The sequence below is a fragment of the Elephas maximus genome, chromosome 3 (assembly GCF_024166365.1).
Source record: "Elephas maximus indicus isolate mEleMax1 chromosome 3, mEleMax1 primary haplotype, whole genome shotgun sequence".
NCBI classification, from domain to species: Eukaryota; Metazoa; Chordata; class Mammalia; order Proboscidea; family Elephantidae; genus Elephas; species Elephas maximus.
In genome coordinates this window covers 7808017-7950235 of record NC_064821.1, presented here as the reverse complement: position 1 = coordinate 7950235, position 142219 = coordinate 7808017, and the positions used below count along the sequence as shown (strand labels likewise).

The 142219-nt window shown below is 47.4% G+C and overlaps 3 protein-coding genes and 2 long non-coding RNA genes across 9 annotated transcripts; 3 read left to right on the top strand and 2 right to left on the bottom strand.

Annotated features, from left to right (window-relative positions):
- The first annotated feature begins 6802 nt into the window (after positions 1-6802).
- PLIN3 (perilipin 3) lies at positions 6803-43343 on the top strand. 2 transcript variants are annotated; one of them, XM_049876480.1, is made up of 9 exons: positions 6847-6896; positions 10790-10912; positions 11250-11332; positions 12040-12238; positions 12427-12509; positions 20040-20337; positions 23225-23424; positions 24671-24796; positions 42472-43343. In XM_049876480.1, exons 3-9 carry the CDS (start codon positions 11267-11269, stop codon positions 42814-42816), a joined length of 1317 nt encoding a protein of 438 aa, XP_049732437.1. In that variant the 5' UTR covers positions 6847-6896; positions 10790-10912; positions 11250-11266; the 3' UTR covers positions 42817-43343. The 2 variants fall into 2 exon arrangements, with proteins under 2 accessions (XP_049732436.1, XP_049732437.1); XM_049876479.1 differs by lacking the exon at positions 10790-10912 and having other exon boundaries at positions 6803-6896.
- Positions 43344-76076: 32733 nt separating this feature from the next.
- On the top strand, positions 76077-95029 carry TICAM1 (TIR domain containing adaptor molecule 1). Of its 4 annotated transcripts, XM_049876478.1 has the most exons (3): positions 76178-76189; positions 90271-90485; positions 92494-95029. In XM_049876478.1, exon 3 carries the CDS (start codon positions 92633-92635, stop codon positions 94733-94735), a length of 2103 nt encoding a protein of 700 aa, XP_049732435.1. In that variant the 5' UTR covers positions 76178-76189; positions 90271-90485; positions 92494-92632; the 3' UTR covers positions 94736-95029. The 4 variants fall into 4 exon arrangements, 3 of the variants coding, with proteins under 3 accessions (XP_049732433.1, XP_049732435.1, XP_049732434.1); XM_049876476.1 differs by lacking the exon at positions 90271-90485 and having other exon boundaries at positions 76077-76189; XR_007516432.1 differs by lacking the exons at positions 76178-76189; positions 90271-90485 and adding an exon at positions 76201-79622 and having other exon boundaries at positions 92494-92545.
- A 2903-nt stretch (positions 95030-97932) lies between these two features.
- LOC126071590 (uncharacterized) lies at positions 97933-99057 on the top strand. Its single transcript, XR_007516360.1, has 2 exons — positions 97933-97970; positions 98269-99057. It is a non-coding gene; the product is annotated as an uncharacterized LOC126071590 (long non-coding RNA).
- A 2816-nt stretch (positions 99058-101873) lies between these two features.
- On the bottom strand, positions 101874-139562 carry LOC126071961 (uncharacterized). Its single transcript, XR_007516430.1, has 5 exons — positions 139441-139562; positions 139137-139203; positions 136092-136218; positions 103534-103663; positions 101874-102262 (listed from the first exon to the last, which is right to left on the bottom strand). It is a non-coding gene; the product is annotated as an uncharacterized LOC126071961 (long non-coding RNA).
- On the bottom strand, positions 107118-113616 carry FEM1A (fem-1 homolog A). The gene has a single exon (XM_049876470.1). It carries the CDS (start codon positions 113497-113499, stop codon positions 111481-111483), a length of 2019 nt encoding a protein of 672 aa, XP_049732427.1. The 5' UTR covers positions 113500-113616; the 3' UTR covers positions 107118-111480.
- Positions 139563-142219: the final 2657 nt, after the last annotated feature.

The window sequence follows — 142219 nt, the reverse complement described above, 5'->3', positions numbered from 1 at the left end:
CGACTCATAGTGACCACACAGGACAGAGTATAACCACCTCAGAGGGTTGTAGATCTTTTTTTTTTTTTTTAATTGTGCTTTAGGTGAAAGTTTACAGAGCAAATTAGTTTCACATTCAAAAATTTGTACACTAATTGTTTTGTGACATTGGTTGCAATCCCCACGTTGTGTCAGCACTCTTCCCCTTTCCACTCCCGGGACCCTGTGTCCATTCGTCCAGTTTTACTGTCCTTCTTGGCTTCTCATCTTTGCTTCGGGGCAGGTGTTGCTCTCATACACTTGATTCATCTCTAAGGTACGTTCCTCACGTGTGTTACTGTTTGTCTTATAGGCCTGTCTAACCTTCAGATGAAAGGTGAGCTTTAGGAGTGGCTTCGGTTCTAACTTACAAGTGTGTCCGGGTGCCCTAGTCTTAGAGGTTCCTCCAGTCTCGGTCAGACCAGTAAGTCTGGTCTTTCTGTGAATTTGAATTTTGTTCCACATTTTTTTCGCCCTCTGTCTGGGACTCTCTATTGTGATCCCTGTCAGAGCGGTTGGTGATGGTAGCTGGGCACCATCTAGATCTGGGCTCAAGCTGATGGAGGCCGTGGTTCATGTGGTCCATTGGGCTTTGGGACTAATCTTTCCCTTGTGTCTTTGGTTTTCTTCATTCTACTTTGTTCTGGACGGGATGCGACTAATACTGTATCTTAGATGGCCGCTCACAGACTTTTAAGATCCCAGATGCCACTCACCAAAGTAGGATGTAGAACATTTTGTTTATGAACTATGTTATGCCAATTGACCTAGATGTCCCTTGAGACCATGTTCCCCAGCCCTCAGCCCCAGTAACTCGGTCCCTCAAGGTGTTTGGATGTGTCTAGGAAGCTTCCACGACTGTGCTCACTTTGTGCTCTATTATGTATATGAATATATATGACATATAAGCCGTACATACAAATACGTGTGTAAAGAATATCCACAGGCTCACCTATATATGTGTATGGGTATACTCCTATATACCCTCCTTCCCCTATTCAGTACATGTATCTGCTTGTAAGTTGTCGTTGTAAGTTATTACTTGTTTTTACAGTTGTTGTAGGGTTATATATGCTATAGTATTGCACTGTACAGTACATACTGTTATAGTACTGTATAGGAAAAAATGATGAAGTAAAAGAGCTGAACAGAAGACTTCAAAGGGAGGCTCCAGAAACTAAAGTATTATGATGATATGTGCAAAGACCTGGAGATAGAAAACCAAAAGGTAAGACCATGATCAGCATTTTTCAAGCTGAAAGAACTGAAGAAAAAATTCAAGCCCCAAGTGGAAATACTGAAGGATTCTATGGGGAAAATATTAAATGACACAGGAAGGATCAAAAGAGGATGGAAGGAATACACAGAGTCAGTTTACCAAAAATAACTGGTCAACGTTCAACCATTTCGGTATGTAACATATGATCAGGAACCGATGGTACTGAAGGAAGAAGTCCAAGCTGTGCTGAAGGCACTGGAAAAAAACAACGTTCCAGGAATTGACGGAATACCAATTGAGATGTTTCAACAAACAGATGCAGCGCTGGAGGTGCTCACTTGTCTGTGCCAAGAAATTTGGAAGACAGACAGGTACCTGGCCAACCAACTGGAAGGGATCCATATTCATGCTTATTCCCAAGAAACGTGATCCAACCGAATGCAGAAATTATCAAACACTATCATTAATATCACACGCAAGCAAAATTTTGCTGAAGATCATTCAAAAGCAGCTGCAGCAGCACATCAACAGGGAACTTCCAGAAATTCAGGCCGGATTCAGAAGAGGACGTGGAAGCAGGGATATCATTGCTGAGGTCAGATGGATCCTGGCTGAAAGCAGAGAACACACGAATCATGCTTACCTGTGTTTTACGGACTATGCTGAGGCATTTGGCTGTGTGGATCATAACAAATTACAGGTAACATTGCAGAGAATGGGAATTCCAGAACATTTAATTGTGTTCAAGAGGAATCTGTACATGAATCAAGAGGCAGTTGTTCGAACAGAACAAGGGGATACTGCATGGTTTAAAGTCAGGAAGGGTATGTGTCAGGGTTATATCTTTTCACTATACCTATTCAATCTGTATGCTGACCAAATAATCAGAGAAACTGGACTACATGAAGAAGGACAGGGCATCAGCATTGGGGGAAAACTCATTAGCAATCTGCATGATGCAGATGACACAACCTTGCTTGCTGAAAGTGCAGAAGACTTGAACCAAAGATCAAAGACCACAGCCTTCAGTATGGATTGCACCTCAACATAAAGAAAACAAAAATCCTCACAACTGGACCAATAAGCAACATCATGATAAATAAAGAAAAGACTGAGGTTGTCAAGGATCTAATTTTACTTGGATCCACAATCAACACCCATGGAAGCAGCAGTCAAGAAATCGCATTGCACTGGGCAAATGTGCTGCAAAAGCTCTCTTTAAAGTATTGAAAAGCAAAGATGTCACCTTGAAGACTAAGGTGCGCCTTAATCAAGCCATGGTGTTTTCAGTCACCTCACACGTATGTGAAAGCTGGACAATGAATAAGGAAGCCCGAAGAAGAATTGACACCGTGGAATTGTAGTGTTGGTGAAGAATATTGAATACACCATGGACTGCCAAAAGAATGAACAAATGTGTCTTGGAAGAAGTACAACCAGAACGCTCCTTAGAAAAAAGGATGGCAAGACTGTGTCTCGAATATGATATCAGGGGTGATCAGTCCCTGGAGAAGGACATCATGCTTGGTAAAGTAGAGGGTCATCAAAAAAGAGGAAGACCCCTGAGGAGATGGATTGACATAGTGGCTACAACAATGGATTCAATCATAGTAACAATCCTGAGGATGGCACAGGACTGGGCACTGTTTCGTTCTGTTATGCATAAGGTTGCTGCGAGTCAGAACCAACATGATGGCACCTAACAACAACAATCATATAGGCTGGATTCTCTAGAGAAACAAAACCAGTTAAGCATATAAATATATATATATATAAACATAAAACCAAATCCAGTGCCGTAGAGTCAATTCTGACTCACAGCGACCCTATAGGACAGAGTAGAACTGCCCCATAGAGTTTCCAAGGAGCACCTGGTGGATTCGAACTGCCGACCCTTTGGTTAGCAGCCGTAGTACTTAACCTCTATGCCACCAGGATTTCCAAATATATATATATGTATATATAAATTTATATCAAGGAAACGATTCATGGAGTTGTAGAGGCTAAAATGTTCCAAGTCCGTGGGTCAGATTGGAGGCTTCTCCTGATTCACGTAGCCACAGGAGCTGCCAAACCTATGACTGGCAGGTCAGTCAGCAGGGCTCTTGCTCACAGGCTGCCAATATCAGCAGGCAAGACGGTAGGTAAACTACTAGCTCAAGTCCCAAGAACCGGAGGTCAGACTAACAGGAGCCAGCTGCAGGATCCACCCACACCGACCAAAAGCCCTTGAGTCTTGCTAGAAGGTCCACCTATATTGGATGCAGGCCACACTCTCAAGGAAAGTCCCTTTCAACTGATGGGCTACTCACCGCAGATCCCACCTTGGAGGTAATCACATTATATCAGATCTCATCGCGGAAGTGATCACATCATCATATGACTACCAAAGTATCTTAACTGCCAAACCACTGAGAACCATGGCCCAGCCAAGTTGACACACAACCTTAACGATCACAATTATTTACTGTGATTGCCTCTTTTGTTTTTTTTTCCTTATGTTCCTCTTAAGTGTCTTCCTTTGCTTGCCTTGACAATTTGTGCTGACTTCCCCTATACTGTACACTGTCTCTCCCTTCTTCAAAGTTAACACTTGCCTACTGTCTAGTTAGTGATTTCCCCTCCCCATCTCTCCCCTCCCTCATAACAATAAGATTGTTTAGTTCTGTATGTAAACCTTTTCTTGGGTTTTTATAACTGTCTCATACAATAGTTGTCCTTTTGTGATTGACTTACTTCACTCAGCATAATGCCCTCTGTCATGGATTGAACTGTGTCCACCGAAAATGTGTGTCACCTTGGCTAGGCCATGATTCCCAGTATTGTGTGATTGTCCACCATTTTGTCAGCGGATGTGATTTTCCGTGTGTTGTAAATCCTAACCTCTATGATGTAAGTGAGGTAGGATTAGAGCCAGTTATGTTAATGAGGCAGGGCTCAACCTACAAGATTAGTTTCTATCTTGAGTCAATCTCTTTTGAGATATAAAAGAGAGAAACAAGCATAGAAATAGAAGGACCCCATACCACAAAGAAAGCAGCACCAGGAGCAGAGCATGTTCTTGGGACCTGGGGTGCCTGCATTAAGAAGCTCCTAGACCAGGGGAAGACTAGTAACAGGGCTTTTCCCCAGAGCTGATAGAGAAAGGCTTTCCCTGGAGCTGGCACACTGCATTTGGACCTTTAGCCTCCTCAACTGTGAGAGAATAAATTTCTCTTTGTTAAAGCCATCCACTTGTGATACTTCTGTTACAGCAGCACTAGATGACTAAGACATCCTCCAAATTCGTCCGCGTTGTGAGATGATTCATGGATTCATCATTGTTTTTTATCATTGCGTAGTATTCCATTGTCTATGTTTCATAATTTGCTTATCTATTCATCTATTGATGGGCACTTAGGTTGTTTCCATCCTTTTGCTACCGTGGAGAGTGCTGCAATGAACGTGGGTGTGCATATGTGTATTTGTGTGATGGCTCTTATTTCTCTAGGCTATATTTCTAGGAATGGGATTCTTGGGTCATACGGTATTTCTATTTCTACCTTTTTAAGGAAGGACCATATTGTTTTCCATAGTGGTTGTACCATTTTACATTCCTACCAGCAGTGTTTGAGGGTTCCATCACCCCACAACCTCGCCAGCATTTATGTTCTGAATTTTTGATCAGCACCATTCTTCCTGGGGTGATATGGTGTCTCATCGTGGTTTTGATTTTGTTTCTCTCTAGTGGTCACTATGGGGCCCTGGTGGCTCAGTGGTTAAATGTTTGGCTGCTAACCAAAAGGTTGGCAGTTCAAATTTACTAGCCATTCCTTGGAGACCACATGCGGCAGTTATACTCTGTCCTATAGGGCTGCAATGAGTCGGAATGGACTCGACGGCAACAGGTTTTTTTTTAATGGTCACCATGAGTCAGAAATGACTTGATGGCAACAGGTTTAATAGCTAATGATCATGAGCCTGTTTTCCTGTATTTGTTGGCCACCTGTAAGTCTTCTTTGGTGAAGTGTCTGCTCAAGTCCTTTGCTAATTTTGTGATTAGGTTTCTTGTCTTTTTATTGCTGAGTTGTTGAAGTTTTATGTATATTTTAAAGTTTAAACCTGTATTAGATATGTCATTGCCAAAGGTTTTCTCCCAGTCTCTAGGTTCTCTTTTTACTCTCTTGGAAAAGTCTTTTGATAAACATAAGTATTTAATTTTTAAGAGGTCCAAGTTATCTAGTTCATCTTCTGGAGTCTGTGTATTTTTAGTTAAGCTATTTATACCATAAATTAAGGCCCCTAGCTTTAAGACCTCATAAAGGCCTTAAGCGTCTCATAGTCTCATATGCATGCGAAAGCTGGACGATAAATAAGGAAGACAAATAAGGAAGAACAATCGAGGCCTTTGAATTGTGGTGTTGGCGAAGAATATTGAATATACCACGGGCTGCCAAAAGAATGAACAAATCTGTCTTGGAAGAAGTACAACCAGAATGCGCCTTAGAAACAAGGATGGCGAGACTGCGTCGCAAATATTTTCAACCTGATATCAGGAGTGATCAGTCCCTGGAGAAGGACATCATGCTCGGGAAAGTAGAGGGTCATGGAAAAAGAGGAAGGCCCTCAACAAGGTGGATTGACACAGTGGCTGTAACAACGAGTTCAAGCATAACAATAATTGTGAGGATGATGCATGACCAGGCAGTGTTTCAGTCCATTGTACATGGGGTCGCTAGGAGTCAGAATCAACTCAACGGCACCTAACGACAACAGCTTTAAGGCTACAAATTTTTATGGAAACAGGCTACTACAGCTTTCTCCCTCGGAGTGGCTTTCAGTTTGCAGCCGAGTGCTTAACCACTGCACCACCAGGGCTCCTCAGGGCAGACAGAAGTCCTGGGTATGTATGTGCACTGCTGTGGTGAAAGTAAGGTCTCTGAGTGGTGTACATGGTTTTTCCTTGACTGCTAACTGAAAGGGTTGGAGGTTCAAACCCACCCGGGGCACCGAGGAAGAAAAGCCTGGCAATTTGCATGTGAAAAAATTACAGCCAGTAGACTCCTACGGAGTGATGTTCTATTCTGTAACACATGGGGTCCCTATGAGTCAGAACCGACGCATGGGTTTGGTTCGTGGTTAACGTTACTCATACTACGGCTGGGTCAGCCTTGGCTGAGTCACCCTCCGGCCCCTGGAGAGGGGGTAAGCGCGTGGGGGGCATCACGCAACCATCGCTGGGTTCTCGAAGCCTCAGTTTGACCGCCGGAGAAATGGGGGACCCGGGGGAGACCCCAGATCCCGCGCGGCGCACCCGGATTGCACTCACCTCCCACGGCTAAGTCCATGGGGACCCCAGAGTGAGGAGGGGGCGTCCCCTGGCTAGATCAGACGTGCTGCAGGGGTTTCCCCGGGCCGGACAAGGCGCGGAGGACGTGGACAGCCCCACGCACCCGTCCTTCCTGGACTTCCCAAGTGGCCATAATGTCCCGGGACCCGCGGAGGGCCGGGCAAGGGGCGGGGCCTCCTGGCAGGCAGCCCCCCAGTCCGATTGGTCCAGCACCCCGTCACTCCGGGAGCCCCCTCCCCCCGGCGGCATAAAAGCCCGCCCCGGGCCGGCCCAAGACGGTTTCGGACCGTGAAGTCGTGTGCGTCGTACCTGGACGTCCCGCTGTCCGTGGTGAGTGGCTGGGAAGCCTCGATCGAGGCAAGGGGACCAAGTCCGCCGAATCCAGGGGCGCCCCAGGGCAGGAAGGGGCGGGGAGGGTCCTCCCGGGGGACTTTTCTGGTGCCAGAGGCCTGGGAAAGGGTCCTTGCTAAGTATCCCTCTCCCCCCAAAATAAATCCAACCTCTCTAACAGGCCTGTAGACTTTCAAACCCTCTACTCTCAATTCCTGGGACTTTTGGGGAGCCAAGAGAGGCCCCCAGAAGTGGCAGTATCAAGGGGGACCTAGATCCTCCGTCCCAAGCCACATACTCTTTAAAAAATGAGTTTGGCAAACTCAGTTTGCAGACCAAATTTCTCCCCGCCCCAGCCCTTCCTGTACAAGAATTCCGGCCTCCCTGGGTCTTCAGACACCCCTGGGATCCCCAGGGCAACCCCTGCGCCAAGCAAAGCCCCCTCCCCTGCAAATTGTTTTGCTGGCCCCTCTGGGTCCCACCTTGTGGCCCCCCAGCTGACCCTGGAGACTTCTAGGGCGAGCCCTGCCCCCTTCCTGGGGGGATGTGGCCGCGGGGTTGTGCAAGGCTTCCGTCCGGTGGGAAGGCCACCCCTTATCTGCGTCCTTGGGGTCTGGGCCTGGGGCCTTGGTGCCTTCGAACTCTTAGAGTCGGGTCTTAGCATGCCCCGGCTTTGACTCTGGGCGGGGCGCCCCCTGTTTTGGAGATGAGAAAGTGGGGGCCGGAGAGCACTCTGGCTCCAGCCGAGCACTTTTTCTGGCAGCTGGAGCCTGTTGCAGCGGGTCACTGACCCCAAAGATTCTAATGGGGTGCTGCCTTCAGCAATCGCCAGCCTTGGTTGAATCAGTTCCTAGAAGGCGGGAGGGTTTATGGACAGAGAGGAAGGGCTTCTGAGAGCTAAGAGGGACTTGAGTCTGAGGAGGTGGGAGCTGGGATGCCCACCTGGCCCCTGCCCCAGGTCAGCTCAAATGAACTCAGGTGAGGCTTACCATTGGCAGATGTGCCTCTCCACCCGACTTCCTGGTTGGGGGGGGTCTTTTGTAGCAAGCGAGGAGGCAGTCCTGGCTGCCTTCATTCCTCCGCAAGTGGAAGCCAGAGTGGGGTGAAATGGTTCTGTTGATTGAGTGTGTACTATGTGCCAGGCTCCAAGCTAAACATCCCAGGGTCAGTGTCTCCTCCAACCTGCAGGGTCTCTGAGCTAGGAACAGTTATCCCCATTTTACAGATGTGGCAAGCGAGGGCCCAAGAGGGGATGTGCCTAGGTCCAACTGCTTATTGACTCATAGTGGCCCCACATACAACAAAAGGAAACATTTTGCAGTCCTTCGCCATGTTCACATCGTTGGGTGGCGTGCTCGAGTCCATGGTTGCAGCCACTGTGTATTCTGAGTCCCTCCCAACCTAGGGGGCTCATCTTCCAGCACTATATCAGAAAATGTTCTGTTCTGGTCCATAGGGTTTTCATTGGCTGATTTTTGGTAGTAGATCACCAGGCCCTTCTTCCACCTGTCTGTCAGTTTGTCTTACTATGGTGGGTTGTGTGTTGCTGTGATGCTGGAAGCTAAAACAAACAAACAAGAAAACCCAAAAATATCCCCCTGAAGTCTTCTTAAACACAAGTAATAGTTTAGCTTAACTGGTAAAGAATGTCTGCCTTGAGCATTGTACTGTTTTAAACCCTGGTGGCGTGGTGGTTAAGTGCTACAGCTGCTAACCAAAGGGTCACCAGTTCAAATCTGCCGGGCACTCCTTGGAAACTCTATGGGGCAGTTCTACTCTGTCCTATAGGGTCGCTATGAGTCAGAATCCACTCGACAGCACTGGGTTTGGCTTTTTTTTGGTTTTATATGGGATCAAATTGACAATAACAACTCAAAAGATTAGATGGGAACCCACCTTCTGGCCCCCCAGCCGGCCCTGGGGAGGTCTTGGGCAAGCTTCGCTCCCTCCCTGGGTGGGTGTGGCTGCAGGGTTGTGCAAGACCTCTGTCCCTGGGAAGGCCTACCTCTTATCTGCGTCCTTGGGTCTGGGCCTGGGACCTTGGGGGTGATGAGTTTATGTTAATTGGGGAGGAATAACTTGGAAAAGGAGGGTGAAACGGTTGCCCAACCCGAAGAGTATTATCAATGTTGCTGAATTGTACATGTAAGAATTGTTGAGTTGGCAGTGTATGTTCTGCTGTGTATATTTTCAACAACAGCAAAAATAAAATAAATTATATGTATGTATTTTAAAAAGCTGACACCCAATCGATTCCAACTCATGGCGACCCTGTGTGTTGCAAAGTAGAACTGCTCCACAGGGTTTTTATGGCTGTGACCTTTTGGAAATATATTGCCAGGCCTTTCTTCCTTGGTGCCTCTGGGTGGGTTCAAACTGCCAACTTTCTGGTTAGCAGCCAAGTGCTTAACTGTTTGCACCACCCAGGGACTCCTTGCTGGAAGCTATGCCACCCATGTTTCAAATACCAGCAGGGTAACCCATTTTGGGGTAGGTTACAGCCGAACTTCCAGACTAAGACAGACTTGGAGGAAATGTCCCTCTGCTAGTGAATTGCAAAGCTGAGATTAGAACTGGTGGGCTCTGCTTAGAAAACAGCAAAACAAGGTAGACAGGAGGTTGGGCCTCCTTCCACTAGAAAAAAGTCTAGTTCAGGATTTCTCCATAGAATCAGGCCAGAAACACCTGAGGAGCCAGCCTTCAAGGCAGGCACGACCTTTAGCCCAGTTTTACAGGTGAAAGGACCCAGGCTAGGTGAGGGGAAGTGCCTTGTCCAACATATCACAGCATGGGCTGAGTGGGCCTCCTGGTTTTATTCTATTCTGACCACGCTGTCCCCACCTCATCTCACCTGGCCAGGAAGTTGAGGCACACCTGTGGCTCCCATCCCACCTGCCACAGCAAGCATTAAACTCACGTGGGGAGCCTCCCTCACCCTCCCCACACCCCTGAGTCTCACTTCTCTCCATCTGCAGTGGGTGCAAGCATGGTGTCTCTAACTTTTTTGAATGTTGTTGTTGTTAATTGCTGTCGAGTTGATCCTGACTCTTGTGACTCCATGCGTGTCAGAGTAGAACCCCTCTATAGGGTTCTCAAGGCTGCAATATTGGGAGTAGATTGCCAGGCCTGTCCTCCGAGGAACCTCGGGGTGGGTTCAAAACGCCAACCACTTTTTTGAGTAGGTAATATCCACATGGCTTAGAAGTCTCCCTCCCAGCCCTGCCCCCACCTACCCGATCCTCCTGCCACTGTTAAGTCTCCTGTACCCCTTTAAGGATTTGATAGAATTGCAAAGAAAGGTGTACTTTTGCCTCATTGAGCACCTTTTGTCTCTTAACGATATTCTAGTCCATGTCAACCCAGTTGTCCTGAGTCACCTCTGACTCATGGTGACCGCATGGGTGTCAGCATAGAGCTGAACTCCATAGGGTTTACAGTGGCTGACTTTTCAGAAGTAGATCGCCAGGCCTTTGTTCTGAGACACCTCTGGGTGGACTCGAACCTCCAACCTTTTGGTTAACAGCTGAGTGCATTCACGTATGTGCTGCCCACAGATATCTGGCCCGTGTCAGTTACATGTAAAGGTGCCTTCTTTAGCTGCTGCACTGAGATAAGCCCCTTTCAATGGGCATCTAGGTTGTTCCCAATATCGTGTTTGTGGGCCACACAAGTACACACCTGTCTGCCCACGTGTCACTACAGGTATGGGGCTTTCCCCAAGAGAGGTTTCTGGGTCAAAGGGAAGGTGTCTTTTAAAACATAGCAGCTGTTGGCACGCTGGAGTCTCTGGGTTGTGCAAACACTTAAGTGCATGACAACTAGCCAAAAGGTTGGGGGTTCGAACCCACCCAGAAGTGCTCCAGAAGAAAGGCCTGGCAATCTGCTTCCGAAAGGTCACAGCCTTGAAAACCCAGTGGAGCAGCTTTCCTCTGCACACGCGGGGTCGCTGGGAGTCAGAATCGACTGGACGGCAGCTAGCGACATTGGCACATTGCCCTCCACAGGGGTTCTGTACGGTAGGTGTTCCCCCGGAGCATCAACACAGGTGAGCCCTTGAAGGGCCAGCCCCAGACCCTGCTGGGGTCCAAGGTGGGGTCCGGGGAGCAGCAACAGCACTTGGAAGCATGTTAGACATGCAGGCTTCCACCGCCCGGACCCCGCTGATCACCACCTGTCCTGTAACCGATCCCGGGGGCTCCTGTACATGTTAACATGTGAGAGGTGGGTGTCAGAGGGCAGGTGTGAGTCCAGCTGGGCCGTCCTCTGTCCCCCAGCCCTCGGCGTGGGCTTGGACCTTCCCCTGGAGGAAGGGACGGGCCTGACTGTTCTCCTGACTGTAGTCTCTGTTCGCAGAGCCTGCTGCTGAGACCATGGCTACCAATGGGACAGAGGCAGCTGCTGGCGCCCAGGGGACTGCAGAAGAACCGGTACAGCAGGTGAGGAAGGGGTGGGGCCGGGGCCGCCCCCTGCCCTGTGGCTGTGTCTCACAAGGCTTCCCACACTGTGGCAGGGAGCCAGGGACTGCCAGCAGCCGCGTGGGGGTGGGGCAGCCTCTTCTGAATGGATGGGGGAGAAGTCACTATCCTATGTCCACTAAAGGTGCCCACGTGGAGGCGGGGGGCTGGGACTCTCGAAACTCTCGGTGAGTGGAGAGGGGTCAGGGCTCCATCGGAAACTAGCCCTCTCTCTGGAGCCCAACCCTCCCTATCTCTGAAGATTCTGTAACACCGGTTGCCACGGAATCAACCCTGACTCGTGGTGACCCCATGTGTCAGAGTAGAAGTGTGCCCTATAGGGTTTCCCTTGGCTGGTTTTTTGGAAGTAGATTGCCAGGCCTTTCTTCTGAGGAGCCTCTGGGTGGACTTGAACTGCCAACCTTTGGGTTAGCACCCGAGTGCCTTAACCAACTGCACCACCCAGGGACTCCACCTGGGAAGCAGTAGATGTGACGTCCGTGTTCCAACAAATGCGCTGCAGAGTCGGGGGGGCGGGGGAGACACGTGGGGAACCTCGAAGTTCCTGGCTTAGACAACTGCCTGGCTGTAAAGTGGGGATGAGCCGAGATGTTTCACTGGACGGAATGTGAAGTAAAACCCCGGGTGTCCCCGACCCAGTCCATCTGAGCGTCTGTCTCCTCCCCTAGCCGAGTGTGGTGGACCGTGTGGCCAGTATGCCTCTCATCAGTTCCACCTGTGACATGGTGTCTGCAGCTTATGCCTCCACCAAGGAGAACTACCCCCACGTCAAGTCTGTCTGCGACGTGGCAGAGAAGGGCATGAAGACCCTCACAGCAGCTGCTGTCAGTGGAGCCCAGCCCATCCTCTCTAAGCTGGAGCCGCAGCGTGAGCGAAGCCCATAAAGCCCCAAGCCTGCCCACCCAGCACTTCCAGGGGTCTGCTCCAGCCCTGGGTCTGCTGCCCCAAACCAGCCCCTACTGAGCTCACCTGGGCCCCCGAGGGATGCATGCGTGCAGAGTGGGCAGAAACTGGGAAGTAACCGTCAGATTTCTTTCTTGTCCCATCTCCTGCAGTTGCATCCGCCAGTGAGTATGCCCACAAGGGGCTGGACAAGCTGGAGGAGAACCTGCCCATCCTGCAGAAGCCCCCTGAGAAGGTAAGAGGTGTCCACTCTAGGAGCTCCTCGGGGGCTCAACGAGACAGGGACCCAGCGGGGTAGTGAGTCTGCTCCAGTAACTGTTGAGTTGACCCCAACTCATGGTGCCCCCATGTGCATCAAAGTAGAACTGCATTCCATGAGATTTTCAGTGGCTAATTTTTCAGAAGTAGATTGCCAGGCCTTTCTTCCAACGTGCCTCTGGGTGGACTTGAGCTGCCAACCTTTCAGTTAGCAGCTGAACATGTTAACCTTTTGTCCACCCGGGGGCTGGGTGCTTGCTTATTAAGTATTTACCCAGGAGCCACTGGTACAGAAGGCCAAGCTCATGTACCCCTATTTGCAGCTGAGTTTCTCCCACAGGAAGTAACTGCTTACTGGAGGAGAAGTGAGACAAGGACAAGGCAGCTGCCGCTCCAGCTTCCTTAGTCTCCCCACTGAGGACACCTGCTTTCAGCAGCAGCTCATTCATTCACTAAGTTTTGAACCCTTCCTGTGTGCCAGGGACAGTACCGTCAGCTCTGCGTCCATACTATCACATTTAACCCTCCTGATCCCCACGCGGTAGGCTTAGCTGACTGGGTGGTTGGTGCAAGCGGTTAAGTGCTCCGTTGCTAACGGACAGGTTGGCAGTTCAAGTCTACCCAGAGGTGCCTCGGAAGAAAAGCCTGGCAATTCTACTTCTGAAAAACCATCCATCGAAAGCCTGATGGAACACAGTTCTGCTGTGCCACACGTGGGGTCTCCATGAGTCGGAATCGACTTGACGGCAACTGGTTTGATTTGTTTTGGGTATTTATGCACAGAGGGTCCCAGCTAGTGAACAGTGAGGCGGAACTTTAACCCGTTTCTTACCAGCAGAAACCATAAAACGGGCTTGCACTGATGGAAGATAGAAAGTGCTGAGTTCACGGAAAAATGGAGAAACGGCACTCACTCCAAAGGAGGCACCTTTTTAGAGCCGGGCAAATGTGTGCCCCCTCTGCCCTGCCACTAGTCCACGAGGCAAACATCCTTTCCGTTTACAGAGGGCTGAGCTCAGGGCAAAACTCCCCAAGGTCGCCTGACAGAGCAGCCCCTCCAAGCACTGGTCTTTGTGAAGGGCACGATGCTGTCTCAGTTCTGGGCCCTGTGAGGCGGGACAATGCCGTTCCTTCCCCCAGGTTCTGTGGGACAGCGGCATAGTCAGAACTGGGACTTTTTGTTGTTATGCTTTAGATGAAGGTTGACAGTTGAAGTTAATTGCTCATTCAAAAATTTCTACACATACCGTTTTGTGACGTTGGTTGCAATCCCCACAATGTGACAACATACTCCCACTTTCGACCCCGGGTTTCCTGCGTCCATTTGACCAGTTCCTGTTTCTTTCTGCTTCCTCGTCCTGCTTTTGGACAGGAGCTACCCATTTGGTCTTGTATATCTGAAAGAACTAAGAAGCACATTCCTTGCGTGTATTGTTTTTTGTTTTATAGCCCTGTCTAATCTTTGTCTGAGAGTGGGCTTCAGGAATGGTTTTAGTTCTGGGTTAATGGAGCATCCGGGGGCCATAGTTTCAGGGGTTTCTCCGGTCTCTGTCAGACCATCGTTGCTGTTATCATGTGCCGTCGAGTTGATTCCGACCCATAGTGACCCTACAGGTCAGAGTAGAACTGCCCCAGAGGGTTTCCAAGGAGCACCTGGTGGATTCAAATAGCCGACTTTTTGGTTAGCAGCTGAGCTCTTAACCACTGAGCCAGCAGGGCTGCACATCAGCCTGGTCTTTTTACATGAATTTGAATTTGGTTCTACATTTTTCTCCTGCTCTGCGTGCTCTTTGTTGTGTGTCAGGGCAGTCATTGGTGGTAGCTGGGCACCATCTAGTTCTTCTGATCTCAGGCTGCAGAGCTGGGATTTGAACCAGGGCCAGCATGAGCTAGTTAAGCTACTGTGTACTCAGTTAACTTCATGCTGGTGTTGGCACCTGACAATCATACCAGTTGTTGACTTGACCCAACTCGCAGTGACCCCATGTGTGTCAGAGTGGAACTGTGCTCCATAGGGTTTTCAGTAGCTGGTTTTTGAGAAGTAGATTGCCAGGCATTTCTCCTGAGACACCTCTGGGTGGATCAAACCTCCAACCTTTCCTTTAGAAGCCAAGCATGTTAACTGTTTGCACCCACCAGGGACTCACACCCCCTCCCCCCACTCACACACACAAAATGACTCATCCCCACATGTACAGGAAGGCTGGGTATTCAGAGGGGCACCATCTTAGAAGGCTAAAAATGAGGTGGCCGTCTGATTTTTCAGGAACCCTATGCATGGAAAGAGGAGCCCTGGTGGCTCAGTGGTTAAGCACTTGGTAGCTAACCATAAGGTTGGCTATTCAAACCTACCAGCCACTCCTCAGGAGAAAGATGTGGAAGTCTGCTTCTGGAAAGATTACGGCCTTGGATATCATATGGGGCAGTTCTACTCTGTCCCATCGGGTCACTATGAGTCAGAATCTACTAGACAGCAATGGGTTTTTGGTGCCTGGAAAGCTGCTTAAAAACTCAGATTCGAGAATGGCAGGTGGTGGCTGACGATTACCCACGTGTTCTAGGGGCTCTTCTCTACAAAGGATTCAATGAAAAGCTATTCCAGGGGTCAGGAAACTATGGCCTGCTGGCCAAATCTGGCCCTCTGTCTGTGTTTGTAAATAAAGTTTTATTGGCACATTTATATGCTCATTTTTAACATCTGTGGTGGCTTTCGCACTATCATGGCAGAGTTGAGTCTGACAGACAGACAGAGACCATACTGGACCATCTTGCCTACAAAGCCAAAAATATTTACTATCTGGCCCTTTACAGAGAAAGTTGCTGACCCTCTAACAATTTTACTAACCAGTCAAGGTTCCAATCGGAACCCAAACCTGTTACTTTCAAGATGATTCTGACTTACAGCCACCCTATAGGACAGAGTAGAGCTGCCCCATAGAATTTCCAAGGCTGTAAATCTTTACAGAAGCTGTCTGCCACATATTTCTCCCACGAAGCAGCTGGTAAATTTGAACCGCCAATCTTTCAGTCAGCAGCTGAGCACTTTAATGACCAGGGCTCCTTCAGTCAAGGCGATAGCTGTAAAATCAAAATTTTTATTGTCGTTAGCTGACCTCAAGTTGGCCTCTGAATCACAGCGACCCCATACGTAATGCAACAAAACGCTGCCCAGTCCTGTGCCGTCACCGTGATTGGCTACAGATCAGCCCATTGTGATCCTAGGGTTTTCATTGGCCGATTTTTAGAAGTTCACTGCCAGGCCTTTTTTTCCTAGTCTGTCTTGGTCTGGAAGCTCCACTGAAACCTATTCAGCATCCCAACAATATGCAGGCCTCCACTGACAGACGGGTGGTGGCTGTGCGTGAAGCGGATTGGCCAGGAATTGAACCTGGGTCTCCTGCACCGAACCACCACTGCCTCCTAGAGTCAAAATAAACCCAAAAACCCAAATCCCCACCCAGTGCCGTCGAGTCGATTCCGACTCATAACGACCCTATAGGACCAAGTTCAAATACCTGTCCCACCCCTTAGTTGCTGGCCAACCTCAGGCAAGCTAGTTTAGCCTCTCTCGGCCTTGCTTTCTCTTCTGTAGAATGAGAATGCTACCTGCATCTTAAGGAGCCCTGGTGGTGCAATGGTTAAGCATTCAGCTGCTAACTGAAAGGTTGGTGGTTCAAACCCCCTCGTGGTTCCAAAAAAACTCGTTGCCGTCGAGTCGATTCCGACTCCTAGCGACCTTACAGGACAGAACAGAACTGCCCCATGGGGTTCCCAAGGTAGTAACTTTTAAGGGAGCAGACTGCCAGATCTTTCTCCTGCGGAGCCATTGGTGGGTTCAAACTGCCAACCTTTCGGTTAGCAGCCAAGTGCCTTAGCTACTATGCCACCAGGGCTCCTTCCTCATAAAGATTACAGCCTAGGAAACTCTCTGGAACGGTTCTACTCTGTCACATGGGGTCGCCATGAGTCGAAATTGACTCAACGGCACCCAGAGAGAACAACTACCTGCATCTTCGGCATTTGCGTAAGAAGGCTCAGAACAGCGCCTGGCAAGTACCAAGGGTTTGCTTTTAATGTTTCAATACAGGAATCCAGAATAAATCCACAAAACCCTTGGGTGTTTCGGTATGTTCCTCATTCACTCTTGAGAGCATAAGGATTTTCCTAAAGTCAGAATGTTTGAGTGCTTGGATGTACACATGAAATCCTTGTTTAGTCTGGCTCTGAGCGTCTAATGCTGGGTCTGCTAGTTTTCTGTGGCTACTGTAACGAAAACATCATGATAAACAGAGAAAAGATTGAAGTTGTCAAGGACCTCATTTTACTTAGATCCATAATCAACACTCACGAAAGCAGCAGTCAAGAAATCAAATGACACTTTGCATTGGGCAAATCTGCTGCAAAAGACCTCTTTGAAGTGTTGAAAAGGAAAGATGTCACCTTGAGGACTAAGATGGCCTGACCCAAGCCATGGTGTTTTTATTTGCGTCATATGCATGCAAAAGCTGGACAATGAAGAAGGAAGACCGAAGAACTGATGCCTTTGAATTATGGTGTTGGCGAAGAATATTGAATATACCATGGACTGCCAAAAGAACGAACAAGTCTGTCTTGGAAGAAGGACAGCCAGAGTGCTCCTTAGGAGACAGGATGGTGAGATTTCATCTCACGTACTTTGGACATGTCAGGAGGGACCAGTCCCTGGAGAAGGACATCATGCTTGGTAAAGTAGAGGGTCAGCGAAAAAGAGAAAGACCTTCAATGAGATGGATTGACACAGTGACTGCAATGATGGGCTCAAACAGAACGATTGTGAGGATGGCGAAGGACCATTCTGTTTCATCCTGTTGTGCACAGGGTCTCTATGATTCGGAACCGACATGATGGAACCTAACAACATCAAGTAGCTTGCTGTTGTTGGGTGCTGTCAAGTCAATTCCAACTCGTAGTCACCCCATGTGACAGAGTAGAACTGCCCCATGGGGTTTCCTAGGCTGTAATCTTTATGCGAGCAGATTTCCAAGTCTTTCTCCCGCAGATCCGCTGGGTGGGTTCGAACCACCAACTTTTCGGTTAGCAGCCAAGTGCGTAGCTGTTTGCGCCACCAGGTCCCCTTAAGCACAAGCTTAGTGGTTTAAGACAACAGACGTTTATTCTCAGATCTGGAGACTGGAAGTCTGAAATCAAGGTGTCAGCAGGGCCACGCTCCCTCCGGTGGCTCTAGGGAAGAATCGTTCCTCGCCTCTTCCGGGTTCTTGCAGCTACTGGCAATGCTTGGCATGCCTTGGCTTGTGGCTGCATCACTGTGATCTGTGCCTCCAGTTTCCCCTGGCCATCTTCCCTGGGTGCCACTGTGTCTTCACACAGCCTTCTTACAGGGACTGCGGTCACTGCCCCACCCTACTCCAGTATGATCTCATTTTAGCTAATTACATCTGCAAAGACCTATTTCCAAATAAGGTCATGTTCCAGCTGGACTGAACTTTGGGGGAGCACTATTCAACCTAGTGCACAGGGTTTCACCCCTCAGGGCTGCTGACATTAGGGCCAGATCGTTTCCTGGGGTGGGGCCATCCTGTGCACTGTAGGGTGTTGAGCAGCACCCCTGGTCTCCTTCACTCACTCCATGTCAGTCGCACCCCCTCTCCCAGTTGTGACAACCACGAATATCCTCGGACATCACCAAGTGTCCCTGGGAGCAGAATCAACCCCTCACCGGGTGAGAACTCTTGTTTTAGGGTATCCCACGAACTCCCAAGCCCCCACGCTTGTTGTACTGTGGGGGCTTGTGTGTGGCTGTGATGCTGGAAGCTAGGCCACCAATATTCAAATACCAGCAGGGTCACGCATGGCCGACAGGTTTCAGCTGAGCTCCCAAACTAAGACAGACTGGGAAGAAGGACCTGGTGGTCTGCTTCTGAAAAGAATTAGCCAGTGAAACGCTTACGAATAACAGTGGAACCTTGTCTGCACATTGGAAGGCACTCAAAAGATGACAAGATGGATTGACACAGTGGCTGCAACAATGGGCTCACGCATAACAATTGTGAGGATGGTGCACGGCTAGGCAGTGTTTTGTTCTGTCGTACATAGAGCCGCTATGAGTCGGAACCAACTGGACGGCGCCTAACAACAACTGACCCATAAGAGACTCTGCGTCCCATAATCATCTGACCTACTGACGTCCTAGGATGCTGCCCACATTTAGATCCGGAGTCTGAGTGGGAAGGAGAGAGGAGGGAAATCACAGAAGCTCAAGGGTCCCCCTGGCTTACACTGTCTAACCTATTAGAAGTTTATTGTGGTGTATGGTGTCAGCAGAGATTAAACTCAATTTTTCTTGCCCAAATAATGAAAGCAAGGTCCCTCCACTTGGCACTGCTGACACGGGGGCTAGATCTGTCTCTGGGGTGGGGCTGTCCTGTCCACTGTAGGATGTTGAGCAGCATCCCCGGCTTCCACCCACTTGATGCCAGTAGCATCATCCCTCAAAGTTGTGACAACCACAAACGTCCCCCCTATTGCCCAATGTCCCCTGGTGGGCAAAGATGCCCTCCATTGAGCCTCACTGCTCTAAGGGGCTAAATTAATATACGGCATACACACCTAGGCTAGGTTCTGATCCTTAGTGGTTGATTGGTGTGGTCACGGCTCAGCAGTAGCCTTAGTTTCTGCTGTCATGCTTACTGAGCACTGAAGTCAAGCTCTGCTCTAACCATGAGTTGAAGAGGCATAGAGAGGCAAAGTAAGTTGCCTGAGGCCACACAGCTAGGAAGTATCAAGCCTGGAATTTGAACCCGGCCTATCTAGCTCATGCCTCTCTGAGTCTCAGTACCCTGGGCACTGGGTACCTCTTTCACAGGTTGCCATGTGGATTAGATGAAATGATGCATTTAGCACAGTGTCAGGCACAGAAACGTGACATAGCATCACTATTTTTATTATTCAGCAACAAATGTCTCTTAAGTGCCTACTGTGTTTCAGGCACTGTGTTGGGTGCTGAGCAAACAATGAAATGACCCCCCCTCCCAGCCTCGAAAGCTCACAGTCTCGAGCCATGCTGTCCAATGTGGTGGCCACTAGCTACATGTGTTTGTTGAGCACTGTGGTATGTGGCTGGTCCAAACTGATGTGTACTATAAGTGATAAGGAGGCCCTGCATAGTGCAAATGGTCAACACACTTGGCTGCTAACCAAAAAGTAGGAGGTGTAAGTCTACCCAGAGGTGCCTCGGAAGAAAGACCTGGAGATCTACTTCTGAAAAATCAGGCACTGAGAACCCTACGGAGTGTAGTTCTACTCTGACACACGTGGGGTTGCTGTGAGTCTGAACTGACTCAACAGCAGTTGTACCCTAGAGCACATGGTCTTAACGGTGACAGCAGACTCAGTCTTCATCCTATGGCATCACCCAGGAGATGGAACTCCTCTCTCTGGCCTCCCTGGAGGTTGAGGTACGGGGGAGGAAGTACCAAGGGCAGAGATGCTGACGCCTGCTGTCCCCCAGGTCCTGGCAGACACCAAGGAGCTCATCTCCTCCAAAGTGTCGGGTGCCCGAGAAATGGTGTCCAACACCGTATCCTGTGCCAAGGACACCGTGGCCACCCGAGTGACGGAGGCGGTAGACATGACTCGGGGCACCGTGCAGAGTGGCATGGACATGACCAAGTCTGTGGTGACCAGCGGTGTCCACTCTGTCATGGAATCCTGCGTGGGTCAGATGGTCCTGAGCGGGGTCAACACGGTGCTGGGCAGGTCGGAGGAGTGGGTGGACAACCACCTGCCCATGACGGACGAGGAACTGGGTGAGTACTCCTCGGGGTCCCTTCTCCACACTTCCTGCCTAGGGGACTCTCTCTGCCATTTAGAGTGTCTGTCACTCCCTGCCGTCTCATTCCATGTCCTCTGTAGCTCCCATCATTGCCCACCTGGACCAGACTACTCACCTCCACCTGGTCCAGCCCCGTCATCCTCACTTGGGCCAGTGCAGGTACCTCCATCTTGGTCTCCCACCTTCATCTCCCCAGTTGGTCCTCCCCTCAACAGCCAGAGGGCGCCCGTGAGCACCTGAGTTAGGGCCTGTCCCTCTGCTCACAGCCGGCCAGGGCTCCCACCTCCCTGGAGTAAAAGCCCAAGTCCTCCTGGCAGCCCACAGGGCCCTGCATGACCGACCTGTCCCCTCCCTGCCGTCCCCTCCTCCTTTCTCCCCCTTGCTCACTCCGCTCCAGCCACACGGGCCTCCTCGCTGTTCCTCCAACTCTCCAGGCCCGGTTCTGCCTCAGGGCCTTTATGTGGACTGTGCCTTCTGCCTGGAACCTCTTCTGCCGTATAAACTATGTTACGCTTACTGGGCTAGATGTTCCCCGCGACCACGGTCCCCACAGCCCTCAGCCCAGTAATTTGGTCCCTCAGGGAGTTTGGGTGTGTCTGTGGAGCTGCCACGACCTTGCCTTGGACAAGTTGTGCTGACTTCCCCAGTGTTGTGCACTGTCTTCCCCTTCACCAAAGTTACCACTTATCTACTGTCTGTTTAGTGTTTTTCCATCCTCACCCCTGTCCTCCCTTGTAACCATCAAAGATTGTTTCTTTTTGTGTAAACCTTTTCATGAGTTTTTATAGCAGTGGTCTCATACAATATTTGTCCTTTTGTGACTGACTTATTTCACTCAGCATAATGCCCTCCACATTCATCCGTGTTGTGAGATGCCTCACGGATTCATCATTGTTCTTTATCGTTGTGTAATGCTCCGTTGTGTGTAGGTACCATAGCTGGTTTATCCATTCATCTGTTGATGGGCACTTAGGCTGTTTCCATCTTTTTGCTACTGTGAACAATGCTGCAGTGAACATGGGTGCGCATATGTCTGTTCGTGTGACGGCCCTTATTTCGCTAGGATATATTCCTAGGAGTGGGATTGCTGGATCACATGGTATTTCTATTTCTAGCTTTCTCAGGAAGCGCCATATCATTTTCCAAAATAGTTGTATCATTTTGCATCCCCGCCAGCAGTGCATATGACTTCCGATCTCCCCCCAGCCTCTCCAACATTTGTTATTTCCTGTTTTATTGATTCGTGCCAGTAATGCTGGGGTGAGACGGTATCTCACTGTGGTTTTGATTGGCATCTCTCTGATGGCTAGTGATCGTGAGCATTTCCTCGTGTGTCTGTCGGCCACTGGAATGTCTTCTTTGGTGAAGTGTCTGTTCATTTCCTTTGCCCATTTTTTTAATTGGATTGTCTTTTTGTTGTAGGGGTGATGAATTTTCCTGTAGATTTTAGAGATTAGATCTTTGTCAGATTTGTCATAGCCAAATTTTTTTCCCAGTCTGTAGGTTCTCTTTTTACTCTTTTGGTGAAGTCTTTTGATGAGCATAAGTGTTTAATTTTTAGAAGATCCCAGTTATCTAGCTTGTCTTCTGGAGTGTGTGTGTTGTTGGTTATGGTTTGTACCTTGTTAATGCCGTGTATTAGGGCCTCTAGCGTTGATCCTGTTTTTTCTTCTACGATCTTTATATGTATGTATGGTTTAGATGAAGGTTTACAGAGCAAATTAGTTTCTCATTAAGCAATTAATACACATACTGTTGTGTGAAATTGAAATTGGTTTCCAACCCTGTGATGTGTCAACACCCTCCCCTTCTCAACCTTAGGTTCCCCGTTTCTATTCATCCTGCTTTCCTATCCCCTCCTGCCTTCTGGTCCTTGCCCCTGGGCTGGTGTGCCCATTTAGTCTCGTGTACATAGTTGAGCTATGTGTATTATTGTTTGTTTTATAGGCCTGTCTAATCACCATTTTGCTCTTTTGAGATCTAGCCGTAGTCGATCAGATTGACAACAGCAACCCAAAAGATTAGACAGGAACCTTAGGGGGCAGTGAGTTTATGTTAATGGGGGAGAAACAACTCAGAAAAGGAGGGCGAGAATGGCTGTACAACTTGAAGAACGTACTCAATGTCACTCAAGTGTACATGTAGAAGCTTGAGTTGGTGTATGTTTCCGCAGTGTATATTCACAACAACCGTTGTGATCCATGGGGTTGTCATTGGCTGATTTTTGGGAGTTGATTGCCAGGCCTTTCTTCCTAGTCTATCTTAGTCTGGAAGCTCTACTGAAACCTGTTCAGTATCCTAGCAATACACGAGCCCCCACTGGCAGACGGGTGGTGGCTATGCATGAGGTGCACTGGCTGGGAGTTGAACCTGGGTTTCCTGAATGGAAAATGCCCTGCCATTGACCCACCAGTGCACACTAGGCTAGGGCCTTTTAATCCTATCAGATCTAGTTCCCGTCCTTCCTATTGTGCAGCTGGGGAAAACTCAGGCCCAAGGCTTCACAGCTTGTGAGCAGCAGATGGTTGTTTTCGAGGACTGTCGTGTCGATTTGGACTCACAGCGACCCCCCGTGTAAGACAGTAGAGCTTTCGCATAGTAGAGCTGCCTCTAGGGTGTAATCTTTATGAGAGCAGGTTACCAGGCCTTTGTTCTGTGGGGCCACCAGCTGGCTTTGAACCGCCAACCTTTCAGATAGCAGCCAAGCCCTGAATCGTTTGCACTGCCAGGGCTCCTTCTGAGCAGCAGAACCAGGGCATAAACTTGGGCAGTGCTATTCCAGAGGCTGCATGCGGGGGGCGCCTGAGCTGCCCTCCTCACGTGCTGAACTTTTTGTGGTTTTTCTCCTCCCGCCCTTGCAGCTGGCATCGCCACCTCCCTGGAGGGCTTCGACATGGCCTCGGTGCAGCAGCAGCGGCAGGAGCAGAGCTACTTTGTGCGCCTGGGTTCGCTGTCATCGCGGCTGCGCCAGCACGCCTACCAGCACTCCCTGAGCAAGCTGCAGCACACCAAGCAGAGGGCTCAGGAAGCGCTGCTGCAGCTGTCACAAACGCTCAGCCTGGTGAGGCCCCACTGCAGCCAGGGGTGCAGGGACAGGTTATCAGTCAGTGTCTGCTGTGTGACAAATAGCCCCAGAACTTAAAATGACAGCAATTTATTTCTCGCAGTGCTGCGGGTTGGCTCGAGGCTGGGCATCTCCATAGGCTCTCCTCCTCCAACAGGCTAGCTGAGGTTTTTTCACGTGGTAGCAGCGGCGGCAGCAGCAGCTTAAGGGTTTCAGGTGCAGTAAGAGCAAACAAGTTGCTATGCACACGCGACTTTAAGCCTCTGCTTGTGTCTCATTTGTCCATGTCCCGCTGGCCGAGTCAGGTTACAAGGGTGGAGAAATTGATCTGTAGGAGGAGGTACAGAGAATTTGTGGCCAGCTTCTTTGCAACGACCACACAGGGCATGAGTGAGTTGGTGATTAAACCAAAGCCCACAGAGCCCACCATTTCACCACAGCTATGGGGGAGCCCTGGTGGCACAGTGGTTAAGAGCTCAGCTGCTAACCAAAAGGCAGCAGTTCAAATCTACCAGCTGCTCCTTGGAAACTCTATGGGGCAGTTCTACTCCGTGCTATAGGGTTGTTATGAGTAGGTACCAAATCGACAGCACCTAACAAATGCAAAAAATGGAAAACCTAAAGATCCCTGGTGGTGCAACAGTTAAGCTCTCTTCCGCTAACTGAAAGGTTGGCAGTTCGAACCCACCCAGTGGCTCCATGGAAGAAGAGACCTGGCGATCTGCTCCCATAAAGATCACAGCCTAGAAAACCCTATCGGGCAGTTCTACTCTGTCACTTGGGGCCGCTATGAGTCAGAATTGACTCGACGGCACCCAACAACAACAAAAAGAAAACCTGTTTGAAAACAGTGACCATCCCTCTTTTCCCTTTCTAGGCCATCTCATGAAACCAAACCAAACCCGTTGCCATCAAGCCAATCCAACTCAACGCGACCCCCCCATGTATGTCAGAGTAGAATTGTGCTCCATAGGGTTTTCTTGGCTGTGATCTTTATGGAAGTAGATCGACAGGCCTTTCTTTCGTGGCACCACTGGGTGGGTTCTAACCTCCAACTTTTAGGTTAGCAGTTGAGCTCAAATTATTTGTACCACACAGAGACCCAGACAATCTCATAAGTCAGATACAAGAAGGACTTCCCAGCCTCCTTCGGGAATCCTACCTCTTCTGGGGCATGTGGGGTCTCTGCTTGCTTTAAAGAAGTGCTAATAGGAGCCTCCTCTGCTGCTGTCTCCTGCTCCAGATGGAAACTGTCAAGCACGGAGTAGATCAGAAGCTGCTGGAGGGTCAGGAGAAGCTACACCAGATGTGGCTCAGCTGGAACCAGAAGCAGCTCGAGGGGACCAAGAAGGACCCAGTCAAGCCAGAGGTATCCCCCGGGGTTAGCAGAGGGGGTAGCTGGGGCTTCTACCTTCACTCTCCAGGCCTCTGCTTACTGGCCCACCTACCTGGAATGCTTTCCCTAGCCTCACCTCTTGGTAACTGTCTTGAGAATCCAGTGACACCTCCTCCAGGAAGCCTGTCTTGATTTCTACTCTTTGTGGGTGTTGCTTCTGAACCGCGGGACACTTCATAGTGACGTGAATCAGACTCCAGGCAGTTTTTTTTGGTTTTTGTTTTTGTGGTGGAAATGGGCACAATAAAACATACACCAATTCAACAATTTCTACCAGTACAATTCAGTAACATTGATTCCATTCTTCAAGTTGTACAACCATTCTTGCTCTCCTTTTCCAAGTCGTTTCATCACCATGAACATAAACGCATTGCCCCCTAAGCAAAAACTCCCCCTCTCCCCCTCCCTGAGGCAATTAAAATATATATATTGTATTTTTTTGTTTGTTTTTGTTAAGAATGTACACCAGCAGAACCTAGACCATAACAACAATTTCAACACGTACGATTTTGTACATTGGTTACATCCTTCAAGTTGTGTCACTGTTCCCACCCTCCTTTTCCAAATTGTTCCTCCCCGTTAACGTAAACCCACGCCCCACCAAGTTCCCTATCTAATCTTTCGAGTTGCTGTTGTCGATTTGATCCCATATAGTTCTTTAGATATATATATTATTAATAGTCTTTTATATTTGTCTGTTTTTAGTAATATTCATTACTTTTCTTCAACATTTGTCTTTTTTGTAATGTTAACCAAGTAATACATGCAACCAAAACCAAACCAGTTGCCACGGACTCTACTCCAACACACGGCAAACCCATGTGTGTCAGAGTAGAACTGTGCTCCATGGGGTTTTCTTTCTTTTTTTTTTTTTTTTTTTAATAATTTTTATTGTGCTTTAAGTGAAAGTTTACAAATCAAGTCAGTCTGTCACATATAAGCTTATATACACCTTACTCCATACTCCCATTTACTCTTCCCCTAATGAGTCAGCCTGCTCCCTTCCTCCAGTCTCTGCTTTCGTGACCGTTTTGCCAGTTTCTAACCCTCTCTGCCCTCCCATCTCCCCTCCAGACAGGAGATGCCAACACAGTCTCAAGCGTCCACCTGATACAGGTAGCTCACTCTTCATCAGCATCTCTCTCCAACCCATTGTCCAGTCCCTTCCATGTCTGATGAGTAGTCTTCGGGAATGGTTCCTGTCCTCGGCTGACAGAAGGTCTGGGGACCATGACCTCCAGGATTCTTCTAGTCTCAGTCAGACCATTAAGTCTGGTCTTCTTATGAGAATTTGGGGTCTGCATCCCACTGTTCTCCTGCTCCCTCAGGGGTTCTCTGTTGTGCTCCCTGTCAGGGCAGTCATCAGTTGTGTCCGGGCACCATCTAGTTCTTCTGGTCTCAGGATGATGTAAGTCTCTAGTTCACGTGGCCCTTTCTGTCTCTTGGGCTCATAGTTATCGTGTGACCTTGGTGTTCTTCATTCTCCTTTGATCCAGGTGGGTTGAGACCTATTGATGCATCTTGGAAGGCCGCTTGTTAGCATTTAAGACCCCAGACGCCACAGTTCAAAGTGGGATGCACAATGATTTCATAATAGAGTTTATTATGCCGATTGACTTACAAGTCCCCTTAAGCCATAGTCCCCAAACTCCCACCCTGGCTCCGCTGACCTTCGAAGCATTCAGTTTATCCTGGAAACTTCTTTGCTTTTGGTCCAGTCCAGTTGAGCTGACCTTCCCTGTATTGAGTATTGTCCTTCCCTTCACCTAAAGTAGTTCTTATCTACTAACTAATCAGTAAATAACCCTCTCCCACCCTCCCTCCCTCCCTCCTCTCGTAACCACAAAAGAGTGCGTTCTTCTCAGTTTATACTATTTCTCAAGAACTTATAATAGTGGTCTTATACAGTATTTGCCCTTTTGCATCTGACTAATTTCACTCAGCATAAGGCCTTCCAGGTTCCTCCATGTTATGAAATGTTTCACAGATTCGTCACTGTTCTTTATCGATGCGTAGTATTCCATTGTGTGAATATACCATAATTTATTTAACCATTCATCTGTTGATGGACACCTTGGTTGCTTCCAGCTTTTTGCTATTGTAAACAGTGCTGCAATAAACATGGGTGTGCATATATCTGTTCATGTAAAGGCTCTTATTTCTCTAGGGTATATTCCAAGGAGTGGGATTTCTGGGTTGTATGGTAGTTCTATTTCTAACTGTTTAAGAAAACGCCAGATAGATTTCCAAAGTGGATGTACGGTTTTACATTCCCACCAGCAGTATATAAGAGTTCCAATCTCTCCACAGCCCCTCCAACATTTATTATTTTGTGTTTTTTGGATTAATGCCAGCCTTGTTGGAGTGAGATGAAACCTCATCGTAGTTTTAATTTGCATTTCTCAATGATCAAGAGCATTTTCTCATGTATCTGTTGGCTGCCTGAATATCTTCTTTAGTGAAGTGCGTGTTCATATCCTTTGCCCACTTCTTGATTGGGTTGTTTGTCTTTTTGTGGTTCAGTTTTAACAGAATCATATAGATTTCGGAGGTCAGGCTCTGGTCGGAGATGTCATACCTGAAAATTCTTTCCCAGTCTGTAGGCAGTCTTTTTACTCTTTTGCTGAAGTCTTTAGATGAGCATAGGTGTTTGATTTTTAGGAGCTCCCAGTTATCTGGTTTCTCTTCGTCATTTTTGGTAATTTTTTGTATTCTGTTTATGCCTTGTTTTAGGGCTCGTAACGTTGTCCCTATTTTTTCTTCCATGATCTTTATTGTTTTAGTCTTTATGTTTAGGTCTTTGATCCACTTGGAGTTAGTTTTTGTGCATGGTGTGAGGTATGGGTCCTGTTTCATTTTTTTGCAAATGGATATCCAGTTATGCCAGCACCATTTGTTAAAAAGGCTATCTTTTCCCCAATTAACTGACACTGGGCCATTGTCAAATATCAGCTGCTCATATGTGGATGGATTTATATCTGGGTTCTCAATTCTGTTCCATTGGTCTATGTGCCTGTTGTTGTACCAGTACCAGGCTGTTTTGACTACTGTGGCTGTATAATAGGTTCTGAGATCAGGTAGAGTGAGGCCTCCCACTTTCTTCTTCTTTTTCAGTAATGCTTTACTTATCCGGGGCTTCTTTCCCTTTCATATGAAGTTGGTGATTTGTTTCTCCATGACTTTAAAAAATGTCATTGGAATTTGGATTGGAAGTGCATTGTATGTGTAGATGGCTTTTGGTAGAATAGACATTTTTACTATGTTAAGTCTTCCTATCCATGAGCAAGGTATGTTTTTCCACTTAAGGAGGTCCTTTTTAGTTTCTTGCACTAGTACTTTGTAGTTTTCCTAGTATAGGTCTTTTACGTCTTTGGTAAGATTTATTCCTAAGTATTTTATCTTCTTGGGGGCTACTGTGAATGGTATTGATTTGGTGATTTCCTGTTCGATGTTCTTTTTGTTGATGTAGAGGAATCCAAGTGATTTTTGTACGTTTATCTTGTAGCCTGAGACTCTGCCGAACTCTTCTACTAGTTTCAGTAGTTTTCTGGAGGATTCCTTAGGGTTTTCTGTGTATAAGATCATGTCATCTACAAATAGAGATAATTTTACTTCTTCCTTGGCAATCTGGATGCCCTTTATTTCTTTGTCTAGCCTAATTGCTCTGGCTAGGACCTCTAGCACAATGTTGAATAAGAGCGGTGATAAAGGGCATCCTTGTCTGGTTCCCGTTCTCAAGGGAAATGCTTTCAGGTTCTCTCCATTTAGAGTGATGTTGGCTGTTGGCTTTGTATAGATGCCCTTTATTATGCTGAGGAATTTTCCTTCAATTCCTATTTTGCTGAGAGTTTTTATCATGAATGGGTGTTGGACTTTGTCAAATGCCTTTTCTGCATCAATTGATAAGATCATGTGGTTTTTGTCTTTTGTTTTATTTATGTGGTGGATTACATTAATGGTTTTTCTAATATTAAACCAGCCTTGCATACCTGGTATAAATCCCACCTGGTCGTGGTGGATTATTTTTTTGATATGTTGTTGAATTCTATTGGCTAGAATTTTGTCGAGGATTTTTGCATCTATGTTCATGAGGGATATAGGTCTGTAATTTTCTTTTCTTGTTGTGTCTTTACCTGGTTTTGGTATCAGGGAAATGGGGCTTCATAGAATGAGTTAGGTAGTATTCCATCATTTTCTATGCTTTGAAATACCTTTAGTAGTAGTGGTGTTAACTCTTCTCTGAAAGTTTGGTAGAACTCTGCAGGGAAGCCTTCCGGGCCAGGGCTTTTTTTGTTGGGAGTTTTTTGATTACTTTATCAATCTCTTATTTTGTTATGGGACTATTTAGTTGTTCTACTTCTGATTGTGTTAGTTTAGGTAGGTAGTGTTTTTCTAGGAATTCATCCATTTCTTCTAGGTTTGCAAATTTGTTAGAGTACAATTTTTCGTAATAATCTGATATGATTCTTTTAATTTCAGTTGGGTCTGTTGTGATATGGCCCATCTCGTCTCTTATTTGGGTTATTTGTTTCCTTTCCTGTATTTCTTTAGTCAGTCTGGCCAATGTTTTATCAATTTTGTTAATTTTTTCAAAGAACCAGCTTTTGGCTTTGCTAGTTCTTTCAATTGTTTTTCTGTTCTCTATTTCATTTAGTTCAGCTCTAATTTTTATTATTTGTTTTCTTCTGGTGCCTGATGGATTCTTTTGTTGCTCCCTTTCTATTTGTTCAAGTTGTAGGGACAGTTCTCTGATTTTGGCTCTTTCTTCTTTTTGTATGTGTGCATTTATCGATATAAATTGACCTCTGAGCACTGCTTTTGCTGTGTCCCAGAGATTTTGATAGGAAGTGTTTTCATTCTCGTTGCATTCTATGAATTTCCTTATTCCCTCCTTAATGTCTTCTATAACCCAGTCTTTTTTGAGCAGGGTATTGTTCAGTTTCCAAGTGTTTGATTTCTTTTCCCTGATTTTTCTGTTATTGATTTCCACTTTTATGGCCTTGTGGTCTGAGAAGATGCTTTGTACTATTTTGATGTTTTGGATTCTGCAAAGGTTTGTTTTATGACCTAATATGTGATCTAGTCTAGAGAATGTTCCATGTGCACTAGAAAAAAAAGTATACTTTGCAGCAGTTGGGTGGAGTGTTCTGTATAAGTCAATGAGGTCAAGTTGGTTAATTGTTGTAATTAGGTCTTCCGTGTCTCTGTTGAGCTTCTTACTGGAAGTCCTGTCCTTCTCCTAGAGTGGTGTGTTGAAGTCTCCTGCTATAATTGTGGAGGTGTCCATCTCACTTTTCAGTTCTGTTAAAGTTTGTTATATGTATCTTGCAGCCCTATCATTGGGTGCATAAATATTGAATATGGTTATGTCTTCCTGGTCAATTGTCCCTTTAATCATTATGTAGTGTCCTTCTTTATCCTTTGTGGTGGATTTAAGTCTAAAGTCTATTTTGTCAGAAACTAATATTGCTACTCCTGCTTTTTTTGGTTGTTGTTTGCTTGATATATTTTTTTCCATCCTTTGAGTTTTAGTTTGTTTGTGTCTCTAAGTCTAAGGCGTGTCTCTTGTAGGTAGCATATAGACAGCTCGTGTTTCTTTATCCAGTCCGAGACTCTCTGTCTGTTTATTGGTACATTTAGTCCATTTACATTCAGTGTAATTATAGATAAGAATGTGTTTAGTGCTGTCATTTTGATGCCTTTTTATGTGTGTTGTTGACAATTTCATTTTTCCACTTACTTTTTTGTGCTGAGACATTTTTCTTTGTAAATAGTGTGTTCCTCATTTTCATAGCAGTCAAATTTATGTTTGCTGAGTCGTTATGTTTTTCTTGGTTTTTATTTTGAGTTATGGAATTGTTAGACCTCTTTGTGGTTACCTTAATATTTAACCCGATTTTTCTAAGTAAAAACCTAACTTGTATCATCCTGTATTGCCTTGTTTTCCTCTCCATATGGCAGTTCTATGCCTCCTGTATTTAGTCCCTCTTTTTGATTATTGTGATCTTTTACATAATGACCTCAATGATTCCCCGTTTTGAGCATTATTTTCTTTTTAAAATTAAGCTTAATTTGTTTTTGTGATTTCCCTATTTGAGTTGATATCAGGATGTTCTGTTCTGTGACCTTGTGTTGTGTTGTTATCTGATGTTATTGATTTTCTGACCAATTTCCTTTAGTATTTCTTGTAGCTTTGGTTTGGTTTTTGCAAATTCTCTGAGCTTGTGTTTATCTGTAAATGTTTTAATTTCACCTTCATCTTTGAGAGAGAGTTTTGCTGGATAAATGATCCTTGGCTGGCAGTTTTTCTCCTTCAGTGCTCTCTATACGTCATCCCATTGCCTTCTTGACTGCATGGTTTCTGCTGAGTAGTCTGAACTTATTCTTATTGATTCGTCTTTGTAGGAGACCTTTCTTTTATCCCTGGCTGCTTTTAAAATTTTCTCTTTATCTTTGGTTTTGGCAAGTTTGATGATAATATGTCTTGGTGATTTTCTTTTTAGATCAATCTTATATGGGGTTTGATGAGCATCTTGGATAGGTATCCTTTCATCTTTCCTGATGTCAGGGAAGTTTTCTGCCGACAGATCTTCAACTATTCTCTCTGTTTTTTCCGTTATCCCTCCTTATTCTGGAACTCCAATCATACGGAAGTTATTCTTCTTGATAGAGTCCCACGTGATTCTTAGGGTTTCTTCTTCTTTTTTTCTTTTATGTGATTTTTCTTCAACTCTGTTGGTGTCAATTCCCTGGTCCTCCACCTCCCCCACTCTGCATTCCAATGCCTCGAGTCTGCTCCTCTGACTTCCTATTGAGTTGTCTAATTCTGTAATTTTACTGTTAATCTTTTGGATTTCTGAATGCTGTCTCTCTATGGATTCTTGTAGCTTCTTAATTTTTCCACTATGTTTTTGAATAATCTTTTTGATTTCTTCAATTGCTTTATCAGTGTGTTCCTTAGCTTTTTCCGTAGATTGCCTTATTTCATTTTTGAGGTCATCCCTGATGTCTTGAAGCATTCTGTAAATTATTTTTTTATATTCTGCATCTGGCAATTCCAGGATTTTATCTTCATTTGGGAAAGATTTTGATTCTTTAATTTGGGGAGTTGTAGAAGCAATCATGGTCTGCTTCTTTATGTGGTTTGATATCGACTGCTGTCTCTGAGCCATCTGTAAGATATTGTAATGATTTATTTTATATTTGCTCACTGAGTCTTATCTTGTTTTGTTTTCTTTCGATATATGTAGATGGGCTACTAGATTGCACTGTCTTGATTGTTGTAGGCTTTGAATCACTTATGCCCTCTTACCAGCTGGTTTGGGACGTTACCAGAAATATAAGCCTAAGAGTCCATTCACTATTCTTGAGTAGAATCTGATTTTGGGTCACAAAATGTGTGGGATAGACTGTTACCTATTCACTTAGAGGAGTAGTGGTGATAGTTGTGTGCACCAGATTCTAGTAGCAGCAGGGGGTCACATTCCAGGGGGGGCAGGATGCTGACAGGCTTCCCCCAAGTGCCAGTGAGGTAGGTGTGTCTCTATTCCTAAAGCACTTTGGTGGGTGGCCTCTGCAGCTGTACCTTAGGCACCCAATGCATGTACCTCTACAGATTGGTAGATGTCACTATCCTCAGACCCCTATGGCAGGAGGTTAGGTGGTTTGGGTGGAGCTTCAGCCCTCAGTTCCCCCTTGTGGGTCAGTGAAGGCTCTGTTTAATAGGTAGAAATGTCAGACCTGGGAAACTCGTCTTTCCAGTAATCCGCTAAAACAATTACAGTCAGATCACTATCAGAATTGCCTTTGCATTATAATAGCCACCTTGTTCCCTGTAGGGATGAAAGCCCAAGACTGTGGATCTCATATGCTTGGCTGGAGCTGGTTCTGTATTTTTAGTCCAATTTCGGGAAGTCAGGGAAGGATTCTTGGTCCCTGGGTTTTTTGTAGCTGCTTCTCTCAGGCCAGAAGAATGGGTTAGGAAAAGACAAAACAAACAAAAAACCCGCAGAGCACTTCACTCTCTGGCCCAGGAAATTCCAATGTTAATGAAGCCACTTGGGAAGGGGGGGGTGGGATCAGATAGATAGGAGAGAGTAGCACCCGGGAATATAGACAAAGTTACTTATCTTACTTGGTGAGGACTGTTTTTTCTGAGATTCTTGGGGGCATGTAGCCTGTGTGTGCTGGCTGGGTCAGGATTGCGCCTGGGGGTCAGGCCCACGTCCTTTGCTTGTGCTGTCTCAGAAGCCGTGGTCAGTTCCTCCGCTCCCAGTCCAAAGCCCAGCGCCACGGTTCCGCAGCTGGGACGCTGCACTGCAGGCTCCAAAACCAGTCGTTGCCTCCCTGTGACTTCTCCTACTGTCAGCCGCGTCGCTGCACTACCTGCGTTCACTGGCGGGGCTTCCCCCAGGTCACTTCAGGGGGCTAGGGCTACCTCCCGTGTTTGCGCTGTCTCAGGATGCCATGCTCAGCCCCCCTGCGCCCAGTCCAAAGCCCAGCGCCAAGGTTTTCTGACTAGGACGCTGGCTCCAGGCACTGAAAGCAGTCGCTGCTTCCCCATGGTTGCTTGTTCGTTCTCTCATTAGCCCCATTAGTGTGCAGCCTGCTTGCGCTGGCTGAGCCTCTACAGAGGTTACCCTGGGGGCTAGAGGTTAGGGCTGTGTCCCGTGCCTGCCCTGCCTCAGCAAGCTGCAATCAGCACCGCCACTCGGTACCAGGGAACCGCGAGGGCTCAAGGCCGTGGGGTGGGTCGCGGGATCTAGAAGCGGTCGCTGGTTCAGGGCGCAGCTTTTTGCTCACCTATCACTCAGATCAACTCTTTAGATCTGTGTTTGATGGTCAGGGTTCGTGGATTGTCAGGTATGTGATTGATTCACTGTTTTTCCGAGTCTTTGTTGCAAGAGGGATCCGAGGTAGCGTCTACCTAGTCAGCCATCTTGGCCCCGCCTCTTTCTCTTTCTTTCTTGTGATTTATTTTGTTGTTGTTGTTGTTGAGACTATACACAGCAGTACGTACACCAATTCAGCAATTTCTGCACATACTGTTCAGCAATATTAATCACATTCTTCAAGTTGTGTAACCATTCTCACCTTCTTTTTCCGAATTTCTCTCCCACCCCCATGAACATAAACTGGCTCTCCCCTAAGCTTCCTATCCAATTTTTGAAGTTACTATTGCCAGCTTGATCCCTGTCTTAATTATCTAGTACTGCTAGAACAGAAATACCACAAGTGGATGGCTTTAACAAAGAGAAATTCATTCTCTCACAGTCTAAGAGGCTAGAAGTCTGAATTCAGGGTGCCAGCTCCAGGGGAAGGCTTTCTGTCTCTGTCCATTCTGGGGGAAGATCCTTGTCATCAGTCTTCCCCTGGTCTAGGGGCTTCTCTGCACAGGGACCCTGGGTCTAAAGGACATCCTCTGCTCCTGACTCTTCATTCTTGATGGTAGGAGGTCCTCCCTGTCTCTGCTGGATTCTCTTGTATCTCAGAAGAAATTGGCTCAGTACACAACCTAATCCTGTAGATTGAGTCCTGCCTAATTAACAAAATTGGCTCTAATCCTGCCTCATTAACATCCTAGAGGTAGGATTTACAACACATAGGAAAATCACATCAGATGGCAAAATGGTGGACACTCACACAATACTGGGAATCATGGCTTAGCCAAGTGGACACACATTTTGGGGGGGCACAATTCCATCCATAACAATTCCATATAAACAGATCATAAAAGACCACGATGCTCAAGGGAGACATTCTTTACTGGTTAAGAAAAATTAATGTTTGGTTTGAAGACTTCAAGGGATATTTGTGGTTTAAGGTTTAAAGATGATCTCAGGACAGGTTTCAGGGGCTCACCCAGCCTCCTTGAGGCAAATTTTTACGTGTCTCAATTTGCTAAATTCCAAGCCACGTCTCCTTTATCTTGAATCTCGAATTCTTTCCTGTGCCAGCGTTCCATCAAAGCCTCTGTGCTCACCCACCTGGGTTTTTGAAACAACTTCTTCTTCTTCTTTTTTTTTTTATTGTACTTTAGATGAAGGTTTACACAGAAAACTGGCTTCTTATTAAACAATTAATATGCATACTGTTTTATGACATTGGTTGTCAACACCATGACATATCAACACTCTCCCCTTCTTGACCTTGGGTTCCCCATTTACTGGCTTTCCTGTCTCCTGCCTTCTCGTCCTTGCCCCGGGGGTTGGTATGCCCATTTGGTCTCATTTTGTTTTATGGGCCCGTCTCATCTTTGGCTGGTGGGCAAACCTCAGGAGTGACTTCATTACTGTGCTATAAGGGTGTCCAGGGACCATACTCTTGGGGCTTCTCCAGTCTCTGTCACTCTAGTAAGTCTGGTCTTTTTTTTTTTTTTTTTTGAGGTAAAATTTTGTTCTGCATTTTTCTCCAGCTCTCCAGCTCTGTCTGGAACCCTGTATTGTGATTCCTGTCAGAGCAGTCAGTGGTGGTAGCTGGGCACCATCTAGTTGTACTGGACTCAGCCTGGTGGAGGCTTTGGTAGTTGTGGTCTATTAGTCCTTTGGACTCACCTTTTCTTTTGAATGACTTCTAATGAACCTTCTCTTGCTGCTTCCAGTCTGTCCCAAGCATCAGCCTCTCATGTCCTGGTTTGACACCTTTTTCCACCTATACTGCCACTCAACCTTTCATTAAATCAACATCTTATTCCTCATTTTGGATGATACTCCCTTAAGGTCAAGTCCATGCTAACACCATAGATTCTCAGCTTAACCTCTCTGGTCCTTGGTTTCCTCTGCTGTAGGGTCATTAAGATTACACAAGTTAAATGCGTGTACACATGTTCATAGCAGCACTATTCACAATAACCAGAAAGCAGAAACAACCCGAATGTCCATCAATGGACAAATGGATAAACAAAATGTAGTCCATCTATACAATGGAATATTACTCAGCCAGAAAGAGCCCCGATACATGCTACAATGTGGCTGGAGCTTGGAAACATTATGCTGAGTGAAAGTGCCAATCACAAAAGGACAAATATTGTGTGATTCCATTTATATGACGTATCTAGAACAGACAAACCCATCAAAGCAGGAAGTTGATTAGTAGTTGCCTAGGGATTGGAGGCAGAGAGGGAAGAATGGAGGGGTGGAGGGAGACTGCTAATGGATCCAAGGCTTCTTCTGGGAATGCTGAAACTGTTCCGGAATTAGATAGTGGTGATGGTTGCATAACCTTGTGAATTTACTAAAACACACTGAATTATACACTAAAAAGGTGAATTGAAGGTACGTCAAATATATCTCTGTTTTTAAAAGATTAACTGAATTGATATGCAAAGCACATAGTAAGGGCTACAAAAGCGATGTTTAAAAAATAATGTGATATCTTTATAAATACAAAACTGTTCAGTGTGCAGACCTGAGCCACCTGTCTCCAATGCCCCCACCCGCGGAGGACAGCAGCAGGAAGAACCTTTCAAATAAGCAAAGCAGATCTGAACTCCCCTATGTCAACACCTCCCTGCCACTCAACAGGTTCAAGTCCAAAGCTCTCAGCTGATAGAACTCTGGGCAAAGTCTTACCTCCCAGCCCCCTCTTATCTCTCTCCAGGGGAATTTTGAAAGCCCTGATCTCAACTGCGTTCTTGCCCAACAGCTTACTACTTCCACCTAGAAAGTTCTTCCCAACTTTCTCCACCTGGCTAGTGCTTCTTTTCTTCCTTCCCTTCCTTCCTTCTTTCCCCTTTCTTCCCTTCCCTCCCTTCCTTCCTTCCTTCCTTTTTAAATAACAGCTTTACCTGTATCCGTTACTGCAGCGTCAATTCAGAGTCATAGTGACCCTATAGGACAAAGTAGAACTGCCCCATAGAGTTTCCAAGGAGCGCCTGGTGGAGTCAAACTGTTGACCTTTTGGTTACAAGCTGTAGCACTTAACCACTATGCCACCAGAGTTTCCAAATAACAGCTTTATTGAGACATAATTCACACACCATACAATTTACCCATTTAAAGTATACAATTCATTGGTTTTTAGTAGATTCACAGGATTATGTGACCACCACCACAATCAGTGTTGAACATTTTTCTCATGCCAAAAAGAAACCCCTTGGTTAGGCCATTAACCGTCACTCCTTGTTCTTCCCTCTCCTCCACCTCTGTTGTTGTTGGGTGCCATCAAATTGATTTCAACTCATAAGGACTCCATGTGACCGAGTAGAACTACTCTATAAGATTTCCTAGGCTGTAATCTTTATGGGAACAGATTGCCAGGTCTTTCTCCCAAGGAGCCGCTAGGTGGATTTGAACTGCCAGTGTTTTAATAAGCAGCCAAGCGCTTAACCATTGCGCAACCTCTAGGCAACCACTAATCTACTTTCTGTCTCTATGCATTTGCCCATTCTAGATATTTCATGTAAGTGGGACCATACAATAATTGTCTTTTGTGACTTATTTATTTCACTTGGCGTGTTTTCAAGGAGTTCTCGGATAGCACAAATGGTTAAGCACTCAACTATTAGCCAAAAGGCTGGAGGTTCAAACCCACCCAGAGGTACCTTGGAAGACAGGCGAGGTGATCTGCTTCCGAAAGATCACGGCCTTGAAAACCCTACGGAGCAGTTCTACTCTGCACACATGGAGTAGTCATGAGTTAGAATCTACTGGACAGCAACTAACGGCAACAACTGACAATGTTTCCAAACTTTGTTTCTCTTTATAGCTGAGTATATCCTATTATACACATATATATATGTACATTTTGTTTACCCATTCATCTATCCATGGACATTTAGGCTGCTTCTACCTTTTGACTATCGTGAATAGCGCTACAGTGAACATAGGTGTACAAGCATCTGTTTGCGTTCCTGCATTTAATTCTTTTGGGTCCATACCAAGGAGCAGAATTGCTAGATCATATAATAATTCTGCGTTTAACTTTTTTTTTGGGGGGGGGGGAGTTCACAATTTATTATGTAATTGAGAAAAGCATTGCATTATTTTTTTACATAGTTGAAAAAAAATTTTTTTTATTAACTTTTATTGAGCTTCAAGTGAACGTGTACAAATCAAGTCAGACTGTCACATATAAGTTTATATACATCTTACTCCACACTCCCACTTGCTCTGCCCCTAATGAGTCAGCCCTTCCAGTCTCTCCTTTCGTGACAATTTTGCCAGCTTCCAACTCTCTCTATCCTCCCATCCCCCCTCCAGACAGGAGATGCCAACACAGTTTCAAGTGACCACTTGATATAATTAGCTCACTCTTCATCAGCATCTCTCTCCCACCCACTGTCCAGTCCCTTTCATGTCTGATGAGTTGTCTTCGGGGATGGTTCCTGTCCTGTGCCAACAGAAGGTTTGGGGACCATGACCGCCGGGATTCCTCTGGTCTCAGTCAGACCATTAAGTCTGGTCTTTTTATGAGAATTTGGGGTCTGCATCCCACCGATCTCCTGCTCCCCCAGGGGTTCTCTGTTGTGCTCCCTGTCAGGGCAGTCACCGATTGTGGCCGGGCACCAACTAGTTCTTCTGGTCTCAGGATGATGTAGGTCTCTGGTTCATGTGGCCCTTTCTGTCTCTTGGGCTCTTAGTTGTCGTGTGACCTTGGTGTTCTTCATTCTCCTTTGCTCCAGGTGGGTTGAGACAAATTGATGTATCTTAGATGGCCGCTTGTTAGGATTTAAGACCCCAGACGCCACATTTCAAAGTGGGATGCAGAATGATTTCATAATAGAATTGTTTTGCGAATTGACTTAGAAGTCCCCTTAAACCATGGTCCCCAAACCCCCGCCCTTGCTCCGCTGACCTTTGAAGCATTCAGTTTATCCCGGAAACTTCTTTGCTTTTGGTCCAGTCCAATTGAGCTGACCTTCCATGTATTGAGTGTTGTCCTTCCCTTCACCTAAGCAGTTCTTATCTACTAATTAATCAGTAAAAAACCCTCTCCCACCCTCCCTCCCTCCCCTCCTCGTAACCGCAAAAGTACGTGTTCTTCTCAGTTTTTACTATTTCTCAAGATCTTATAATAGTGGTCTTATACAATATTTGTCCTTTTGCCTCTGACTCATTTCGCTCAGCATAAGGCCTTCCAGGTTCCTACATGTTACGAAATGTTTCAGAGATTCGTCACTGTTCTTTATCGATGCGTAGTATTCCGTTGTGTGGATATACCACAATTTATTTACCCATTCATCCGTTGATGGACACCTTGGTTGCTTCCAGCTTTTTGCTATTGTAAACAGAGCTGCAATAAACATGGGTGTGCATATATCTGTTTGTGTGAAGGCTCTTATTTCTCTAGGGTATATTCCAAGGAGTGGGATTTCTGGGTTGTATGGTAGTTCTATTTCTAACTGTTTAAGATAACGCCAGATAGATTTCCAAAGTGGTTGTACCATTTTACATTCCCACCAGCAGTGTATAAGAGTTCCAATCTCTCCGCAGCCCCTCCAACATTTATTATTTTGTGTTTTTTGGATTAATGCCAGCCTTGTTGGAGTGAGATGGAATCTCATCGTGGCTTTAATTTGCATTTCTCTAATGGCTAATGATCGAGAGCATTTTCTCATGTATCTGTTAGCTGCCTGAATATCTTCTTTAGTGAAGTGTGTGTTCATATCCTTTCCCACTTCTTGATTGGGTTGTTTGTCTTTTTGTGGTTGAGTTTTGACAGAATCATATAGATTTTAGAGATCAGGCTCTGGTCGGAGATGTCATACCTGAAAATTCTTTCCCAGTCTGTAGGTGGTCTTTTTACTCTTTTGGTGTCTATCTGTAAATATCTTAATTTCGCCTTCATATTTCAGAGAGAGTTTTGCTGGATATATGATCCTTGGCTGGCAGTTTTTCTCCTTCAGTGCTCTGTATATGTCGTCCCATTGCCTTCTTGCCTGCACGGTTTCTGCTGAGTAGTCTGAACTTATTCTTATTGATTCTCTCTTAAAGGAGACCTTTTTTTTCTCCCTGGCTGCTTTTAAAATTTTCTCTTTATTTTTGGTTTTGGCAAGTTTGATGATAATATGTCTTGGTGTTTTTCTTTTTGGATCAATCTTAAATGGGGTTCGATGAGCATCTTGGATAGATATCCTTTCGTCTTTCATGATGTCAGGGAAGTTTTCTGTCAGCAGATCTTCAACTATTTTCTCTGTGTTTTCTGTTCTCCCTCCCTGTTCTGGGACTCCAATCGCACTCAAGTTATCCTTCTTGATAGAGTCCCACATGATTGTTAGGGTTTCTTCTTTTTTTTTTAATTCTTTTATCTGCTTTTTTTTCAGCTATGTTGGTGTTAATTCCCTGGTCCTCCAGATGTCCCAGTCTGCATTCTAATTGCTCGAGTCTGCTTCTCTGACTTTCTATTGCGTTGTCTAATTCTGTAATTTTATTGTTAATCTTTTGGATTTCTACATGCTGTCTCTCTATGGATTCTTGCAACTTATTAATTTTCCATTATGTTCTTGAATAATCTTTTTGAGTTCTTCAACTGTTTTATCAGTGTGTTCCTTGGCTTTTTCTGCAGTTTGCCTTATTTCATTTCTGAGGTCATCCCTGATGTCTTGAAGCATTCTGTAAATTAGTTTTGTATATTCTGTATCTGATAATTCCAGGATTGTATCCTCATTTGGGAAAGATTTTGATTCTTTTGTTTGGGGGGTTGTAGAAGCTGTCATGATCTGCTTCTTTATGTGGTTTGATATCGACTGCTGTCTCCGAGCCATCACTAAGATATAGTAGTGGTTTATTCTATAATTGCTCACTGAGTCTTATCTTGTTTTGTTTTCTTTCAATATACGTGGATGGGCTACTAGATTGTGCTGTCTTGTTTGTTGTAGCCCTTGACTTACTTATGACCTATTACCAGCTGGTATGAGCTGTTGCCAGATATATGTGCCTGAGTCTATTCACTATTCTTGAGTAGAATCTGATTTTGGGTCATCAAGTGTGTGCTGCACCCTAACACCTATCCACCTCGAGAAGTAGTGGTGATATTTGTGTGCACCAGGTTCTAGTAGCAGCTGGGGTTCACCCTCCAGGGGGGCAGGATGCTAACAGGCTTCCCCCAAGTGTCAGTGAGGTAGGTGTGTCTCTATTCCTATAGCACCTTGGTGGGAGGGCACTGCAGCTGTACCTTAGGCCCCCAATGCAAGTACCTCTACAGATTGGTAGGTGTCACCCTCCTTAGACCCCTAAGGCAAGAGGCTAGGTGGTCTGGGGGGAGCTTCAGCCCTCAGTTCCCTGTTGTGGGTCAGTTAGGGCTCTGTTGAATAAGCGGAGATATCAGACCTGGGAAACTTGTTTTTCCAGAAAATCCGCTAAAAAAAAATGCAGTCAGATCCCTATCAGAACTGCCTTTGGATTATAACCGCCACCTTGTTCCCTGTAAGGATAAAAATCCGAGATTTGGATCATATATGCTTGGCTGTAGCTGGTTCTGTGTTTTTAGTCCAATTAGGGATGGATTTTTGGTCCCTGGGTTTTTTGTGGTTCCTTCTTTCAGGCCGGAAGAATGGGTTCGGAAAAGAGCAAAAAAAAAAAGGGAAAAGCAAAGCCACAGCGGAGCCAGAGCCATTCTCCCTCTGGCTCAGGGAATTCCAATGTTAATGAAGCCGCCTAGGAAGGGTGGGGGAGGGTTCAGAGAAACAGGAGAGTAGCACCCCGGAATATAGCCAAAGTTGCTTATCTTGCTTGGAATGACTATTTTATCTGAGATTCCTGAGGGGCGTGTCACCTATGTGTGCTGGCTGTGTGGAGATTTCCCCCGAGGGTCTGGCCCGCTGAAGCCGCGGTCAGATCCTCCGCTGCCAGTCCAAAGCCCAGCGTCAAGGTTCCCCTGCTGGGACACTGCACTCCCGGCTCCAAAATCAGTCACTGCCTCCCAGGAACTTCTCGTCCCGCCAGCCGCGTCGCCGCGCCACTCCTGCGGACCAGCTGGACCCCCTTCTGGGGTTAGTTCAGGGGAGTAGGGCTGCGCCCCATGCTTGGGCCGTGACAGCGCCCAGTCAAAAGCCCGGCGCCAAGGTTCCCCGGCTGGGATGCTGCACTCCCGGCTCCAAAACCAGTCACTGCCTCCTGGGGACTTCTCCCACCAGCCGTGTCGCCACGCTACCTGCGCAGACCGGCTTGGCCCCCTCCTGGGGTCAGTTCAGGGGGGTAGGGCTGCACCCCTTGTTTGTGCCGTCGCAAGATTTTGTGTTCAGCTCCCCTGGGCCCAGACTTAAGCCCGGCGCCAAGGTTACCTGATTGGGATGCTGGCTCCAGGCTCCGAAAACAGTCGCTGCTTCCCCGTATTTGTTCGTTCTCTGTCTCTAAATCTGTGTTTGTTGTTCAGGGTTCGTAGATTGTTATGTGTGTGATCAATTCACTTGTTTTTCCTTGTCTTTGTTGCAAGAGGGATCCGAGGTAGTCTACCTAGTCCGCCATCTTGGCCCCGCCTCCTGCGTTTAACTTTTTAAGGAAGCTCCAAACCATTTCCCACAGTGGTACTACCATTTTACAATCCCACCACCAATGGATGAGGAAAGAGGTGGTATTATTAACCCCCACGTTAGACCGCCTTGCTCTGGAAAGACTTTCCTGAAGGTCAGCTCCAGAACCCCTGCTTGCTTTTCCTCAGCTTCCAGGCCAGTGGCTCCAAACCTGATGGTCCTGACTCTCCCTCCCCAGCAGGTTGAGTCCCAGACGCTCACCATGTTCAGGGACACTGCCCAGCAGCTGCAGGCCACCTGTGCCTCGCTGGCATCCAGCCTCCAGGGCCTGCCCACCAACATCAAGGACAAGGCCCATCAGGCCCGCCGCCAGGTGGAGGACCTCCAGGCCACCTTCTCCAGCATCCACTGCTTCCAGGACCTGTCCAGTGCTGTCCTGACCCAAAGTCGCGAGCAAGTGGCCAAGGCCCGTGAAGCCCTTGATGAGATGGTCGAGTATGTAGCCCAGAACACTCCCATCATGTGGCTGGTGGGACCCTTCACCCCTGGGATCACTGAGAAAGCCCCAGAAGAGAAGAAGTAGAGAGAGGAGGGGGCTTGGGGGCTCTGTCCCTCCCTGAGGGGGCAGCCACAGCGCTCGATTCCGACACCAGCGGCCCTTTTGGGAACCAGCTTTTCTAACCACTTGTCTCAGCTGCCAATGTGGAAAACTAAGGTCCTCAAAACTAAGACCCCACCCAACTCATCTCCCCTCACCCTCTCTGAGCTCAGAGGAAGCATGTTGTGAGCCTCCCCCTCTGTCAGCAATTAGGGTGAGATTTCCACATACCAGGTCCCCCCAAATTTTGTTTTGTAAAAATCAGGGGTGTGGTTCTTATATTCTCCCTTTTCTGCATCAAGGCCCCAGGTATCAGCCTTAAGCTAATGGGACTTGGACTTTCCGTGTGAGAAGTGGGCCTCTGGGGGGAGGGGAAAGGTACAATGAAGCTGCTGAGACATATTCTACAGCAGAAGGAGGCAGGGGCCTGGCCAGCGTGTTCAAGTGCCTTGATGCTTCCTTTAAGTATTATCTTAATAAATTTTACTTGCAGCTAAGAACTTGTGTGTGTGTGTGTGTTTCCTAGACCTTTTGTAAAAAAGTACCACAAACTGGGTGGCTTATAAGAACAGAAATTTATTTTCTCTCAATTCTGGAGAGAATTCCTGGCAGTGTGAATAGTTAGGCACTTGGCTACTAACGGAGAAGTTGGCCGTTTGAATCCACTTGGAGGTGCCTTGGACGAAAGTCCTGGTTGTTGACTCCCCAAAACTCAGCCTTTAAAAACCTTATAGGGCACAGTTCCACTCTGACTCACAAATGGAGTCGCCGTGAGTCGAAGTCGACTTGATGGCAACTGGTACTGGTTCAGTTCTGGAGGCTGGGAGCCACGTTGATTCCTCCTGAGGGCTCTGAGGGAGGAACCGTTCCATGCGTCTCTCCTGGCCCCTGGTGACAGCTGACAATCCTCCTTGGTTTGTGGATCTATCTTCAGGTGGGCTTCTCACTTCTGTGTCTCTCCTCCTTTATAAGACACCACTTGAATGGGGTTAGGACCCATCCCACTCCAATATGACCTCAGGTTAACTGATAACATCTTCAAAGACCCTATTACCAAACACAGTCACATTCACAGGGGCTGGGAGTTAGGACTTCAACATATCTTTCCAGGAAATACAAAAAGGGAAGAAATAGGAGGAAGGACTATGAAACTGAGACCATGGGGGCAGAAAGAAGAAGAACATGAATGAGAAGGGAGAAGACAGCCCTACCATTCAACACCAAACCATTTGACAGTAATTGGATTAATCCAGACCTCTTTCCACCCCGATCCCTGGTGGTGCACTGGTTAAGCACTCACCTGCTAACCAAGTGAGGGTCAAGTGATGTCAGCATCACAGTGGACCACTTGAAAATTCATGTTGATAATTTCTAGATGGCAAACAAACAGGATTCTGTAGCCAGAATATACTTCTAGGGTACAAAGCTAATGCTGAAAAATTATAAGAGGGAGTGGTTACTGTATTCTCCATCAGTCAGCTCTGTATATTGCTTTGTTTGCAAACTATTCAGTCCAAAATCATTGAATTCTCAATTTACTATGGATGGATTTAGCGATTGGTGCAACTTGAATATGATTGAGGAACATGAAAACAGTTCAATTCGCAGAGGTTGTATGTTGTCATATTTGAACCAAAGACATGGTTTTGGCTTAACTCATGAACTGGACACACAAATTGATAAAGAATGTCAATATTGGAAAGTCCTTTTGCAACGCATTGTTGCTGTCATTGTAACGATCTCTGAATGCGGACCATCTTTTTGAGGGAGAAATGAAGGATTTGGGTCCCCACAAAATGGAAATTTTGAGGATTTACTTGAACTTGTTGCTCAGTTTTTTCCATCTTTAGCATGTAACATCTCAAAATATGGTAATACAGGAAAGGGCAACCCATCGTATATGTCTAAAACAACAAGTGAAGAATTAATAAATTTAATAAGTGATAAAGTTCGATCAACTATTTTCGGTAAAATAAGTATACCTCAATATTTCAGTCTGTCTTAGATTCCACTCCTGATCTTTCTTGGGCAGATCAGCTCAGTATTTTAGGATACGTATCTCCAACAGACGGAAAACCCGTCGAGCAATTTATCACATTTACTAGCTTAAAAAGTCATACCATTGAAGAAATTGCAATTCAGGTGCTTCACTGCTTATGTGAAGTTTGCAAAATTGATTTTTCTAAAGGCAGAGGCCAGTCTTATGACAATGCTGCCAATACATCAAGGTTATAAATACATGCAACAGAAAATTTTTGAACGTAAAGAAAATGACATTTTCACACCATGTGCTGCACGTTCACTTATCTTGTAGGACATAGTGCAGCAGATTGTTGTCTGAATGCAGTTAATTTTTTTCTACTGTTCAGTCACTCTACACATTTTTTTGCTGCCTCTAGTCACCAATGGGCAGTTCTCAAACAGTATTATGCAATGACCGAGTATTAAAATGTCTTTCTAATACACGTTGGGAAGTGCACGCTGTAGCAACAAGTGCAATCCTGGAATCATACACTCAGATTCTAGATGCCTTATAGAATACTGCTGAAGACCAAACACAAAAAGGACATACCAAAAGAGGAGCAGAAAACATTGCCAACAAAATGCAAACACTAGAGTGTGTATTTATGCTGGTTACGTGGAATAATATATTGTAGCATTTTCATCAGACGAGTCAAACTCACCAAGATTCAGAAGTAAATTTAATGACATGCACAGATCTCTTCCAGTCATTCACACGGTATTTACATAATTTGAGACAAGATTTTGAAAACACAAATACTGTGAAATACTGATTATCAAGCAGTTCACCGTCACAAAACTATTGTCAGGAGCAATTGAGTCGGTTCCAACTCGTAGTGACCCCTTGTACAACAGAAGGAAACACAGCTGGGTCCTGTGCCATCCTTAAAATCATTGTTATGCTTGAGCCCATTGTTCCAGCCACTGAGTCAGTCCATCTCGTTGAGGGTCTTCTTCTTTTTCGCTGACCCTCTGCTTTACCAAGCATGATGTCCTTCTCCGGAGACTGATCCCTCCTGACAACATGTCCAAAGTATGTGAGATGCAGTCTCTCCATCCTTGCTTCTAAGGAGCATTCTGGTTAAACTTCTTCCAAGACAGACTTGTTTGTTCTTTTGGCAGTCCATGGTATATTTAATATTCTTCACCAACACCACAATTCAAAGGCGTCAAGTTTTCTTCAGGCTTCCTTATTTATCGTCCAGCTTTCACATGCACATGAGGTGATTGAAAACACCACGGCTTGAGTCAGGCGCATCTTAGTCTTCAAGGTGACATCTTTGCTTTTTAACACTTTAAAGAGGTCTTTTGTAGCAGAAACATTAGAAAGCAGTGTTAGAAAGAAACAAATAAATGACAAGAAGCGCTCCAGAAGTTATCACTGAGTGCCAGAGACCGATTTTGTGTGATTGACACCATAACCAACACACTTGAATCTGGCATGGAAAGAAGGCCAAAAGTGTATGAAGTTCTTTCAGATAGATTTTCCTTCTTAAACAGTGTGGGTATACCTGCTGAAGAATGCATGAAGACATTCAAGAAATTAGTGCAGGCTTATCCTGATGACTTAAATACAAACCTTTAGAGAAGTGTAATAAGAACAAGTTTACAAACCAAGGTGCCCATCAATGGATGAATGGACAAATAAATTATGGTATATTCACACAATGGAATATTACACATTGATAAAAAACAGTGATGAATCTGTGAAACATTCCATAACGTGGAGGAATCTGGAAGGCATTAGGCTGAGTGAAATTGGTCAACTGCAAAAGGACAAATATTATATAAGACCACTATTATAAGAGCTTGAGAAGTAGTTTAAACTGAGAAGAAAATATTTTTTTTAATTAACTTTTATTAAGCTTCGAGTGAACATTTACAATTCCAATCAGTCTGTCACGTGTAGGTTTACATACATCTTACTCCCTTCTCCCACTTGCTCTCCCCCTATTGAGTCAGCCCTTTCAGTCTCTCGTTTCGTGCCAATTTTGCTGTCTTCCCTCTCTCTCTATCTTCCCATCCCCCCTCCAGTCAAGAGTTGCCAACACACTCTCCAGTGTCCACCTGATTTAACTAGCTCACTCTTCATCAGCATCTCTCTCCCCCCCGCTGACCAGTCCCTTTCATGTCTGATGAGTTGTCTTCGGGGATGGTTCCTGTCCTGTACCAACAGAAGGTCTGGGGAGCATTGCCGCCGGGATTCCTCTAGTCGCAGTCAGACCATTAAGTCTGGTCTTTTTATGAGAATTTGGGGTCTGTATTCCACTGATCTCCTGCTCCCTCAGGAGTTCTCTGTTGTGCTCCCTGACAGGGCAGTCATCGATTGTGGCCGGGCACCAACTAGTTCTTCTGGTCTCAGGATGATGTAGGTCTCTGGTTCATGTGGCCCTTTCTGTCTCTTGGGTTCTTAGTTGTTGTGTGACCTTGGTGTTCTTCATTTTCCTTTGCTCCAGGTGGGTTGAGACCAATTGATGTATCTTAGATGGCCGCTTGTAGAAAATATTTTTTGAAGGTTATAGAAGGGGAAGCGGGGGAGGGAGGAAGAGGTGTATTCACTAATGATATAGTAGATAAGAACTACTTTAGATGAAGGGAAAGACAACATACAATACAGTCGAGGTCAGCACAACTGGACTAAACTGAAAGCAAAGAAGTTTCCTGAATAAACTGAATGCTTCGAAGGCCAGCGTAGCAGGGGCAGGGTTTGGGGACCATGGTTTCGGGGGACATCTAAGTCAATTTGAATAATAAGATCTATTAAGGAAACATTCTGCATCCCACTTTGGAGAGTGGCATCTGGGGTCTTTAACACTAGCAAGCAGTCATCTAAGATGCATCAATGGTCTCAACCCACCTGGAGCAAAGGAGAATAAAGAACACCAAGGACGCAAGGTAATTATGACCCCAAGAGACAGAAAGGGCCACATGAACCAGAGACTACATCAGCCTGAGACGAGAAGAACTAGATGGTACCCGGCTACAACCGATGACTGCCCTGACAGGGAACACAACAGAGAATCCCTGAGGGAGCAGGAAAGCAGTGGGATACAGGCTCCAAACTCTCGTAAAAATACCAGACTTAATGGTCTGACTGAGACTAGAACCACCCCGGTGGTCATGGTCCCCAGACCTTCTGTTGGCCCAGGACAGGAACTATTCCCAAAGCCAACTCTTCAGACAGGGATTGGACTGTCCTATGGGATAGACAATGATATTGGTGAAGAACGAGCTTCTGGATCAAGCAGACACATGAGACTACGTTGGCATCTCCTGCCTGGAGGGGAGATGAGAGGGCAGAGGGGGTCAGAAGTTGGCCGGCCGAATGGACACTAAAAGAGAGATTGGAGAGAAGGAGTGTGCTGTTTCATTAGGGGGAGGGCAATTAGGAGTATATAGCAAGGTGTATATAAGTTTTTGTACGAGAGACTGACTTGATTTGTAAACTCTCACTTAGAGCACAATAAAAAGAAAAAAAATTACAGATTCAGGAAAGACAGATTTTACTCCTACAGGCATGTGAGATCCCATAATAGAAGAGGAAGTACAATGCTGAAGTTGCTTTATGCATATTCCTGACTTTAATGATCACAAACTGCACAACAGAATGCTCATTTTCATTCCTAAAGAAACTCAAAAAACCTCAGTGTACGACATTGATTAAAGAAAGACTCAATTCATTATCCTTATTATGTATGGAAGTAGATATTGTTCAGCAGCTTATTCGTGATGAAATTATTGAAGAACCTGTAAAAGCAAAGAATAGAAAGAAATGTTTTTAATTAAAGCACGTTAGAGATGAAAGATCTATTTAAAAATAAAATATAGTAATTTGTTGTCGTGTTTGTTTTCTGATAATTACACTTTGTTTTACGACATCTTTTTATGTGTCCATTTATAATTATAGCATTTATTATGAAACAAGCACCAAAATTGATGTGTGAGGCGTTTAAAGCAAAATTGGTGAAAATCAATTTTTCGTTGTGGGAGATCAACAGAATTTTACATTGATTGTTGAAATAACTAGTTCACTGACTCATTTTTTTGTTGTAGAATATGTAGAATATTCCTTTTGTAGAAAATGTGGTAGATAGTAAAAATCTTAGTACCCTGTCTCAGTCATCTAGTGCTGATGTAACAGAAGTACCACAAGTGGATGGCTTTAACAAAGAGAAATTTATTCTCTCACAGCCTGGGAGGCTAGAAGTCTGAATTCAGGGTGCCGGCTCCAGAGGAAGGCTTTGTCTCTCTGTCAGCTCTGGGGGGAACGTCCTTGTCATCAATCTTCCCCTGGACTAGGAGCTTCTCAGCGCAGGGACCCTGGGTCCAAAGATGCACAATTCTCCTGGCTGTTGTTTCTTGGTGGTATGAGGTCCTCCTGTGTTTCTGCAGAAACCTTGATGGATGTAGTAGTTAAGAGCTACAGCTGGTAACCAAAAGGTCGGCAGTTCAAACCCACCTGTGCTCTTTGGAAAACCTATGGGGCAGTTCTATTCTGTTCTATAGGGTCACTGTGAATCGGAATCAACTCAAGGGCAATGGGTTTTTTGTTTGTTTGTTTGTTTGTTTTGTATCCCTGCTAGCACTTCTCTTTTATCTCTCGAAAGAGATTGATTTGAGACAAAACCTAATCTTGTAGATTGAGCCTTGCCGCATTAACATGACTGCCTCCAGTCTTGCCTTATTAACATCATAGAGGTAGGATTCACAACACATAGGATAATCACAGCAGATGACAAAATGGTGGACAACCACACAATGCTGGGAATTACGGTTGTCATGGATTGAATTGTGTCCCTCAAAAATATCTGTCAACTTAGCTGTGCCGTGAGTCCCAATATTGTGTGATTGTCCACTATTTTATGTGATATCCTTATGGGTTGTAAATCCTATCACTATGATGAAATGAGTTGGATTAGTGGCAGTTATATTGATGAGATACACCAGATTAGATAGTGTCTTAAGCCAATCCCCTTGAGATATAAAAGAAAGAAGCAAGCAGAGAGACGGGGGACTTCAAACTATCAAGAAAGCAGCTCCAGGAGCAAAGCGCATCCTTTGGACCTGAGGTTCCTGTGCTGGGGTGCTCCCAGACCAAGGGAAGATTGGTGACAAGGACCTTCCTCCAGAGGCAACAGAGAAAGCCTTCCCCCAGTGCAAATGCCCTGAATTTGGACTTGTAGCCTACTAGGCAGTGAGAGAAGAAACTTCTCTTTGTTAAAACCATCAACTTGTAGTATTTTTGTTACAGCAGCACTAGACAACTAAGACAATGATCTAGCCAAGTTGGCACATATTTCGAGGGGACACAATTCAATTCATGACATACCCCGTATCCACTAAAACTTTTATAATCTAGTTCATCCCATTCCTCTAAAATGGCATACAGGACTTTTGCATTCAATTGCCCATATTATGTTGTTGTTAGGTTTCATTGAGTCGGCTCCGAGTCATAGCGACCCTATGTACCACAGAAGGAAACACTGTCCCGTCCTGTGCCATCCTTACAATCCTTGTTATGCTTGAGCCCATTTTTGTAGCCACTGTGTCAATCCACCTCATTGAAGGTCTTCCTCTTTTCTGGTGACCCTGTACTTTACCAAGAAAAATGTTCTTCTCCAGGGACTGATCCCTCCTGACAACATGTTCAAAGTATGGAAGACACAGTCTCGCCGTCCTTGCTTACAAGGGGCATTCTGGTCGCACTTCTTCCCAGACAGATTTGTTCATTATTTTGGCAGTCCGTGGTATATTAGGTATTCTTTGCCAGCACCGTAATTCAAAGGTGTCAATTCTTCTTCGCTCTTCCTTATTCATTGTCCAGCTTTCGCATGCATATGATGCAACTGGAAATACCATGGCTTGGGTGAGGTGCACCTTAGTCTTCAAGGTGACATCTTTGCTTTTCAACACTTTAAAGAGGTCCTTTGCAGCAGATTTGCCCAATGCCGTATGTCATTTGATTTCTTGACTGCTGCTTCCATAGGTGTATTATTTGCTCAGCATACAGATTGAATAGGTATGGTGAAAGGATACAACCCTGATGCACACCTTACCTGACTTTAAACCACTCAGTATCCCTTTGTTCTCTCTGAACAACTGCTCCTTTTTTTTTTTTTAATTTTTATTGTGCTTTAAGTGGAAGTTTACAAATCGAGTCAGTCTCTCATACAAAAATTTATAAACACCTTGGTATATACTCCTAATTGTTCTCCCCCTAATGAGACACCACACTCCTTCCCTTTACTCTCTATTTTCGCATCCATTCGGCCAGCTCCTGACCCCCTCTGCCCTCGCATCTCCCCTCCAGACAGGAGATGCCAAAACAGTCTAATGTGTCTACTTGATCCAAGAAGCTCATTCTTCACCAGTAGCATTTTCTATCCCATAGTCCAGTCCAATCTCCGACTGAAGAGTTGGCTTTGGGAATAGTCCTTGTCTTGGGCTAACAGAAGGTCTGGGGACCATGACCACTGGGGTGGTTCTAGTCTCAGTCAGACCATTGAGCCTGGTCTTTTTATGAGAGTTTGGGGTCTGCATCCCACTGCTTTCCTGCTCCCTCAGGGGTTCTCTGTTGTGTTCCCTGTCAGGGCAGTCATTGGTTGTAGCCGGGCACCATCTAGTTCTTCTGGTCTCAGGCTGATGTAGTCTCTGGTTTATGTGGTCCTTTCTGTCTCCTGGGCTCATAATTACCTTGTGTCTTTGGTGTTCTTCATTCTCCTTTGCTCCAGGTGGGTTGAGACCAATTGATGCATCTTAGATGGCCCCTTGCTAGTGTTTAAGACCCCAGATGCCGCTCTCCAGAGTGAGATGCAGAATGTTTTCTTAGTAGATTTTATTGTGTCAATTGACTTAGATGTCCCCTAAAACCATGGTCCCCAAACCCCTGCCCCTGCTACGCTGGCTTTTGAAACATTCATTTTATTCAGGAAACTTCTTTGCTTTTGGTATAGTCCAGTTGTGCTGACCTCGCCTGTATTGTGTGTTGTCTTTCCCTTCACCTAAAGTAGTTCTTATCTACTATTTTAGTGAATACCCTCTTCCCTGTCTCCTTTCCTCCCTCCCCACTCTCATAACCATCAAAGAACATTTTCTTCTCTGTTTAAACTATTTGTCGAGCTCTTGTAATGGTGGTCTTATACAATATTTGTCCTTTTGCAACTGATTCATTTCACTCAGCCTAATGTCTTCCAGATTCCTCCATGTTATGAAATGTTTCACAGATTCCTCACTGTTCTTTATCAATGCATAGTATTCCATTGGGCGAATATACCATAATTTATTTATGCATTCATCCGTTGACGGGCACCTTGGTTGCTTCCATCTTTTTGCTATTGTAAACAGTGCTGCAATGAACATGGGTGTGCATGTATCTGTTTGTGTAAAGGCTCTTATTTCTCTAGGATATATTCCAAGGAGTGGGATTGCTGGATCGTATGGTAGTTCTATTTCTATCTTTTTAAGGAAGTGCTAAATCGATTTCCAAAGTGGTTGTACCATTTTGCATTCCCACCAGCAGTGTAGAAGAGTTCCAGTATCTCCACAACCTCTCCAGCATTTATTATTTTGTGTTTTTGGATTAATGCCAGCCTTGTTGGAGTGAGATGGAATCTCATTGTACTTTTGATTTGCATTCCTCTAATGGCTAATGATCGTGAAAATTTCCTCATGTATTTGTTAGCTACCTGAACATCTTTAGTGAAGCGCCTGTTCATATCCTTTACCCATTTTTTTATTGGGTTATTTGTCTTTTGTTGTTGAGTTTTTGCAGTATCCTGTAGATTTTAGAGATCAGATGCTGATCGGAAATGTCATAGCTAAAAACTTCTTCCCAGTCTATAGGAAATCTTTTGATTCTTTTAGTGAAGTCTTTGGATGAGCATAGGTGTTTGATTTTTAGGAGCTTCCAGTTATCTAGTCTCTTCTGCATTGTTGGTAATGTTTTATATACTACTTATGCTATGTATTACGGCTCCTAGCATTGTGCCTATTTTTTCTTCCATGATCCTTATCATTTTAGATTTTATATTTAGGTCTTTCATCCATTTTGTGTTCGTTTTTGTGCATGGTGTGAGGTATGGGTCTTGTTTCATTTTTTTGCAGATGGATATCCGGTTATGCCAGCACTGTTTGTTAAAAAGACTATCTTTTCCCTATTTAACTGAATTTGGGCCTTTGTCAAATATCAGCTGCTCATATGTGGATGGATTTATGTCTGGATTCTCAGTTGTGTTCCATTGGTCTATGTATCTGCTGTTGTACAGTACCAGGCTGTTTTGACTACTGTGGTGATATATATATAGGTTCTAAAATCAGGTAGAGTGAGGCTTCCCACTTTGTTTTTCTTCAGTAATTCTTTACTTCGCTGGAGTCTCTTTCCCTTCCATGTGAAGTTGGTGATTTGTTTCTCCATTTCATGAAAAAATGTTGTTGGAATTTAAATCTGAATTGGATTGTATCTGTAGATTGCTTTTGGTAGAGTAGAAGTTTTTATAATGTTAAGTCTTCCTAACCATGAGCGAGGTATGTTTTTCCACTTGTGTAGGTCTCTTTTCGTTTCTTGCAGTACTGCCTTTTAGTTTTCTTTGTATAGGTCTTTTACGTCTCTGGTAAGATTTATTCCTAAGTATTTTATCTTCTTGGGGACTACTGTAAATGGTACTGATCTGGGGATTTCCTCTTCAATGTTCTTTTTGTTGGTGTAGAGGAATCCAACTGATTTTTGTATGTTTATCTTGGATCCCAATACTCTGCTGAACTCTTCTATTAGTTTCGGTAGTTTTCTTGAGGATTCCTTAGGGTTTTCTGCACATAAGATCATGTCATCTGCAAATAGAGATACTTTTACTTCTTCCTTACCAGTCTGGATGCCCTTTATTGCTTTATCTAGCCTAATTGCTCTGGCTAGGACATCTAACACAATGTTGAATAAGAGTGGTGATAAAGGGCATCCTTGTCTGGTTCCCGATCTCAAGAGGAATGCTTTCAGGGTCTCTCCATTTAGGATGATGTTGGCTATTGGCTTTGTATAAATGCCCTTTATTATGTTGAGGAATTTTCCTTCTATTCCTATTTTGCTGAGAGTTTTTATCGTGAATGGGTATAGAACTTTCTCAAATGCCTTTTCTGCATCCATTGATAAAATCCTGTGGTTCTCGTCTTTTGTTTTATTTATGTGGTGGATTACATTAATTGTTTTTCTAATGTTGAACCATCCCTGCATACTGGTATGAATTCCACTTGGTCATGGTGAATTATTTTTTTTGATATGTTGTTGAATTCCATTGGCTAGAATTTTGTTGGTGATTTTTGCTTCTACGTTCATGAGGGATATAGGCCTGTAATTTTCTTTTTTTTTGTGGTATCTTTACCTGGTTTTGGTATCAGGGATATGCTGGCTTCATAGAATGAATTTGGGAGTATTCCGTCCTTTTCTATGCTCTGAAATACCTTTAGTAGTAGTGGTGTTAACTCTTCTCTGGAAGTTTGGTAGAACTCTGCAGTGAAGCCCTACGGGCTAGGGCTTTTTTGTTGTTGTTGGGAGTTTTTTGATTACCTTTTCAACCTCTTCTTTTGTTACGGGTCTATTTAATTGTTCTACCTCTGTTTGTGTTAGTTTAGGTAGGTAGTGTGTTTCTAGGAATTCGTCCATTTCTTCTAGGTTTTCAAATTTGTTAGAGTACAATTTTTCATGGTAATCTGATATGATTCTTTTAATTTCAGTTGGGTCTGTTGAAATTTCACCCATCTCATTTCTTACTCGGGTTATTTGCTTCTTCACCTGTTTTTCTTTTGTCAGTTTGGCCAATGGTTTATCAATTTTTCAAAGAACAAGCTTTTGGTCTTGTTAACCCTTTCAATTGTCTTTCTGTTTTCTATTTCATTTAATTCTGTTCTAATTTTTATTATTTTCTTTCTTCTGGTGCCTGAGAGTTTCTTTTGTTGCTCTCTTTCTATTTGTTCCAGTTGCAGGGATAATTCTTTGATTTTGGCTCTTTCTTCTCTTTGTATGTGTGCATTTACTGATATAAATTGGCCTCTGAGCACTGCGTTCGCTGTGTCCCAAAGGTTCTGATAGGTAGTGTTTTCATTCTCATTGGATTCTATGAATTTCTTTATTCCATCCTTAGTGTCTTCTATGACCCAGTCATTTTTGAGGAGGGTATTGTTCAGTTTCCACGTGTTTGATTTCTTTCCCCTGCTTTTTCTATTATTGATTTCTACTTTTATGGCCTTATTGTCAGAGAAGATGCTTTGTAATATTTCAATGTTTTGAATTCTGCTAAGGCTTGCTTTATGATCATATGTGGTCTATTCTAGAGAATGTTCCATGTGCATTAGAAAAGAAAGTATACTTGGCTGCTGTTGGGTGGAGTGTTCTGTATATGTCTATGACGTCAAGTTGGTGGATTGTGGCATTTAGATCTTCCGTGTCTTTATTTAGCTTCTTTCTGGATGTCCTGTCCTTCACCAAAAGTAGTGTGTTGAAGTCTCCTACTATAATTGTGGCGCTATCTCACTTTTCCATGCTGTTAGAGTTTGTTTTATGTATCTTGCAGCCCAGTCATTGGGTGCATAAATATTTAATATGGTTATATCCTCCTGCTATATTGTCCCTTTAATCATTATATAGTGTCCTTCCTTGTCCTTTGTGGTGGATTTAACTTTAAAGTCTATTTTGTTGGAAATTAATACTGCCACTCCTATTCTTTTTTGATTGTTGTTTCCTTCATGTATTTTTTTCCATCCTTTGAGTTTTAATTTGTTTGTGTCTCTAAGTCTAAGGCATGTCTTTTATAGGCAGCATATAGACGGATCATGTTTTTTATCCATTCTGCCAGTCACTGTCTCTTTATTGGTGCATTCAGTCGATTCACATTCAGCATAATTATAGATAGGTATGTGTAGTTTTTTTTTTATGTGTTTAGTGCTGTCATTTTGATGTCTTTTTTTGTGTGTTGTTGACAGTTTCTTTTTTCCACTCAATTTTTTGTGCTGAGTAGTTTATCTTTATATATTGTCTTTTCCTATTATTCGTTGTTGTTGATTTTTTTTCTGCCAAGTCTCTATTTTTTTCTTGTATTTTCTTTTGATGATTAGGCTTGTTAGTCTCCTTCGTGGTTACCTTAATATTTACACCTATTTTTCTAAGTTTAAACTTAACTTTTATTTCTTTGTGTCGCCCTGTCTTCCTCTCCATATGAAAGATCTATGACTACATTTCTTATTCTCTCTTTATTGTTTTAATGTTGTCTTCTTCTACATAATAACATCGCTGTTTCCCTGTTGTCAGCATTTTTTTTATCTTGTTTTATTTTTGTGATTTCCCTGTCTGAGTTGATATCTGATTGCTCTGTCCAGTGTTCTAGTCTTGGGTTGAGACCTGATATTATTGATCTTCTAACCAAAGAGCTCCCTTTAGTATTTCCTGTAGTTTTGTTTTGGTTTTTACGAATTCCCTAAACTTCTGTTTATCTGGAAATGTCCTAATTTCACCTTCATATTTGAGAGACAGTTTTGCTGGATATATAATTCTTGGCTGGCAATATTTTTCCTTCAATGCTTTACATTAGTCATCCCATTGCCTTCTTTTTTTTTTTATTAACTTTTATTAAGCTTCAAGTGAGCGTTTACAAATCCAATCAGTCTGTCACATATAAGTTTACGTACATCTTACTCCGTACTCCCACTTGCTCTCCCCCTCTTGAGTCAGCCCTTTCAGTCTCTCCTTTTGTGACAATTTTGCCGGCTTCCCTCTCTCTCTATCCTCCCATCCCCCCTCCAGACAAGAGTTGCCAACACACTCTCAAGTGTCCACCTGATATAATTAGCTCACTCTTCATCAGCATCTCTCTCCCACCCGCTGACCAGTCCCTTTCATGTCTGATGAGTTGTCTTCGGGGATGGTTCCTGTCCTGTGCCAACAGAAGGTCGGGGGACCATGGCCGCCGGGATTCCTCTAGTCTCCATCAGACCATTAAGTTTGGTCTTTTTATGCGAATTTGGGGTCTGCATCCCACTGATCTCCTGCTCCCTCAGGGGTCCTCTGCTGTGCTCCCTGTCAGGGCAGTCATCGATTGTGGCCGGGCACCAACTAGTTCTTCTGGTCTCAGGGTGATGTAGGTCTCTGGTTCATGTGGCCCTTTCTGTCTCTTGGGCTCTTAGTTGTCGTGTGACCTTGGTGTTCTTCATTTTCGTTTGCTCCAGGTGGGTTGAGACCAATTGCTGCATCTTAGATGGCCGCTTGTTAGCATTTAAGACCCCAGACGCCACATTTCAAAGTGGGATGCAGAATGATTTCATAATAGAATTATTTTGCCAATTAACTTAGAAGTCTCCGCAAACCATGTTGCCCAGACCCCCCCCTGCTCTGCTGACCTTTGCAGCATTCATTTTATCCCGGAAACTTCTTTGCTTTTGGTCCAGTCCAATTGAGCTGACCTTCCATGTATTGAGTGTTGTCTTTCCCTTCATCTAAAGCAGTTCTTATCTACTGATTATTCAATAAAAAACCCTCTCCACCCTCCCTCCCTCCCCCCCTCGTAACCACAAAAGTATGTGTTCTTCTCAGGTTTACTATTTCTCAAGATCTTATAATAGTGGTCTTATACAATATTTGTCCTTTTGCCTCTGACTCATTTCGCTCAGCATAATGCCTTCCAGGTTCCTTCATGTTATGAAATGTTTCACAGATTCGTCACTGTTCTTTATTGATGTGTAGTATTCCTTTGTGTGAATATACCACAATTTATTTACCCATTCATCTGTTGACGGACACCTTGGTTGCTTCCAACTTTTTGCTATTGTAAACAGAGCTGCAATAAACATGGGTGTGCATATATCTGTTTGTTTGAAGGCTCTTGTATCTCTAGGCTATATTCCGAGGAGTGGGATTTCTGGGTTGTATGGTAGTTCTATTTCTAACTGTTTAAGATAACGCCAGATAGATTTCCAAAGTGGTTGTACCATTTTACATTCCCACCAGCAGTTTATGAGAGTTCCAATCTCTCCGCAGCCTCTCCAACATTTATTGTTTTGTGTTTTTTGGATTAATGCCAGCCTTGTTGGTGTGAGATGGAATCTCATTGTAGTTTTAATTTGCATTTCTCTAATGGCTAATGATCAAGAGCATTTTCTCATGTATCTGTTGGCTGCCTGAATATCTTCTTTAGTGAAATGTGTGTTCATATCCTTTGCCCACTTCTTGATTGGGTTGTTTGTCTTTTTGTGGTTGAGTTTTGACAGAATCATGTAGATTTTAGAGATCAGGCGCTGGTCGGAGATGTCATAGCTGAAAATTCTTTCCCAGTCTGTAGGTCATCTTTTTACTCTTTTGGTGAAGTCTTTAGATGAGCATAGGTGTTTGATTTTTAGGAGCTCCCAGTTATCTGGTTTCTCTTCATCATTTTTGGTAATGTTTTGTATTCTGTTTATGCCTTGTATTAGGGCTCCGTTGCCTTCTTGCCTCCATGGTTTCTGCCAAGTAGTCCAAGCTTATTCTTGTTGCCTTTACTTTGTAGATGACTTTTCAATCATCCCTAGGTGCTCTTAAAATTCTCTCTTTATCTTTGGTTTTGGCAAGTTTGATTATAATATGTGCTGGCGACTTTCTTTTATAATCTACCTTATGTGGAGTTCAATGAGTATCTTGGATAGATATCTTCTCATCTTTCATGATATCAGGGAAGTTTTCTGTGAAGAAATCTCAACAATTCTCTCTGTATTTTCTGTTGTCCCTCCCTGTTCTGGTACTCCAATCACTCATAGGTTATTTCTCTTGATGGAGTCCCATATGATTCTTAAGGTTTCTTCATTTTTTTTTTTTAATTCTTTCATCTGATTTTTCTTCAGATATATTGGTGCCAAGTGCTTTATCTTCAAGCTCACCGATTCTGCCTTCCACTTGCTCTATTCTGCTCCTTTGACTTTGTATTGAGTTATCTAATTCTGTAATTTTATTGTTAATCTTCTGAATTTCTGATTGCTATCTCTCTATGGATTCTTGCAGCTTATTAAATTTTTCATTATTTTCTTGAATAACCTTTTTAATTTCTTAAACTACTTTATCTGTGTATCCCTTGGCTTGTTCTGTGTATTGCGTGACCTCCTTCCTAATCTCGTTCCTGATGTCCTGAAGAGTTCTGCATATTAATCTTTTGAATTCTGCATCTGGTAATTCCAGGAAGGCACCTTCATCCAGAAGATCCATTGATTCTTTGTTTTGGGAGCGTGTGGAGGCGATCATGGTCTATTTCTTTATGTGTCTTGATATTAACTGTTGTCTCTTAGCCATCTATAAGTTATTGTATTAGTTTATTTTATGTTTGCTTACTGTATCCTAGCTTCTTGCTTTGTTTTGTTTTGATATGCCCAAATGGGTTGCTTGAGTGAGCTAGCTTGATAATTTTCACCTTTGAAGCTCTGATGTTCTGTCACCAGATGGCTAGAGCTTTTATCAGGTGTATCAGTCTAGGATTCCATTCACTTCTCTTGTATGACTTCAGCTCAGGTGTCCAGGTAGCTGATCATCGAGTGTGTGGTACAGGCTCCATCCTACAGTGTTAGAGGGGCAGGGGTTATTGGTGTAGGTATCAGTATCTGGTTGCAGCAGGGGATCATGCTCTGATCAAGGCAAGGGCCTGAGAATTGTCCCCTGTGTGTCTGTGAGGAAAGCACGTCCCTGTTCCCCAGAGCGTACAGGTGGGTGGGTTCTGCAGACAGACCATGGACACCCAATGTTTTTGTTCGTAAGGGCTGGGAGGTACCAGTTATCCTTGGACCCCTGTCATGGGTGGCTGGGTGACCTGAGTGGAGCCACCAGTCCTTAGACCCCTGATGTGGGTAGCTGAGGACCCTATTTAATAGGCAAAGTGGTGTCAAATATCAAACACCCACCTCTTCACCACACAGCTTAAATGGTTGCAGTCTGCAACAAGGGCCTTTTCTCCTAAAATAGGCCCACACAGGTCCATGCAGGGGGAAAAGGTATTCAAAGTCCATGGACCATTTATGTCTGTGCAGGAGCCGCTTCTCTCCTGATCTCCCCCAGTTAGTGGAGCTGGCAAGTTATCTTTACACCAATTGTGAATTTATTCCTACTCCAAGGCCAGGAGGATGGCTTTAGGCAGTCAACAGGACCTATCTCAGACCCAAGGAATTCAGCCGCTGAAGCCAGCTTGGGGGGTGGGGGGGCGTGGTAAAATATGCACGAGTACTTAGCTTTTGCAGGGAGTGCCATTCTTCTCTGGTTCCGGAGGTGTGAATAGGCTGTGTGGCTGGCTGCTTCTTCCTGAGGAAACTGTGGCTGAACACTAGTACTAGCCCACTACCGTTGCCGCTCCGGGAATGGTGCCTGAGGGCTCCGCACGATTCAGGTCTCATAACTCCTCTCCGCTTCTGAATGGTCTCTTCCTCCCCCTGCCCCTCAGTTTGTTTTCTAACTTTGCCTTTGATGTTCAGGGCTCCTAGCTTGTCATAAATATACTCATTTCACTTGTTTTTTTCAGGTCTTTATTGTAAGAGGGATTGCAGGAAGCACCTGGCTATTCCGCCATCTTGGCCCCGCCTCAACCACTGCTTCTTGATCTAGGAACAGGTTCCTCATGAGCACAATTAAGTGTTCTGGGATTCCCATTCTTCACAATGTTTTTCGTAATTTGTTATGATGCCTTTGCATAGTCATTAAAACACAAGTAAACATTTTTCTTGTATTTTCTGCTTTCAGCCTGGAGCCATCAGACATCAGCAACGATATCCCCGGTTCCATATCCTCTTCTGAATCCAGCCTGAATTTCTAGCAGTTCCCTGTCATTACACTGCTGTAGCTGCTTTTGAATGATCTTCAGCAAAATTTTACTTGCGTGTGATATTAATGATATTGTTTGATAATTTCTGCATTCGGTTGGATCACCTTTCTTTGGAATGGGCATGAATATGGATCTCTCCCAGTCAGTTGGCCAGGTAGCTGTCCTCCAAATTTCTGGGCATAGACGAGTGAGCACTTCCAGTGCTGCATCTGTTTGTTGAAACATCTCAGTTGATATTCCATCAGTTCCTAGAGCCTTATTCTTCACCAACGCCTTCACTGCAGCTTGAACTTCCTCCCTTAGCACCATTGGTTCCCGATCATATGCCACCTCTTGAAATGGTTGAACACTGACTAATTGTTTTTGGTATAATGACTCTGTGTATTTCTTCCATCTTCTGTTGATGCTTCCTGAGTCATTTAATATTTTCTCCATAAAGCCCTTCACTACTGCAACTCAAGACTTGAATTTTTTCTTCAGCTTGAGAAATGTCGAGTGTGATCTTCTCTTGGTTTTCTATTTCTAGCTCTTTGCACATGACATTATGATACTTTGTCTTCTTGATCTGCTCTTTAAAATCTTCAGTTCTTTTACTTCATCATTTATTCCATTTGCTTTAGCTGCTCAGCTTTGGAGAGCAAGTTTCAGAGTCTCCTCTGACATCAGTCTTGGTCTTTTCTTTCTTCCCTGTCTTTTCAATGACCTCTTGCTTTCTTCATGTATGATGTCCATCCTTGATGTCATTCCACAACTTGAATGGTTTTCAGTCACTAGTGTTCAATATGCCAAATCCATTCTTCAGATGGTCTCTAAATTCAGGTGGGATATACTCAAGGTCATATTTTGTCTCTCGTGGACTTGCTTTGATTTTCTTCAGTTTCAGCTTGAAATTGCATATAAGCAATTGATGGTCTGTTCCACAGTCGGCCCCTGGCCTTGTTCTGACTGACGATATTGAACTTTTCCATTGTCTTTTTCCACAGATGTAGTCGATTTGATTCCTGTGTGTTCCATCTGGCGACGTCCATGTGTATAGTCACCATCTATGTTGGTGAAAAAAGGTATTTGCAATGAAGAAGTCATCAGTCTTCCAAAATTCCATCATTTGATCACCAGCATAGTTTCTTTCACCAAGACCATATTTTCCAGCTACCACTCCTTCTTCTTTGTTTCCAACTTTCGCATTCCAATCACCAGTGATTATCAACGCATCCTGATTTCATGTATGATCAATTTCAGACTGCGGAAGCTAATAAAAATCTTCAGTTTCTTCATCTTTGGCCTTAGTGGTTGGTGCATAAATTTGAATAATAGTAGTATTAACTGGTCTTCCTTGTAGGCATATGGATATCTATCAGGGTAGATCTTGAAGTGTTCTTTTTGACGATGAATGCAACACCATTCCTCTTCAAGTTGTCATCCTGGCATAGTAACTATATGATTGCCCAATTCAAAATGGCCAAAGCCAGTCCATTTCAACTGACTAATGCCTAAGACATCGATGTTTATGCATTCCATTTCATTTTTGATGATTTCCAAATTTCCTAGATTCATACTTTGGACATTCCAGGTTCTGATTATTAATGGGTGTTTGCACCTGTTTTCTCTCATTTTGAGTCATGCCACATCAGCAAATGAGGGTCCTGAAAGCTTTACTCCATCCACATCATTAAGATCGACTCTACTTTGAGGAGGCAGCTCTTCCCCAGTCGTCTTTTGAGTGCCTTCCAACCTGAGAGGCAGCGACATACAAGCCCCCACGTATCTGTCAGTTTGTTGTACTGTGCAGGCTTCCATGTTGCTGTGATGCTGGAAGCATCTATGCTACCGGTATTCAGATACCAGCAGGGTCACCCATGGAGGACAGACTTCAGCTGAGCTTCCAGATGAAGACAGACTAGGAAGAAGGACCCAGCAGTCTAGTCTTGAAAAGAATTAGCCAGCAAAAACCTTATGAATAGCAGGAGAACATTGTCTGATATAGTGCTGGAAGATGAGCTAATATTATAGTTTCATTTAAAGAGAAGTTACATTATAGAAAGCTAACAAGCACCACACACATATGTATACATGCTGTTAGGTGCCATCAATTCCATTCCAACTCATAGCAACCCTAGGTACAACAGAATGAAACACTTCCTGGCCCTGCACCATTCTCACAATTGTTATGCTTGAGATTATTGTTGTAACCACTGTGTCAATCCATCTCTTGGAGCTTCTTCCTCTTTTTCGCTGACCCTCTACTTTTCTAATTGTGATGTCCTTCTCCAGGAAGTGACCACTTCTGATAATGTGTCCAAAGTACACACTCCAATGTGTGAGTAAGCAAAGGAGGGGACACCAGAGATTATCAGACTTTCGACCCCAGAGATAATATTGGAGCCTTTATTCTCTGTCCTAGAAGGTGACCCAGCTGGACCTGGACTCTCAATGACCCACAAGCACTCACAAGGACACATCAACTTGGCCCTGAGGTATAAAGACAATAGCTAGAACAATCTTGGGAGTCATTTTTTAGGGAATCTTTCACATAAACAAAGCCCAACTGACTGAGACTAGAGGGACCCCGGAGGTTCCCAGACCTTCTGTTAGCCGAAGACAGGAACCATTCCCAAGCCAACTCTTCAGACAGGGATCAGATGGACTTTAAGACAGAAAATGACACTGGTGAGGAGTGGGCTTCTTGGATCAAGTAGACACATGAGACTATGTGGGCAGCTCCTGTCTGGAAGGGAGATGTGAAGGACGAGGGGAACAGAAGCTGGCTGAATGGACATGGAAACACAGGGTGGAGAAAAGGAGGGTGCTGTCTCATTAGGGGGAGAGCAATTAGGAGTATATTAAAAAAAAGGACTAGCAAGGTGTATATAAGGTTTTTTATGAGAGACTGACTTGATTTGTAAACTTCCACTTAAAGCACCATAAAAATAAAATAAATAAAGCACGAAAGACCCCCGGACTTCCTGTTCTTATCTTTCTGTTAGCATTTAGTGAATAGTAAGATTTGTTGGTCCAGTAAGGACCCTCCTGACTGTGGTTGCTGAAATGTGTACCAATGATGGTTAAGAAAGACGATTCAAAATGTAGGATCACAGTGACTTAACAGTTTTTAGCTAATATGTGAAATGGTGTCGTTTTCAATGGTTTTGCCCATTTGTAACGTTAATATATACTGATGATTCTGTAATAATTCCTTGGACTCAGGCAGACATGGCTCTGTCAGCATGCTTATCCACTTCCAACTTTTGCCTCTTTTTTTTTGTTTTAATAATTTTTATTGTGCTTTAAGTGAAAGTTTACAAATCAAGTCAGTCTGTCACATATAAGCTTATATACACCTTACTACATACTCCCATTTACTCTCCCCCTAATGAGACAGCCCGCTCCCTCCTTCCAGTCTCTCCTTTCGTGACCATTTTGCCAGTTTCTAACCCTCTCTACCCTCCCATCTCCCCTCCAGACGGGAGATGCCAACACCGTCAACTTTTGCCTCTTTGAATGTATGTCGAATAAAACCTCTTTTTTTTGCTTTACTGAACGTTGTGATTTTTTACTCTTCAACACTGAGGACCCTCGCACACCTTAATTAAGCCCTGGTTATAGGAGCGTATCATTGTTGTTGTAAGGAACCCTGGTGGGGCAGTGGTTAAATGCTCAGCTGCTGACAAAAGTTCAGCTCTTCAAACCCACCAGCCACTCTTCACAAGAAAGATGTGGCGGTCTGCTTCAGTAAATATTAAACCCTTTGCTGTGAAGTTGATTACCAACTCATAGCAACCCTAGAGGACAGAGTAGAACTGCCCCATAGGGTTTCCAAGGCTGTAAATCTTTTTTTTTTTTCAATTTTTTTTTTGCTTTAAGTGAAAGTTTACAAATCAAGTCATTCTCTCATACAAAAATTTATATACACCTTGTTATATACTCCTAATCGCTCTCCCCCTAATGAGACATCACACTCCTTCCCTTCACTCTCTATTTTCGTGTCCATTTGGCCAGCTTTTGACCCCCTCTGTCCTCTCATCTCCCCTCCAGACAGGAGATGCCAAGATAGTCTCATGTGTCTACTTGATCCCAGAAGCTCATTCTCCACCAGTTATCTTTTTCTACCCCATAGTTCAGTCCCAACCCTGTCTGAAGAGTTGGCTTCGGGAATGGTTCCTGTCTTGGGCTAACAGAAGGTCTAGGGACCATCACCTCCAGGGTCCTTCTAGCCTCAATCAGACTGTTAAGTCTAGTCTCTTTATGAGAATTAGGGGTCTGCATCTCACTGCTCTCCTGCTCCCTCAGGGGTTCTTTGTTGCACCCCTTGTCAGGGCAGTCATTGGTTGTAGCCGGGCACCATCTACTTCTCCTGATCTCAGGCGGATGCAGTCTCTGGTTTATGTGGTCCTTCCTGTTTCTTGGGCTCATAATTACCTTGTGTCTTTGGTGTTCTTCATTCTCCTTTGCTCCAGGTAGGTTGAGACCCATTGATGCATCTTAGATGGCTGCCTGCTAGCGTTTAAGACCCCAGAAGCCACTCTCCAAAGTGGGATGAAAATTTTTTCTTACTTGATTTTATTATGCCAATTGACTTAGGCTGTAAATCTTAATGGAAGCTGACTGCCACATCTTTCTCCCAAGGAGGGGCTGATGGGTTTGAACCGCTGACCTTTCTGTTAGCAGCCTAGCGCTTTAACCACTCTGCCACCAGGGCTGCTCTCGAGCAAGTATACATATGTCAGAACTCATGGAGCCATTCCTTTAAGATGTGGACACTTAAGTACATACGAATTGTACTTTGATACCACCTAAGACAGGGATGGCAGAAGGTGGTGGCGATTCGGGAAACCAGTCACTTTATTCCTTGCCAGGGAGAGTGAAAACGAGGAGGGTGTGATGATAAAGATTGTGTGTCAACTTGGCTGGGCCGTGATTCTTGGTGTTTATATGTAATGACCCCCATGATGGGATCTGCTGGGAGTAGCCAATCAGTTGAAAGCGAGTTTCCTTGGGCGTGTGGTCTGCATCCAAATATAAGCGGACATTCTGGCTTTTGCCCTGTCTGGATCCTGCAGCTGCCTTCTGTTCGTCTGACCTCCGATTCTTGAGACTTTAGCTGGCAGCTTATCTGCTGATCTGGGGATTTGTTGGTCTTCACAGTGTGTGAGCAAGAACCTGCTCTCTGACCTGCCGATTTTGGGTTCACCAACCCCTGCGGCTACGTTAATCAGGAGAAGCCTTGTGTCGATCTTCACAGCTTGTGAACAAGAGCCCTGCTTTCCTGCCTGCTGATCTTGGGTTCTTCAGCCTCCGTGGCTGCATAAATCAGAAGGCTCTATTCTGATCCATGGACTTGGGATGTTCCAGCCTCTACAATCGCATGAGCTGTTTCCTTGATATAAATCTCGATATATATAAATTTTGGAAACCCTGGCGGTGTAGTGGTCCAGAGCTACAGTTGCTAACCAAAAGGTCAGCAGTTTGAATCCACCAGGCGCTCCTTGGAAACTGTATGGGGCAGTTCTACTCTGTCCTATAGGGTCACTATGAATCAGAATCGGCTCGACCACAAAAGGGGTTGGTTTTTGTTTTGTTTTATATGTATGTATTTATACACTTTACTGGTTTTGCTTCTGTAGAGAACCCAGCCTAAGACAGAGGGCAATTTGGAGAAGAATCTGGAGGTGTTTAGTAAGAGTGAGACTGTGCTTTGTCCCAGAATTTCCCCTTCTCCGTAGCTACCCTAGGGCAAGAAACACTCACTCGTGACCTGAGCTATCTTGACCAGTTGCATCAGGATGAGGTTGTGTTTAATGTTGGCCCCTTCCCCTAGCCCAGAGGTCCCAGAGGCCCTGGAGGCCTCAAAGGCAGGGACCACTTCTTTCTGATACATCCCCAGTCCCTGGATAGTGCAAACATTGAACGTGCTTTGCTGCTAACTTCAAGGTTGGAGGTTCAAGTCTGCCCAGAGGGGCCTCGGAAGAAAGGCCTGGCAGTCTACTTCTGAAAAATCAGCCATTAAAAACCCTATGAAGTGCAGTTCTGCTCTGACACACATGGGGTCTCCATGAGTCGCGTGTCTGGCACATCATGGGCACTTTATAAAATTTCTCCCTTACTAGTGAGAGCCCCCACGCGTCTGTCAGTTTGTCCTACTGTGGTGGCTTGCATGTCGCTGGGATGCTGGAAGCTATGTCTCCGATATTTCAAATACTAGCAGCGTCACCCATGGTGGACAGGTTTCAGCAGAGCTTCCAGACTAAGGCAGACTAGGAAGAAGGACCTGGTGATAAACTTCTAAAAAAAACCTGGCCAGTGAAAACTTTATGAACAACCTGCGTTATGCAGGTGACACAACCCTGCTTGCTGAAAGGGAAGAGGACTTGAAGCACTTACTGATGAAGATCAAAGACCACAGCCTTCAGTGTGGATTACACCTCAACATAAAGAGAACAAAAATCCTCACAACTGGACCAATGAGCAACATCGTGATAAACGGAGAAAAGATTGAAGTTGTCAAGGATTTCGTTTTACTTGGATCCACAATCAACAGCCATGGAAGCAGCAGTCAAGGAATCAAAAGGCACATTGCATTGGGCAAATCTGCTGCAAAAGACCTATTTCATGTGTTCAAAAGCAAAGATGTCGCTTTAAGGACTAAGGAGCCCCTAACCCAAGCTTGGTGTCTTCAATCACCTCACATGCGTGTGAAAGCTGGACAATGAACAAGGAAGACTGAAGAATTGATGCCTTTGAGTTATGGTGTTGGTGAAGAGTACTGAGTACACTATGGACTTCCGGAAGAATGAAGAAATCTTTCTTGGAAGAAGTACAGCCATAATGCTCCTTAGAAGCAAGGATGGTGAGACTACATCTCATGTACTTTGGTTGTGTTATTAGGAGGGACCAGTCCCTGGAGAAGGACGTCATGCTTGGTAAAGTAGAGAATCAGAGAAAAACAAGAAGACTCTCAAAGAGATGGAATGACACAGTGGCTGCAACAATGGGCTCAAACGTAACGATTGTGAGGATGGTGCAGGACTGGGCAGTGTTTCCTTCTGTTGTACATGGGGTCGCTATGAGTTGGAACTGACTTGATGGCACCTAACAACAACAGCTAGAGAGAGACACAAAGTCAGGGGTATAGGGCAACTTAGCACATAACTCCCTTTGCATCCCCCTCCCGAGAATCTTCGAGTGAACTTTAATCTAGGGGCCGGAGGCTTCTTGCAGGGACCTGGTGATAGACTTCAGGGTGTCCGTGAATTCTGATATGAAAGTGAAATCCCATCTTTATTTTCACTACCCTTAACTGAGATTTACCATTTCCTTCATTATAAATGAAAGCAACAGACCAAGGAGATAGCAAGACCTGTGACCTTGTCCCCAATTGAAGCCAGAGATTTTTTCATATCAGATCCCACTGCTTCAGAAAGCTCGAAATAATGCTTATACACGTCACTGCTGCAGTATCACAATGGTTATTAAAAACCAAACCAGACCCAATGCCATCGAGTTGATTCTGACTCACAGTGACACTGTAGGACAGAGTGGAACTGCCCCACAGGGCTTCCAAGGCTGTAAATCTTTACAGAAGCAGACTGCCATGTCTTCCTCCCATGGAGTAGCTGGAGAGGTCAAACCATCCACTTTTTGGTTAGCAGCCAACCTGTTAATCACTAAGCCACCAGGGGTCCTTCTACTATGGTTATTAAATCTTGTTATTTAATGTCATGGTAAATATAAAAATATACCACTAAGTTTTTTTTTTTAATGGAAGTCATAAAAATGTTAATAAATTTTGATGCACAGAGATATTCATCTTAATATTGTTTATAATAATTAATCATTGGTTCCCTTAATGTCCAGCAGTTGCTAGTACCAGTTGCCATCAAGTCGACCCCAATTCATGGTAACCCCACATTTGTCAGAGTAGAACTGTGCTCCATAGGGTGTTTTTTTTTTCTCATTCAAAAATTTATACACAAATTGTTTCATGACACTGGTTGCAAACCCCTCAATGTGTCAGCATTCTCCCCCTTTCCACCGCAGGTTCCCCTTTTCCGTTTGTCCAGTTTTCCTGTCCCTTCCTGCCTTTTCGTCTTTGGTTTTGGGCAGGTGTTGCCCACGTGGTTTTGTATACTTGATTGAACTAAGAGGAATGTTCCTCACGTGTGCTATTGTTTGTTTCATAGGCCTGTCTAATCTTTAGCTAAAAGGTAGACTTCGGGAGTGGCTGCACTTTTGGGCTAGGGTGTCTGGGGGCCTTAGTCTTGGAGGTTCCTCCAGTCTTTGTCAGACCAATAAGTCTGGTCTTGTTTTTGAATCTGAGTTTTGTTCAACATTTTCTACTGCTCTGTCCAGGATGCTCTGTTGTGATCCCTGTCAGAGCGGCGGGTGGTGATAGTCGGGCACCATCTAGTTTTTCTGGGCTCAGGCTGGTGGAGGCTGTGGTTCATGTGATCCTTTAGTCCTCTGGGCTAATATTGCCCTCGTGTCTTTGGTTTTCTCTGTTCTCCTTTGCCCCGGGTGGGATGGGACCAATAGATGTATGTTAGATGGCCACTCGAAAGCTTTTAAGACCTCAGATGCTACTCACCAAAGTAGGATATATAACACTTTCTTTATGAACTACGTTATGCCAACTGACCTAGACGTTCCCAGAGATTGTGGTCCCCAGCCCTCAGTCCCAGTAATTTGTACCACAATGTTTTTAAAAATATATACCTTAGTAAATGTATTTCAACATAATGGATTTCCTTGTGTTGCTATTAGCTGCTGTTGAGTTGGCCCAGGTTCATGGTGAGCCTATGGCCAACGGGATCGGACCATTGTGATTCATGGGATTTTCACTGGCTAATTTTTCCCAGGAAGATTGCCAAGGGTTCCTTGATTTCCTTATAACCTTGTATATTTTCTTAATGGTATTTTTGGGATAGACTTTTGTCATGGATTAGATTATGTCCCCCCAAAATATGTGTCAACTTGGTTAGGCCGTGATTCCCAGTATTGTGTGGTTGTCCTCCATTTTATGATTATAATTTTATGTTAAAGAGGATTAGGATGAGATTATAACACCCTTACTAAGGTCACATCCCTGATCCAATGTAAAGGGAGGTTCCCTGGAGTGTGGCCTGCACCATCTTTTATCTTACAAGAGATAAAAGGAAAGGGAAGCAAGGCAGAGAGTGGGGCCCTCATGCCACTAAGAAAGCAGTGCCGGGAGCAGAGCGTGTCCTTTGGACCCAGGGTTCCTGTGCGGAGAAGCTCCTAGTCCAGGGGAAGATTGACGACAAGAACCTTCCTCCAGAGCTGACAGAGAAAACCTTGCCCTGAAGCGGACGCCCTGAATTTGGACTTCTAGCCCACTAGAGTGTGAGAAAATAAACTTCTGTTTGTTAAAGCCGTCCACTTGTGGTATTTCTGTTGAAGCAGCACTAGATAAGTAAGACAAATTTATTTCTTAGAGCCACCACCACTTAGAGTTTGTCATACTGTGGTGGTTTCTGTCGTGCTAGATGCTGGAAACGCCAGTATTTCCAACCCTAACAGGGTCACCCATGGTGGACAGGTTTCAGTAGAGCTTCCAGACTAAGACAGACTAGTAGAAAGGCCTGGCAATCTACTTCCAAAAATTAAACAATGAAAACCCCGTGAATCACAACAGAATAGTGCCCAGTATAGTGCTGGAAAATGACCCCCTTAGGTTGGAAGGCACTGAAAATACACAGTGGCCGCCATGATGGAATGAAGCATGCTGAAGATCATGAAGATAACATAGCACAGGGCAATGTTTCCTTCTGTTGGACGTGGGTTCACCATGAGTCAGAACTGACTTGGCAGCAACTAACAAATTCTTAGAGTAGTTTCAGGTTTACAGAAAAACTGTGCAGAAAGTACAGAGAGGTCCCATATACCCCCTCTTCCTCCTGCACACACTTTCTCCCGCTGTTAACATCTTGCGTTGATGGGGTACATTGCTTACAATGGGTGAACTAATACATATATATATGTATTTGATAATATTTTATTGTGTTTTCCCTGAAGGTTTATACAGCCATTTAGGTCCCTGTCATGGATTGAACTGTGTCGCCCAAAATGGGTGTCAACTTGGCTAGTCCGTGATTCCCAGTATTGTGTGATGGTCCACCATTTTGTTACCTGCTGCCATTTTCCTATGTGTTGTAAATCCTACCGCTATGATGTTAATGAGGTGGGATTAGAGGCAGATAATGTTGATGAGGCAGGACTCAATCTACAAGGTTAAATTGTGTCTTAAATCAATCTCTTTGGAGATATAAAAAAGAAAAGCGAGCAGAGAGACATGGTGACCTCATACCACCAAGAAACAAGAGCCAGGAGAATAGCGTTTCCTTTGGACCCAGGGTCCTTGTGCTGGGAAGTTCCTGGACCAGAGGAAGATTGATGACAAGGACCTTTTCCCAGAGCTGGCAGAGAGAGAAAGCCTTCCCCCGAAGCTGGCACCCTGAATTCAGACTTCTAGCCTCCTGGACTGTGAGAGAATAAATTTCTCTTTGTTAAAGTGATCCACTTGTGGTATTTCTGTTATAGCAGTACTAGATAACTAAGACAGTCCCCATTCAATAATTTCTGCACAAGTTGTTCAGTGACATTGGTTACATTCTTCATAATGTGTGAACATTCTCATTATTTCCAATCTGGTTGTTTCATTTCTATTAATCTAGCTTCCCTGCCCTCTTGCAAGGAGCCCTGGTGGTACAGTTGTTAAGCACTTGGCTGTTAACTGAAAGGTTGGTGGTGTGAACCCACCAGCTACTCAGTGGGAGAAAGATGTGGCTTCCATCAAGATTACAGCCTAGGAAATCCTATAGAGCCATTCTACTCTGTCTTACAGGGTCACCGTGATCATTAAGGTTGTATGTCAACTTGGCTGGGCCATGATTCTCAGTGTTTTGGCGGTTATCTAGTTTGGCAGTCACCGCCATGATGGGATACACTGTGAGTAGTCAATCAGTTGAAAGGGAGTTTCCTTTGGGGTGTGGCCTGCATCCAATATAGGTGGACTTTCTGGCAAGGCTCATAGGCTTTTGCCTGATCCGATCCTGAATTCGGCTCATTAGCACCTGACCCCCAGTTCTTGGGACTTGTGCCAGCAGCCTGCTGTCTTACCTACTGATCTTAGATTCTTCGGCCTTCACAGCTGTGAGCCAGCAGCCTACCATCTGACTTGTGGATCTTGGGATCCTCAGCCCCTGCAGCTACCTGAGTCAGGAGAAACCCCAGCCCAACACCTGATGCCTGACCCATGGATTTGGACTTGTCAGCCTCTACAACTGTGTAAATCATTTCCTTGAGATCAGTCTCTGTCTGTCTGCCTCTCTCTCTCTCTCTCTCTACGTTTCACCGGTTTTGCTTCTCTAGAGAATCCAACCTCAGACATTTGGTACCAAGAGTGGGGTGCTGCTTTAATAGACACCTAAAATGTGGAAGTGGTTTTGAAACTGTGAATGAGTTGAGACTGGAAGAGTTTTAAAGTACTTAATAGTAAAAGCCTAGATTGCCTTGAAGAGACTGTTGGTGAAATTACGGACATCAGACAATTCTGGTGAGGGCTCAGAAGACAGTGAGGAGCTGTAACAGCTGAGACAGCACAGACGATGAAAAGTAGTGGCAGAGAAGCAGCAGCAGCAGAGCCAGGAGACCAGTGTGAGACAGCACGGGAGCCAACCCATGGAGTGAGAGAGCTGAGTGCCTTTGTGCAGCAGGCTTCCTGGCGGAGTGAGGTGCCTCTGGGCACTTATTGGTGGGGCTAGATTTGCCAACTCATGGAGCAAGAGAGCTGAGTGCCTTCTGGCTGAGGCTTACTGGCAGAGTGGAGTGCCTCCACGTGCTTATCAGCAGAGCTAAAGAGCTTTGGAACACCTGCCTGAGCAGGGCAGACACCTAGCTGGCCCAAGGGGCTGAGGAGCTGAGAGGCCAAGGAACTAGGAAGCAGAAGTTGAAGAGACAAGGAATGCAGAAAGCAGAGCTGCCTCAGTCTGAAAGGGCAAGGCCACAACCTCTGTGGTCTCAACAGGTCTCTGGGGTTTCTAAGGGTGGGGCCAAGGCCTCCTAGGTTTCAAAGAATCAGATATCCCCCAACTTGGTTCCAGAGTATGGGGCTGCCTTTCAACACTGCCAGTGGGATGAGGCCAGACCCAATGAGCAAAGCTGAGGGCAGGGGCTGCCATGCCCAAGAGGCAGAAGAATGGGGCCTGCTGGGGTTGAGGGGTGGTATCACCACTCAGATGGACAAGGAGAATGGGGTGCCCAAATCCAAGCAAGCAGAGTTGCCATTTCAGTGGGCCTGGAAGGTGGAGCTGAAGCCCAGGGCCAAGGGGCCTTCACCCAGAATCCGGAGAATGTGACCAGCACCCGGATTATGGAGGGCAATTGCCTAAATGATCTCGGAGAACAGAGGATTATTTTCAAGACTTGAGAGCTAATGTAATGTGTTCTGCTGACTTGCTTGGTGCCAGTCATCCCTTCTTTCCCTCCGATTTCTCCTTTTTGTAAAGGAAATGTCTATCTTGTGCCTGCTCCACCAGTGCACTTTGGAAGCAGATAACTTGTGTTCTAGATTTCACAGATGAAGAGGAATTTTGCCCCAGGATGGAATTTGCACTTGGAGTTGATTTGGGATGATATGATGCGGTGAATACGTTTTACATGTGGCAAGGACATGGATTTCGATGGCCAAAAGGTGGAATGTTATGGATTGAATTGTATCCTCCAAAAATATGTGTCAACTTGGCTGGGCCATGATTCCAAGTATTGTGTCGTTGTCCACCATTTTGTGATCTGATGTAATTATCCTGTGTGTTGTAAATCCTAACCTCTATGATGTTAATGAGGCAGGAATAGAGGAAGTTATGTTAATGAGGCAGGACACAATCTACAGTCACTCTTTTTTGAGATTCAAAAGACAGAAGTGAGTAGACAGATGGGGGCCCTCATACCACCAAGAAAGAAGCACCGGGAGCAGCGCGTGTCCTTGGGACTCGGGGTCCCTACACTGAGAATCTGCTAGACCGGGGGAAGATTGATGCCAAGGACCTTCCCCCAGAACCAACAGAGAGAGAAAGCCTTCCCCTGAAGCTGGCACCCTGAATTCAGACTTCCAGCCTCCTAGACTGCGAAAGACTAAATTTCTGTTTGTTAAAGCCATCCACTTGTGGTATTTCTGTCATAGCATTAATAGATAACTAAGACAGTCACTATGAGTCAGAATTGACTCAACACCAATGAGTTTGGATTTTTCCCCGGGACGTTCTCATCTTTGTTTTCAAGTAATTGTTGACCGCTTGGTTAGAAGAACCAATACTGATAGCTTATTATTAACTAAAGCCCATAGTTCACATCAGCATTCATTCTTTGTGTCCTAGAGTCCTACATTTTTTTGTTTTCTACTTTAGATGAAGGTTTACAGAGCAAATCAGTTTCTCATTAAACAACTAATACACACGTTGTTTTGTGACATTGGTTGTCAACGCCACGACATGTCAACACCCTCCCCTTCTCAACCTTGGGTTCTCCATTACCAGCTTTCCTGTCCGTTCCTGCCTGCTTGTCCTTGTCCCTGGGCTGGTGTGCCCCTTTAGTCTCGTTTTGTTTCATGGGCCTGTCTAATCTTTGGCTGAAGGGTGACTCTCAGGAGTGACTTCATTACTGAGCTATAAGGGTGTCCGGGGGCCATACTCTCCGTGTGTCTCCAGTCTCTGTTGGACCTTTTTTTGTGAGTTAGAATTTTGTTCTACATTTTTCTCCAGGTCTGCCTGGGACAGTCCTATGGGTTTTGACATATGCATAATGTTATGCGTCCAACTTTTTTTTTTTTTTTTTATTAATGTATCTGCAAATGGTATTCGGAGAAGGGCTCCCAGTTTCCCAAAGGGGCCCAGTCCAAGGCATTAGGACTTTTGTCAGTCTCAGGCACTTTAGCCTTCCTGAACTGAATCCTCCATAAAAAAATACTAAAAATTATATTCTACGACTGCCTCAGTACAAAAGCACATATAACTCAGGGTGGATTATGGGGATTTTTTTTCTTTCTGATCTTAAAATAAATAAAAACACTTTTTTTTCAGACACTGTAATTTTAATTATGAATAAACAAATTGCTTCCCAAAGGCTGCACATTTTGTTGAAATACGTATGTGAGTTGGAGTCAACTGAGTGGTAACTGGTACTGGTTTATTGCTGGGATTAAAAAATTTGCCTTGAGTGGTGAGATTTTTTAAAAATCCCTAATATAGAAAAAAATTTTTTTAATTTCAGTAGGAAAAATACAGATGCTCTCACAGAATAAATGGGCAAAAGCAGCTTAAAAGCCATGAAATAGCAATAAACCTACTAAAAAATATTCAAATTCATACTGAAATGGTGATTTAAAAAAAGTGTTTAAACATATTTTCATGGCTCCAAAAAAATCGTGGGCCCCGTATCTGCTGTACTGATGGATATGTTGGCTCTGGGTCCGCAGTCCCCAAAAGGTTAGGACCCCTGTGAATTTCAAAACGTCCTGTTTGCCAGTCACTCAAAGGAAGGTTCAAAATATACCCTTCTGCTAGCCCCGTTCCAATCACCTGGTCCCCCCCAAAAGCCCTCCAGGGCGGCCAAGATTTGATTCCCCAGTCCAGGGAAGCCACCCACCTTCCTTACCCTGTCCCCCCATTTTATTTCTTTGAAAGCACTTATCGCTAATTGAGATGGTTTAATTGGGAGTCCCTGGGTCCCAAACGGCAGTGGTGGTTTGGGTGGGTCACAAAAGGAAACCCTGGTGGCCTAGCGGTTAAGTGCTACCGCTGCTAACCAAGAGATCAGCAGTTCGAATCCGCCAGGTGCTCCTTGGAAAATCTATGGGGCAGTTCTGTCTTACAGGGTCGCTATAAGTTGGAATCAACTCGAAGGCAGTGGGTTTGGTTTTTTTTGGGGGGGGGGGGTCGCAAAAAGTTAAGCAATGGGCTACTACTACCAGCGGAAAATTTGGCAGTTTGAACCCACCTAGAGGCACCTCGGTAGACAGGCCTGGCGATCTGCTTCCAAAAATTCAGCGATTGCAAACCCTGTGCAGCACAGCTGTACTCTGCACACCTGAGGTCGCCGTGAGTCGGAATCGACTCTACGGCCACTAATAACAAAAATCATTTTTAAATTGGGGTGACCTTCTTGTCTGTGCCCCCACTGGCCGATGGGCTCCCTGAGGACAGAGGTCCTGTCTCTCTTGTCCCGTGCGGCGTCCCGCGCACCGCAGACGCACAAACTTGCTGAAAGTGGCAGCAGGCGGAGCTGCGGAGGGAATGGCTACGGGGCGTCTCGGGGGGTTTCCCGGCCCGGTAGGCAGCGCCCTGAAAGTGTGACATCACCTCTCCGGCTTCCTGCCCCGCCGGGCCCCGGAAGGGGAGGAGGCGCGAGGAGGCGCCGCAGGGGCCGTCCGCGCACCAGCACCTCCAGCCCGCCGCCAGGCCTCGCGCCCAGAGGCCGGGACCCAGGACCCGAGCGGTGCGGCCGACGCCCGGGGACGCCGGGTAGGTGGGCATGGGCGGGGGGCGGCCTCCCGGGGACGGCTGGCCGGGGGCGGCCTCGTGTGCCTGCAGGTTGCCGGTCGCCCGCGCCCGCGGCTCTTCGCCAGCCCCGAACTCCTCGAGTCCCCGCCGCCTGGTGTGCGGAGCCGCCTTCAGCGCGCCAGCTCCCTCCCCAGGGCCTCGGATTCCCTCCAACACCGCCGATGTACCTCTTCTGCACCCTAGATTCCCCCCTGATCCCCCGAATTCCTCCCCATCCCCCCAGATTTCACAACAGCTCCCTGGATTTCTTCCCAGAACTCCAGATTCCTCCTCAACTTCTCGGATTCCATCCCAACTCCCCGGATTCTTTCCTAACACCCGAAATCCCGCCGGACTCCTCGGATTCTTCCGCAGTGGTCCTAAATTTCTCCCCGAAGGCCTCCCACTCTTCTGCTGATTTGGGGGCTTTCTAGGCCACAGTCCATGCGTGCCAACCTGCTCCTCTCCCCGCCCAGCCCCTGGGACTCCTGAAACCCCACTTTTCCTGGGGCTCTCGAAACCCTACTTTCCCTGGGAGTTCCAAAACCCGGTTTTTCTTGGGGCTTCCGAAATCCCACATTTCCTGAGGCTCCGGAAATCTCTCCTCGGACCCTCCCCCTAAGCCCAGGTCTCCACCCCCCACTCCCAGCCCTCCCCATTGAGGTACATATCTGGGTACACTCCCCCCAGCACCAATAGGAGCCAGGGTGGCCTCAACCCATGGCGATCATCCCACGACCTGCATTTCTTCCCTGTCTTTGTGGCCCAGGCAGGGGTTTTGGGGAGCACAGCTGTGTGACCCAGGCATGGTGGAGGACGGGGGCTCTGAGAGGGCCCTGGAGCTAGGCAGCCTGGGTTAAATCCCTGCGCCTCTACTTTCCACCTGTGTGACCTAGGACACCTAATTTACCTCTGTCTTCTCACCTGTGGAAAACCAAAAACCCATTGTGTTAGAGTCGATTCCAACTCAGCAATCCTATAGGACTGAGTAGAACTGCTCTATAGAGTTTCCAAAGAGCGGTTGGTGGCCTTGACTGCTGACATTTTGGTTAGCAGCCAAGCTCTTAAACCACTGTGCTACCAGGGCTCTACGGAGTTTACTTATTTATGTTGCGTACCTGTGTGAACACCACCAAGAGCAAGGTTATCTGTCTTGTTCCTGGCTGTATCTCCAATGCCCCACACGCAATGGGTTCTTACTAAATACTTATTGGCTGAGTAAATCAATGAAAGGGCAGAACAGTGTCTGGCGCACAGTAAGCGCTCAACAAGAGTTTTCTGCTTCGGATTCCTTCCTCCCCAATTGACTAATAAGTCTTATCTGTGCCCAGCAGGGCTGGCGGATAGTAGGGGCTCCTGCGCACATTTTGACTTAATAAATGCTGCAAGGAGGCATGGAAGACAAGGTATGAAAAGCAAACCTGTTGCCGTTGAGTCGATTCTGACTCCTAGCGACCCTCTAGGACAGCGTAGAACTGCCCCATAGGGTGGATTCGAGGTGCCGACCTTTTGGTTAGCAGCTGTAACTCCTCACCACTATGCCATCAGGGTTTCCCCAGAGACACAGGGGAACCTCATACCACCAAGAAACAAGAGCCGGAGAATAGTGCATCCCCTGGGCCCGGGGTCCCCTGCACCACCAGGGCTCCATGAGGAGTGAAGAGGCGTTTATTAATGCATTTATTCATGTGCGTTTATTGAGCACCTACTGTGTGTCAGGCACTGGGCAAAGCAAGTGATAATCCTAGGTGGTTATTGTTGTTGTTAGATGTCCTTGACTCGTGTCCCTGACTCGTGTCCTTGACTCGTGTCCCTGACTCGTGGTGACCCCGTAGAGTTTCCTTGGCGCTAATCTTTTTAATCTTTATGGAAGGAGTCCTGATGGCATAACGGTTAAGCACTATTCTATTCCAACTCTTAGCGACCCTATTGGACAGAGTAGAACTGCCCTATAGGGTTTCCAAGGAGTGCCTGGTAGATTCGAACTTTTGGTTAGCAACCGTACCTCTTAACCACTACGCCACCAGCGTTTCCACAGAAACACAGGGGGACCTCATACTGCTAAGAAACAAGGGCCAGGAGAGTAGCGCGTCCTTTGAACCTGGCAGGTTGTCAGTTCGAACCCACTCAGAGGCTCTACTTCAGAAAGACCTGGCGATCTGCTCCCATAAAGATTACAGCCAAGAAAACCTTATGGAGCTCAGTTCTACTCTGTAACACGTGGGTTCATCGTGAGTTGGAATTGACTCTATGGCAGCAGGGTAGAGTGTGTCAGATGGTAAGAAATTGAGAGGAGAAAAAAAAAAAAAAGCAAGCAGTGTGGGGGAGTGACCTGTGATTTTAAGCAGGTGATATATGGGCTGAGACCTGAAGGAGGCCAGGGAGCCAGCCATCTGGGGATTTAAGGGAAAGAGTGGAACAGACAGAAGGAACAGCATGTGCCAAGGCCCTGAGGCAGGACTGTGCCAAGGGGGGTTAAGGAACAGTGTAGCTGGAACAGAGTGAGTGAGGGGGAGAGCAGGTGGCGGTGAGGGCAGTGAGGTGACAAGAACTCAATAAAATGAATCATGCCAAAAACAACTCTCGACTTCTCCCTCCTGACCCCAACCCCTCCTCCAAATCCTCCTACCTCGGGCCCAAAATCCAGGCATCCTTGCATCCTCCTGCTCCCGTTCCAGTTGACAACCAGCAGATCCTGCCAGCCCTGTCTCCAGATTACCCCCAAATCCGGTCCCTCTCCTACTGCCTCATGACAGCCACCCTGGGTCCAACCCTATGATCACCCACCCACCTGGACCAGTGCAGTCACCTCCACCCTGGTTTTCGCTCCTGCTCTTGCCCCCACAGTCTATCCTCCCCTCAACAGCCAGAGGGCGCCTGTGAGCACCTGAGTCAGGGCCCATCCCTCCTCTGCCCACAGCCCTCCAGGGCTCCCACCTCCCTTGGGTAAAAGCCCAAGCCCTCCCTGGGGCCCACAAAGCCTGCACGACCTGCCCTGTCCCTTCCCTGCCCTCCCCTCCTCTCTCCCCCTTGCTCACTCCGCTCCAGCCACACAGGCCTCTTTATGTTCCTCCAACTCTCCAGGCCCAGTCCTGCCCCAGGGCCTTTGCTGTTCCTTCTGTCTTTTACACTCTTTCCCTAGATGCCCATATGACTCCTCTCTCACCTCCGTCTGGTCTCTAACTCAAATGTTGCCTCCTCCCAGAGACCTCCCTTGAGCCCCAATTCTCCGTAGCCCTTTCCCCTTTCACCTTTGCCACCTCTCCTGGGCTTGTTTCCCTCACTGCACTTCCTGTTTTCAAAAATTACCTTGAGTTATTTTCTTGTTTATCATAGGTCTCTCCCAAATCAACCGTGAGCCGGTCTTGGTCTGTACCAACATCTAGAACAGTCCTTGGCACACAGTAGGTGCTCGGTAAATATTTGCTCAATATATGAAGAGAGTGTTGGAGAGTGTAGAGTGGGGAGGGGAATAGAATAAGAAAGAAGAAAATAGGTATCTCCAGAGGTAGCTTAAAATTTTTGTAAAAGGGGAGGAGAAAAAATAAGTTCTGCCAATATTTATTGTTAAGCTGCTATTATAATTAAGAGTCCCTGGGTGGTGTGAACAGTTAAGTGCCCGACTACTAACTGAAAGGTTAGTGGTTCAAACTCTCCCAGAGGTGCCTCGGAAGAAAGCCCTGGCGATCTGCTTCCAGAAGGTCTCAGCCTTGAAAACCCTCTGGAGCACTACTCTGACACGCGTGGGGTCGCCACGACTCAGAATTGACTCAAATGCAACTAACAACAAGGACAGTTACAGTATTACGATTATTCTTTTGAGCTCTTGCTACGTGCTGGGGCATAGTCTGAGCTCTTTAACCTGATTTTCGCCCTGAACCTTCACAGCCATCTCACGCTCATCACAAGTACCATTTTTTTTTTTAATTGTTACTGTTTTTATTATTGTCCTTTAGATGAAGGTTTACAGAACAAACTAACTTCTCATTGAACAGTTAGTACACATATTGTTTTATGACATTGGTTACCACTCCCATGGCATGTCAACACTCTCGCTTCTCAACCTTGGGCTCGCTATTACCAGCTTTCCTGTCCTCTCCTGCCTTCTAGTCCTTGCCCCTGGGCTCGTGTGACCCTTTAGTCTCGTTTTGTTTTATGGGCCTGTCTAATCTTTGGCTGAAGGGTAACTCTCAGAAGTGACTTCATTACTGAGCTATAAGGGTGTCCAGGGGCCATACTCTCAGGGTTTCCCCAGTCTCTGTCAGGCCAGTAAGTCTGGTCTTTTTTTGTGAGTTAGAATTTTGTTGTACGTTTTTCTCCACCTCTGTCCAGGACCCTCTATTGTGATCCCTGTCAGAGCAGTCGGTGGTGGTAGCCGGGCACCATCTAGCTGTGCTGGACTCAGCCTGGTGGTGGCTGTGGTAGTTGTGGTCTGTTAGTCCTCTGGACTCATCTTTCCCTTGTGTCTTTGGTTTCCTTCATTCTCCCTCGCTCCCGACGACGGACAGGTGCGTTTTCATGCTGGTTTTACAAACAAGGAAACTGAGCCTGAGGAAGGGGCTGCACAGGTGACAGGTGGAAGAGCTGGGAACCGCACCCCGTGGGTGTTTCCTCCCCACCTGCCTCCTACTCTCTAGGGTGTGGCGTAGTCTCTGTCCCGGATTCCATAGAAGGTGGCGCAGGAGGGAAAGCAGGGTTTCCGGAAGGTTGGGGTAGTAGCTGGGCAGGGCAGATTCAGTGGACAGGGGACGTGCTAATGGACTGTGTATGGGGGACAAAGCCAGTGCAACCACTGTGTCAGGGTTGCGTTCAGGCTGGTGGCCGGAGAGAAGGTGAAGGAAGGCCATTTGACTTTGTAAATTTCCAGGAATGCAGGCAGGGGCAGTCCTGCCTTGCTGATTCTGTTTGGTCTGCTCTGGCATAGTTTTCCACAGAAATCCCCGGGCCCTAACTGCAGTGATCTCCAGCGGCAGTCCCTACAGGGAGCATGCTCACTAGTGCTCATTGAGCACCCATGGTATACCAGGCACAGTTCTCTAGGTATTAACTCATTTAACCCCACAACAACTCTAGGAGGTTGGGCTTGTGATCATACCCATTTTACAGACAAAGAAGCTGAGGCACCAGTGGGCTCAGGGCTTGTCTGAGGTCAAAGCCTAGAGATGAGATGTGAACCCCAGCTAGCTGGCTCCCAAGGGCATGCATGCTCCAAGCTGCTTCTCCCTTCCGCCTGGAAGGGACTCAAGGGACACCAGCTAAGTGGCACCGTGTGGACGGGGCAGCGATGGGTCCTCACAAGAGGGCAGCGGCTCTTGCCAGTCGTCGCCCTGCGGGAATGTGGTCGCAGCCTGGCACAACAGTTGATTTTTCAACAGAGTCCTGAACGTTGGAGCTTTACGCAGAATCTCCTTTGTTCAGTGTGGGCGGTAATTCAAAATAAGTTAATTTCCACATTGCTGCCTTTGGGAATGTCTGAACTGTTTTTTTTTTTTTTTTTAACATTTTATTGGTATATAACCTGTGTCTTTGTTTCTTAGTGTTGCTAATAATGGAAATACCACAAGTGGTTGGCTTTAGCCAACAGAAGTTTATTCTCTCACAGATGAGGAGGCCAGAAGTCCGAATTCAGGGCACCAGCTCTAGGGGAAGGCTTTCTCTCTCTGTGGGCTCTGGGGGAAGGCCCTTGTCTCAGCCTGTCTTGCCAGCCATCCTTGGAGTTCCTGGGTGTGTCGACTGGTCGCCCTCTGTCGTCTACAGATAATGCCCGTCTTCCCCTGTGTCTGCCATCTTCTGTGCCTAACCTGCTCCTTTCCTATCTCAAAAGTGAGTGGTTTAAGACACCCGGCTATGTTGCTGTGGCCTCATGAACATAACAAACAAACCCTATTCCCAAATGGTATTACATCAACAGATGTGGTGTTATTGCTGTGTGCCTTCTAGTCAGTTCTGACTCACACCAAAAACCAAACCCATTGCCTCTGAGTCGATTCCGACTCATAGCGACCTTGTAGGACAGAGCAGAGTTGCCCCATACGGTTTCCAAAGCTGTAATTTTTTTTTTTTTTAATTGTGCCTTAGGTGAAAGTTTACAGAGCAAATTAGTTTCTCATCCAGATATTTACACACAAATTACTTGGCGACATTTAGTTTCTCATCCAGATATTTACACACAAATTACTTGGCGACATTGGTTACAGTCCCCACAATGGGTCAGCACTCTCCCCCTTTCCACCCCTGGTTCTCAGTGTCCATTAGGCCAGTTTTCCTGTCCCTTCCTCCTCTTTGCCTTTGGGCAGGTGTTGCCCATTTGGTCTCAACCACTTGATTGACCTAAGAAGCACATTTGTCATATTTGCTGTTGTTTGTTTTATAAGCCTGTGGTTTGATTTTAATCTTTAGCTGAAAGGTGAACTTTGGGAGTGGCTTTAGTTCTGAGCTAGCAGGGTGTCCTGAGGCCATAGTCTCAGAGGTTCTCCCAGTCTCTGTCAGACCAGTAAGTTCAGACTTTTTTTGTGAATTTGAACTTTGTCTTACCTTTTTCTCCCACTCTGTCCAGGACCCTCTATTGTGATCCCTGTCAGGGTGGTCGGTGGTGGCAGCCGGGCACCATCTAGTTCTTCCGGGCTCAGGCTGGTGGAGGCTGTGGTTCACGTGGTCCATTAGTCTCCTGGACTATTCTTTTCCCTTTGTCTTTGGTTTTCTTCATTCCCCTTTGCTCTGGATGGGATGGGATCAATAGATATATCTTAATGGCTGTTGGCAAACTTTTAAGATCCCAGACCCTATTCATCAAGGTAGGATGTAGAACATTTTGTTTATGAACTATGTTATGCCAATTGACCTAGATGTCCCTCAAGACCATGGTCCCCAGCCCTCAGCGCCAGTAACTGGGACCCTCAGGGTGTTTGAATTTGTCTGGGAGGCTTCTAGACTGTGCCCCCTTTGTGGTCTATTATGTGTATGAATATACATGCTGTACATGCCAATAACCAAAAAACAAACCCACGGCCATCAAATCGATTCTGACACATAGAAACCCCACAGGACAGAGTAGAACTGCCCTATAGGGTTTCCGAGGAGTGCCTGGTGGATTCAAACTGCTGACCTTTTGGTTAGCAGCCAAACTCTTAACCACTACACCAGTGGGGTTTCTGTACATACAAATAAAAAAACAAATAGGTATGTAAAAATAGTCACGGCTGAAACTATACACTTGTGTGGGCATACTCCTATACGCCCTCCTTCCCCTGTGCAACGTATGTATCTAAGGCTATAAATCTTTATGGAAGCAGCTGCCACATCTTTCTCCTGTGGAGCGGCTGGTGGGTTGGAACTGCCAGCCTTTCAGTTAGCAGCCGAGCACTTAACCACTGTGCCACCGGGGCTCCTTGTATTCCAACGCACAGTGATCCTATATGACGGAGTAGAACTGCCCCATAGGATTTCTGAGACTGTAATCTTTATGTGAGCGGATTGTGTGGTCTTTCTCCCTCGGAGCCGCTGAGTGGGTTCGAACCACTGACCTTTCATTTCGCAGCCCAGTGCTTAACCATTGCACCACCAGGGCTCCTTCGCACATCTCTAGGGGGTTAGGATTTACAGCACTGATTTTGGGGGGACACAATTCATCTCTAACAACCTCCATCAGGGGACACAAATCCTAAGTGCTGAACTCGATGACTTTTTAACAAAGTGAACACAGAGTGAAATAGAATGTGATACCCAGTCCCCTCCCAGGTTCTACCCTCGAAGGTACCCACTGTCTTTCTTCATGCTTTATCAGCTGTGCCCTTTTATCAGTAAAGAAATTGATGGGTGCATACCAACACGTATCACTTTTTTTCCTTTGTAAGTTATATAAGCAGCCATTCCCAGGAGCCATCAGGAGGTGGGAGGAACAGTTGGTCTGAGGGTCACTGCCACCAAGGGTGATACAGCGCCATATTTCGAGTAGTCATTCTTGATCATTTCAAAAAGTTTTGGCCCGACTTGTGGTCCCATCTGAACATAAGATCATCATCGTTTTTATCCCATTACATGACTTGACTGTACTCGCTTTACTTATATTACGGGCAGTGTCTTTCACCCTCTATTTCTCCACAGGAGCCCTCACAGGCCACACACTCATTTCATGAGGGTTAGTTTAATGAAAACTAGATAATTAGTTTCTCAGGCCAGGTAGCCAGATCCGCATAAGCTGATACCTCGCAGGACACTTGGAGACTACAAGCTCAGTGGGTTCTGGAGCCAGGCAGCCTGGGTTCCAATCCAGCTGTGCCCTTTTGGGCTGTGTGACCCTGGCCTACTTACCCAACCTCTCTGTGCCTCTGTTTCCTCATGTCTAAAGTGGCAATAACTCTAGCATTACCAGATTGTTGTGGGAATGTCTAAACTGCACAGTTCAATAGAAACAGAATGTAAGGCACATGAGTCATTTAAAATATTCTACAGCTACCTGAACAACAGGAAAAAGAAATGGGAAATCGATTTTAATAATAAATGTATTTAACCCATTATAATCCATTGCCATAAAGTTGATTCCGACTCATGGTGACTGCACGTGTTTCACAGTAGAGCCATACTCCGTGGAATTTTCATTATATCCAACACATAACTGATACAAAAAAAATTTAAAGAGGCATTCTACATACCTTTTTTCATACTAATTTTTTAAAATAGGGTGTGTATTTTACACTCACAGCACATCTCAGTTCTGATGCTAAATTTTCAACAGTGAAAGTGAAATGGGTAGAATTCTCGCCTTCTGTGTGGGAGACCCGGGTTCGATTCCCAGCCAGTGCACCTCAGACGGAGCCACCACCCATCCGTCAGTGGAGGTTTACACATTGCTGTGATGCTGAACAGGTTTCAGGGGAGCTTCCAGATTAAGACAGACTAGGAAGAAAGGCCTGGCTATCTCCTTCCAAAAATCAGCCAGTAGAAATCCTCTGGATCACAATGCTCTGACCCGCGGCTGATCGAGGGATGGTGCAGGGCCACGCAGCTTTTTGTTCCCTCATGCGCGGGGTCGCCATGAGTCAGGCTGTTTCGACCGGCAGTGAACAACAACAGCAACAAAGTGAAATATAACCCTACCAAAACAAAGTTGTATCCAACAGGAAAAAGAAAAAAATTTACACAGCTTCCACTTTTTAATTTAAATTTTGGCTAATTAAAAATTGGATAAAATAAAGTATTCAGTTTCTCCTTCGTAGCAGTAGGCACATGTGACCGGTGGCTATAGCGTTGGCCGTGCGGTTTTAGAACACGCCTATCATCACAGAAAGTTCTATTGGACAGTGATGGTCTTGACAGTGAGTGTCCGCCCGTAACAACTACGTGGGGCTAGAGTGAGGCAGCTGGTGTCGTGGTTACAAACACGGGCTTTGGCCCCAAATCGCCATTCTGCCAGTCACTAGCTGTGGGATCTTAACCATTTTTGCCCTTCTGTATATTGGAAAAAATAATATGCCTATTTCATAGTCCAGGGGTCTGCAAACTTTCTGTAAAGGGCCAGACTATAAACATTTTCAGCTTTGCAAGCCAGAAGGTCTCTGTCACAACCTTCCTTCCTCTGCCTCTTGATCACTCTATTTCTGCCACCATCGAATAAAAGCAGCCATAGGTGATATGTCACAAATGATGTGGCCATGTGCCAATAAAACTTTATTTAAAAGAACAGGCAGTGGGCCAGATTTGGCTCATGGGCCGTACTCTGTGGCCCCTGTCATGGGCAACTGTGCATAGTGTGATAGGGCAGGCTTGACAAAAACCTTAAAGGAGGGTAGGGAGTGTGCCATGGACATGCCCCAGGGAACAGTTTTCAGGCAGAGGGAACAATCCATGCAAAGGCCCTGAGGCAGGACTGTGCCTGGTGAGTTTGAGGAATGAGGAGACCGGTATGGTACATAGTAGGTCCTCAATTACGGTCAGTTATTTTTACCCACTAGACTGTGAGCTCCAGGACAGAAGGATCTGTTCTTGTTTTGTCTCCACTGAGTCCCCAATATGTTCTTGAATGAATGAATGAATGAAAGCTATGTGGGTCTCTCTCCCTCTAGCTGTTTTCATTTACAGGTAGTCCCCGACTTACAACTTATTTGAGTTACGACGAACCGCACTTACGACCGTCCATTTTTTGTTTTGTCCACCTTATTGTTAGCGACGGAGCCCTGGTGGCGCAGTGGTTAAACCACTTGGCTGCTAACCGAAAGGTCAGCTGTTCGAACCTGCCAGTTGCTCCGAGACAGAACGGTGTGGTAGTCTGCTTCCGTAAAGGTCACAGCCTTAGGAACCCTATGGGGCGGTTCTACTCTGTCCTATAGAGTCACTATGAGTTGGAATCAACTTGACTGCGGTAGGGTTTGTTTTGGGTTTTTATAGTTAGTTGTATGTACAACACACAATGTTGCAGCGTAATTCGCTGATGTTACCATTCTCACATATAGTGTTTCCAACCCCCAAAGACAAAGATCAGATTTATAAAGATATTACTAATAAAAGGCAATAATGATGAAAACTTAAAAAAGAAAAACAATGAGGTATTCGACTTACGTCAGAACCGACTTATGACGGCGTAGTCATCAGAACGGAACCCTTTCGTAAGTCAGGAACCTACCTGTATTTATTATTTAACACACGTGTTTAGGGTTTTTACTCCAGGGATTGCACTTTGGCTTACAAGTGTGATTTTTTTTCCCCTGCTCACAAAGTGTCTTAAAAATACTGAATCGATTGCCAACTTGGAAAACTTAGGAGACTCCCAAAAATCCAGATTCCTGGCTTCTCTTGAAACCTGAGCAGACTTGGCTCCTCTGTTTTCCCTCAATGGATGACAGTGAGTCACGGCCAGTGCAGTTAGACGGGTGACTCTGGTTGTTCAGGTTCCAATGACCGGGGGGTGTAGTGTGTCCTCATCCAGCCCTATTACAGCCCACCTGGACCAGTGCAGTCACCTCTGCCCTGGTCCCCTACTCCTGCCGTCACCCACCAACAGTCTGCCCTCCTGCAGCAGCTAGAGGGCGCCCGTGAGCACGTGAGTCAGGGCCCCTCCCTCCTCTGCTCACAGCCCTCTAGGGCTCTCCTCCCTCAGTTTAAAGTCCAAGTCCTCCCCCTGGCCCACAGGGCCCTGTGTGACCTGCCCCATTCCCTCCTTGCCCTCCTTTTCTCCTCTCTCCCCCTCACTCGCTCTGCTCCAGCCACACGGGCATCGCTGTTCCTCCGACTTCACCAGGCACCATCCTGCCCCAGGCCCTTTGCATGGGCTGTTCCCTCTGCCTGGAACACTCTTCCCTCAGGTGTCCCCATGGGTCATTCTTTCACCACTGTTATGTCTTGCTTAAATGTCTCCTTCTCACTGAGGCCTTCTTGGCAGCCAGAGCTCTAGCCATAATATTCATATCCCAGCCAGAAGGAGAATGGAAAAGGGGCATAACCTCTCCCTCTAAGGGAAATTGCACACAGAATTCTGCTTGCACCCCGTTGACCAGAACTTAGTCACTGTAGCAGCAAGACCTGTAGACCTGTTGCCGTTGAGTCGATTGTGACTCATAGTGACCCTATAGCAACCCTATAGGACAGAGTAGAACTGCCCCAAAGGGTTTCTAAGAAGCAGCTGGTGGATTCAAACTGCCGACCTTTTGGTTAGCAGCTGAGTTCTTAACCACTGTACCACCAGGGCTCTGTAGCAGCAAGGGAGGCTGGGAATTGTAGTTTGTATCTCGGGAAGCCATGTGACCAGTAAGAATCAGGGGCTTCATTAACCGGGAGGAAGGTAGGACAGGTGTTGGGGCATTACCCAGAAGAGTCTATCCCAGTCTCTGGGAGTTCGTGTGGAACCTCCAGGCTCTGCTGTTTCTGGTCTACTTTCCCTGGCTGAGACTCCTTTCCCCTGTACCCTCTCACCCCAGCTCCCTCACCCCGTCACCTTCCTGTCCATGTACTCTGCCTGGCCAAGCCACAATCTGCCAGAGCCCCAGCAGTTGCAGAAATAGCTTGTAGACTTTCCAGACAGTCTGGGTCCGTGTCCCCAGGCTCTGTGACTTTGAGCAAGTGACATCCCCTCTCTGAACCTCAGTTTCCTCATCCGTAAAATGTCAGTTATAACGCTGTCTGGTGTAGGAATTGTTGTTGGGTGCTGTTGAGTCAGTTCTGACTTAGAGTGACCCCATATGACAGAGCAGAACTGCCCAGTAATGTTTCCTAGGCTGTAATCCTTATGGGTCATTCTGAGTCAGCATTGACTCAACGGCGACGGGTTTAATCTTTACAGGAGCAGACTGCCAAGTCATTCTTCCGTGGAGGCGCTGGGTGGGTTCGAAGTACCAACTTTTCAGTTAGGAGCCGAGTGCTTAACCGTTGTGCCACCAGGGTTCCTTTGAAGAGGTTACAGGAGATCATTTCATGTAGTTCAGTATTTTTTTTGTATTTGAGATGTAATTCATATATCATAAAATTCACCATTTCGAAGAATACGATTCAGTGGTTTTTAGTATATTCGCAAGATTGTGCAGCCATGACTGCTATCTAGTTCTAGGACATTTTTCTTCACCCCGAAAAGAAACCCAGAACCCATTAGCCATCACTCCTCCTCCCCCAGCAATCCTGACCTACTTCCTTTCTCTGTGGATTTGCCTGTTCTCGACAGTTCATATCAATGGAATCATATTTGTCCTTTCATGACAGACTTCTTTCACTGAGCATCATGTTTTCAAGGTTCATCCATGTTGTAGCGTGTATTGGAACATCATTCATTTTTATAGCCAAATAAATAATACACCATTGTGTGGAAGGACCACATTGTGTTTATCCACTCCTCTGTTGATGGACACGGGCTGTTGCCACTTCTTGGCTGCTGTGAACGGTACTGCTGACAGCGCTGATCTACAAGTATTCGTTTCAACACTTGTTTTCACATCTCTTGGGTTTATACCTAGGAGCACAAATGCTGGGTCATATGATAACTCTCAGGAGCCCTGGTGGCACAATGGTTAGGCGCTTGACCGCTAACCGAAAGTTTGGTGGTTTGAACCCACCCAGTGGCTCCGGGGGAGAAAGACCTGGCCATCTGCTCCCATAAAGATCACAGCCTAGAAAGCCCTATAGGCCAGTTCTACTCTGTCACATGGGGTTGCCACGAGTCAAAATTGACTCCATGGCACCCAACAGCAACAACAGTGGTAACTCTATATTTAACTTTTTGAAAATGGCCACACTTTGACAACTGCCCAGTAAATAACTGCTGTTATTACTTTATTGATTTCCCCCTCCCTCCGTCAGTTCAACTTCTCTCTTTCTACTCCCCTGCCATCTTGCCTCATGTTAGTATTTCAACATGTCAAGCCACTTCCAGTTTTCGAAACACCCAGACAGCCACTCTGGCTACGCTCCCCATCTCAGCTCCCCGTTCTCTCTTCCCCACACCCAGCCTAGGGTCAGTCATGTCTCCCTCCTGCTTCTGCCCCTGCCTCTGGCACCCTGCCATACTCTCTCTGTTCTTCCCTGCACTCTGACCTTCCTGGCACCACTGACTGTGGTCCTGGAGCCCCAGTGGACCTGCTCAGAAGGAATCTGTTTAAAATCCTGTATCACTTATGTAACAAGGCCTGTCGTTTATCAGCAAAGGGGGTTGGTCACAGAGTCAGTTCTTGGTCTAGACCAGGGTCTCTCTCCCTCAGCACTGTTGACATGGGGGTGGATTCTTCTCTGGAGTGGGGGCAGTCCTGGGCACTATAGGGTGTTGGGCAGCATACCTGGTCTCCACCCACTTGATGCTAGTAGCACCCCCGCCCCCGCCGTCTGACAACCACAAATGTCTCCAGATATTGCCAAGTGTCCTTGGGGGGCGGAACTGTCCCCAGGTGAGGACTCCTGGGTTAGGGGATTCCACTGACCCCCCAAGAGACTCTGCATCCCATAATCATCTGACCTTCTGCCATCCTAGGACGTGGCACAGAAACTAGAGGATCACCCCGGTTTACACTGTCTAACCCATGGGAAATTCATTCTGCTGTATGGTGTGAAGTAGGGATTGAACTCTATTTTTTCTAAATAATCTAATGCAGGGTTTCTCAACCTCAACACTGTGGACATTCGGAGCTAGATTCTTCTCTGCGTGCGGGCCGCCATCTGGTGCACTATAGGGTGTTAAGCAGCATCCCTGGTCTCCACCCACTCGATGCCAGTAGGACCCCAGTCATGACTACCACAAATGCCTCCAGACATCACCAAATGTCCCCGGGAGGCAGAATCAGCCCTGGTTGAGAACCACTGTCCCAGGGTGAGGCATTTCATCTTCCCGGGCGTCAGTTTTCTGATCTGTAAAATGGGGTTAGCACTGTCACCCCACAGGGTCTTTGTGAGGATTAAATGAACTCACGTTTGGGAAAGATATCTAAGAGCACAAATGGGCTCGTTAAATGGGCCCTTTGCTTATTTACGTAAAAGCCATTGTGGATGAAGCTTTGTCCTACCAGGGTGTGGGGGTTACTGGGGGCCATCTTACAGGCTGACTAATACCCTAACAAACGTGTATTGAGCATCTGTTGGTTTCTTGTCATCAGGCTCAGCACTTTCCGTATATTAACACAACCCATTTCCCTGCAACAAACCCATAAAGTGGCTGCTGTTACCCTAAGAGGCAGCACAGTCTTGTGGTTAGGCACATCACCTCTGGAGTGTGGCTGCCTGGGTTCGAATCCCAGCTCTATCCCTCGCTTGCTGTGTGACTTTGGGCAAGTGAATTGACCTCTCTGTGCCTCAGTTTCTCCATCGGTAAATGAGGATAATAATGGTGTCTACCCTTTGGAGTTGCGAGGGTTGAATGAGCTAAAATAGAGAGAGCTTGGCTCTTTGTAAGTACCAGGTAAATGTTGTTAGTCACTATTGAGTCGGTTCTGACTCACGGTGACGCCATGTACAACAGAACAAAATGCTGCCTGGTCCTGGGCCTGCTTGAGTCCCCTGTTGTGACCACTGTGTATTTTGAGTGCCTTCGAACCTAAGGGGCTCATCTTCCACGACTGTATCGCATAGTATTTTGTTGTGTTCCATAGGGTTTTCATTGGCTGGTTTTCGGAAGTAGCTCGCCAGGCCCTTCTTCCTAGTCTGTCTTAGTCTGGAATCTCTGCTGGAACCTGTCCACCACGGGTGACCCTGCTGCTGTTTGAAATAACCAAAGCGTAGCTCCCAGTATCACAGCAACATGCAAGCCACTGCAGAACGACAGACTGACAGATGGCAGGGGTAATATTGCTATTGTTAGTTGTCAATTCCAACTCATGGCGACCCTGTGTGTGCCGAGTAGGACTGCCTTATAGGGTTTTCAATGGCTGTGACCTTTTGGAAGTAGATCACCAGGCCTGTCTTCTGAAGCATCTCTGGGTGGGTTTGTACCACCAACCTTTCAGCTCGTAGTCGAGCACTTACTCCTTTGTGCCTCCCAGGGGCTTCCAGGTAAATGTTGTTGTTGTTGTTGTTGTTGTTAGGTACTGTCGCGTTGATTCCGACTCACAGCGACCGCATGTACAACAGAAAAAAACACTGCCCGGTCCTGCACCATCCTCACAATCATTGCTATCCTTGAGCCCATTGTTGCAGCCACTGTGTCAGTCTATGTCATTGAGGGTCTTCCTCTTTTTGCTGACCCCCTACTTTACCAAGCATGATCTCCTCTAGGAACTGATCCCTGCTGATAACATGTCCAAAGTACGTGAGACGTAATCTCTCCATCCTTGCTTCTAAGGACCATTCTGGTTGTACTTCTTCAAAGACAGATTTGTTCGTTCTTCTGGCAGTCCATGGTATATATTCGATATTCTTCGGCAACACCATAATTCAAAGGCATCAACTCTTCTTTGGTCTTTCTTGTCCATTGTGCAGCTTTCGCATGCATTTGAGGCAATTGAAAACACCATGGCTTGAGTCAGGCGCACCTTAGTCCTCAGGGTGACATCTTTGCTTTTTAACACTTTAAAGTGATCTTTTGCAGCAGATTTGCCCAGTGCGGTGTGTCTTTTGATTTCTTGACTGCTGCTTTCCGTAAGTGTTGATTGTGAATCCAAGAAAAATGAAACCCTTGACAACTTCAATCTTTTCTCCATTTATCATGATGTTGCTTATGGGTCCAAGGTAAATGTTAGCTGGTGTCATTCTGCAGAGGAGGACACCGAGGTCGGGGGAGGTGACGTGTATTGGCCAAGGTCACCCTGATAGGATGTGGTGCCATTTGGAGGAAGGCGGGCGGGCTGCCTCCTTTCTGGTGGTAACTGTGTCCCCTCCTCGCCCAGGTCTGCTCTGAGAGCCCCCACGGCACTCAGTGCAGTGAATGGATAGGGGACGTCCGGCCTGCAGGAGTTAGGCGGCGCATAACATGCCTGGGCCACTCAGCGATTCTCCTGCCCCCGGAGGCCACATCCAGCCGCGCGCATGGCCGACACAGAACCCTCGCTCCCTGGAGCATTTGACATTCTCCGTGGGGCGGGCCAGGACAAGCTCTTGCATCTGAAGCACAAACTAAAGACACTGCATCTGAGCTGCCAGGGGGCCAGCCTACTGCGTGCCATGGTGCTCCTGGCGTTGGGCCAGGACACTGAGGCCCGACTCTCCCTGGAGATGCTGAGGACAGATGCAGCAGCCCAGTTTGTGGCCCGCCGGTGGGCCAGCATGGACATCACTGAGGCCCTAGAGGAGCCAAAGGACATGTCCTGGACAGTTGCCTGTGTGTACCACTTGCTGGCTGAGGAGAAGCTGTGCCCGGCGTCACTGCGGGAGGCCGCCTACCGAGCTGCCCTCCAGGCCCTCAGCTCCATGGACGACCCCCGGCTGCCAGAGCTCCAGGCAGAGGCCCGTGACCGGTGCGGGTGGGACGTCAGCAACCCGGGTGGCTTCCAGCCCCTGCACTCCCATCTGGGCGGCCTCCCACCATCCTCGGCATTGCGCTCAGAGATAAGGAGCGTACCTCAGCCCATCAGGAATCCCTCAGGCTGGAGCCAGGCGTGTTCCCTGAAGTCCACGGACAGCCCAGCCTCTCTGGCCAGCAACCTGGAGATCAGCCAGTCACCCACCATGCTTTTCCTCACCCAGCCCCACAGCCCCCCCAGGCCCAGCAAGCTCTGTGATGAGCCCCGGGACAGCCTTAGGCCCGAGCCTACCCCCATGGGCTGCCAGGAGCCGGAGCAGGTGAACTGGCCCCCCTCCATGGAGACTGACCCCCCTCAGGAGCCCCCACACAGTCCAGCCCCCCAGCTGCCTGTGGTGGCCCCAGATCCAAGCCCTGCTGGCCTTCCCAACCCCTCAACACCGCTGGAATCCAGAGCCCACTATCCAGAGGAGTGTACTGAGGTGTCTGTGGCCCCCCAGTCTCTCCCCTCAACCCCCCAGTCTCTCCCCTCACCTGTCCTAGACCCCCCGGACAACCCTACCAAGAACGGGACATCAGTCCCACTTTCTGTAGAAGACACTGCCTCCCAGAAAACTAAGCAGAGCCCGCCTCCTCCCTCAGCCCCCCAAACGTCCTCTCCCTCACACTCTGCTTCTGCATCACCGGCGTGTGCGGCTCCCCCGGCCTCGTCCTCAGGCCCCGCGCCCCCCGAGTTGGAGTCCTCCGAGCAAAAGTTCTATAACTTTGTGGTCCTCCATGCCAGGGCCGATGAGCACGTGGCTCTGCGTGTCCGTGAGAGGCTGGAGCAGCTGGGCATCCCGGACGGGGCCACCTTCTGCGAGGACTTCCGGGTGCCCGGGCGCGGCGAGCTGAGCTGCCTGCAAGATGCCATCGACCACTCTGCCTTCACCATTCTGCTGCTCACTCCCAACTTCGACTGCCGCCTGAGCCTGCACCAGGTGACCCAGGCCCTGATGAGCAGCTTCGTGAGGCACGGCTGGCAGGACTCCGTCATCCCCTTCCAGCCGTTGGAGACATCCGAGCTCAGCTGCGACGCAACCAGGCTGCTCTCCAGTCTTGTGTGCTTGAACGAACACTCCCAGCTCTTTGAAAGGAAGGTGAAAAACACCTTCAAGAGGCAGAAACTGCAGGAGCGCAAGGCCACCTGGAAAAAGGAGCAGGAGGTCCGGGCGGTCCGGGAATACAGCCAGCACCTGGAGGGTGAGCGACAGCACGCGGCCGAGATGAGTACCGCCTACTCTGCCTACCTGCAGAGCTACCTGGCCTTTCAGGCGCAGATGGAGAGGCTGCAGGTGGCTTTGGGAACCCAGATGTCGCTCGGGCCTCAAATGCCCCCCGGGGTTCAGATGCCCTTTGCGGGGCAAGTGCCCCAGGGGGTTCAGCTGCCCTTGCCTACCTGGCCAGGCTACCCTCAGCCACCCCTGCCTCCATGGCTGGCTAGCACTCCTCCACCAGCCTTCCCGCAGCCCCCCTCCTTCCTACCAGTTTCCCCTGGGTCCCCTCAGAGCCCTGGGCTGCAGCCCCTCATTATCCACCACGCGCAGATGGTCCAGCTGGGGCTCAACAACCATATGTGGGGCCAAAGGGAGGCCCAGGCCCCTGAGGACAAATCACAAGAAGCAGAATGACCGAGTGACCAGGTTTGATGACCTTGGGCCTGTGGGGTCACGGACGGATGGACACACCTGGACCCCAGCATGGGCTTTCGGCTGCACCTGAGACCCTCATCTGCCACCTTCCCTTTTCCCGTGCCCTCATCCCTTTGGGGGGCAGTGGGAGGTGGGGTCATCAACAACTTTCAGGACATGGTCGGGGAGACCCTCAGTGGCCGGAAAGTAGTGCAAAAGGGTAGCTGATGACTTTATGGCCTTCAGAAAGGCCGGAATGAGACTTGATGTTTACAAATTATCGCGCTTTTGGGAAATGGGGGGGGGGTGGGCTGGGGGATATCGTTATGGTCTTTATAATAAATATTTATTGAATGATTCTCTGGCGACATCGTCCTTGGGGAGACCTTTGCCCCGCTATTTGTTAAAAAAAAGATGTGGGTGCTGTTTTCAAAGAGGGAGTAGGAAGAGAGGCGCGCCTCCTTTGACAGAAAAGTACCGGAAGTTGCGCACTGGAGTGTGCTCTCATTCCATTGGGCAGGAAGTAGTCACATGACGTGCTGCTCAGCCGCAAAGGAGGCTGGGAAGTGTAGTCTTCTGTCTGGCCACGTGCCTTGATTTTAACATCAGAGGTGGACGGAGGGGCAGTTTCGGGCACCACGTTTTTCCTTTGGTGCGGACCTTGATAGGAAGGCACTTTGGGGCTCCACTACCAAAGCTGGGTTCAAATCCCACTGTGCGTCCTTGGGTGAGTGGCTTTACCTCTCTGAACCTCAGTTTTCTCATCTGAGAAGTGGGTTTATGTGCCAGTGTTTCGGTGTCAGAATCCTTGAGTGCTCGACTGCTAATCCAAAGGCTGGCAGTTCGAGTCCTCCCAGAGGTGCCTCAGAAGAAAGGCCTGGCGATCTACTTCTGAAAAATGAGCCATTGAAAACCCTGCAGAGCATGGTTCTACTCCGACACACACATGGGGTCGCCATGAGTCAGAGGCGACTCAGAACAACTGGTACTCGTGGTTTCGGGGTCATCAGCAGGTCACATCCGTTAACACTCAAACACTAGGTACAGCATAAATGCTTAGTAAGTGTGCACGTCCCAAGGATTAATCTGTTCCAGGGTCACAGACTTTTTGAGAATGAGAACAGAGTTAACATTTATTGAAAGGATCCCTGGTGGCACAATGGTTAAGTGCTCAGCTGCTAACGGAGAGTTTGGCGGTTCGAACCTCCCCAGTGGTTCTGCGGGAGAAAGACGTAGCGATCTGCTCCCCTGAAGTTTACAGCCAAGAAAACTCTATGGGGAGGTTCTACTCTGTCACATGGAATCTCTATGCGACACAATCAACTCAACGGCACTCAACAACAAAAACGAAGTCAAGAATACACGTGTGACTATAGCATTTATCGAGCCCTTGATATTTGCCGGTTCTTGATTCTTTAAATATGTAAGCACGTCTTTTTGTTGTTTTTTTTTTTTATTTTTTCATTGTACTTTAGATGAAGGTTTAGAGAGCAAACTAGCTTCTCATTAAACAATTAATACATGTTTTGTGACATTGGTTGCCAACCCCATGACATGTCAACACTCTCCCTTCTCGACCTTGGGCTCCCCACTACCAGCTTTCCTGTCCCCTCCTGCCTTCTCATCCTTGCCCCTGGGCCGGTATGCCCATTTAGTCTCCTTTTGTTTCATGGGCCTGTCTAATACTTGGCTGAAGGGTGAACCTCAGGAGTGACATTTACTGAGCTATAAGGGTGTCCAGGGTTCACACTCTCAGGGTTTCACCAGTCTCTGTCAGACCAGTAAGTCTGGTCTTTTTTGTGTGTATGAGTTAGGATTTTGTTCTACATTTTTCTCCAGCTCTGTCCAGGACCCTCTATTGTGATCCCTGTCAGAGCAGTCAGTGGTGGTAGCCGGGCACCATCCAGCTGTGCTGGACTCCGTCTGGTGGAGGCCGTGGTAGATGTGGTCCATTAGTCCTTTGGGCTCACCTTTCCCTTGTGTCTTTGGTTTTCTTCATTCTCCCTTGCTTCCGACGGGGTGAGACCAGCAGAGTAGCTTAAATGGCCGCTTACAATATGAGCGCACCTTAATCCTTTGAGTGGCCCTTTGAGGGAGAAGCTTATATTTTGGACCCATTTGACAGATGGGGAAGTCAGGGACAAAGAAGTGAATTCTGGTGCCCAGAGTGACCTAGGTCGGAAGTGGGGAGGTCACAATTGAATAAGGTAAACTTTGGGAAGTTTGGGAGGTTGTGAGGGAGTGAGGGAAGGGAGCAAGTTCTGGCCTGCTGAGCTGGAAGCCGCTGACCCCTTCTGACCAGGAACCTGGTTTGGACACTAGCTCTGCCTGCCCTTTCTTCCCTTGCTGGGCGGGCCTGGCATGAGTCACCTAGGCAGTTGTGCTCACTGGCTATTTCCATTGCTGAGTCAGACCTCGGCTGGGGTCTGCTCTGGGCCTTGGTAAAGTGAAACCTAGGGGAGGAAACCCTCTGAGATTAGATTCCAGGGTGGGGGATAAGGGCTCGTGAAAATGGAGGGTCTCTGACCATTGAAGCAAGAAAACCAAAAAACCCAAACCTACTGGCGTGGAGTCGATTCCAACTCATGGCAACTCCATACGTTACAGAGTAGAACTGCCCCAGAGAGTTTTCTGGGCTATAAACTTGATGGAATCAGATCTCCAGGTCTTTCTTGTGCAGTGCCGCTGGGTGGGTCAAACCGCAAACCTTTAGGTTAGTAGATGTAGACAAGGAGCCAGTAACAAATTGCAAATGACTGGACAGCTGCAATGAACTGGCTATGTGCTCATTTGACCAACATTTATTGAGTGCCTACTGTGTGCCAGGGATTTTCCAGACACAGGGATGCAGCACAGGCAAAAACAGACATGATCTGTCCCTTGTACCCATTTTAGTGTGGGGGGTAGGGTGGGGGAGGCAGCAAATGAGCCATGAAATGAGGAAGCAAGATAATTTTAGAAACGGAAGAGACTTCTGAAGGAACAACCAGGCCGAGGTGACTCAGAGAGCGTCTCAGGGTTTCCGGGGGAAGAACTTCAGTGTGGTGGGGAGGGCGTCTCTGAGCAGGTGGCTTTGAAGCTGAGACCTGGAGGAAGAGAAGGGAAGAGAAGGTGGTGGGAGTGGTGTGCGGGGGGAGGGTTCAGGACACAGGAAACAGCTGTGCAAAGGCCTTGAGGCATAGCTGTGCCTGGTGAGTTGGAGGAACAGTGAGGAGGCCCAAGTGGCTGGAGCCGGGTGAGCGAGGTGGAGAGAGGAGGGGAGGGCAGAGAGGGGATGGGGCAGGTCATGCAGGGCCCTGTGAGAGGTGGGAGCCCTGGAGGGCTGTGAGCAGCGGAGGGAGGGGCCCTGACTCAGGTGTTCACAGGCGCCCTCTGGCTGCTGCGGAGGGAACAGACTGGGGCGGGGTGAGGGCGGGAGCCTGGGACCAGGTTGGAGCCCACTGCCCTGGTCCAGGTGGGCGATGAAGCAGCCGGACCAGTTGGAGGCAGAGGAGGAGAGCAGCCGGCGTGTTTGAGATGTGTTATTTCTATAGAACCCTCTCCTGTTCCTTAACGCGTCTGGACAAGAATTCTGCCAGCAACTCTTCACCTGCCCCAGGTCAGAAGAGCCAGGTTCCGCCCCCTCTTCACCCCTGAGATGCTGTGGGACTTGGGGCAAGTCGCAACCCTTCTCTGGGCTTCCTCTTCCCCATCTGTGTGATGGACCCAGTGACCTCGGGTCTGGAACTCTGATTCCTACGCCCCCTGTGCCACCCCAGCTCAGCTGCAGAGAAGGATCATTTTGACGGCGCCCATGGCCTGAGGGTCTGCTCATGGGGTCCCTAGGCCCTGGGCTGAGGACTTTACACCCTGACAAGCTTGTTCATCCTCCTAACAGCCCCAAGAGGCCCTGGCTGGGTGACACAAATGGCTCAGCACTTGACTACTGGCCAAAAGGTTGGTGGTTTGAACCCGCCCAGGAGTGCCTTAGAGGAAAACCCTGGCAATCTGCTTCTGAAAGATCAAGGCCTTGAAAACCCTATGGAACATAGTTCTACTCTGATACACTTGGGGTCGCCGTGAGTCAGAATCGACTTGATTCGATGGCAGCTAAAAACCACAAGAACCAATACCTCCAGGAGCTAGGAACCATCGTTATCCCCAATTTACAGATGAGGAAACTGAGGCTCAGAAAGGCAAAGTCACTTGTCCAGGATCACACAGCCAAGTAAGGACCTACGGGGGCAGGAGAAGGAGCTGGACCTTCTCTACTGGGTTCTAGTCCATATGGACGAATTTATTGCCTCTGTTATTTTATTCTCAGAGCTATTCTTGTTCATTTCGTTATGTGTTAACTGTGTGGTTTCTCTCTCCTGTGGGACTGGGATATCTGAGAGGGCAGCGGAGGGGCCTGTGCTGGTCAGCTGTGTTTCCAGGACCCCAGCACAGGGTGTAGCATACCGTAGGTGCTCAGTAAATTAATTTTCTGCAGTATATGAGCACCTACTGTGTGCAGGCCCAGCGCTGGGCTCTGGGGACACACAGATCTGCTCTCCGCCTTTGTCGAGGTCTTTGGGCCCTGGGGAGGGTGTTGATTCATGCATTTATGTATTTCACCAACACTTGTTGACCTCCTATTATGTACAGGCCCTGTGACCCAGCAGTGACCCCACAGAGACCACACTAGTGGCCACGAAAACCATACTCCGTCTTCTCGGGGCTTAGGCTGTTACGAGGTGATCAGGGCTGTGATGGGGAAGTGCAGGGCCCTGTGGGAGCCCAGAGGGGGCCTGTGGCCAGCCTGGGGGAGATCGTGGGAAGCTTCTGGAAGGAACAAGTGAGCTGAGTTCTGGTGTATAAGTCAGAATGAGCCATGGACAGGGAAGAATGTTCTAGAAAGCATGGGCAAAAAGCCTAGGGGGGAGACTGCACAGGGTAGGGCATTCAGGATCCTGAAAGCAATTGCAACCAAAAAACAAACAAACAAACCCCTTGCCAACAAGTCGATTCAGACTCCGAGCAACCCTACCCACAACAGAATGAAACACTGCCCAGTCCTGCGCCGTCCTCACAATCATTGCTGTGTTTGAGCCCATTGTTGTAACCACTCTGTCAGTCCATCTCCCGAGGGTCTTCTTCTCTCACTGACCCTCTACTTTACCAAGCATGGTGTCCTTCTCCAGGGACTTGTCCCTCCTGACAACATGTCCAAAGTACATGGGACAAAGTCTCACCATCCTCACTTCCAAGGAGCATTCTGGCTGCATTTCTTCCAAGATAGATTTGTTAGTCCGTGGCGTAAACAACTGCCAAAACCAAAAACCAAACCCAGTGCCGTCAAGTCGCAGGCGGCCCCAATTTTCAGGAGTCTGGGGGAAGGTGTGTGTGTGTGATGTCAGCTATAACTCACATCGTCCCAGCGCTCCCTGGGCGGAGGGGTGTGTGTGTGTGTGTATGTGTGTGTGGTGTGTGTGTGTGGTGTGTGCGGTGTGTGTGAGGTGTGTGTGCAGTGTGGTGTGTGTGGTGTGTGTGCAGTGTGGTGTGTGTAGTGTGCGTGCGGTGTGTGTGCGGTGTGTGTGGTGTGTGCAGTGTGAGATGTGTGGTGTGTGTGATGTGTGTGCAGTGTGTGTGTGGTGTGTGCGTGTGGTTGTGTGTGTGGTGTGTGTGCGGTGTGTGGTGTGTGCGGTGTGTGTGGTGTGTGTGAGGTGGGTGTGCGGCGAGTGTGCGGTGAGCGTGCGGTGTGCGTGTGGTGTGTGCGGTGTGTGTGGTGTGCATGTGGTGTGTGTGATGTGTGTGGTGTTGTGTGGGTGTGCGGTGGGTGTGCGGTGTGCGTGTGGTGTGCGTGTGGTGGGTGCGTGTGATGTGTGTGGTGTGTGCGTGTGGTGTGTGTGTGGTGTGTGCGTGTGGTGTGTGTGTGGTGTGTGCGTATGGTGTGTGCGTGTGGTGTGTGTGATGTGTGATGTGTGTGGTGTGTGTGTGGTGTGTGTGCTGTGTGTGTGGTGTGTGTGAGGTGGGTGTGCGGTGAGTGCGGTGAGCGTGCGGTGTGCGTGCGGTGTGTGCGATGTGCGTGTGGTGTGTGTGATGTGTGTGGTGTGGGGTGGGTGTGCGGTGGGTGTGCGGTGTGTGTGTGGTGTGCGTGTGGTGGGTGCGTGTGATGTGTGTGGTGTGTGTGTGCGATGTGCGTGTGGTGTGTGTGATGTGTGGTGTGGTGTGGGTGTGCGGTGTGTGTGTGGTGTGCGTGTGGTGGGTGCGTGTGATGTGTGTGGTGTGTGCGTGTAGTGTGTGTGGGGTGTGTGATGTTTGTGGTGTGGTGTGGTGTGTGGTGTGGGTGTGTGGTGGGTGTGTGGTGTGTGATGTGTGTGTGTGGTGTGTGGTGTGTGTGAGGTGTGTGTGCAGTGTGTGAGGTGTGTGGTGTGCGGTGTGAGGTGTGAAGTGTGTTGTGTGTGGTGTGCGCGTGTGGTGTGTGTGTGGTGTGTGTGGTGGGTGTGTGTGGTGGGTGAGTGATGTGTGTGGTGTGTGCGTGTGGTGTGTGGTGTGTGTGATGTGTGTGGTGTGGTCTGTGTGTGGTGGGTGTGTAGTGGGTGATGTGGTGAGTGATGTGCTGAGTGTGTGAGGTGTGTGTGTGGTGTGTGTGATGTGTGCGTGATGTGTGTGTGGTGTGTGGTGTGTGTGAGGTGTGTGCGGTGTGTGTGCGGTGTGTTTGTGGTCTGTGTGTGTGATGTTAGCTATAACTCACATCGCCCCAGCGCTCCCTGGGGGGAGGGGTGTGTGTGTGTGCGTGGTGTGCGCGTGGTGTGTGTGGTGTGTGTGTATGATGTGTGTGTGGTGTGTGTGTGTGGTGTGGTGTGTGTGTGTGGTGTGTGTGTGTGTGTGGTGTGTGTGTGTGTGGTGTGTGTGTGTGTGTGGTGTGTGGTGTGTGTGTGGAGTGTGTGTGTGATGTCAGCTATAATTCACATTGCCCCAGCGCTCCCTGGGAGGAGGGGTGTGGTGTGTGTGTGTGTGTGTGTGTGTGTGTGTGTGTGTGGGTGGGTGGGTGGTTTCAGCTACAAGTCATGTTGCCCCAGCGACCCCTGGTGGCCATCCCCAGCTCTGAGGCCAGCGGGCTCCACATGGCCAGGTGAGTTTCTGGGTGTTTCCTGGGGGAAATCCCATGTCCCCTGCAAGCAAAACAACCTGAAAGAAAAATAAGGGGGGAAAAATGTTTCCCTTCCTTAGGAGCTGTGGGACGTGAGTACACAATGGACGATTCACTTTCGGAGATCAACAAGCTCACAGCTAGACCAGGCGGGGCAGCTCTGTCCCGGGTTGGAAGTGTTCCGTTTCTGGGATGTTTGAAGGTACTTTACAAACGTCCTCCTGCTCTCTGGGCCCAGAGAGGGTGGTGATCTGTCAGCGTCACACAGCACGTGCGCAGAGGGCGTGACCGGGGCCGACCTGAATGGCGCTGGGTTTGAATTGTCAATATTCTTTATCTCCGATACAGTGTGGTTGTCCCACTTCCGGCGAGACCCCAAGGAGGTGACGGGACCCACCAAGCAATTCGGCACCCTGCACAAAGACACAGTCAGCATATGCGTATTTAAAATCATTTTCTGAACAGGGAATACATTCGAGTGGTTCAAAATTTAAAATCCTCCAAAGAGGAGTCAGAGTACAATTTCCCTCCTTCCTCTGTCCCCAGCCACTCAGGTCTCCTTCCTAGACACAACCAGAGTGACCGGTTTGTGTCCCAACTTCCCCAGCCTGTCCTCCCCGCGGCAGCCAGAGGGCGCCCGTGAGCACCGGAGTCAGGGCCAGTCCCTCCTCTGCTCACAGCCCTCCGGGGCTCCCACCTCCCTGGGGTAAAAGCCCACGTCCTCCCCGAGGCCCACAGGGCCCTGCACGCCCTGCCCCGTTCCTTCTCTCCCCTCCCCACCTTCTCTCTCCTCCTCGCTCACTCCGCTTCAGGCACACGGGGCTCCTCGCTGTTCTCCAATTTGCTGCCCCAGGGCCTTTGCATCGGATGTACCGTTTGCCTGGAATGCCCTCCCCCAGATCTCCCCACAGCAGCCTTCCTAGGTTTCTTCAGGTCTCTCCTCAAATGTCACCTTCTCAGTGGGGGCTTCTCTGAGCACCCCATTCACAATTGCACCCACCCAGCCCCCTACTCTGCTCTGTTTACATAGCACGTAGCACTTAGCTGGCAGGACGAACATGATTCACTAGTTTACTGTGCACATTACGCCTGCCTTCTCCATGAAGCCAGGGATTCTGCCTGTGTACATCACCGCTGGATCTCAGTGTCTGGCATACAGCAGGTGCTCAATGGATGTTTGTTGAATTAATGCTCAAGTCTGCTTTTACCTTTAAAAACAAAAACTTTTGATGCCATGTTCCCTGCCCCCTGCCAGCTGGTTCATTAAAGAGCCTGTGTTAAACGCCGACTGTATGCCAGGGGACACAGATGGCAGGGGACACTGCTGTGACTAAGATCATTTCCCTGCCCTTAGGGTTCACAGCTCGGTGTGGAAGATATACATCTGGCCGGGGGGTCACAACCAGGGTGACCAGGGCTGTGATGGGGGCATGCAGAGGGCATTATGGGGCCCCGGCATTATGAACCCCCCCCCAGGAATCAGGGGAGGCTTCCTGGAGGAGGAGGCAGAGCTTGAGACTCAAGGGAACAAAGGATCCACCAGACAGAGCGTACAACACAGGAAGAGTCTCCGTAGTGGGAGGGAGCATGGCCCTTCAAGGGACGAAAAGGAGCCAGTGCGGGTGAACTGGGTATAGGAAGGACTTGGGTCCCGCCACCTGGAAGGCAGCGACGCGGCAGTTACCTGTGGGGCCCAGAGAGCGCTGCAGTGAGCAGATAGCACCACCAGAGGGCGCTGCTGGATAGACGTTCCAGCCTCACTCCTTGCCTGGGGCTGAGAAGGCCGGCTTCCTCTTCCCGAGCCTGCAGAGGGACTGGGACGCCCAAAGTGTGTCAAGTTCCAGGACTGCCAACAGCCCCCTCTCCCCGCTCACAATTCCAACCTATGTAACAACAACTCACTACTATTTTTAGATAATTTTATATGACTAAATTAGCAATGAAATAATTTTAATAATGGTGTATTAATAACACTTCCCCTTAATAGGGCCTTGACTGTTTCCCAGGCCCTGTACTAGGCAGTTTTCACGCAACATCTCCCTGAATTGTTAGATCACAGTTCACCCTGTTTCACATCGGGGAAAACTGAGGCTCCAAGAGGTGGCTTCGCTTTCCAAGGTTACATGGCGAGACTGCGGGGCTGGGACTAGGGCTGTCAAGGAACCCAGGGCACAAGGTTTAACAGGGCGTTGGCCCTTGGGGTCTGTGGAAACGGTTTATCTCACACTGTTGTCTGCAGCCTGGGACCAAAGCCCAGAGAGGGCAGGCAGCTCCCTGAGGACACACAGCATGTCATCGTAGTCCTACCCAGTGCTCGCAGCATCTTCTCCCAGCCCTGGGCCTCACCAGGGCCATCCCCGAGTGCCCCTGGGCAGGGATCTTTTATTTTTAACCTGTTCAGTGGCCTTTTTATAGCTCTGGGAGGCGGCCACGGTTTCCAGTTTCTAGGGAAGCTTTGGAAATGTTCTCTTCTCGAGAAAAGAAGCTGCCTGAGGCTTCTCAGGGGAATGTGGCCCAATGGCCTCTCGTCCCTGGGCTCTGTCCCAACTGGACAGACCCCACAGACCCTGCTGCAGGCTCTTGCTCCCCTCTGTGCCTGCCCCTGCCTTCAGGGATCACAGCTGTGTGTGGGAGACAGACACGTGAACAGAGGGTCGGGGTGACCGGGGCTGTGATGGGGGGCTTAGAGGGCACCATGGGAGCCTGGGGAGGTATCTGAACCCACTTAGGAATCAGAGGAGGCTTTCTGGAGGAGGAGGCAGAGCTTCAAGCTCAAGGGAAGGAAAGATTCCCTGCTTGGCGCTTGGCTGGAAGTAGCGTGGTAGGCTGGGTCACTCCCTCCCTGGATGCAGTGTGGCCTTGGCCTGTCCCCACCGTCCCTGGCCCTCAGAATCCACACCAGTCAGCTGGGGCTGAGACGCTCACTGGTATCCGGCTGTTTCCCAAACTTGGGTTTCCCATGTGGGGTCCCTATTATCTTGGCTGGCAGTTCTGTACTCCTGTTTGCTTTATTTCCTATTACTGGAGTCATTCAATGGTTTTCTTTAAATAAGCTTTAAAATAAACTTGTTCTTTCCCAGAGTTCGATAGTGATAATAGTTGCACAGGTGTCCCTGGGTGGTGCAAACAGTTAAGCACTCAACTACTAACTGAAAGATTGGTGGTTAGAACCCACCCGGAGGCAACTCAGAAGAAAGGCCTGGTGAGCTGCTTCCGAAAGCTCACAGCCTTGAAAATCCTATGGAGCAGTTCTACTCTGACACACATGGGGTCAACTCCGCAGCAACTGGTTCGATTTTGGTTTGGGTGGTAGAGAATGGTTGGGGGTGGCTCTTTAGATAATCTGGGAGGGCTTCCTGGAGGAGGTGGCATTGGCTCCAGATCACTGCCTAATAGGCTTTAATGGAGGACATAAAGGCAGAGGAAGGGAGGGAAGGAGGGCACGCTGGCTGATCTCCAATGTCCTGTTTGATGCTGAGATTCGATGTCTCTTCTGTGACAGGACACACAGCTGCTGGTGCCAGTGGAGGGCACATTTCTTTCCAAGGGGTGGTGCTGGCCACACTGGTGCCAGGTCTTGCCTAACACTTGTGGTGAAAACTACTTCGTTGAACCACCCTTTTTTTTTGTAGTCCTAATGGAATCTCCCCACTGGAATCCACTCCCTCCCCACTCTTCCTCTGGGGACACATAGCCCCAGGGGCCGGTCACCTCACCTCTTTGGCCTGTGATGTGACTCCGAGCGGAGCTATCTTTAAACTCAGGCTGGGACGCTCTGCTCCCCTCCCCATAAACACTGCTCGGATGACAGTCCTGGAATCCCATGGGGGTGGCAGGTGCCAGGGCACTGCAGTGTCTGCCAGGCCCTCCAGGCCCTTCCCGTGTCCTCTGTGGCTGTTCCAGGCAGTCAAAGGAGAAGGCAAACTCTTGGAGACCAGAGACATTCACTCATTCACTCAACACATATTTACAGGACACCTAGCATGTGCCTAAGGAGTCCTGGTGGCTCAGCAGTTAAGTCCTCGGCTGCTGACTAGAAGGTTAGTGGTTTGAACCCACCCAGCAGCTCTGCTGAAGAAAGACCTGGCGATCTGCTCCCATAAAGGTCACAGCCGAGGAAGCCCTATTAAGACAGAGGTCCTGAGGCTGTGGAAAATTCCATTGCCTCAGGAAGCTTGCTTGGCATGCCCCGTGGCTTTATATTAAAATCCTAGTTCCCCTCTCCATAACTGCTGCCCAAAACGAGAGGAAATTGGTGGAAACTGGTTTAGGTGCCATGTTGATATTCAGGACAACCTTTTAGACCTCATACACAGTGACTTCCCTACCTCGGGGTGGAGTTTAACCACCATTGTCTGGACACACGATGCATAAAGTTATATGAAACTCCATTGTGCCCGTGGAGTGTGATTACGAGTATTGCTCATGTAACTCGTATGAACTTCCTACTTGTAAATCCCTTAAAAGTAACCTTTCCCCTTACCCTGGTGGAGCAGTCTTGGCAGCAGCAGCCTCGACTGTTTCCTTTTCTTGCACAAAGAAATAAAGGTGCCTTTCCACTTTCCCACCTCAGCCTCTCGCTTATTGACTGAGACGAGTCGTGCTGAGCAGAACCTGGGGTTTCCACCTGGCAACACTATCGGGCAGTTCTCTGCCACGTGGGGTGGCCATGAGTCGGAATCGACTTGATGGCATCTAACAACAGTGTGTGTCAGGCCCCGGACTGGGCACTGGTGACACAGAGGTGACCAACACAGACCTTGCAGAGCTCTTGGTCTCACACAGAGAGGAAGGCACTAACCAAGTAGATAAGTGAACAAGTGAACTTCAGGCCCTGACTTCAGTTCTGTGGAGAGAAGGAAGCAGGTGGGGGGTGATGGTGAGTGGGGGGATGATGTCCCCCATGAAGACTGGGGTGAGCTGCAGGATTTTGAAACCCTCAAACCTGGCTTAGCTCAACACCGATGCATCCTAGCTGGTTAAGCTTGGGCAAGCCCCTTCCCCTCTCTGAGCCTCAGTCTCCTCTAAGTAACCTGGTTTTCACCCTGGCTGTGTGGCCTTGAGCAGCTACTTGACCTCTCTGAGCCTGTTTTTTTCTTCATTGATAAATTACAAGTAATAATTTTATTACTGTAGACTTTTTTGCTGCCTTCTAAGCATATATTCCCCATTTTATAGGTATTTGGAAATTTCTGGAGGATGAATGCTTTGATACAGTGTTATGTCTTATGATGTGTAAAAGCAGGTGGCTTAATGGACAGTCTGCTTAGTTAGAACATGGTTCAAATCAGTACTTTAATAGGTGCAGGCACTTGTCGCCAGTTGCCATTGATTCTGACTCATGGCGACCCCATGTGTGTCAGTACAATTGTGCTCCATAGAATTTTCAAGGGCTGCAACCTTTCTAAAGTGGTTTGCCAGGCCTTCCTTCTGAGGCCCTTTAGGTGGGTTTGAACCGGCAACATTTCAGCTAGTAGTTGAGCGCTTAACCTTTTGCTTGACCCAGAGACTCCTTATTCCCCCATTTTATAGCAACTCCAATTTACTTTGGACCAAGTTGTTCTGGAGAGGGGGACTCCACCCACCTCCCCTGTGCCAAGGTGACCCAGGCTGAGGCCAATCAACACATCCCATTCCTGGGCTACTGTGATTGGTTCAGAGATGGACACGTGACCCAATTTGGCCCAATCAGTGTGAATCTCAGGATGTTTGCTGGGAAGAGGGGGCTGGGGGAAGACCTTCCACTGCTGGAGGTGGACAAGGGAAGCGTGGCCTCCTTCCTGCTGGCTGCCAACTTGCACCCCCTGAGCAGCCAGTTTATTGGTAACAATTTTGACTTCCTGGATCACCTTTCACCTGAAACCAGACTTTAAGATGGCCTTCATTACAGGTTATGAGGCCAAAGTTACAATTTTCAGGTATGAGTTTTTAAAGCAAGTTTTAGCCCAGGTAACTTTTCCCCTTGAGCTACTTGCTGGGGCAAGGGGCCAGTGATTCTGGTAGACCCAGAAGGGGAAAAGACACTCAGGATTTCTCAGGTTGTAGAGCAAAGATGGAAGGCGATCATTTCCTCATTGTATGGGCAGACAGCCCCTCCCAAGTGGGCCATCTGCCCTGTGGACTGAGGAGCTTGTGCCAAATCAGCACGAAAATGCAGGGAAAGGGAACCCAAGTTCCTGGCCTTTGAGATGCTCTAGTATTTATTTCCCCAAACTCCTGTGGGATGGAGAGTACGCACAGACATGGAGTCAGACAAACCCGGGTTCCAATCCGGGCTCTTTCCCAATGTGCTCCGTCCTTTGCCACGCTGATAGCCGCAGTTCCCCCCACTTGCAAAACAGGAAGGCTAATACCTGCTTATCATGTAGGGTTGTCGAGAGCAGTACACGAGGCACCACTTTTAAGAGCTCAGAACGTGCCCGGCACAAGTATGGACTCAAATGTTTGCCAGCCCGTGTGTCTCCTAGGAGACTGTTCTGGGGCCGGCTGATTTCAAATCCTGTCCTTTCATGCAATGATAAATTCCTACTAGGGCTGAGTAGTTTAAGGGCCCTGAGTGAAATGAGACGGCAGCCGCGTGAAACCAGGAGACAGAATTCTCCAACCCATGCATGACAGGAGGCGCGAAGTCCCTGCACACAGCCTGTCCCTGCTGTGACGGGAGGCGGAAGTGATCTCGGGGAAAACCAGTGCTGTCATTTACCATTAGGGGGTCAGGAACAGTGCCCGGCATGTGGCGGCTATTCAGTAAGCTGCTGTTCAGTCAACTGAACGTCGGGTCAGTGGTGCTTTTTGGTAGTTTTGACGATACTGATAGGGTGAAAAGCAGAACTTAAGAATTCCCAGGTTTACACAACTGAGATGGCAGAATAAAGGGAAACCCTGTCGCCGTGGAGTTGACTGGGACTCATGGCAACCCCATGAGTATCAGAGTAGGGCTGTGCTCCGTAGATTTTTCAATGGCTGAGTTTTCAGAAGTAGATTGCCAGACCTTTCTTCCAGGGCACCTCTGGGAGGACTCGAACCCAGAGGTGCAGCTGGACCCGTTCACACTTTGCACCACCAGAGAGTCTGAATAAAGGAAAAGGGCATGGGTATTTTCCTCTTAAAGCTCAGCGAGCTCTAGGAAATCCACCAAGTCCAGAGACGTCAACTTCATGGTCACAACACTCCACTGAATGGGCCGCCCGTGTCTCACTCAGAGCAAGGGTGTTTGCCCAAAAGCCTGGCTCAGAGCCGTCCTCAGGCTCCATCTCCCTTGTTAGGGCATTTTCCAGGTTCCTTAACCCTTCTTTGCCTTTAAAAAGAATCAAGGTGCCTTTATTTATTTTTTTTCCTGTGTCAACTCTACCCCAAAGCAGGCGTTTAAACTAAAATACTTCTTTTTTTTCCCTTTGCCAGTAATGCACCATATTCAAAGGAAATCTTAACAAAGCTCACTGCACGACAAGAAACTGCTCTTGTGGCAGAGGGTGGCCCCAAGGCGTATCTTCCACTTGGAACTGGGTCAGGTGCACGGCTCATGGCGACCCCGTGCATGCACAGCAGAACTGCTCCACAGGGTCTTCAAAGCTCTGAGCTATGGGAAGCTGATCACCAGGCCTGTCTTCCGAGGCACCTCTGGGTAGGTTCGAACCACCAACCTTTTGGCTAGGAGCTGAGCACTTAACCGTTTGCGCCACCCGGGGACACCTCATCTTCCATTTGGACCAACACCATGGACGTTTACAGGGTTTATGCTTGGCTACTAATCGAAAGGTTGATGGTTCAAACCCAGCCAGTGGCTCTGAGGGAATAAAAAGCCCGTACAGTCTACTTCAGGAAAGATTACAGCCAAGAAAACACTATGGAGCTGTTCTACTCTGTACATGTGGGGTCACCACGAGTTGGATCAACTCGAGGACAAGTTTTGCACACACTGCACGGCCTCTCCCTGCCCTCCCCCCAGCCACCAGCTGCCAGGCGATTCCCTCCCGTGATCTTCTCACGATTTAAAGACCAGAGCCCAGACTCCTAAGTGAACCCGTCTCGTTTCTTTATTCTGTGCTTTGGAAGGGGCGGTGTTCCCGCCCTGACGGAAGTGAAAACCTTGTCTTGCAAATAAATAATTTCCTAACGAACACTGCAAACCCAAACAACAAGCGCTTGTTTCCTTAAAGGGCCAGAGCAGCCAAGGCCCCGTTTCAGCTTCCGCTGGCCTGGCCGCAGCTACCCGCCACGGGGCTGCCAGAGAGGTGCTGTGTCGGAGCGCCACTCCCGGACCTGGCCTTCCTCCTGGGCGGCCGGGGCAGCTGTTGGCCGTCTGCTGTGCACCGTCCTCCCAGGCGCCCAGCAACCTGCTGCTGCCTGCCAAGGGACAGACAGCATTGCCCCTGAGAACAGTCTCGCTGTGGCAGCTTCCCCAGCACTGATGCATTACCCTGAGAAGGGGGAATGGAGGTTTGGTACGAGCCGGAGCTGACAACTTATCCCTGACCGTCCTAGCCCGCTGGCTTCTTGAATTCATGCTGTTCTCCTCTCAGGAAGGCTCCATTCAAGGGCTCAGGGCTCCTGAAAAACGGCTAGAGCCACTTGGGGGAAATGTGGCCCACAGCCGCAACCCGATGTTCTTGGACGTGGGCTTGGGAAGCTGAAGGGGCCTGTCGTTTCATTCAGAAACCCAAAGCCACCATGCTCTCTCTCACTGGGTGGAAAATGGTTGTCAAGCCTGGCTCCCTCGGAAACTGGCCTGATGCTTGCTTGGAAAAAATAATTCTAATGCAGATGGCAGGTTGGGAGGTCCAATGAAAAGGCCAAAAAGTGATGTTTTAAAAAATGTACGGTTGCCCAAGTTTTAGGGACTAGTACCACGGATGTCTGCCTCCCTCACACCACAAAGCATGTGCCAACTACCTTAGCCATTTTGGGCCCAGCGAACCCCTCACCGCTTGAAATGCACTTAAGTCCAACAAACAAAATTCTCAGAAGCTGGGGGCAAACTCTCAGGACTCCTGTGTAATAACACTGGTAACCTGCCCACTTGTCAGATAAACAAAACACCAAACCCACCGCAAGCTTGGCAAGGGGCAGGCTGCCCTCTGCAGAGCACCCTCCCGCCCGGCACGGCCTGCTCCGTGACAACAACCTGGGAGCAGGCTGGGATCGCGCAGGGAGAAATGAGAAATGCGGGGGGGGGGGTCTTTCTTCTTGAGTTTCCAACTTTTGCTCTGAGGAACCCCCCAGTCCTAACCCTGCATTCCGCTGCCAGTTTTATCGGACCGCGCGAGGGAGAAAGGAGGAGGAACCAACTCTCAGCTTCTTCCTGTGTTTCTAGGAAGGCAGGCAATGGCTTTGAGGCGGCACAGGGGGTGGGTGGAAGGCCTGTCTCTTTCCAGTAAAGGATGGCTAGGTGAGCTCCTGGAGAAAGTTCGAGTACACGCTCCTGAAGGCTTTTAGCACCAACAGCTTGCTAGCTCCTTCCCTCCTCTCTCTGCAGAGGTGAAGAAGGGGAAGTGAAGGCGGAACAGCCCTTTTCTGCCAGGGCCGCCTGAAGCACGCGCCAGAAGGCCAGATGGGTACCCGCTACACTCTCTCGATTCTGTGCTCTCTCTAGATGCGAGGGCAGGGATGAGAAGGAGACCTCTTGGGCAGGTCAGTGCAACTCAATGAAAGCCTCTAGCTCTTCAGGGATGAAGCCCTTGTACGGGATCTTGTTTTTATCCAGGGCTCGGGCGGCCAGGCACTGGAGGGTCACGTAGTTGAAGGGCTGCATGGTGCTCTTGGCCAGGAGCTTCTCGTCCAGCAGCTCGTAGGCGGTCTTCTTGAAGGCATTGGTGGCATCCATGTGGGCCCCTGCGTCTATGAGGGCGGTCATGATGGCCGGGCAGTTGTTCTGGGCGGCAATGTGCAACGGTGTGTTGTTGTCAAAGTCCCTGCTGTCAGGGTCAGCCCCGCAGCCCAGCAGCACTTTGACCACCTGGAGGGAGGGAAATCGGCCCACCGGGTAGCGGCCCACGTTCGTGGTGTCCTTGTCCACAGCCATGTGCAGAGGAGTGAAGCCGTTCTTGCCGCGGGGGGCACACTTGAGCAGCCGGTACACGGTCTGGTGCTTCAGGTGCTCCTGCTCGGGGGTGCACTCTACTTTCTCCAGCAGGTAAAGCAGATGGAGAATGATGGCCAGGGCCTTGGTGAACTGTGCTGAGTCTCCCGGCTCCTTGGGCAGCTGCAGGGCCCGTTCCACCTCCCTGACTCCTTTGCTGAGCACGCCCATGAGGTCTGCAAAGCCGATCTGGGTGCCCAGGCTCCCCTTGGCGGCCCGGTCCTGCAGGACGTAGGAGAAGAGTTCGGCGAAGGAGAGGAAGCTGCTGGCGGTCATGGGACTCAGGGGCTCCAGGTTGTTCTGCTGCATGTCCAGGGCGTACTTCCAGAGGCGGATGCAGCGCTCGAAGTTGCCAGAGTCGGCGTACACGGCGCCCCGGTAGCGGATGTAGTAGGAAGTGTCCGGGTGAGAGGGGCCAAGGATGCGCTCGCGGATCAGCAGCGCCTGCATGCGCATCTCATCCGGGTCTGTGATGAGTGCTTCCAGCTCCTCGGTGGTGTTCACCTCCCTGGAACAGTCATAGGCCAGGACCAGCTGCTGGGGCTCCGGCTTGGGCAGGTACTCACCCCCCTGGTGACGCAGCTCCATAGCACGTCTCCAGTGCTTGAGGGCGCCCAGCAGATCCCGTTTCTTATCCACATAGGTGGCTCCCAGCAATTCCAAAGCTTCCACCGCCGCTTCCCGGCTCGTGGGGCAGCAGCTTTCATAGGAATCACCATTAAGTGCTTCCTCCGGGCAGGCGCTGGCGCAATGGGCGCCCTGGGGCTGCAGGTACCCGCGGCTGGTGGAGGAGGGGCCTTTGTGGGGCAGCCCCGGCCTGGCCTCTTCTGCAGCCCCAGCAGCCTGTTCCTGGCCAGGCTGCTCCTGGATGAGGTACTCCACGATGTTGGTGTGGCCCGTCACGCTGGCCGCCAGCAGCGGCGTCATGCCGTAGCCGTCGCGCTCCATGCGGGCGTTGCAGCCCAGCAGCAGCTGCAGGATCTCCAGGCTGCCGGACTCGGCGCAGTCGTGCAGCGCCGTGTTGCCTTTGGCGCTGCGCCGGTTCACCTGGGCGCCCTGCTCCAGAAGGTAGCGGGCGATCTCACGGTGGCCCTTGTAGCAGGAGATCATGAGGCACGTGTGGCCGTGCCGGTTGGCCACCTCCAGGTCAGCCTGGTGCTCGCCCACCAGGTAGCGCACCACCTCGAGGTGCCCGTCGAAGCAGGCGGCGCGCAGGGGCGTCGAGTTGGTGCGCGTGGTGCGGTTCACCGAGGCCCCGCGGCGCAACAGGCTGCGCACCACGTCCAGGTGGCCGGCGGCCGAGGCGGCCCACAGCGGCGGCGCTCCCTCGATGGTCTCGCCATCGAAGTGCACCGAGCCGCCGGCCTCCACGCTCGCGCCGCACCGGTCCACCAGGTACTCCACCACGTCCAGGTGGCCGTAGCGGGCGGCGATGAGCAGCGGCGTCCCCCCGGTGGCCACCTCGCCCGTCAGCTCCTCCAGCTCCTCCCGGCTCCGGCCGCTAAGCAGCTTCTGAAGCAGCTGCAGCTTGCCGTCGCGGGCGGCATTGTACACGGCGGTGTGGAGGTCCATGGTCCAGGCCTCCGCCCGGCCATGTACCGGCCACTGGGGGACGGGGAGACGGCGAACTAGAGCCCAAAACGGCCGGCCGCAACCTTTATCGTCTCCCCCGCCGCCATCTTAGGTCTCCTCGGGCGGAACAAAATGGCGGCCACGGCCTGGCACCGTCGGTGATGCAGCCCGCGCAGGGAAACGTAGTCCGCTGAGCCGGCCCGCTCCATAGGACAGAGAAGGAAGGGTGAGGGCTCAAAACTGCATCTCCCAGAAGGCCGCGTGCCGACTTCGGCGAACTGTGGGCACGGTGCATGACGGGAATTGTTGTTCTAATTACAAATGATTGCTGCGAAAACTAGCAAGGCAAGAACTAAAATTCCCGTCATGCAGTGCGACCACGCTTTCTTACGGAACCAGGGGCGATTTGGTGATGTACTTCCTGCGGCTGTCACTACGCTGGAGCCGACGGGAAACGCAGGTGCGGGCCATAGGACTACATTCCCCAGAAGGCATCGCGAGAGAGACTCAGAACCAATCAGAAGCGAGGGTGTGGCAAAGCCTCCGACCGGCAGAGGGCGCTCGGGAGAGATGAAAACACGGGTAGGAGGAGACGTTAAAGGAGCAGACCAAAAAAAAAAAAAAAAAAAAAACACCATTGTCAAGTACGGTGATTCCGACTCACAGCAACCCTATAGAACAAAGTAGGACGTGCTTTATAGGGTTTCCAAGGAGCGGCTGGTGGATTTGAACTGCCGAACTTTTGCTTATCGGCCAAGCTCTTAACCACTGCGCCAGCAGAGCTCCAATGAAGCAAGGAGGGCATCAATTTCCAACGGTCTCACTTCTCATTCACACATTCACACGGTCGTATTTATTCACTCATTAATACCCTTTTCAAAACTTTAATTTTCTTTGCCTCCATCCTCAACCCCTTCAATACAAAGTCCAAAGGCATTTGCCTAAGGCTTTTGGTGACCCTGGCCCCTTGGCCTTTCCAAACTCATTGTGTGTGAAACAAGAGCAAACAGGACCTCTGCGGGTGGGGGCTTTGGGAATTCAAGTTACTGAAGTTTGTCCTCGTGAAGTAGTGGTTAAGGGTTGGGGTTTTTTCTGCTAACGAAAAGGTCAGCAGTTTGAATCCACCCGGCACTCCCTGGAAACCCTTTGGGGCAGTTCTACTCTGTCCTATAGGGTCGCTGCGAGTCGGAATGGACTCATAAGCAACAGTTTTTGTTTTTTTAACCTTTATGGAAGCAGACTGTCACATCTTTCTCTCGAGAAGCAGCTGGTGGGTTTGAACCATGAACCTCTCAGCAGCCAATCGCTTAACCCCGGTGCCACCAGGGCTTCTTAAAGATCACAGCCAATAAAAAAACCCTATGGAGCAGTTCCAGTCTGTAACACGTGGGGTCGCCATGCGACGGAATCAACTGAGGGCAATGGGTTTACTTTTTGGTTTACCCTTTAGCTGTGACTCTCCTATGCCTGTCTTCCTCCTGGTGAATCTATTTTTAAAGAAAAAAGGAAAGGACAGAGAAAGCGCTTTATTTTACTTTTGTAGTTGACTTTCTGTAATTATATTTAACAAACAAACAAAAACCTCCCCCACTTATTTCTGGAAGTCTCTGGAGGGGATGGGTCTTGTGTACCTGCAGATCCCTATGGGTCTGCTCGCTGGCTCTGTGTCCTTCTAGAAACATCCTAGCCACCCGCGACGTGGCAGAGCACGGAGGATCTGGGGCTACCTAGATTCAAATCCCACCTCTACTACTTTATCTCTGCAGGTTTTATAACCTATCTGTTCCTCAATTTTGTCGTCTGTAAAATGTGAGAGTTACTTGTTTGCAAGCTCCAGGGATCAGGGCTTTTTCTTGTTTTTTTATGCCCCATTGTATCTCTAGCATCTAGTACAAGCCTGCTGCACAGTACCAAAAAAGCCAAACCAATTACCATCAAGTCAATTTTAACTCATGGTGACCCCACATGTTTCAGAGTAGAACCGTTCCATAGGGTTTTCTTGGCTGTGATCTTTACATCAGGAGCTCTGGTGGCCCAACAGTTAAGTGCTCAGCTACTAACCAAAAGGTTGTCTGTTTGAATCCACCCATAGACTCCATAGGAGTAAGACCTGGCCATCTGCTTCCGTAAAGATTAAAAACAAAAAAAAAACAAAACCCAGTGCCATTGAGTCGATTCCAACTCATAGCGACCCTATAGGACAGACAGTCTAGAAAATGCTATGGGGCAGTTCAACTCTGTTACATGGGGTTGTTATGAGTTGCAATTGACTCCACGACACCTAACAACAACAACAACAACAACAACAACCTTTAAGGAAGGAGATCACTCACTGCTGGGTAGGTTTGAACTGCCAACCTTTAGGTTAGTAGTTGAGCACAAACTGTTTTCACTACCCAGAGACCTTGGCACACAGTAGGTGGTTAATAAATACACCGTTTCCTCACTTTCGAACCCATCAGCAGCTCTGCAGGAGAAAGATGTGGTGGTCTGATTCTGTAAAGATTTACAGCCTTGGAAACCCTATGGGGCAGTTCTATTCTATAGGGTCACTATGGGTGAGAATCGACTCAACAGCAATAGATTTGCTTTTGATTTGGTTCTCCTCACTTATCAACATGGTTAGGTTCAAAAGACCAGGTCACTACGTGAAATTGGCGTTCTGCAAAAATGGAGGATGACCACATTGGATCACAAAATGGATGACTACATCACTACTTAACTGCCAAGATTCATCGTTACCTAACTGTGAAATCACATCGTTACATACCTACCAAACGTCATCATCATGTAATTGCAGGATTATATCGTTACATAACTGCCCAATCACTGAGAATTACGGCCCAACCAGGTTGACACATAACCTTAATTATCGAAGCCGGCATTACTCTCACCTCATACCTCAGCGTTCTTTACTGCCAGACTTACGTTGGTAAAGAGCAAATTAGGCAGATGGTAGGTTTTTTACTATTGTCTTAAAAGTGAAATGCCCTACAAAGAGATATTCGATAGTGACGTGGTTGTTCTTAGGTGCCATTGAGCTGGCTCCAACTCTAACAACCTCACGTACAACAGAATGAAACACTGGCTGGTCCTGTGCCGTCCTCACAATCATTGTTACGCCTGAGCCCATTGTCGCAGCCACTGTGTTGATTCATCTCTTCGAGGGTCTTCTTCTTTTTCAGTGACCCTGTACTTTACCAAGCATGGTGTCCTTCTCCAGGGACTGGTCCCTCCTGATAACGTGTCCAAAGTTCTTGCTTTTAAGGAGCATTCTGGCTGTAATTCTTCCAAGACAGATTAGTTTGTTCTTCTGGCAGTCCGTGGTATATGCAATATTTTTCACCAACACCAAAATTCAAATGCATCAATTCTTCAGTCTTGCTTATTCATTGACCAGCTTTCACATGTGTCGTGGATGGAATTATGTCGCCCCCCAAAATGTGTGTATTAATTTGGCTGGGCCATGATTCCCAGTATTGTGTGGTTGTCCTCTACTTTGTGACTGTAATTTTTTGTTAAAGAGGGTTAGGGTGAGATTGTAACACCCTTACTACGGTCACATTCCTGATCCAATGTAAATGAAGTTTCCCTGGGGCCTGGCCTGCACCAGCTTTTATCTTACAAGAGATAAAAGGAAAGAGAAGCAAGCAGAGAGTTGAGGACAGCATACCACCAAGAAAGCAGCACTGGGAGCAGAGCACGTCCTTTGGACCCAGGATTCCTGCACAGAGAAGCTCCTACTCCAGGGGAAGATTGACGAGAAGGACCTTCCTCCAGAGCCAATAGAGAGAGAAAGCCTTCCCCTGGAGCCGATGCCCTGAATTTGGACTTTTAGCCTATTTTACTGTGAAGAAATAAATTTCTCTTTGTTAAAGCCATCCACATGTGGTATTTCTGTTAGAGCAGAACTAGATGACTAAGAGTTTGGTACTGAGAGAGTTGGCTGCTGCTCTAAAACAGATACCTAAATGTGGAAGCAGTTTCGAAACTGTGAATGGATAGAGGAGTCACAGCAGCAGAACCAGGAGACCAGTGCTAGGTGGTGCTGGAGCCGACCCACGGGGTGAGAGCTGAGTGCCCGCGTGCAGGAGGCTTCCTGGCGGAGTGGGGTGCTGGAGCCGACCCACGGGGTGAGAGCTGAGTGCCCGCGTGCAGGAGGCTTCCTGGCGGAGTGGGGTGCTGGAGCCGACCCACGGGGTGAGAGCTGAGTGCCCGCACGCAGGAGGCTTCCTGGCGGAGTGGGGTGCTGGAGCCGACCCACGGGGTGAGAGCTGAGTGCCTGCATGCAGGAGGCTTCCTGGCGGAGTGGGGTGCCTCCAGGCACTTAGCGATGGAGCTACTGAGCTTTGGAACACTTGCCCCAGCAGGGCAGATGCAGGCTTGAGGCCCAAAGAGCTGAGAGGCCGAGAAACCAGGAAGCAGAAACTGAAGAAACAAGGAACCCAAGAAGCCGAGCTGCCTCAGTCTCAAAAGGTATGTCCATGACCTCAGGGGTTTCAAAGGGTGGAGCCATGGCCTCTGGTGTTTCTAAGGGCGGAGTCACCACTCAGATGGACTAAGAGAATTTTGCACCTAAAGCCGAGGGAGCAGAGTTGCTGTCCCAGGGGGCCTGGAAGACGGAGCTGAAGCCCAGGGCCGAGGGGCCTCCACTCAGAATCCAGAGAGTGTGGCCAAAACCTGGAGTCTGGAGGGCAGGGCCATTGTGTAAACGGTCTTAGAGAACAAAGGATTATTTTCAAAGCCTTGAGGGCTAATGTAATGTGTTCTGCTCACTGGCTCAATGCCTGTTATGCCTTCTTTCCCTCCAGTTTCTCCCATTTGTAATGGAAATGTCTAGCTGGTGCCTGTTCTGCCATTGTCCCTTTGGAAGCAGATAGCTTGTATTCTAGATTTCACAGATGAAGAGCAATTTTTGGATTTTGGACTTGGAGTTGATTTAAGACTTTTGCTTTTATGATGGGATGAATGTGTTTTGCATGTTGCAAGGATGTGATTTTTGGGGGGGCAAAGGGTGGCATGTCATGGATTAAATTATGTCCCCCCAAGAATGTGTGTATCCATTTGTCAGGGCCATGATCCGCAGTGTTGTGTAGCTGTCCTCTACTTTGTGATTGTAATTTTATGTTAAAGAGGATCAGGGTGGGATTGTAACACCCTTAGGAAGGTCACATCCCTGATCCAATGTAAAGGAAGTTTCCCTGCGGTGTGGCCTGCACCACCTTTTATCTTAAAAGAGACAAAAGGAAAGAGAAGTGAGCAGAGAGGGGGATACCTCATACCACCAAGAAAGCAGCACCAGGAGCAGAGCGTGTCCTTTGGACCTGGGGTTCCTGCGCAGAGAAGCTCCTAGTCCAGGGGAAGATTCATGAGAAGGCCGACAGAGAGAGAAAGCCTTCCCCTGGAGCTGACGCCCTGAATTTGGACTTTAGCCTACTTTACTGTAAAGAAATAAATTTATCTTTGTTAAAGCCATCCACTTGAGCTGTTTCTGTCATGGCAGCAGTAGATGAGTAAAACTACATGCATTTGAGGAGACTGAGTCAGGCACACCTTAGTCCTTAAGGTGACATCTTTGCTTTTTAACACTTTAAAGAGGTCTTTTGCAGCAGATTTGCCCAATGCAATGGGTCATTTGATTTCTTGACTCCTGCTTTCATGGCTGTTGATTGTGGATGCAAGTAAAATGAAATCCTTGTCAACTTCAATCTTTTCACCATTTTATCATGATGTTGTTTATTGGTCCAGTTGTGAGGATTTTTGTTTTCTTTATGTTGAGGTGTAATCCATACTGAAGGCTGTGGTCTTTGATCTTCATCAGTAAGTGCTTCAAGTCCTCTTCACTTTCAGAAAGCAAGGCTGTGTCATCTGCACAACACAGGTTGTTAATGAGGCTTCCTCCAATCCTGATGCCCCGTTCTTCTTCACATAGTCCAGCTTTTTGGATTATTTGTTCAGCATACAGATTAAATAGGTATGGTGAAAGAATACAACCTTGACACACACCTTTCCTGACTTTAAGCCAATCAGTATCCCCTTGTTCTGTCCGAACAACTTTCTCTTGGTCTATGCACAGGTTACCCATGAGCAAAATTAAGTGTTCTGGAATTCCCATTCTTCGCAGTATTATCCATAGTTTGTTATGATCCACACAGTCGAATGCCTTTGCATAGTCAATAAAACACAGGTAAACATCTTTCTAGTATTCTCTGCTTTCAGCCAAAATCCATCTGACATCAGCAATGATATCCCTGGTTCCACATCCTCTTCTGAAACCAGGCTGAGTTTCTGCCATTTCCCTGTTGATGTACTGCTGCAGCCATTTTTTAATTTTTTTCAGCAAAATTTTATTTGCCTGTGGCATTGATGATATTGTTCAATAATTTTTGCATTCAGTTGGATCACCTTTCTTTGAAATGGCCACAAATATGGATCTCTTTCAGTCAGTTGGCCAGGTAGCTGTCTTCCAAATTTCTTGGCATAAGATAAGTGAGAGCTTCCAGCCCTGCATCCGTTTGTTGAAACATCTCAATTGGTATTCTCTCAATTCCTGGAGACTTGTTTTTTGCCAGTGCCTCAGTGCAGCTTGGACTTCTTCCTTTGGTACCATCAGTTCCTGATCATATGCTACCATCTGAAATGGTTGAACATCGACCAATTCTTTTTGGTACAGTGGCTATGTATTCCTTCCATCTTATTTTGATGCTTCCTGTGTTGTTCAGTGGAAACCCTGGTGGTGTAGTGGTTAAGTGCTGTGGCTGCTAACCAAAGGGTTGGCAGTTTGAATCCACCCGGTGCTCCTTGGAAACTCTATGGGGCAGCTCTATTCTATCCTATAGGGTTGCTATGAGTTGGAATCGACTTGACGACACTGGGTTTTTGGTTTGGTGTCATTCAATATTTTGCCCATAGAATCCTTCAGTATTGCAACTTGAAGCTTGAATTTTTTCTTCAGTTCTTTCAGCTTGAGAAATGCTGAGCGTGTTCTTCCGTTTTGGTTTTCTATCTCCAGGTCTTTGCACGTTTCATTATAATTTTTTATTTTGTCTTCTTCAGCTGCCCTTTGAAATCTTTTGAACAGCTCTGTTATGTCATCATTTTATCTGTTCACTTTAGCTACTTCATGTTCAATACCAAGTTTCGGAGTCTCTTCTGACATCTGATTTTTTTTTTTTCTGTCTTTTTAATGACCTCTTACTTTATTCATATATGATATCCTTGATGTCATCCCACATCTCATCTGGTCTTTTGTCATTAGTGTTCAACGTGTCAAATCTATTCTTGAGATGGTCTCTAAATTCAGGTGGGATATACTCAAGGTCGTATTTTGGCTCTCATGGACTTGCTCTGATTTTCTTCAGTTTCAGCTTGAACTTGAGTATGAGCAATTGATGGTCTGTTCTGCAGCCGGCCCCTGGCCTTGTTCTGACTGATGATATTGACCTTTTTCATCGTCTCTTTCCACAGACGTAGTTGATTTGATTCCTGTGTTTTCCGTCTGGTGAGGTCTATGTGTATAGTTGCCGTTTATGTTGGTGAAAAAAGGTACTTCCAATGAATAAGTCATTGGTCCTTCAAAATTCTGTCACACGCACTCTGGTGTTTTTTCTATCACCAAGGCTTTATTTTCAAATACTAATCTTTTTTTTTTTTCCCCAACTTTGACATTCCAATCACCAGTAATTATCAATGCATCTTGGTTGCATATTTGATCAATTTCAGACTGCAGAAGTTGGTAAAAATCTTCAATTTCTTTGTCTTTGGCATTAGTAGTTGATGCATATATTTGAATAATAGTCCTACTAACTGGTCTTCCTTGTACCCAGTGCCATCAAGTCGATTCCGACTCATAGCAACCCTATAGGACAGAGTAAAGCTGCCCCATAGAGTTTCCAAGGAGCACCTGGCGGATTTGAACTGCCTACCCTTTGGTTAGCAGCCGTAGCACTTAACCACTATGCCACCAGGGTTTCCGGTCTTCCTTGTAGGCATATGGATATCGTCCTGTCACTGACAGCGTTGCCCTTCAGGATATCTTGAAATTCTCTTTTTGACAATGAATGCCGTTCCTGTTCAATTTATCACACTTGGCAGAGTAGACCATATGATTGTCTGATTCAGAACGGCCGATACCAGCCCATTTCAGCTCACTGATTCCTAGGATATGGATGTTTATGGGTTCCATTTCATTTTTGACAATTTCCAATTTTTCTAGATTCATACTTCGTACACTCCACATTCTGATTATTAATGACTGTTTGCAGCTGTTTCTTCTCATTTTGAGTTGTGCCATATCAACAAATGAAGGTCCCAAAAGCTTGACTCCATTCGTGTCATTAAGGTCGACCCTACTTTGAGGAGGCAGCTCTTCCCCAGTCATCTTTTGAGTGCCTTCCAACGTGGGGGGCTCATCTTCCAGCACTATATCAGACAGTGTTCCACTGCTATTCATAAGGTTTTCACCGGCTGCTTTTTTAAGAAGTTAGATCACCAGGCCTGTCTTCCTAGTCTTAGTCTGGAAGCTCTGCTGAAACCTGTCCACTGCGGGTAACCCTACTGGTATTTGAAATACTGGTGGCATAGCTTCCAGCATCACGGCAACACTCGAGCCACCAAAATATGACAAACAGACAGACAAACAGACAGGTGGTGGTAGTGGAGTGGTCATTCATGGAGTTATGAAAGAGGTAATTCTAAGAAACATTCTAACCACAGAACCACCCTACCTAAGATTGAGATCTAAAATTTTCTGGCTCCAGAACACTCTGGGGTTTCTCCCATCCCTTCCTCCTGCATTCTGACTGATTTCTGAGGCTCTATGGGTTTCCAGAGAAGCATTCATGAGAAGACACACTGGGGACCCCTATTTGGCTGTATCTGTGCCCAGGCTGGGCGGCCGCCCCTGCCCCAGCCCCTCCGCCATCTGAGCTCTGTTCTCCAGCTCACGACCTCTCAATGTGCCAGGCTGGGCTGCAAATTTCCACCCTCCATGCAAGGGCACAATTCTGGCCACCTGCCAGGCGCGCCCCGCGGGGTGTCATTATCTGCAGCGTTTAATCTAAGCACAGCGGCAGATGTGAAGGCACGGCCAGGCCACCTGCGTGGGTTCCCAGCGGCCGGGGAGGAAACGGGACCACTGGGAGCCCACCAGACCCCAACCAGAGTGTGCATCCTACGGCATTTTGAATTTTTTTTTAGTTAAAAAGTATTTTGATATATCAATATTGGTTTATCAGTTATGACAAATGTGCCCTAGAAATGCAAGATGTTAATACTAGGAAAAAACTGTGCAGGAGGGAGGGGGGCACACTGTGACTCTTTGTACCTTCTGCACAAATTTCCCGTAAATCTAAAAGTATTCTAAAATATCAAGTCTGCTGTTAGTTGCCCTTAAGTCAATTCTGACTCATATTGACTCCATGTGTGTAGAGGAGAACAGCTTCATACGGTTTTCAAGGCTGGGACCTTTTGGAAGGAGATTGCCAGGCCTTTCTTCTGAGGCACCTTTGGGTGGGTTCAAACTGCCAACCTTTTGGCTAGTAGTCGAGCATTTAACTGTTTGTGCCACCCAGGGCTTATTAAAAAAGATAAAAAATAAAGGCTATAAAAGAGCCTAAAAAATATTTTAAAGTAGTTTAAACATTCAGAAAAATAGAGAAAATAATATAATAGACGTTGTCTTAGTTATCTAGTGCTGCTATAACAGAAATACCACAAGTGGATGGCTTTAACAAGGAGAAATTTCTTCTCTCACAGTCTAGTTGGCTGCAAGTCCAAATTCTGGGCATCAGCTCCAGGGCAAGGCTTTCTCTCTCTGTTGGCTCTGGAGGAAGGTCCTTGTCATCAGTCTTTCCCTGGTCTAGGAGCTTCTCTGCACAGGAACCTCAGGTCCAAAGGACATGCTCTACTCCTAACACTGCTTTCTTGGTGGTATGAGGTCCCGCTGTCTCTCTGCTCACTTCTCTCTTTTATATCTCAAAAGAGATTGGCTTAAGACACTATCTAATCTTGTAGATCTCAGCAATATAACTGCCACTAATCCATCTCATTACATCATAGTGATAGGATTTACAACACACAGGGAAATCACATCAGGTGACAAAATGGTGGACAATCAAACAATACTGGGAGCTGTGACCTCGACAAGTCCACAGGCACTTTTTGGGGACACAATTCAATCCATGACAGACACCAAGTAACAATGACAAAGAGTCAACAGATGCAACCATTCAATAAACGTTTATTGAGTGGCTACTGTGTGTCAGGCACCGTGTTAGGAGCTGGACACAGCCGTTGAAAACCCCACGGAGCACAGTTCTACTCTGACACACATGAGGCCACCATGAGTTGAAGTTGACTCAATGGCAGCTGAGTCCCTGGGTGGAGGAACTGATGACGTACGTGACAACTAACCAAAAGGTTGGCAGTTCAAACCCACCCAGAGGCGCCTTGGAAGATCAGTCTGGAGACCTGCCTGAGAAAAGTCACAGCCTCGAAAACCCTGTGGAGCAGTTCTGCTCTGCACACATGGGGCACCATGAGTCGGAGTTGACTGAATGGCAACTAACAACAGGATATTTATGTGACTAAAGCCCACAGTTCACATGATGGCTCTCTCTTTGAGTCGTACAGCCCTACGTGTCCACCATGGCAGTGTCACGTAGAATAGTCTCACCGCCCTAAAAATGCCCTCTGCTCCCCCTATTCATGCCTCTCCTCCTCACTCCTCCTGAGCCTCTGGCAACTGCTGATTTTTAATTTTTTCTTTAATTATGATGACTTTGAGGATCTGAAAGCAGAGGAAACGAGTGCCTTCTTTCTAGAACGACCCCAAATAGATCCTAATCCCAGCGTGGCGCTGGCTGGAGACAGCTTTGAAGAGTTTTCAGAGCTCCAAACATACAGGTGAAGCACTGAGTACTAACTGAAAAGTTGGCGGTTTGAACCCACCCAGAGGCACCTTGGAAGAAAGGCCTGGCAATCTCCTTCTGAGGGTCACAGCCATGAAAACCCTATGGAGTGCAGTAGTTGTACTCTAAAACACATGGTGTTGCCATGAGTCGGAATTGGCTCAATGGCAACTAGTAGGATATAGCAGGAGAAATGGAATAACCTTCCTGTCCCCGTGTGCAAGAATAGCATGGGCCTCGTAGGTGGAAGCAGAGGAGGAGTTGGGGTTAGGAACTAGTGAGAAAACCCCCAAGTTCTTTCCCAAAAAGTTGGCCCCAGGTCACACCAGCTCCAGCCATCTTGGAGTGTCTTAGTTTCTAGTGCTGCTATAACAGAAATACCACAAGTGGGTGGCTTTATTTTCTCACGGTTTAGGAGGCTAGAAGTCTGAATTCAGGGCCCTAGCTCTAGGGGAAGGCTTGCTCTCTCTGTTTGCTCAGGTGAAAGTCCTCATCTTTCTTCAGCTTCTGTTCCTCCATTCCTTGGAGATCTCATGTGGCGTGTCATCTATCTTCCCCGCCTGCGCTTTTTTGCTACTTGCTTACTCTGCTCTTTTACATCTCAAAAGAGATTGATGTAAGACACACCCTACAGTAATAAAAACCACCTCATTAACATAATGAAGAAGACCCTATTCCCAAATGGACCAGAACCACAGGTACAGTAGGATTTACAACACATTTTTTGGGGGGGTGGGGGCACAATTTAATCCATAACATGGATCATCACTGTCTTATCTCCAGACAGCCTTGCCAGCATTGGATTTTTATCACTTTTTTTTTGTAGTTTAATAGGTGTTTGTGGCATTTTTTAAACCGGGCCTTGAAATTCTCTGATCCTCTTCTCATCAAGAGGTGGGGTCTGCATCCTACCCTTGAATGTGGCCCTGTGACTGCTTGGACCATTCGAATACGGTGAAAGTGGAGCTGTGATCCCTGGGGTTGGAGCATAAAAGGTCACCAGCTTCCTTCTGGTTCTCTAGGAGTACATGCTCTGAGGGAAGTCAGACTCCACGTAAGAAGTTCAGCAACAACTCTTCGGTTCTCAGGGCTGCCGTAACAAAATAGCATAAACCAAGAGCAGCTGTGAAAAACAGAACTTCATGGTCTCACAGTTCTGGAGGCTGGAAGTCCAAATTCAGGGCACTGGCAGGATGCTCCCTCTAGGGATGTATCTGTTGGCTCCAGGTGAAACTCCTTGTTCTCTTTCGGCTGCTTAGACCTTGGTGTTTCTTGTTCTTTGGTTTGTAGACAGGTCCTCAGCTGGCGTCTTCCCATGTGTGTGACTCCATCTCTGTCTGTCCTCCTCTTTTCTAAGACACCACTCAGAAGGGATCAGGACCCATTCTACTCTGTTACAACTTCCTTAACTGATAACAATAACCAAAATTTATTTCCATACAAGGTCACACTCACAGGTACAAAGGTTAGGACTTCGGCACATCTTTTGGGGGCGCACAGTTATGTCCACATTGTTAGGTACCACTGAGTCGATTTTGACTCATGGGGACCATGTGTGACAGAGTAGAACTGCCCCCATAGGGTTTTCTAGGCTGTAAACTTTATGGGAGCAGCTTGCCAGGTCTTTCTCCTGCAGTCACTGTGTGGGTTCAAACTGCTAACCTTTCCCTTAGCAGCCGAGTACTTAATTAACTACTGTGCCACCAGGGCTCCATAACACACCCCAAGACCATCATGCTGGAAAAGCCACTTGTAAACTCTTCGGTCCACTATCCCAGCTGAGCTCAGCCATCTAGCCATTCTCACCAAGGTCTCCACCAGGCCAGCTGCCATCCACCAGCCAGATACCACCAAGTAAGCCCAGTGTCCGCCCACATGGAACGGAAGAATGCCCCAGCTGAGCCCTGCCCAATTTCCTGACCTACAGAATCTGTAAATAAAAGGACGATTGTTTTAAACCAGTACATCTCGGGGTAGCTTGTGGTTTAGCAACAGTGGTTGCCAACAGCGCTTAATGCTAGCTCGTGGCCTTAATTTTGTTTCTGTAATTACTAACAAGATCACACAGTTCCTTGAGAGCTTGTTTGCCACGCCTGTTTCCTCTCCCGGGAACTGCTTATTCACTGGGAAAATAGGCCTTGGTTTAATTTCTAAGAAACGATCTGGAAGTATTTCCTTTCCCTTGGAGGAAATAGATACGTTTATATCATTTAGCCTGGCCTGAAGCTTAGAAACTTGTCTTTGTTTCACTCATTCATTTATTCGGCAACATTTATTTCTATCCTAAGCTGCTGTGTGCCCAGGAGTGTGCTGTGTTGGGATCCATAGAGTTTCCATTGGCTGGTTTTTGGAAGCAGATAAAAAGGTCTTTTTTTCCTAGTTTGGCTTAGCCTGGGAGCTCTGCTGAAACCTAACATACAAGCCTCCACTGATATACGGGTGGCGGCTGCACGGGGTGCCTTGGCCAGGAATCAACCCCGTGTCTCCTGCGTGAGAGGTGGGAAACCCTCCAGATCACAATGGTACGACCTGCAACCGATCATGGAGGTGACGCAGGACCAGGCAGTGTTTTGTTCCTTTGTGCATGGTGTTGCCATGAGTCGGTGCCAACTCGATGGCAGCTGTTATATACTGAACTGTGTCCCCCCAAATGTGTCAACTTGGCTGGGCCACGATTCCCAGTATTGTGCGATTGTCTACCGTTTTGTCATCTGATGTGATTTTGCTACGTGTTGTAAATCCTATCTCTGTGATGTTAATGAGGTGGGATTAGCGGCAGTTATGTTAATGAGGCAGGACTCCGTCTACAGGATTAGGTTGTGTCTTAAGTCAGTCTCTTGACAGGAGTGTGTTGAAGCCTCCCACTGTTATTGTGGTACTGTCAATTTCTGTTTTCAGTGCTGTTAGAGTTTGTTTTATGTATTTTGGAGCCCTGTCATTGGGTGCGTAGATGTTTATTATGGGTATGTCTTCATGACACATCGTCCCTTTAATCATTACATAGTGTTCTTCTTTGTCTTTTATGGTGGATTTTATTTTAAAGTCTATTTTACGTGAGGTTAGTATTACCACTCTTGCTCTTTTTTGGTAGCTGTTTGCTTGATATATTTTTTTCCATCCTTTGATTTTTAATAAATTTACATCTTTGTTTCTAAGGTGTGTCTCTTGTAGACAGCATATTGATGGATCCTTTTTATTAATCCATTCTGTCACTCTCTGTCTTTTTATGGGTGCATTTAGGCCATTTACATTCGGTGTAATTATTGATAGGTGTGAGTTTATTGCTGTCATTTTGTAGAGCGTTTTTTTTTTTTTTTTTGTGGTGCTGACGTTTTCTTTGTTCTCATTTGAGAGATAGGAGAGAGAAGTGAGCAGAGAGACATGGGGAACCTCAAAGCACCAAGAAACTAGAGCCAGGAGAATAGCACATTCTTTAGACTTGGGGTCCCTTCACTGAGAAGCTTCTCATCCTGGGAAGATTGATGACAAGGTCCTCAGACTTTCCCCAGAGCTGGCACCCTGAATTTGGACTTCTATCCTCCTAAACTACGAGAGAATAAATTTCCCTTTGTTAAAGCCAATGACTTGTGGTATTTCTGTTACGGCAGCACTAGAGAACTAACAACACCAATAGCAACAGTATGCTGGGCTCTGGGCATGGAGAGGTGAACGAGACAGATGCTGCCTTGTCTCACGGAGCCCAGAGTCCGACGGGAGGGAGCTAGCACAAACCGGGCTGTGGTCAGGGCTGGGAGAGCCTGGGGAGGAACAGATAGTGCCTGCAGAGGGAAGGAGCAAGTTGGAAGATGCTTCATAGATGAGGCTAGGTCTTAAAGCATGGTCAAAGATTCTTCAGGTCGAGTTATCGAAGGAAGCGGTGTCAGCTTGTTCCAGTTTGGCGTGGGTTGAATCCACCACTTTTCTGTGAATCTGTCATACTGTGGGGGCTTACATGTTGCTGTGATGCTGGAAGCTATGCCACCGGTATCCAAATACCAGCAGGGTCACCCATGGTGGACAGGTTTCTCTAGAGCTCCCAGACTAAGAGAGACTGGGAAGAAGGACCCGGTGATCTACCTCTAAAAAAAAAGTGGCTAGTGAAAACCTTATGAGTAGCAGTGGAACACTGACGTAGTGCTGGAAGACGAGCTCCTCAGGCTGGAAGGCACTCAAAATACGATTGGGGAAGAGCAGCTGCCTCCTCAAAATAGAGTCAACCTTCGGGACGTGGATGGTCAAGCTTTGGGGGCCTTCATCTGCTGATGTGACACAACTCAAAAATGAGAAGAAACGGCTGCAAAATCTATTAATAATAGGAACGTGGGATGTATAAAATATGAATCTAGGAAAATTGGAAGTTGTAAAAAATGAAATGGAACGCTTGAAGATCGATATCCTAGGTGTTGTTGTTAGGTGCCATGGAGTCGGTTCCAACTCACAGAGATCCCATGGACAAGAGAATGAAACCCTGCCCAGTCCTGTGCCATCCTCACAATCGTTGTTATGTTTGAGCTCATTGTTGCAGCTACTGAGGCAATCCATCTCGTGGAGGGTCTTTCTCTTTTTCACTGACCCTCCACTTTACCAAGTGTAATGTCCTTCTCCAGGGACTGATCCCTCCTGATAACATGTCCCAAGTTTATGAGACAAAGTCTCATCATCCTCGCTTCTAAGGAGCATTCTGGCTGTACTTCTTCTGACAGATTGTTCTTTTGGCAGTCCGTAGTATTGTCAATATTCTTCATTAACACCACAACTCAAAGACATCAATTCTCCTTCAGTCTTCCTTATTCATTTTCCTAGGCATTAGTGAGCTGAAATGGACTGGTCTTGGCAATTTTGGATTGGACAATCATATGGTCTACTATGCCGGGCGTGACAAATTCAAGGGGAATGGTATCCCGTTCATCGTCAAAAAGAACATTTCAAGATCTACCCTGAAATACAACGCTGTCAGTGATAGGATAATATCCATATGCCTACAAGGAAGACCAGTTAATATGACTATTATTCAAATTTACCCACCAACCACTAATGCCAAAGACGAAGAAATTGAAGATTTTTTTACCAAGTTCTGCAGTCTGAAATTGATCAAACTTGCAATCAAGATGCATTGATAATTACTAGTGGTTGGAATGTGAAAGTCGGAAATAAAGAAAGATCAGTAATTGGAAAATATGGGACTAAATCAGCACTGGAGTAGGGTGGGTCCTAACCCTGTCTGAGTGTTGTCTTGATAAAAAAGAGACACAGAGACAGATTAAGGGAGACAGCCTTGTAAAGATGCATGCATAAGCCAAGGGATGCCTGAGTCTACCAGAAGCTGAGAGACACAAGGAAGCGTCTTCCCCTGGAGATTTCAAGAGGGAGCATGACCCTGTTGACATCTTGTTTTCAGACTTCTGGCCTCTAGATGAAAAAACAAAAATCTGTTGCCATCGAGTCGATGCAATTCCAATTCATGGTGACTGTGTCGGACGGAGTAGAACTGCCCCATAGGGTTTCCAAGGAGCAGCTGGTGGCTTCAAACAGCTTGACCTTTTGGAACTCTTGACCATTGAGCCACCAGGGCTCTAGAAGGGTGAAGCAATACACCTCTGTTCTAAAGAGTCACCTTATTCGTGGTATTTTGTGATGGCAGCCACAGGAAATGAATACACAGTTATCTGTTTCTGCTGAACAAACCGCCCCAAGCTTCGTGGCATAAATGACAACCTGCTATTATTGCCTTTTGTGTTTTGAGAGAGGGTTCAGGTAGTGGTTTCTTAGTGGTGGTTTGGCTTCTCATGTAGTTCTAGTCAGATGGAGGCTGTGGCTGGAGTCATCTCCAAGGACTTCAGCTGGGGCTGTCTTCCAGAACATGGCCACCCCGCCTCCCCCTGGCTTGAGCTTCCTCTACACATAAAGTTGTTGTGAACATCCTCACACAGGTCTTTGTACAGACATTTGCTTTCATTTCTCTTGGGTAAAATACCTAGGAGCGGAACTGCTGGGTCACATGGTAGGTGTGTGTTTAGCCGCTTAAGAAACCATCACACTGTTTTCCAAAGTTGTCGCGCCATTTAACTATGAGTTCCAGTTCCTCCACATCCTCTCCAACACTTGATGTGGTCAGTCTTTTTAAGATTTTAGACATTCTAATAGTTATGGTAGAATGAAATCATCAACAACTTCAACTTCAATCATTGAAGTTGTCAATGGTTTTGCACTACTTGGATCAACAATCAACACCCATGGAACACTCAACACCCAAGTCAAGAAATTAAACAACATATTGCATTGGGCAAATCTGCTGCAAAAGACCTCTTTAAAGTTTTAGAAAGCAAGGATGTCACTTTGAGGACGAAGGTGAGTCTGACCCAAGCCATGGTATTTTCAGTTCCCTCATATGCACGTGAAACCTGGACAATGAATAAGAAAGACTGAAGAATTGATGGATTCAAACTGTGTTGTTGGCAAAAAATACGGAATATACTAAGGCCTGCCAGAAGAATGAACAAAGCAGTCTTAGAAGATATACAACCAGAATGCTCTTAGAAGAGACGATGGTGAGACTTTGGCTCGTTTACTTCGGACATGTCATCGGGAAAGACCACTCGCTAGAAAAGGACATCATGTTTAGTAAAGTAGAGGGTCAGCGAAAAGGAAGGAAACCCTCTGTCTTAGTCATCTAGTGCTGCTGTAACAGAAATACCAAAAGTGGATGTCTTCAACAAAGAGAAATTTATTTTCTCACAGTCTCGTAAGCTAGAAATCTAAATTCAGGCTCCAGCTCCAGGGGAAGGCTTTCTCTCTCTGTTGGCTGTGGAGAAAGGTCCTTGTCATCAGTCTTCCCTTGGTCTGGGAGCATCTCAGCTCAGGAACCTTAGGTCCAAAGGATGCCCTCTGCTGCCGGCACTACTGTCTTGGTGGTATGAGGTCCCCAACTCTTTGGTGGCTTCCCTTTTATCTCTTGAGAGATAAAAGGTGGTACAGCCTACACCCCAAGGAGACTCCCTTTACATTGGATCAGGGATGTGACCCCATAAGGGTGTTAACATCCCATCTTAATTCTTTTTAACCACAAGCAGAGACTATGATTTATCACACACAGGAAAATCACAAAATGGAGGACAACCATACAATACTGGGAATCATGGTCTAACCAAGTTAATACACACATTTTTGGGGGGACATAATTCAATCCATGACACCCTCTATGACGTGAAGTGACACCGTGACCGCAACAATGGACCGAAACATACCAGCCATCGTAAAGATGGTGCAGGACTGGGCAACGTTTCCTTCTGTCACACATGAGGTCACCATGAGTTGGGGCTGACTCTAAGGCCACTAACAAGAGCAACGACAGTAGGTGTGGGTGGTGGCGCCTCACTGTGGTATTAATATGAATTTTTTCCTCTCTTTGATGATTAATGGTGCTCAACGTCTTCTTGTGTGCTTATTTGCCATCCATATATCTTCTTTGGTGAAGTACATGTTGAAATCTTTCCCCCAATTTAAAAATTACATTATTTGTTTTCTTATTGTTGAGTTTTAAGAGTTCTTTATATATTTTACGTTCAAGTTCTTTATCAGAGATGTGATTTGCCAAGATCTTCTCCCAGTGTGTGGCTTTTGATAATACCCTCATTTTCATGAAATCCAATGTATCAATTTTTATTAGAAATGGAGAGTGCTCCTGGAGTCATTTATAAGAAATCTTGGCCACAGAAAATTTCCTCCTATGTTTTCTTCTAGAAATTTTGGGTTTTATATTTAGGTCTATGATAGATTTTGAGTTCATTTCTGTATCTAGCAGAGGGTGTGCTGAGAATTATTAGTTCGAGTGCCTTCCAACCTAGGGGGCTCATCTTCTAGCACTATCTTGGACAGCGTTCTGTTGTGATCCATAGGGTTTTCATTAGCTGTTTTTGGAAGTGAATTGCCAGGCCTTTCTTCCTAGTCTGTTTCAGTCTGGAAGCTCCGCTGAAATCTCTCCACCATGGGTGACCCTCAGAGACAGATTACCCAATAAGCAAGGTGCACACAGGCTTATTCGTTCTCACTTACTAATCTGTAGTGCATAATTTCACCACTTCCGAAGAACATAGACATTCTCTCAGAGATCCACCGTACAATAATTGAGATCAGGAAATTTAACGTCAACCCACACTGTGATCTAATCCACAACCCAAGTTTCAAAGTTTTCCGTGGTGCCACAATGTCCTTGATGACTGTTTTCCTTGGGAACCTTTGCAAGCCTCTCATAGGCTCTCCTTTCTTGACAGCTGGTTCATGGCTGAGTCTCAGCCAGGTGAGATTAAACAAAGATTTATTTTTTCCAGCTGTTCCCTCCTGTCTTGTTCTGTCAAATCTCACTCTACAGGCCCAAGGGGAAGATTACATAGCCTTTCTGGTGCCTGTCAGTGACAAAGTCTAGCCCAGCCCAGTCCTGCTAAAAACTTCCATCTCACGTCAGGCACAAAGCTGACTCCACCTCCTTTACTGGCCAAACGCGTGACTGGCAAACTTGGGGTGCAGGTCCCTGGGACACCCCTCCCTGTTCTCTGTCCCCACTGTAATGCTTTGCAGGAGTGGCCAGCATATGGTGTTTCTATCCATCCCTTCTTCCTTCCCTCCCAGGGGTGGGGCAGGAGCAGGGGTCCTCTAATCTGTGGGGTCAAAGAGAAGGAAGAGGCTGGGTGTGACTTTGGGGGTGGGTGTTGACCATCCACACCGGTGTCCTCTCTGGTCAGCTGGGCCCAGGCTGGTTTCTGGGATCCAGCAATGGCAGAAACAGAGGGGAGGCAGATTCCAGAGCGAGATATGGGTTGGGGGAGGAAGCTCAGCCATCTCCTTCTGATGCTGCCTGCCTGTTGTCATGGGAACCAGGCCACTCTCTTTTGAAGGACCCATTAAGGCGCGGGGCATAATCAGCGCTTTCTGGCGGACCCCCCACCCTCCCTAGGAAGGGACCACCATTAACACTGAGAGGGACAGAAGCTAGGAGGCCTGGGTGGCGCAGCATGTAAATTCTGTCCTCTTCCCCCACCCACCCCCAAAACAGAATTTTCCCAAACATACCCAAGGTGGGGAGGGGGCAAACAGGCAGCAGAGAGAGGACCCTCAGGGCCTCTGAAGTGGGGACTTGTGCTTCCCTCCCCCCCACACACACACCCTAAAAACACAAAACCCAAACCCATTGATGTGGAGTCGATTCTGACTTATAGCCACCCTATGGGACAGAGTAGCACTGCCAAGGCTGTAAATCTTACAGAAGCAGACTGCCATGTCTTTCTCTGGTGGAGCGACTGGTGGGTTGAACCACTGACTTTCTAGTCAGCAGGAGAGTGTTTTAAGCGCTGTGCCTCCAGGCTCCTGTCCCACACCCTCTACAGGCAAAAAGCTCTGACCTCAAGGACTGGAGGTCTCATTTCCAAGCCCATGGACTCCAGCAAGTCCCTGCTTGTCTCTGCATCTCGGCATTGTCACTCCTGAAAATGACAGAGGGAGGCTTCGTATTCTTACACTGTCACTGAGTTAAAACTATGAGCCAAGTGTAGGGTAGGGATTAAACACGGAGATTTAGGAGTCAAACATGTAGATTCTGGCACGAACTGCTAGGATTCAAATCCTGACACTGCCACCCACTCGCTGTGTAATCTCGGGCAAATTCATTTACCTCTCTGGGCCTTAGTGTTCCTCTCCTGTAAAATGGGGGAGGGGAGAAGAAGCCCTCTTGGTACAGCGGTTAAGTGCTTGGCTGCTAACTGAAGTCAGCACCTACAGCTGCTTCAAGGGAGGAAGACGTGGCAGTCTGCTTCCGTAACGATTACAGCTTTGGCTCCACAGACACGTTCAAACTCCCCGAGGGACCAAATTACTGGGCTGAGGGCCAGGCAACACAGTCTCGGGGGATATCTAGCTCAATTGGCGTAACATAGTTTATAAAGAACATGTTCTACATCCTACTTTGGCGAGTAGCATCTGGGGTCTTAAAAGCTTGTAAATGGCCATCTAAGATATGGTTCTGGTCTCACCCCATCTGCAGCAAGGGAGAATGAAGAAAACCAAGACTCAAGGGAAAGATTAGTCCAAAGGACTAATGGACTGCAACTACCACAGCCTCCATCAGACTAAGTCCAGCACAGCTAGACGGTACCCGGCTACCACCACTGACTGCTCTGACAGGGATCACAATAGAGGGTCCCCAACGTGCTGGAGAAAAATGTAGAACAAAATTCTAACTCACAGAAAAAAGACCAGGCTTACTGGCCTGACAGAGACTGGAGAAACCCCAAGAGGATGGCCCTCAGACACGCTTTTAGCTCAGTACTGAAGTCACTCCTGAGGTTCACCCTTCAGCCAAAGATCAGACAGGCCCATAAAACAAAACGAGACTAAATGGGCACAGCAGTCCAGGGGCAAGGACGAGAGGGCAGGAGAGGACAGGAAAGCTGGTAATGGGAAACCCAAGGTCAAGAAGGGGAGAGTGCTGACACGTTGTGGGGTTGGCAACCAATGTCACAAAATGGTATGTATATTGTTTGAGAGACTAATTTGCCCTGTAAACCTTCATCTAATAAAGCATAATTTAAAAAAAAAAAAGAAGTAAATCCCGGCAATTTGCTTCCAAAAAGTTTTGAAAACCCTATGAAGCAGTCCTACTCTGCACACAGGGTCACCATGAGTCAGAATCAATTCAACAGCAACTACGACAACAACAACAGGGTGAGGGAAGTCTCTGGGTGGTGCAGACAGTTAACATGCTCAGCTGCAAACCAAAAGGTTGTTGGTTCAAGTCTACCCAGACGTGCCTCAAAAGAAAGGCCTGGCGATTGGCTTCCAGGAAAGAAAAAAACAGTGTCGGGATAAACAAACTGTGGTCCATCCATACAATGGAATGTTATTCAGTCATAAAAAGGAATGAAGCGATGACACACGCTATGACAGATATTATGCTAGTGAAAGAAGACAGACACAAAAGGCCACATAGTATATGCTTCTACTTATATGAAATATCCGGAACTGGCAAACCCTTAGCCACGAGAAGTAGATTAGTGGTTGCCAGGGGAATGGGCAGCGACTGCTAATGGGTACGAGGTTTCTTATTGCGATGATGAGAAGGTTCTGGAACTAGACAGTGGTGAGGCATTTCTCTACCAATCCATTATTTATCCACCTTTTATACTTGTTTATCTACCATCTATGAGTTGTTGCTGCCGAGTTGTCTCTGACTCATGGTGACTCCATGTACGCCTGTCAGCGGGGGCTTGTATGTTTCTCTGATGCTGAGCAGGTTTCAGCGGAGCTTCCAGACTAAGATGGACTAGGAAGAAAGGCCTGGCAATTGACTCTCGAAAACCAGCCAGTGAAAAAGCTGTGCATCACAGCTATCCAATCTGCAACTGATCATGGGGTTGGTGCTGGACCAGGCAGTGTTTAGTCCCATCGTGCATGGGGTCAGCATGAGCCAGGGGCTGATGCCACAGCACCTAACAGGAACAAGCCTCCCTATCAGGCTAACTAGCCATAGCAGCAGAGCCCAGGTGGACAAGGCTGGGGGCTCATTCACCTTTGTAGCTTCTGCAGCCCCAGAACAGCTGCAAGCTGGGCCCTTGGCGTGGCCAGGAGGGAATGGTTAGCCAATTACTGTACCCAGGACCTCTGTGGATGATTAAAAAAAAACAAAAAACAAACCTGTTGCTGTTGAGTCGACTCCAACTCATGGTGACCCCAGGCGTGACAGCACAGAACTGCTCCGTAGGGTTTTCTTGACTGTCGTCTTTACAGGAGTAGATCAGCAGGCCTTCCTTCTGTGGTGCTGCTGGGTGGGTTCAAGATGCCAACATTTCAGTTAGCAGCTGAGCACCACCAGGGCTCCTTATTCTACAGGCAATGGCAAGGTTTGAAAGGGTTGAAGGCAAAGGAGGGTGTGATCTGACTTGTTTTCTAGAAATTGCTGTCAGTGGAGAAGGAAGTGGCTGTGGGGCTGGGGAGGAGGGGAGACGATGAAGCGCTCAGGACGGGAACACAGGTAGGCAATGATGGCGGCTGCAGGGCTAGGGAAGAGAGGATGGATTTGAGCAAAATCACTCACCTTGGGGACTTTGGGGATGGGGGTACAGAGGGGAGGGTCTCTGGGATATGGAGGGGCTGCCACATGGATGGGGACCTGGAGGAAGAGGCAAACTGGGGGTTGGGTGGATTGAGCATTCAGCTTGAAATTGTTGAGTTGAAATTGCTTATGGGACACCCAAAAGAAGACATTTGTAGAAATCCCAGGGCAGAACCTACTCTTACAAATTGGGGTCTCCATGGGGCAATTTCTGGGTGCCTTTCCCTTTCCAAAAACTGTCATTCCCAGAGGGTGATTCTAACTACCCCAGAAAATCTGCCACCATTAACCTTAACCCAGACATTGAGCCTGCCTCTCCATGCCCCATTCACAAAACACCTCTGGCCTTTTGTTGTCTTTGGGGGCCTTTGAGTTGATTCCCACACATGGTGACCCCATGTGACAGAGTAGAGCTGCCTCATAGGTTTTCTTGGCTTAATCCTTATGGAAGCAGATCTCCAAGTCTTTCTCCCCTGGGTGAGTTTGAACCGCCAACCTTTCAGTTAGCAGCTGAGCGCATAACTGTTGTGCCACCAGGGCTCCTTCTCTGGCATTTAGGTGTCTTAAAATGGTATTTGCTTTGCTTGTTAATGGACTCACTGAAGCAGTACTTCTGGAAAAGAGAAAGATTTGTCTGGGACTGAGGAGGGAGACAGGGGTTGCCAGCGCTAATGAGGAATCAATGCCTCGTAATTGCTAATTAAATGAGTCTGACTCTCTCCTGAGGCTATTAGTTGGTTGGCTAACGCTTGAGTGTACAAAAATTTAATTATAGTCTCCAATGAACACCTGCAGTCAATGCAGTCCTATGGTGTGTCCATGGGGGCCACCAAGGAGAAAGGGGATCTTCGTGTGTGTTGAAACCATCAGTTCATTGATTGACTTAGGTGTTGGTTTATTCTTTGATGCTTTTATTGATCTGACAAACATTTCTTGAGTGATTGCTGTGTGCCAGGCTCTGGACTGGGCATTGGGGATGAAGCATTGGAAATTCAAACACATTCTCTGCCCTCACAGTGTTCACAGTATAACGGGAGATGGACAGGTAAACAGATGACACACGAATAATTGATACTGAGCGCCAGAGAGAAAACATCCCGGGTCTATAAGAATGTGTATATAAACTTGACGTGGGGGCGATGATGGGAGGCAACAAGGAAGGTTTCGCTTGGAGAGATGCGGCTTGGATAAGAAGGCAGAGCCAGCCTTGGGAGGCTCTGGGGAAACAGCATTTCAAGCCGAGGGAACAGCCAAGGCAGAAACCCTGAGGCTGGAATGAGCTTGATGTGGTGTCTGTGTGTCTTGATTACGGTGTTGTAGAGACTTAGGGTGTTGTAGAGATAGGGTGAATTTCAATGATGCCCCAATTCACCTACTGGGCACAAGTACATCCTTGTCCTGTCACTGATTCTGTGGAGCTGATGGGGATGGGGAGGGAAAAATCATTTACAGAACTTTTGTTGAGAAGCCCATTCAAAACCTTAGTCTAGGCAGGGCTTGAAACTCCATTCCCTTATTGAGTCCCTGGAAAAGTGCAACAAGGTGATTAAGAGCCCTGTTTTTGGAGTCAGGTATTTTGTATCTCCAGGCCTCTGAGGGCATTTGAGTGACAGGGCCAACACCATGCTTGGCACATAACTGTATGTTCGTGGCATAGATAAGAAGCAAACAAAAACAGGTGCTGCTGAGTCAACCCTGACTCATCGGAACCCCTTGTGTGTCAGTGTAAAACTGTGATCCATAGGGTTTTCAGTGGTTGGTTTTTTGGAAGTGGATCTAAGGAGCCTCTGGGTGGACTCGAACCTCCAATCTTTTGGTTACCAGCTGAGCACATTCACTGTCTGCACCACCTAGCAGCTCTATGGCATAGGTGCTTCTGCTTTATTTCCTCCCCATTCATGCCCTTGTCCCATGGAGTTATCAAGCCCACCACCTGGCCCCCCACCTGGACACTTGCTTGTCCAACTTGGGCGGAAGTCGACAGGAGTCCGCGCTGTGAGGCCGGCTGTGACTTGTTGTCATAGTACATCAGAACAACAAAATCACTAGTCTTCCACACAGCACCAGACCATAACTGCTTCAGTCTTCGTCTCCGCAGCTCTTGGCCCTTCCCCCCCCCTCGGCTGAGCCAAGCCAAAACATCTGAGCTTCCTGCTTCCGAACTGCCTTTTGTTTTCTGTTCCTGGTTCCCCTGGAAAGAGTCAGGGTCTCACCTACGAGGGCCTAACAACTACCCGGCAATGTCAGAATCCTGGAATTTGGAGTTGGATTGATGTGGTTATTTTCCTGCCTCAGTTTCATTGATTTTCACCTGGGCATAATAACACTCATATCCTAGGGTTGAAAATGGCATTATGTGATGTATGTAAAATGCTTGGTACAATGCATATCACAGAAGTCTGGAATGTCATCTTGGCAGGCACCTGTCTGTCAGACAGTGCTACCAATTGGCCACCTTACCTGTTGGGAATTATAGGCTTGTGTGGATGGTTTCTTTCATTTCACCTGCATATCTGGAAAATCATTCGTTAAAAGCCCCCCAGCAAATGAGGGGCAAGACTCCAGGCGCCAGAACATCCCATTGGCCCCCCTCCCCCAAGATCATGGTAAAAGGGCGGTCCACTCACTTGAGGAGCTGTCCGGAGTCCTGGTGCTGAAACGTATCTCCGCAAGGCGCTGTCCGAAGTCTCAGTGCTGAAATAAATAGCAAATCCTTGCCTGTGACCGTGGAGAGCTGTCCGCAGCCTCGGTGCTGAAGAAGACTTGCCTCCCACCGCCCACCTTCGATCTTGGCTCCTCTGACTCTTGGGAACTCCACCCCCATTCCTTCCATCTCCAGCTCTATTCAGAATGGCAAAGGGGTATACACAGTGAGGCCCCAACCCGTGCTCCTATCTCCTCGTCACCGTGTAGCTCGACCCTAGAACTTACCTTCCAGGTAGCCAGTCCGTCCGAATCGCCACGGTCCAAACCGCCGAACTTCGCCGGAATCACCACCGTCCAAACCGCCGAACCTCGCCGTCTCAGTTGGTCTCGGAAGATGCCATGCGCTGACCTATGAACCAGTCTCATCCCCGAGGTCCCGGGTCCCTCAGACCACCTTCCACGTCCCCTGGGGCTACAGCCATACCCCCGTGTGTCTCACCTGGTCCTGGTCCTTTTCGCAGATGCAGGTGACTGGTGGCTGCCGAGGCAGGGACAGGCGCTTTTAAGGGCTTTGGGAAAGGCGGGGCCCTGGGAACCCTGGGCGGGGCTTCACCAGCTGGCCAATGGAACCCAACTTCGGAATGCAGCTCCAAAGATTACCTCATAGGTTGTGGGCTCGGCTTCAGAATAGAAGCCTGGCATCTGCCCAAAACACCGAGTTGATGGAACCCTGGCGGTGCCGTGGTTAAAATCTTCGGCTGCTAACCGAAATGTCGGCGGTTCAAATCCATCAGCCGCTAAAAAAAATAACGTGGGAGAAAAAGGTGGCAGTCTCTTTCCATAAAGACTACAGCGTTGGAAACCCTATGGGGCGGTTCTACTCTGTCCTATTGGGTCACTACGAGTCGGAACCGACTCGATGACAACGGGTTAGGGGATTTATGGAGAGGAAGGAAGTGCTCCTTGTCGTGCCGGCACCCCCCTCCCCCGCGACCTGGCCCAACGGTTCTGGGCCTCAGAGCTCCCAGCTCACTCAGTAGCCCTGGTTGGCACCTGCTTCTCTCCATCCCTCTGCTTGTGTAGGTCAACCGTTTTGAGGGGTGGAGGGGGGAAAGGGGACTTTCAGAATATTTAAATCCTGTTTCAGAAGGTGAAACTGAGGTCTACAGGAGTGGAGGGCTCAGTGGAAGTGGGACTTGAACTTGATTTACCCTGCCTCAAAGCCCAGCTCATAACTCATTTTATTGTGGCGCTTTACTGGGTAGGCTCCGAGCCCAAAAACAAACAAACCAAGCCAAAACCAAACCTGTTGCCCAGTTGATCCCAACTCATGGTGACCCTGTGTGTTACAGAGTAGAACTGCTCCATAGTGTTTTCTTGGCTGTAATCTTTATGAAAGCGGATCTCCAGGGCTTTCTTCCGCTACACAGCTAGGTGGGTTCAAACCACCAAATCAGTAGTAGAGTGCAAATCATTTGTGCCACCCAGGGACCTAACCTGGGTTCAAATCCAGGTTTTCTTCCTCCTTGTTATGGGACCTTGGGGAAAATTGAAACTCTGTCTCTCTGTTTCCTCAGCTGTGAAGTGGGGGATAATAGCCTTCTCAGAGTTATGATGAGGAGTTAATGATATGACGTAGATTGCATGTTGGAGATAATCAGGTCTGGGTCTAGGGTGAGGCAATAAACAAGTAAATAAATAACTGAGCAAGATAACTTTATGTAGTGATGACTGCTGTGAAGAAAATGATGCAACAGGGGTCAGCAAACTTTCTCAGTAAAGGCTGGAAAATAAATTTTTTTGGCTTTGTGGCCAGATGGTCTCTGTCACAGTGACCCAACTCTGCCCTTGTAGCTCAAAAGTAGCCTTAGAGAATATGTAAATGAATAGATGTTACTGTGTGCCAATAAAACTTTATTTATAAAAATAAATGGCAGTGGGCTGGGCATGGCTGTGTGTCAATAAAACTTTATTTACAAAAACAGATGACAGTTCATTTGGCCCAAGGGCTGTAGTTTGTCAACCCCTGTGGTGGAATGTGGCTGGCTGGTGAGAGAAACATTGCTATAGCCTGGGTGGTTGGGGAAGGTCTTTCTGGGATGGAGTCGTTTGAACTGAGACAGGCATGGGAACATTTAAGGGACAAGTGTCAGGCTGAAGGAAGAGAGGTGGGGAACAGAATGGGTGTGTTGGAGGACGATCTCTGTTAAAGGGACTAGTAGGAGATATAGTCAGAAAGGTGGGCAGGGCTGGTCATTCAGGCCAAGATCAGAGATAAGTTTCTCAGGGCACACAGGAAAATCTGCCCATTTCTCTCTCTCCCTCTTTGAGCTTTTATTTTGTGCCACACTCTGTTCCAAGCTCTGTACATTCCCAGTGTCATTAAGGCCTCGGAAACCCCATAAGATAGCTACCATTGCTGCCTCCACTCTACAGATGAGAAAACTGAGTCACAAAGAAGTCATGTAACTAGCGCAAGGCCACCTGGAAAGCAAGTGTCGTAGCTGGGATTTGAACATGGCTGTATTGCCTGGCTCCAACATTCACACTCCTCACCACCACTCCTGCCACCCCCCCACACCGCCACCTTCCTGGCTCCAACATTCACACTCCTCACCACCACTCCTGCCACCCCTCCACACTGCCACCTTCTTCTGAAGCCAGGAGAACAAACTGCTTTCACACCCATGATTTTGGGGTTTTCCCACCAACTCTTCTGGGCTGTGGAGAAGACCTAACAGTCTTGCTTTATAGGTGTGGCAGCCAGGGGTCACTTAACCAGTAAACACTGTATGCACTGGCTCACAAAACCAGGAGAAGTTGTGCAACTGCAGATTAGTAAGTAAGCACAATTAGGCCCACTGTACCTTGCTTATTGTGTAATCCATCCTTGGCGACAGCAGAAGCTCAGAGTGGGGAAGGGGCTTGCTGAGGACTGCAGAGACCTGGGTTGGAGCTGGGATGGTGTCTTAGTTTCCTGGGGTGGCCCTAACTAAGTGCCATGAACGGGATGGCTTTAAACAACAAAAATTTATTGTCTCAGTGCTGGAAATCAAAGTCTGAA

Bases quoted from the DNA above. Each gene is read 5' to 3' on its own strand.
- PLIN3 (XM_049876479.1), top strand. From the start codon at position 11,267: ATGGCTACCAATGGGACAGAGGCAGCTGCTGGCGCCCAGGGGACTGCA. The intron at 12,510-20,039 runs GTAAGAGGTGTC...GCTGTCCCCCAG, and splicing joins TGCAGAAGCCCCCTGAGAAG to GTCCTGGCAGACACCAAGGA. The intron at 23,425-24,670 runs GTGAGGCCCCAC...CTCCTGCTCCAG, and splicing joins TGTCACAAACGCTCAGCCTG to ATGGAAACTGTCAAGCACGG.
- TICAM1 (XM_049876476.1), top strand. From the start codon at position 92,633: ATGGCCGACACAGAACCCTCGCTCCCTGGAGCATTTGACATTCTCCGT.
- FEM1A (XM_049876470.1), bottom strand. From the start codon at position 113,499: ATGGACCTCCACACCGCCGTGTACAATGCCGCCCGCGACGGCAAGCTG.